The 121,896-nt window shown below is 41.5% G+C and overlaps 2 protein-coding genes and 1 long non-coding RNA gene across 5 annotated transcripts; 2 read left to right on the plus strand and 1 right to left on the minus strand.

Moving 5' to 3' along the window:
- Positions 1-55,539: 55,539 nt before the first annotated feature.
- LOC134149909 (uncharacterized) lies at positions 55,540-57,011 on the minus strand. The gene is made up of 2 exons (XR_009960540.1): positions 56,845-57,011; positions 55,540-55,713 (listed from the first exon to the last, which is right to left on the minus strand). It is a non-coding gene; the product is annotated as an uncharacterized LOC134149909 (long non-coding RNA).
- On the plus strand, positions 55,864-96,997 carry CCND2 (cyclin D2). 2 transcript variants are annotated; one of them, XM_062593188.1, is made up of 5 exons: positions 55,864-56,104; positions 57,667-57,882; positions 60,652-60,811; positions 72,426-72,574; positions 91,435-96,997. In XM_062593188.1, exons 1-5 carry the CDS (start codon positions 55,910-55,912, stop codon positions 91,588-91,590), a joined length of 876 nt encoding a protein of 291 aa, XP_062449172.1. In that variant the 5' UTR covers positions 55,864-55,909; the 3' UTR covers positions 91,591-96,997. The 2 variants fall into 2 exon arrangements, with proteins under 2 accessions (XP_062449172.1, XP_062449180.1); XM_062593196.1 differs by lacking the exon at positions 91,435-96,997 and adding an exon at positions 78,591-78,904.
- Positions 96,998-107,079: 10,082 nt separating this feature from the next.
- TIGAR (TP53 induced glycolysis regulatory phosphatase) lies at positions 107,080-121,591 on the plus strand. Of its 2 annotated transcripts, XM_062570906.1 has the most exons (6): positions 107,080-107,189; positions 109,637-109,674; positions 111,796-111,917; positions 115,547-115,624; positions 119,652-119,762; positions 120,191-121,591. In XM_062570906.1, the coding sequence occupies exons 1-6, from the start codon at positions 107,158-107,160 to the stop codon at positions 120,647-120,649; spliced, it is 840 nt and encodes a 279-aa protein (XP_062426890.1). In that variant the 5' UTR covers positions 107,080-107,157; the 3' UTR covers positions 120,650-121,591. The 2 variants fall into 2 exon arrangements, with proteins under 2 accessions (XP_062426890.1, XP_062426896.1); XM_062570912.1 differs by lacking the exon at positions 115,547-115,624.
- Positions 121,592-121,896: the final 305 nt, after the last annotated feature.

The following is a 121,896-nucleotide window of genomic DNA, read 5'->3' on the forward strand; positions in this document are numbered from 1 at the left end:
CATATTATTGCAAATAGATGGTGAATAGACCTTTATTTTTTCTTTAAAAAATTATGCATTACTTTAAAAATGAATTGTTATCAGATTTAATGATATGATAAGCTTTAAAGTTCCCCTGGGAAGCTACTACAGCCATTCTGATTTACATAAGCATTTTCCAATGCATAATACAGCATGCAAGCTCTCTGATCTCATTATTCATTAGAAAATTAATGATATCTCTCAAATGTGAAAGCAGACCAGTTCTGCAGAGAGTGCTGGAAATTGGCTAGTTCCTGACGCGGTAGTCATTTTCAATTTACTGGCTTGAAAAAAAGATGCTTTTAAGCAAATAAAAGGGTGCTGACATCAAACAGATACTTGTCCTGCTGCCAGGGAACGAGAAGCCTTTTAAGGCAAGAAGGTGGGACTTGAGTGATGTGAATAGGAAGAAAAGAAAACAAGCAAGTCAGAGTTAAGCAGCTCTGCCCCATTCATGAAAAATGTCTAGGCTCATTTCCTCATTGCCAGAGGTCTTTCTTGCTTAAATTCTAAAGCCCGTGCCCTGTTCCTGCCAATAATAAATAGCAGTCTGTTGTTAGAAAAAGTAAAAACTATGGAGTTCTTTAAGTGCTTTTCCCCAAGCTACCCAAATTGTGGCATCCCACAGATCAAGAGGCAATGCTAATAAACCCCTCAAAACTTTACTGATAACTATTTCTCAAAACTGAGACAGTCTGAGTTTGTTGCAGAATGAACTGTGGCAGTTTCACTCATGGAGAGCAAGTGTTCCTAATCAAGGATGGCATGAATTACCGTATGTCTGACGAGATTAAGATATATTTTTTACCCTGGTTCTTTTTAGGTTGTAGTATCAGTAATTAGCAAACACTAAATCCACTGTGCAAGTCTGCTAATTTTGGATATGACTAACAAACAGGATGATTGTTTCTGTCACTGTAGTAACACAACTGGAGTGGCAGGTCTTGTTGCACAGTGTCTCAAAGTGGGAGCACCTTTTTCTCCATCTCTGACAATAAAATGGATGAAACCTGTCCCTGCTTCTTGTGAAATAGATATGATCTGTCTCTGTGTGATTTTATTGCTGTTTTTTTATGCAATTCATAGCTCAGATAGCAACAGAAATTGTTCTCGGGTGTGGTAGAAAAGGGATATTAGACATGCACTGCAACATCCTGTTTTGGAACTAGTTTAATATGAGGCACACAGATTCATCATTACAAAATTCTGCACTCATGATCACTTGCCAAATTTTAGTTTCTTTTTTTTTCTTGTGATCAGTAGCAACATAAAAGGAAACATCTGGTTCTACTGTGTCTGAATTAGGGGATGCTATAGAAAATACACACTAGAGCAACTTTAGACTTGAAATAACCACGGAATGTAAGAAACTCTGCAATGTACAAACTTTCCCAGTAGAGAACTAGAAATCCACCACTGGAATAGGAATTCCACAAGGTTTCTGCCAGTGTAGAAATAGCTCTGCTGGTGCATTGATGCTTTAACCACAACTTCCACCGTTATGATATTCCAACAACACAGGATATGAGGAAATTAAACAGGGTAAAAGTCATCCAGTTATAGTGACATGACTGTCAGTTGGAGATTGGAGGGATAATTCTTGTATGCATTTTCTGAGTCAAGATAGATGTCCTCCAAGAGAAGCAATGATTCTATCATATAATACTGCTACAGGGGTTTAACAAGCCCGTCTTTGATTTTTATGTTTGGTTTTTAGACAAGTCTTTATTAGTAATAGATGCTATTAGGCCAGAATATCAAGACATGTTTGGAGACAGAAAGAAAGATCTCCATTTTGGCAGGAAAGAAAAATCTGATTCATTCTTACTTGATTCACCAGCTGCAAGACTTACACGGAGCCCCTCAAAACTGCATCAAAAACTACTGTATATGAAACAAAATTCTCTTAGCTACAAAATTAATCTCTGCAGCCCCAAAGTCCTGCAGATGAGAACAGTGTGATCAGCATGTACAAACTTCTGATGAGGGCTTCTTGTTTGGAAAAAACAAAAGAAGTGTCCCACTCAAAGCATCAGCTGGGTCAAGAGCACTCATAGACCTGTCTGACTTGCTGGATTTCATAACAGATCACTTTCCAAGAATGACTGTAAACCCACTATATATGGCACAAACTAGTCCCTACCCCAAAGAGCTTATAGTTCAAATACATACACAGAGAGATGATGCGACTTCTCCATAATATCTCAGCAACATAAATAAAGATCTAAAAACAGCATGGAAATCAATTTGTCTTAACTCAACAGCCTGATTGCCAACCTGAATAGCCTTTCAATTATTGTGATTATTGTTTTTGCACTAATATCTACTAGCCCCATGGACAATGATACCATTGTGTTAGTCTATATAGTCATACAAAAAAAAAAGATGGTCCCTGCCCCAGAGAACGTTCCATCCAAAGTGCTAGAGACAGAAAATATAAATTCAGAGGAGCACAAGGAAGTAATATGGTGAGAAATATTTTTATAGATATTTTCCCTAAAGTTACAGCTCAACAGATAATTTATGTTGACATAAGACAGCACTGAAAGTAACAAATTTAGATCTCCTGCACTACTACTCCTTTCTGCCAGCACAGCTGTTTCTACAGCCACATGGTGAAACATCTTAGAGAGCTGAAAAATAACATTTGTTTCATTTCTGGGTTGTTTTTCAGCCAGATCAGCTCTCAAGTCAAGCTCACTATAAGCCATAGAAAGGATGTAGTACAAGAGTGGGACTGCTCTTTTAGGCAGCAATGCTAGCTGCAAGTCTCTCTTGAACCAGACAATGCCTGAGCAGCCATCAGTCCAATAGTGAGACCACTTAAATGATAAGGATGCTTTTAAATGAAATATTATAGATAAGGATGTTCCCAGGACTAGTGAAACAAAAGCCTACTCTAGAATACTCAATATCTGCATTGGAAAGGAGCATCTTGTCTTGTAGTGATTAGTGACCAATCAGCATGACTGATACCCCCAAAAGGAGGGAAGATTAAGGAGAAAAACTGGTTAAAGAGCTCAAAAGCCAAGTTCACTGTATATAAAATAATAGGATATGCCCTATCTCTCTGGAGAGATGGGACTTACGAGTTTGAAAGAATGTTACGGATATTGAACACAGTTCACTACAGAAAAACTATGAAGCATTACAATGTCTTTAAAATATGAGCAGCAAGAAAGCTGTGCAAATTCCAAAGATTTTGCAAAGTAAGGAACACGAAAAGAACCATGAGATGATAGAAGCGTGTGAAGGGATAGGGAAGATGATCCGTTCTGCTTTCAGTCAAATGATGACGTATGTTGGGAAAGTCAGAAAAAAACATGTGAAAATGAGGAAAGGTTTCACAGGGGAATTAGCAAAGGAATAAAAGAGGTTTGTCTAACTTCAGGGAGGATCATTTGTCTCCAGGGACACACCTAAAACTTAACTGTGAAAGATAGCATTTAAGATATAAGATGCGCCTGGAACACCTGTAAATTTCTACAGCTGAGGAAAGCCTTGATGAGTTCTCTGGGGACACTGTCTCCCTGGAGTGTTCCGTGGTCACTCCAGTCTGGAGAAAACCCTGAAGGACAGCTAATGCCATGAAATGAAGTCAGATATGGTCTGAAAATGGAGTCTTCTTGTTTTCTTTTAGGAGTTATAAAATGCTCCAAAGTTCTAATCAAATCCTGAACTTCGGAGTTTCCTACAATGAACCCTACTCTGCTCCTCCTAGTTTTTCATGGTTTGCATTGATAGACAGGACAAATGCACAGCGTCATATTTCTGGTATAGTGCTCAAATTTGAAGTCTGGGTAGTGTTGTTCTACTGTGGGCTACATTTTTAAGATGGTGCCTAAATCTGCACTTCTGTGTCTAAAAGCAGGTACTTAAGCATCTAAAAATAGGTCTGCATAATTATCCTTCGGAAAGCAGTTTTTAAACTGTGCAGCTGACACTTGGGAATTCCAAGTGGCTGATCAAACTGAATAGAAAACTGTAGCTATAAAGTGAATGAGCAACCAGACTATATTGAAAGGATCAGCTTATTATGAGGAGAAAAGCCAGTAGCACTTTTCCCATGATCACCCTTTAGCACTCTGATTTCCAAAGTACAAAGGTCAATGAAGACAAGGAGAATTCCGTCCAGTAGCATGTATCCAGGTGTTGCCCTATTCTGTAGTTTGTTTTGCATTTTTAGTAGAGTTAACTTTTTATTTTGATGAGATAGTCTCTTTAATTTGCAAGGTGTTATGAGATAGCTTGTGTATTCAGGAAGCTATTAACCACAAGCCTCTGATTCCAGGGGAAGAGAAGGGAGGGCAAAATTACTGGAAACTGCTATTTAGAAAAAAATGATATGGATATTAGCTGAAAAAAAGCAGAAGGTACTGCTACATGAATCTCACTAAACAGGTGAAAGTCTATGACTGAGGGGGGATCTTATTAATGGGTATAAGTACCCGAAGGGAGTGTGTCAAGGGGATGGGGACAAACTTTTCAGTAGTGTCATGCAAGAGGATAAGAGGCAACAAGTACAAACTGAACCACAGGAAGTTCTGCCTGAATGTGAGGGGGAATTTCTTCCCTGTGAGAGTGATGGAGCACTGGACCAGGTTGCCCAGAGAGGTTGTGGAGTCTCCTTCTCTGGAGATCTTCAAGGCCCACCTGGATGCAACCCTGTCTAATATGCTCTAGGTGACCCTGCTTGAGCGGGGAGGTTGGACTAGATGATCTCCAGAGGTCCCTTCCAACCTTGCTGATTCTATGATTCTATTTTCAGGAGTTTCTTACAAAATTATTTTCCATCTTGAGGAAGTCATACCATGGCGCGTGCCTGATACTAGCAAATAAAGGCTCACACAAAGAACTGTAGAGTCAGAACACATCCTAACTAGTTCCAAAAATAATAAAAAGGTAGCATCAGTTTCAGTATTGCTGCTCGTGGTGTGATCTGGACAGTTACTACTTTAAGTATCTTCTTACCTTTGTTCTGATCTAAAGGCAAGCTTGGGCCTGGAGTCATTGTACCTACATGATCTTGCATAAAGCTAGACAGCAACAACACACAATACCTGATCTGGCATAAACCTTGCTGCTACAAAGTTAACCTCCCAACAACTTTTAACACATTTGAACTGACAAGATAACATGACAGAACTCTTATCTTGGTATCCTGTGGACATAAGACTTCTGATCTGGTGTTAGAAGTTGTGAAGCTAGGTTCATTGTGATGTCAAACTATGGCCAGAGATGTGTATGTTCAATGAATTGAATGCTCGCTGCAGATACTTTTCTTTCTCCGAAAAGGGACGTAAGAGAGAGATCAGAGCACTAAAACCCTCTGGGAGCACATGTTTCCCTTCACTGACTCCAAAGGGAGCCCACACTGCTAGCTCAGGTAGAGATGGATGGAGACGAGCAAGATGACTGCCATTCCTATTGATGCCTTCAGCCAACTAAACCTCAGGTGTCTAGTCTCATCTGGACACCTAGAGGTAGGTGAGCTGAAGCTTGGCCTGGACTTCCAGAGAATTATGGAAGTCTGTCTTTTCTTGGCTCATGGAAGGTTTCTCAGCTACATGTTGCAACTCTGCTGGGACCACGTAGCTTGGGATAGAGAGATACCAGAGAGACACAGAATGTCTGAAGCAACAGTCCTGATCTGCTGCAGATCCTGGAATATTAAGAGCATGGATTAGATCTGAAACTCATCTTATGGAACAGAAGAGACAAGCAAAATTTATCATTTTTTCCACCACATTTGAGCAGGAGGGGATCTGTAAGAGTTGCCTCGCATAGTTTTCCTTTACTCTTCCCTGCAACCCAAGTATCACCCAGTGTTTTTTTCCAGTAAACATTCATATGTTCAGTCACATATTATTAAACAAACATATGTTACATTTGATCAATATTATATTTGCATAAGACTTATTATATTTAGCTACAAAATTTTATGCTGTGTAGGAAGATGAAATTTGCTGTTACTGATCAGCTAAAGTAACTGTTATACAAATGTGCATGCGAACATGCACACAACAGTAGGAGAATGCTAAGTACAGCAAAAGGTGATGGAGCTCCTGCAGTGATTATTTTTGTCTTTCCTGTAGGCAGAAGGCTCAAAGGCATGATCCATCAATGCATCACCTCCTGTTCAGCTTGCTTGGGTATTGACTTAAGTGCCAATAATAATAATATCAGCTTTTTGAGAAGATTTTCTTTAAGTTCTTCACATTCTGAAGCTAAAGACAAGTTCCAAACTCCTGTGACACTTTTTATTATGGACCCTCCTGGGGGATCTTGTAAGGCTGCTCATTGTTGGAGCAGGGTCTAAATTGTGTGAGTAATAGGAAATGAATTGCTGTGACCCAGTTAAATCCCAGTGCCTGAGAGGCTTGAACTGCATTTTTGGTACCTGAAACAAAGCAGGAAGAGATTATGGTGAAGCTATAAAGACAGAAACAGTCATGAGATACACCAGCGGGGATGGCTGTGCAGTGAACTTGATGACCAAGCAGAATAAGTGTTATTACTGACAGGTGGAAGACAGATAAACCAAATTCTTCTATCTGGTGGTTCAGTTCTGTTCATTCATAGTTGGACTCTCCTTTCCTTCTCATCACTGCATACTTACCGAAACTCTTTTGAAGCTGATGAAGTTACTTTGGTATGAAACACAGATGAGTGAGACTGCAGTTTGGATGGTGACAGCTGAATCCCCTCAAGTACAGCGCTGCTCCAAACAGTGCAGGAATGGAGAAGAGACGAGTTCTTCTCCTTCTGCTACAGTGTCCTGGGTTTTAAAGGCAGTAAATTGTCACTTTAGCTGTGATGAAATAAAAAGTAGCTGCAGAATCACGTTGTGTTGTGCCAGCTGCAATAAGTCCCTCCTGGCTCTTCCAAAACAGGTGTTTCACTCTGGAAGTGAGGAAGGGGGTGCTACTGGTGACAAACTGAAGCATACCAGCTTTGTGCCATTTAAGGATCCCATTGTGGAATCTCAGCTGCCTTTCAGGTAGTATTAAACCTCCTTTGTCATCTCACAAATGCCTTCAGTTCTGCTGTCAAATGTCAATGGCCAATTGTATAGTCATTGTACAAACATAAGGTACTTTTTACTTCTTTACTGGAAATAAATCATTTTCCATGCAGATGAATTCACACCATCAAGGCCAACAGTGACATGCTGACCACGCTCCCTGCCAGGTAAACACAAGCTGTGTGGCAGGACTCGGTGTGATCTTGCAGTGTTAAGTACTTTCTCTGGTGCTCGGCACCTCTCTGGCACAGCAACCAGATCTGAGACTGGATCTGCCTCATACATACTTAGCCTATGGCACAGGCAAAATTTGAGTCTGTAGGAACTGTCATGCCTCCAAGCAGCAGAACTTGTGGAGACCTGTGTAGGTGGGCACGTGATTGTTGTTGCTCTTGTTATTGTTTATCAATGCTGTTATTAATTTGATAATATTCTGAAACTTTTTTTTTTTTTCTTGAAGAGTATGCTACTCCTGACAAGAGCAGTTCGGTGAAATTAGTATAATTAAGCAATGGATTATCTAAAAGATGTTCTACATTTTATATACTTAGATATTTCTGTTCTACAACTTCCATGGCATAACTCAAGGATATTTTTTTTTTACTTAAAACCTTTTTTTTGAACTTTTTTTTAAAGAAAATTTTTGGAGGGGATGTCACATTCAAAAAGGGAAGCTCTCAAATTGCAAAAGATACCTAAATTAAAGTTTCACATAAATATAACACATGTTCACAGGCAGCCATATATTAGAATTCCACCTTTAAATATGTGATAAAGTGACTGATAAAGTGGCAGTGCCAGGTCACAAGTGAGATCAGAGCCCCTTTGTGGGAAGTGCTTTCCAAATACACATCAGAGAGTGGCCCAGTCTCTCTTCAGTAACATTTCTAACAGAGGATGCAATTAGAAAAATGAGAGAGGAGTCACCACAGGCAACTCGTAGCAGAGCTCCAAAACAACACTTTCAGATTTTCAGGTGTCTAAGTGCTATCAGAAGGTCCATAAAAATGCAGCTGTCTTTTGAGTACTGCCAGTCTCCTGCTGAGACTGCTGACACATCAACACGCATACAAATGGCTACATCGAATTTTGCAGCCCCTACTTCACTGATCAAGCCCCTTAAGTCTTATTCTTTGTGTTGGTTAGCACCACATCACTGATTTTTTTTCTCAGATCTCCTGAAAGTGTCTTCTCATAGACCTGAAAAACATCTGTACCAAAGCCAGAAACAAAGTTCTAGCTTCTAAGCAGAGCTAGCAAAAATTTTTCAACAAGATATTTTTCATTTTAGAAGGTGCCATTTCACAGAATCACAGAATCACAGTATCGGTAAGGTTGGAAGGGACCTCTGGAGATCTAGTCCACCCCCCCTACTCAAACACAGTCACCTAGAACACGTTGCACAGGATCACATCCAGGCGAGTTTTGAATATCTCCAGAGAAGGAGACTCCACAACCTCTCTGGGCAACCTGGTCCAGTACTCTGTCTCTCTCACAGTAAAGAAGTTCTTCCTCATATTCAGGTGGAACTTCCTGTGGTTCAGTTTGTCCCCATTGCCTCTTGTCCTGTCACATGGGACAACTAAAAGAGTTTGTCCCTGTCCCCTTGACACCCTGCCTTCAGATACTTGTAGACATTGATAAGATCCCCACTCAGCCTTCTCTTCCCCAGGCTAAAGAGGCCGAGCTCTCACAGCCTTTCCTCGTAGGACAGATGCTCCAGCCTTCTGATCATCTTCGCAGCCCTATGCTGGACTCTTTCCAGTAATTCCATGTCTCTCTTCATAGAATCATAGAATCAGTAAGGTTGGAAGGGACCTCTGGAGATCATCTAGTCCAACCTCCCCGCTCAACAGGGTCACCTAGAGCATGTTAGACAGGGTTGCATCCAGGTGAGCCTTGAAGATCTCCAGAGAAGGAGACTCCATAAACTCCCTGGGCAACCTGGTCCAGTACTCTGTCACTCTCACAGTGAAGAAATTCCCCTTCACATTCAGGGGGAACTTCCTGTGGTTCAATTTCTGCCCATTGCCTCTTGTCCTCTTGCATGACACTACTGAAAAGAGTTTGTCCCTGTCCCCCTGACATCCTCTCTTCAGGTACTTGTACTTCTCTTGTACTGGGGAGCCCTGAACTGGACGCAGTACTCCAGATGTGGCTTTACAAGGGCTAAGTAGAGCAGCAGGGTCACCTCCCTCAAGGCAACACCCTTCCTGACTCACCCCAGGATACCATTGACCTTCTTGGCTAGAAAGGCACCTTGCTGGCTCATAGTTAACTTGTTGTCCACCAGCACTCCCAGGTACTTCTTTGCAGAGATGCTTTCCAACAGGTCAGCCCCCAGCCTGTACAGGTTGGTGCATGCAGTTACTCCTTCCTAGGTGCAGGACCCTGCACTCGCCATTGTGGAACTACATGAAGTTCCTCTCCACCCAATTCTCCAGCCTGTCCAAATCTCTCTGAATGGCAGCACAGACCTCCACTGTATCAGCCACTCCTCCTAGTTTGGTATTGTCAGCAAACTTGCTGCGGAGACACTCTGTCCCTTCATTCAGGTCACTAATGAATAAGTTGAACAAGACTGGAGCCGGTACTGACTCCTGGCAGACACTGCTAGCTACAGGCCTCCAGCTAGACTCCGTGCCACTGATGACAACCCTCTGAGCTCTGCCTTTCCGCCAGCTCTCCATCCATCTCACTGTCCGCTCACCTAGTCTGCACTTCCTGAGCTTGCCTAGGAGGATGTTACGGGAGACGGTGTCAAAAGCCTTGCTCAAGTCAAGGCAGACAACATCCACTGCTCTGCCCTCCTCTCCCCAGCCAGTCATTCCATCCTAGAAGGCTATCAGATTGGTTAAGCAGGATTTCCCCTTGGGGAAGTCACGCTGACTACTCCTGATCACCTTCTCTTCCTTCACACGCTTAGAGATGACATCCAGGAGGAGCTGTTCCAGCACCTTTCCAGGCATGGAGGTGAGGCTGACTGGCCTGTAGTTGCCTGGGTCCTCCTTCTTGTCCTTTTTGAAGACTGGGGTGACACTGGCTTTCTTCTAGACCTCAGGCACCTCTCCCATTCTTCATGACCTCTCAAAGGTGAGAAAGAGCAGCCTGGCAACAACATCTACCAGCTCCCTCAGTACTCATGTGTGCATCCCATCAGGGTCCATGGATCTGTGGATGTCAAGTTTGTCTAAATGATCTCTAACCTGATCCTCCTCAACCAAAGGAAAATACTTCTTTCTCCAGACTTTCTCTCTCACCTGCAGGCTCTAGGATTCCTGAGGGCTGCCCTTAGCAGTAAAGACTGAAGCAAAAAAGGCGTTCAGTAACTCTGCCTTCTCTGTATCCTTTGTCACCAGTGTCCTCACCCCATTCAGCTCTGGGCCCACATTTTCCCTTGTCTTCCTCTTGCCACCGATGCATTTGAAGAAGCCCTTCTTGTTGTCCTTGACATCCCTTGCCAGATTTAATTCCAAATGGGCCTTAGCCTTCCTCGTCACATCCCTGCATACTCTGACAACATTCTTATAATCCTCCCAAGTAGCCTGTCCCCTCTTCCACATTCTGTGTACTTTCTTCTTCTGTTGGAGTTTTGCCAGGAACTCCTTGCTCACCCATGCAGGTCTCCTGCCCTCTTTGCTGGACTTCTTTCTCCTTGGAATGCCCCGCTCTTGAGCTTGGAGGAGGTGATGCTTGAATACTAGCCAGCTCTCCTGGACACCCATTCATTCCAGGGCCTTAACCCATGTGATTTCTCCAAATAGGTCCCTGAAGAGGCCAAAGTCCACTCTCCTGAAGTCCAGGGTTGCAATCCTGCTTATTGCTTTGCTTCCTCCATGCAGGATCCTGAACTCCACCATCTCATGGTCACTGCAGCCAAGGCTGCCCCCAACCTTCACATCTCCAACCAATCCTTCTTTTTTGGTTAGGACAAGGTCCAGGACACCCCTCCATGTTGGCTCCTCCACCACCTGTGTCAAGAAGTTATCTCTGATGCATTGCAGGAGCCTCCTGAACTGTTTGTGCCTTGCTGTGCTGTCCTTCCAGCACTTATCAGGATGGCTGAAGTCTCCGATGAGAACCAGGGCCTGTGATCATGAGGCTACTTCCAGTTGTCTGCAGAAGGCCTCATCTATTACCTATCAGGTGGCCTGTAGTAGACACCCAAAACAGTGTTCCCCATGTTAGCCTCCCCTTTGATCTTCATCCATAAGCTCCTGACTGTCTCCTCCTCTACCCCTAGGCAGATCTTGATGCATTCCAGCTGCTCTCTCACATAAAGAGCAACTCCATCACCTCACCTTCCTGGCCTGTCTTTCCTAAAAAGCATGTAGCCATCCATGACAGCATTCTGGTCATGTGAGCTATCCCACCATGTCTCTGTGATTGCAATGAGATCAGGGCCCTGCAACCACACACAGATCTCCAGTTCCTCCTCTTTATTCCTCATATTATGTGCATTGGTGTACAGGTATTTCAGAGAGGTAGTTGTGCATGCAGGTTTCCAGGAGGAGTGTAAGGGGGTCCCCCATAGCCATGTCTCATATGCACACCCCCGGCTGCATGCAGCTGCCGGAGGCCTCCCAACTTGGGCTGTGTTTTATTGACAACTATCTCTATACAATTCTCCCTTTCCCCCATCCTACCTAATTTAAAGTCTTCTTTACCAGGCTGGCCAACCTGTTGGCAAAGACACACATGCCCCACTTACTGAGGTTGATCCCATCTCTCCCTATCAGATGTTGATCTTCAAACAATGTTCCATGATCATAGAAAACAAAACCCTGTTGCCAATATCAGCAGTGCAGCCAGTTGTTAACTTGGAAAATCCTTCTGCTCCTCCTCCCATCCTTCTCCCTGGTTCTCAGGGCTGAGGAGAAGATCACCTGGGCTCTCAGACCCATGACCACCATGCCCAGAGCTCTGGAATCCAGTTTGAGTGTTTCCAATTTGCTCTTGTTATCATTAGCATCCACGTGAAAGACAGTAGAGGGTAGTAATCTGATAGTTTGATTTAATCAAAATTTAAATTGCAACTTGTCAATTTTGACAATGCTGCAATATCGAAACCCACAGAGAATGAAAAAAAGAGTATTTTAATAAGATCAAGCCATTTCTTTATGAGGAAAAAACCTATTTTTTTTCCTTTTAAGAGGAGTTTTATTTTTGAAATGTAAAGAAATTAAAATCAGAAAGAAAAACTTACATTTGATTCCCCATAGTTTGGATAGTTCCAAAATATTTTTTAAAATTTCTACAGCTCTTCTTTTTCACAAGACTTTTGGACAGGGGAGTGGGAGAAGAGAAGTAAATCAAACACCTGATGCAAAGTTGTCATGTCCCTGATGATGGAGGTTAAGGAGTCCAATCAGCTCTTCTTCTAAGACAACAAGTAAAGTTGGAACCACTCAGCCCTTGCTCTTTTCTCACCACATTCTGTTTCTCAGAGAAATCTCACTAACTCTATTAAGATAGCCTCAGAGAATATGTCAGGAGACCAAGAATTTTGGAAAACCCTCTGAGTCCACAGTTAGTACAAATCTGCATGAGCTCTGTGCCTATAGCATTTCAAAGGCATCAGACTCCCAAATGTTCCTATGGAAAAATCCACTCATTGAGGTGGAGTTCAGCTTTTTGCAAAGCATTCCCAAGAGAGTTCTGCAGATTTTTTTCTTCTACCAAGCCTTTCAGGACCTCCTCATGAGATGAGGGGAACACCACCACCATTCATGCACTTTGGCAGAAACAGCTGACAAATCAAAGCAGAGACCCTGGTGGAAAATATTAGGCAACTACAACCACACCAGCTAGGCCTCTCTTCTGTTAAAATCTAAGTTTAGAAAACAGCAGTGAGTGTGGATCTTGTTACAGGGAATATGAGTGATTGCATTTTATTTCTTTGGACTTCTCTTCAGCTACTAAGTATATCCTTTTCATGAAAGCTATTATTACCAATACATAGCAAATCAAATATGCACTGTGTGGACATGTGTGTAGTACTCTTGCAATACTATGTTTAGTGCTCCATTTAGTAGAGATGAATTTATTATTGTGAACTGCAATAGCAATAAAATTTAGTCACTTTTAGATAATGTCACTGGTGGCTGTCATATAGTTTACACTAACCCAGTTCCTACATACCAGAGGGGCAAATTCTTGTAACAGGATGTAATAAGTGGGGTGAGACCACACTTTAATTTGTCCTTTAATACTCTCATGAAATCGGTTGCTTGGGGCATATCAGAGAGGCTAAAAAAGTAGCTGGAAAAGATGTTTCCCAAACCTGTATTCCTGAGACTTGCTCCACTGAAGCCAATGAAAATACCCACACCAGTAGAACAACTGTAAAATTTGTTTCTTCCTTTTGATTGAATTATACAGAGAGGAACATATGCTACAGGATGATAGCATCATTCCTCCAAAACCAGCCACTTTCCCCTGATATTTCGAATCTTGGCTGGATATTTTTGCAGGATTTCTTATCTCAGCAACCCTTAGCCAAGTAGTATTTCAGTAATGGCCTGGAAACACAGACCATTAGGAAAGCTGTGGTGCTGTTCTTGCCCTCTCTGAATCAGAGTCATCTGAAAGCCTAGTTGATGGCTCAGCATGCATACATGGCACAGTGCTGAGCTGTGCATCTCTCTAACAAGAACAGCAAGCCTGAGAGCCTTTGCCTCTGATGTAATTCAATCAGGGTGCCTTGCAGCTCAAATTGCTACTATTTTGTGGGTCACTACCTCCTCCAATATTCTGTGTGCCCTCTCTTGTTTTCTTTTCATTTGCTGTGCAGGCTAACAGACCTTCCTGCTAGGTTTCACTTGGGAGGCCCAGAACCCCTGTTCTGCAAATCCTAACAGGACGTTGATGGATGCTAATGTCTCTGCCTTTCATATTGTTTTACCAGCAAAACCTTTGATCTGTCAGCAGTCTTTATATCAGTGCAATTATCTCATAAAATGGAGAATATGACAAAAATATCTGCTGTGCTAACGTAAAGTATTCCCTCTATTCCCTCATAAAAATTCAGCATTAAGGAGTTTGCCTCAACCTTTAGCAGCCAGATGTTCTGTAAGGGTAGAATTGGGAGCAAAAACTTTATTTCATTTTATTTTTCTTTTGTTGTTAAAAAAAACAGTCTGGTAAAGGAACTTCTAAAGCAACAAGTACTGTACATTATGATTCAGACCAGTGAGGGACAGCTGGAGAGACTTGATTGGCTCCAGCCCAATGAAACAGAGGCTTCTTGTGACCAGCTGCTGTGCTGCAGCATGAATGACAAGGGTAATAATTGATTACTAACTGGCAGCTCAAAAGGAAGAAAGAATTAACAAGAATGATGAGGTGCTTTACAGCTTGGTAACTGTAAAACCAGTAGAACAATTAAGGGAAAAAGAAAGGGTTTTCTCTTCTTACCTTCAAGTTACAAGGATAGTGCTGGTTATTGTAAATTGCATGACAAGCAAGCCAGAGGGGCAGGTCAGGAAGTGATGCAGAGGCTTTGCACACACACGGGTCCTGCAGAATCATTCAGAAGATTTGGCAGGGAGCAGCTCAAGCTAAATCAAAAGCAACCATCTATGCCAATTACATTGGTAGTCAAGGCCAGGTCTTCGAGCCGTCAGCCATCATAACATAGTGGATCTGAAGCCTCCAGCAAATGGCACATTGTGACAAACCAATTCTGTGCTTTCCAGTGGGGCTTGATGGCATGTACACTCCTTCTGCCCTGAGAATAAACACATGCTTTTCTCTTTTCCTTCTTTTTTCCCCCCTTCTTGTAAATGGCTTTTGTATTCAGTAGTAAAGGCACTGGATGCATTGTCACTGCACCTCTCTTCAAGGGGCTTGTGCTGACCTCATGCTCTGGGCCATATAAACCTTTTTTATGTCCTTTTCTCCTGCAGAGGAGCACCTCACTCTGGGCCGGATCATGGTCAGCATGACAATACAAGAAGTGAAAGGCAATAACATGTTCTGTGCCTCCCTTCAGGTGGGAAGATGGGAGAACTTGGTGGAGCATTCATTTCCTTTCCCAAGGCTTCTGGCAACATGGAGCATGTGCTGTGCCAGGAACAGACCCATCACAGTTTGCTCCCCTCCCAGAGCAGCAAGGAGACAGGTCCATCCCAGCAGTAGCCCAGCCGTGTGTGGCTCCTTCCCTGGGGCTGCAGTACCATGTTCTGATCTAGCTCTTCATGAGCAGAACTGATAAAATCAGTGGGACTAATCATGGGTAAAGGTAGCATTCAGTAGAAGCAAAGCTGGCAGTCTCTGGGCTGACATATGGAAAATGCTTGTTGAGGTGGTTGAAGCCTCTTCAACTCAGTCTGCCCTCCCAGCTCCCCCAACTCCCAAATCTATCCTTGCGCTTATCAAGTAGCCTCTTCCTGCTGCTGCAGTCTGGCATTCTCCAGCTCTGTGAAAAAGATTTCTCTCTCCTCTCTTTAGCCACCTAAAACTTAAACAATCCTTCCAAAGCAGTTTTTAGCCAGCTTTTATAGTTAGTACAAAGAAAGTTTTCCCTCCTCTCACCTGACTATTCAAGGATGGCTGAATTCAGAGGTGCTACATTCTCCTCGTCTGCTTGCCTAAAGAGTGGCCTGAAAAAGTAGTTAAGACTTGACTTCTGACTTTTTGGAGGATAAAGTTAGGAGAAATACTGCCATGACCTATTCATGGTCTTACTTGGACATTTGAGAGCAATGAAGTCAGTGAGTAATGCGCTAAAGGGATCAAAATTGATCATTTCTGCAGCTGGTACACAACCCCTCATACTGTCTCACGAAAGAGGATGGTAGGATCAGGTTGCTAATGTGGAATTCCACTAATAAGGAAAACTGCCATGACCAAGGGGATCAGAGCTGCACCAAAGCATGGGTAACTGGGACTGTCTGTGCTCACACCAAGTGGAACATTAATGGAACAAATTTCAGATAGAGGATAGTGCAATGGAGCTCAAGTCACGGAAGTGCAAATGGTACAAGAGGCATGTCTTCATTGGTCCATGCTCAAAGACTCCCCTAAGGGCTGTAGAGGGAACTTTCCTAGAAAAACTACAAAAATAAGAGGGTTGGGGGTGGGTTGGTTGGTCTGGCATTTTTGTTATTATATACATAGCAGAAAAATGTGCTTGACTAACCTAAACCTTATGTTGCATTCTTATACTGCTAAAGCAATTATAGCTGAAAAAAAAACACATCGCCCAATATGGAAATACTTTTTTTTCATATTTGACATTTTTACATTTTTACTGACAGGGCAAAGCCTATGATTTAATCAGTCTCCATTTCCCATAACTGCTGAGAAGGGACTGGCCCCTCCTCCACATTTCTCAAAGGGCTGATGATTAGAAAGAAGGCCATGCAAAACTCAATGGAGTTAACTCCATCTATCATGTAGCACTGTTGAACTAGGGAAAAAAAAAGAAATAAAGAAATAAAGAAATACTTTTTCCCAAAGGCCCTGGTGTCTGAACTACAAACTGTGATTGTGAGTCTCTCTGTCTGAAAAGGTGTCATTTTGAAGAAATGTGGTATTTTTGCCACTCATTCAAGAAAATGAAAAGCAATTTTGCTTTCCTTTTATTCAAGCACATTCCTTCCATATTCTCTTTTTCATCCTTATTGCTCTTTTTAGTAGCAATGTCACAGCCTGCTGGGGGAAAAGAAAGAAGAAAGAAGACCAGGAAGTCTCATTTCTTTTCTTGTCAGAGCTGAGCAATTTTCCACTGGACACACCTCAATATATCAAATTGTTCTCAATACTGAGCAAATGGAGAAGTAAAGTACTAGTGTCCCACTCCAGAAAAAGACAAGTGGCAGCTGTTTCCTCCTGAGAAGGTGTAGAGAAGCAACTGCAAGCAAGACAGAGAAAATAACCAGGTCGTCGCAGAGGCAATAAAAAACAAGAAGCTGATCAAATTATGCAAATTATGTCATCAGTGATGATTCAGAGTTTTGACACTTGGAAAGAATTAACAACTAGACCAGACCAGGAACAGAGCTTCTTGTAGCTGCAGTTCAAGTGTGGTCCAATTAACTTTGCCTTTCAGCACCTTGTTCATCCTGAGACTGTTTCCTTATGCTGCTGTGATAACTTGTAGGCTTGGGAGTGTGACCGAGGTGACCAGAAGAGATCTCACCAGGCGAAAACATGCATAGAAGTGCTGATGAGCCTCTGGGAGTAGCCTGAGGTAGAATGCCTACTTGTTCTCCAAATGAAAACCCCTGAGTAGTCACAGAACAACTGTTATAAGCAGTGCTAGCAGATCAGACCTTATCGCTTTGACACACAACTAAGTTCATGTTTTACTTGTGTGAGACCTCTGGCTTTAGTGAGAAGGGACATACTGGTGTTTGTCTTTTTTGGGGGGAGGGGGTTGTTTTTTATTTTTTTTTTTTTTCCTATACACTAATCAAAATGGTTTAGCTGTTTGTAAGAACAGTGGAGTGGAAAGCCAGATTGCCTTGACTGTCTGAAAAAAAAAGTAAACAAAAAAGGTTATGCAGTGATTTTTGAGATGGAATTTCAAAACAGTCCATCCTTGCCAAGTCCCTCTATTGATTTGGAACTGGGACACCAGGTCTTGAGAAAGAGCCCAGGACTGGATAAGGAAAAGACAAGGAGAGAGGTCTGAGAAGAGATACTGACACGGTGGTTCGCCAATAGGGCACAATGTGTCTCATGAAGGAGAATATTTATTCTTACCTCATTTTACAGACGAGGAAAACAGTGCATAAGGTCATTAAGGAACTTCTCCAAAGATATACAGGTAACTATGAAGTCAAATATCAGTCCTTCTCTTTTCTACTCAGACACAAAAGGAGTAGGACTTGCAATATGACCACCTTTCTCTTTGATACTGGGCTAAGATTGCTGTTAATAGCTTCATGAAAAGAAAACCTGTTTTTCTCAGAGGTGCCTTTCTGACCAGCAAGCAGTACTGGTAACTCAATCCATCTTCCTGTGTCAAATGGCTGTCAGGACAACCTGTGGTGCACCATGCAACTTACTAAATTACTATATCGTGGGAGAACCAGTCAAACTCCAGAGCATGCCCTACCAGAGACCATGAGGTCTTCTCATTCAATACTGTCTGCTTACAGCTCGAGGAGTTCAGCTTCTACTGCAAACCGAAATTTCACAAGGGCAAAAAAAATCTGGAAGGCTGTAATGTTAAGGAACCTGAAAGTATTTCAAAACGAGAGTGAGAAAAAGAACAACCTACCTGCAGTTACCTTGCACAGCTCTATTTATCTGAGTAGGTCTGGCTCATGTGACTTTTTCAAACAGCTCCAGTGGGACTTATTTAGTGAAAGGACAGTACAGGAAAGGATTTGTAAACTCTGGGAGAAATCCAAATTCTTACATAAAATGTCTTTCAGTAGTTTTCAATAGCTTTCCACTTGTCCTGCTCATTGTGGGTTTCTAATAACATACTAAAGCAGGGATTAGCAACAAGCAGACTAATAAAAACTCATTATCATCATCATCATCACCATTATTACATCATTATTCCACTGGTTTTATCAATTGGGAAGGAAGAGTAATTCCTCTTTCTAAATTATCAACTGCTGCAGAAAATGCAATAATGCATCAAAGAAACCTTTATACATTTCTCTGCTTTCATTCACATTTGCTAAAGGTATTATGATGCACCATGCACCTCCACAATATTGAGATTATTGTGTGACTTCCTCTATTCTAGGAATTTCAGAAATAAATCACTAGAAATATGCATGCATTCTGACAATAATATTTCATGACCTTATTTGAGAAGGAATAAGGGAGTATCATTAGAAATTAAGAGCTTGTTCACAAAACTGTGCAATAAAACGGGTGCCTCATTAGAATGTAATCAGATTAAAATTATTCTAAGTCAAACTGAAAGTAAAAGGCATTGATGCACTCACTGCTTGCAATTTAAGAATGCATCGAGGGGACTAGTATTATTAAGCAAAACTGAAAGTATGCAGCTAAAACTCATGTTCTGCTAATCCTCTGGTTAGACATTCTCACGTCTTCACTTCACCCACATATGTGCAGGGCTTCCCCTCTGCTGTGATCAAACTTTCAGAATAAATATTCTCTGTTTTAAACCCATTTTGTTACAGTAAACTTAGCAGCATAGATTGTGAGGCCCTGGGAAAACTGTTATGAGAAGAAAAACAGTCTTTTGGTAAGGTACTAGACAGAGATTTGTAAAATAAGAGTGCAGTTCCTGAGTCCTCTGTAGGTTTCCTATGTGTGATCAAGTCATTTAGTGCATCTGTGATTCAATTCTCAGATGTCAAGAGGGGGTGATATCACAGTGTTCCCACACTGACAGGATTGTATCAAGTTATACTTCGGGAGTTGGGTTCAAGTCTTAGGATCTGCATGGTCTCTTTATCTCAGTGACCACGCTGCCAATTTGTTTCTTTCTGTGCCCAAGGACCCATGGTCATGGGAAATCCTCTGCCACTTGCTGGGCTATAGCACATATGCAGTGTGGTTGTTCCCTGTATGCATACCCCCTTGGAGCACCTGATTTATTATACATGTGCAGTATGAACTCACAGCAAAAGCACCATAACTTTCCTTTGATACTATGCCCCACACACTGAAGGCTGAAGCTTCCCAAGGCTGCAACAAAAGCACAAGAAGAACAAAGTTCTAGATACAGGGCACACAGTAGGGTGATGGGGGAATATTTGCCTTTAGCCTTGTGTATTTTTATGTTAAAATAACAGATTAATCATCAGAATGAAACACACAGACAGACTTGGAGGTGAGATTTGTAGAATAAACTTTGAACTAATATAGCTTGTGAGATATGGTAGAGCAACATACGGAATCAGAACATGGAACTGCATGGAACTGCAGCCTTCAAGTATAAGGCTGCCTTAGTAAGAGCATATCTACATTCACATTATATTCGTCCCCCCAAAATCCCAGAAACACAATAAATCTTTGTTATCTGAAGCCATGAGTAAAGGAGGAATAAAAGGAAATGCAATGAAGGTATCTAGTTGCAGTAGAAAAAAAGTTGCATGGGGAAAGCACAGAGTATAGACAATACCTTTCTGTTACTACTTAACAAAATAGTAGGCTGTAGGGGATTTCCCAGCCAATGGGAAAACCACAGCAAAATTTCACAACAGAAGGACTATTAACATACAAGTTCTGACACCTACCACCTGCTCATCATACCTCAGATCCCTCTTTTGGAAGATGCCTTGTGCCATGTAATGCTTTAACATGATGAGGTCACATGGAGCTGCCAGGAGCCGCTCACACCAGTTCTGGAGTCTTCCAGCTGTACATTGCCCTCTCTCATAGACCCATCAAACTCTTCCAGCTCCAGCCAGGGGAATTCCAGCCTGCTGTTGGCCTTGCATGCTTTGTAATGCTTGGCATTCCAGCATCCTTCTCCATCAGTGGGTAAAATGGGTCAGGAAGGAGTTCCCTATTCATTTATTGTGCCAGCACCATTGGTTTCATCATGTCTAAAATGAGACAGTTGTGAGTGGGAGGGATGGAACAATAAAACGAGTGTATAGTGTTAGATCAGGGCACTGTGCATCCAGAAGTAAACCTGACGGGAAGGATTTGCTCTTGCAGGATGCACTTGTTATGTTACTTGAGGTTTTAAAGATTAAATTAGTGAAAGGCAGCTCTTTCACTCAGATATCCTTCTGACACTAGGGGCTTCACACTGTCTCAAGACTATAGTATAAACTCACAGTGATTCCAGCGCAGATAGAGAAGTGCCACTGAGGGCAAATACAATGTAAGTGAGCATAGAGTAAAGTTCTTTCAGTTCATTAAAATGTAAGACTCAGAGCCTGGGAGAGGGAAGGTTGGAATCAACCCTATAGAAAACTCATATGGAATTTAATTAAAAAATAAAAAAAAGAAAAAAAAGAAAAGATTTTGGAAGTTATTGGGAATACTCTTTCCCTGAAAAGGTTTTTGGATTTTTGTTCTAGTTTACTTGAAATCCGACATCATGCATTCCTGCAGACATTCTTGTTTTCGTATTTGTTACATATGGAGGACTTTTCGACACAGACATACTCACTGAAACTGCAAAAGATATTTTCATGCCCCCTCTACCCTCCAGAGGAAACCCACTTCGTACCTCCCAACTCTACCCAGATGTGAGTGACAGCTCCTGCTGAGATGCCAGTCAGCTACAGCAAATGGAAAGGGAGCAGAGCCTGAATGGAGGGAAATAAAGCCAGCTTTTATGTAAAAATCACATGCTCACTGCCTTATTTTTTTTCTTTTTTCTTTTCTCTTGCAGCCTAATTGTAGAGGAAGTCTGTGTTAAATCAATAAACTCACAAGTCTGAGGGAGTTTATCAGCCACCCTTAGCAGAGACCAGTGACCACCCAAGGTACCAGACGCCCACAGGCTAGCAAACCCTGCCGTGGTGAAAGTGAATGTGGCCCCTGTTGCGATCAGAGGGGCTGCTCCACATTACACAAACGCTGAGTGTGGCCCCACTACTGACTTCACAAGGACTTTGTTGTTGTTGTTGGACATCATTGTTAAAAAAAGACACTGAAAGAATGTGCATTCTATCAAGTGTTATGAAACTGTGTGGGTTGGAGAAGGCTCCATTTTTAGTAAAGGAAACATTCATTGCATCCCATTTCAAGGACTTCTAGATAGAAAAGAGGTAGTAAGCAGGTAGCTGAGGGGTTTTTTTCCTGCTAGTTCTCCCTTCACTATCAAACGATAACATTTTTAACAAAAAAAAAAAAAAAAAAAGACAAGGGGAAAAGAGTAAGATATCCCTTTTCTCTCTTCTTCATTCTTCAGGGCCATGTATATGTAACCATGGAGGCCAGAGGAGGTTTCCTTACTTTTGCCAGGGTCAGAGCCTGGCGCAAAGTACAACATAAGGGTGCTGGGGAGTCAGCAAGCTCCATGGGGATCCCGGTTGTGTCTCACTCACTGGAAAAGGTCTAGCTACTCCAGCATTACTTTTCAAAAGGTTCCAATAGAATTTTCAAAAAGAAAAAAAAAAAGGAGGGGAAGGGGGGGGAATAAACCTTCTAGAAGCAGGTTTAAACTAACCCCCAAAATTAGCATATCTTCCTATAGTCATGTCCAAGTATACCTACAGTCTTAAGTCCTATTATATTTTCCAACACCTTTTCCATAGGGCCAGTACAGGCCTCCAGAGTTGTAGGTACAGTTCACGCTTCCTAACTTCCCTCAGCTCTGCTTGCTCCTTATTGTTTTCCTCTGCTCACATGTCCCAGCTGGATTTGTCATAATTTCATGTTGACATACTGTAATAAGACAATTGCAGCTGCTCACTCTGAAGAATGCAAACAGGGATCTGTCATCTCTCTCCCTTCCTCCCTTCTTCCCCTCTCCCCCTCACCACAGAGATGAGTTTCACATGGAGCAAGCCAACCTTGCCATGGCAAAGTCACTGCCGTTGGCTTACTCTGGGGGCTGGCAGACAGTTCCTGGTCAGTCAGGACACTTTTGGAAATTGCAGTTTGTGCTCAGGCTAAATGTTCTCCCATCCAGCGTGTGTATGTTTATGCAGCCTGCTCTGATGCAAACAGCATTCCTCTTATCACACAGAGAGAGGATATGAGCTCATTCATGAGGAATCCCAGCTCTGGGGTGCCCTGCTCGTTTAATCCAAGCATCCCCTGCATGCCCCTTCTTCTGGGAGGGTGGAGGAAAAGCAAAGCACAGCCCTATTGGCTTTTAATAAGTGGGATAATATATTTCAGAGAAGAGCTCAGACAGGAGAGGAAATGAACTTGGCTAGACAGTCACTTATAATAAAAAAGGGGGGGAAGAAATTTGCAAAACTCATTCCATTATTTTATGTAAATATACTTGGCTGGGTTAAGACAGCCTGATATAATCATAAGATGTGGAATAAGACTAAAAGCCATCTCTCCCCTTTAGACAGATTTAGCACACAGTCCCTTTTATTAGTCTGCCTGATAAAGAAAGAAACAGATTAGTCTGGCCAATTGCTGACTGTCAAAATAAGTGAAAGTCTAAATGTTGCACTAAATCCTTGACCCCACTCCCCAGAAAAAAAAAAAAAAAAAAAAAAAAAAAAAAAAAAAAAAAAAAAACACTGGACTAGTACATTATCCAAGTCAGCTCACTGAGATCCACTTAGGGTGAGCAACCAGCTTGTGGTACCTTTTTCAGGTCTGAGCTTAAAATACAATGAAAATTGGCTCATGTTATAGGCATATGACTCAATGTACATATAAATACAAATACAATTGGGATACAGTAAGGCATCACAAAGGTTTTGTCATTGGGATTTTGGTTGGCCGTATGACCCTTAAGTAGTGAAATAATTAGTAAAGGAGATGTGAGTGGAAGAAGAGAAAGCAAGAACAGAATTGTTGCCACTGAATGTGGCTTTACTCTTTGGGGCAGTAATTAAAATGGAGGACATTAAAAAAATGGAAATAGCTCAAAAAGGGAGCTGCAGTGGTCCAGAAAGCCTCCAATGAGACACCAAGCTGGTTCCTACCACAGGCAAAAGCACACAGCTAGTGCCTGAGAGAGCAGTCGGCCTCAGGCAGTACGTGGGCTGTGCTGACCATGGCCTGCTGTATCAGGGTGGAGCCCAAGGCCATGGCTCAAAGCTTTACAAAACACTCAGGTGACTTCAATCTGCTTAATTTATCTGAGAAGCTGCCAGAAGTGCCCAGGCAAAGGTTTCTTAGTGCTTGCAAGAAAAGACAGCACAGCTGTAATCTAGCAAGTGAAAAGCATAGCAAGATCCAAAGGTGATATCTGAAAACAGGTTTGGATGTTCAGGACAGAGATGAAACACCCACAGCAAGGAGATTCATCCACAAGAACAGCTTACTTAGGGAGGAAGTGGGTGCAACGTCATGTGATGGTGGCTGACTTCCCACTGGGCGTAGTCTAGTTCAGCCTCCAGATGTGGGGTCTTGACACAGGAACTGCCAGACAAGGTATTTTGGGGGTATAATCAAGGAGTGTGGACATGATTATTTACATAATCTCTGTCAGCTGCAATGATGGAGAGGCTCAGCGCAGTCCTGGTGGAGCTAGGGCATTGTCTTGAAGACCCTGGACGTCTAAAGAAACAAAAGAGGCAAAGAATGGGAGAAAGGGGGTGTTTTATTCTTCAGCTAACCAGTGTTCTGGAACAGTCAGGTTTGAAGGGGAATGCTACTGTCTCAAAGGGGACACTAGCACCTCTCATTTTTGCTGCGCTGATACTAGGATGAGGCAGCATGGTCACAAGGTAACACCTTCCCTTTGAAAGGCTTGTTCCAGATCACATAAGAAGCCTGTTCAAATGCAGAGCACTAAATCACAGTTTTCTGAGCCTCAGGCTAGCATCTAATCTATGAGGCATTTTTTTCTGTTGGGATTTTTAGGGGGGTAAAATTGTGCCTGAAATGTTCCCGCCTTGCTCCTGTACAAGTCAATGGTGAGCCTCTAACTATTGTCAGCAGCAATAGGATCACTTGTGTACAGTATGGAGTTAAAACGTGAGCAAGAGATAGCTTCTCATTATATGAAAGCAATTTGGCCAATACATGGGACTTAAATGATTTTGTATTTGGGCTCCTGTTTAAATCTCCAGTTCCTGAAGATATATAGTGACATAAGCATTTTTAAGTGAATCTTTAGCTATTCCTGTTGATGAGAAAACTCAAAAATGTAACAGATGAATGAAAACTGAAAAATGAGAACAGAGCTTGGAGTACTTTCTAAATCTCATTTTTCAGCCACTCCCATAAATACTTGCAGTCTGAACTTTCGGAACTGGCATCATTTCTTATGTTTGCACTTTAAACTATGGGGTGCAGATTATGGTTACTCATACTTAGTGGGAATTTATCTTCACAAAGGTGCAGTCACTATTCTTAAAACTCAAAATTTCGTAAGTGATTTGTAATTTTCAAAAATTATTTTTAAAATATTACCTTTTAAATCTCATGTGACTGAGTTGAGTTTATTTTTGACTTAAGTTTTCTACCACATGATAAGTGGTAATAATTATTTTTAAATAATTTGAAGCAAAAGTATAAATTGAAAAATAAATTTATTTCAAAATCTTAATAATTTTCCAGGTCATTCAGCTGGTAATTTTGAGTATTATGTTCAGAACTCAATCTTGAATTAACTTGAAGAGGCCTCATTTTCAGAAAAAACTTAGTTTCAGCTGTGAACATGCAGCACTCAGAAAATCTAGTCCCTCCAAGGCATCATATTTTGAAAAGCTGGAAATGAGTGAGTCAGAGAAGTTCACCAGTCACTTTAAAAACTCTTGTCTGTAATAAATTGCTCTTCTTGAAGTCTGTAAAGAGTAGAGGGTTGAACACATTCATGCCATGTTACTTTTTTGATGTATGTATTTCTTCAAAATCAACTCAGATCTGCCTCTAGCAGGCCACCATGCATCCAAGAACACCTTTCACAACTTTATACAATCAACCTTCAGCCACACAATGCAACTGGTAGTAGACACCTCTTCCTGAAAGTATCACTGTCATAAAGAAGAGTACCACAGGGATCAGAATTGTGTGGATGGGCACTAAGGGGCTGGACACTGAGCCCAAGGATAAAGTAAATACAGACTAGCAGCCTAATGAGCAAGCATAACAAACCAGAACCATACATTCACTTGTTCAGGTGCTTCCCCAGTTTTGAGAGTACCTACATTTAGTCAGAATGGCATTTATTTTGCCATAATGTTTATATGCCACTATACATAGATGGCTGTAACTAGTTGCAAAGAGGTACTTCTTTGCTGAAAAAAATATTGATAAAATCAGATTTTCTCATTTTCTTTAAAAAGTGATTGCTAGAGAATTATTAAGCTTCTCTGTCAGATATATTCAGATAGACTGTTCTCAATTATTTACAGATGCAACATTTGCTCAATTAGTAACACACTTGCACAGAAAACGGCACACACACTTCTTTCCATTTCTAGCCTGTTCTCTTGTAAAGGTTTAAAAGCTCACATCGCTCCTATGAATGAGCAAAAAGAGCATTGCATCCATTTTAAAGATGTGCAGAGATAAATCTGATTTACTTAAGGACACATAAGAAGTCTGTGCAACAGCTGGGAAGAAAACCCCAAGTCCTAGTCATGTGCTTTAGCCACAGAATTATCCTTAATTTTGGAAAAGCAGAGGGGTGCTTTTGTAGAAAACAATGAGTTGTACAGCCTGAGGAAAATAAATTCTCCCAGGTTTTTTCTTGAATAGGGCTGAAAAAATAATTTGTCATGGAGAAGTTGCTTGTAGGGATGTTTAAATGTGGATTTGGGTCTGATTTTTGTAGTCTGATTTGCTTTAGTAAATAACTATGTACATGTGTTTAGGTGGACTTGAATAAATATCCATCAGCAGAAGAATCCTTCACAAAACCACTGATGCAGAGAAGAGCCCTGCTTCTTTCCACTTGCATGCGACTCGATGCCCATGTGACCTCACGGATTCTTTCATAGCTATTTGAAACAAGCCCTCCATTATAAGCCTAGTTTTGAGCCTCCCGCTAAATGGAAAACAATCAGCTTGAACTTTTACAGGAATGATGTTATCCCAGTGTAGAATGTCATTTTAGGGATTTTTTTTTCTTTCCTCATTTAAAGTTTCACATCCCTTTAGGCAGGAATAAATAGGAGGATAACGTAGGTTTTCTTTTCCCCACAGTATTTTGAGATGTGTGCAGGTATAGCAATACCTTCAGGCTCTAATTGATCCAAGCAGCCCATCTCAGGAACAGTGAGACGAGAGGGAAATTAATTCCAATGGTGCTAGAACAATCTGCATGAACTTGAAATCACAGAATAATTCAGGTGAGAAGGGACCTCTGGAGGTCTCTAGTCCACACCTTGCTCACAGCAGGGCTAAATCCAAAGCCAGATGAGATCTCTCAGGACCTCGTCTAGTCAAGCCTGGACTGTGTCCAAGGGCTGGTGTCTCATAGGCTCTCTGGGCACTTCTTCCTGTGCCTCACCACTCTCACAGGAAAGAATTTTTTCCTCATAGAAAATCAGAATTTTTCCTGTTGCGACATATGCTCATTGCCTCTTGTTCTTTCTCTGTGCACCTCTGAGAAGACCCTGTCTTCTCTGTAACCCTCTTTAGGCAACAGAAGACTGCAGCTAGATCCAGCTTACTACAATCCATGTCTAATTCCTTTCCATTCCTCCCTTTCCACAGCCACCTCCATTATCCCACCTGTAAAGATGGAGATGTAGGGCCAGATTTTAGCACTGTAATTCCAATAAATCTCCCATTGATTTCAGAGAAATGTTATTGCAGGAACATACTGTTTGCCTTTCAAACACCAGACTGAGCTCTTTTAACACCATTTATTTATTTATTTAAGAAAATGACACTAGTACTCTGAGCAATGAAAACTGGCCTTTGGGTATATTGTAAGTGTTTCTTGAGCCCCTACTTAAACGGACTGTGGTCCCCCCAAGGAGTTTCTAGCTTGTTCAACTCCATCGTGGTCCATTGCAAAATTCAGCGTAGCTGCAGATGGATCTCCTTCTGCATCTGCGGAGAAAGAGGATGTAAAGGACAATGGGTGCAGCACAACTGAAATAGGTAACCACATAGATCTGGGAAGTGGATGATCTGCATTAGAGAAATGTGTTGTGTTTTTTGGAGGTAAAGTAATATATGACAACAGTTCGGTGGTATCATAGTTACTATTATCTACTACGACTGCACAATGACTGTACAACATATTACATGAATGATGCCCTTCATCTAGACTTATGAAAGTCTTGTGGCCTAGAGGTAGCAGAGTTGTTTAGTTCCTCCTCCCAAAAGCAGGGTGGAATGAAAACGACGCATGACCAAAGTGTTCATGGACAACAGTCCTGGCTGTTAAACTTGCTTTAGGGTCACTGGGACATGGGACAACTGCAATAATAGTTTATTCTAGGGGAGCAACCTGATTCTGTATAGTAAGAACACAAAGAATTTGAAGTCTCATTGTAGCCTTATTTCTCTTGAGTAGTACAGGTTCTCTTGACTGTAGCTCCTGAGGACTAGGGCTTTGATAGCTTGTAGAGTTCTCTCCTTTTCTTAAACAATTCAAGTAAATAGTATTAACACAAGTTTTTCCATAGAAATAGAGACCAAAGTATGTCTGACATGTGCTAGAGGTAATCGGAGCAATTCTGAAGCAGTATATAACAAATCAGCTTTCATGAATCTTTGCTTAACTTTCCGGCACTTTTACTGTCTAATTCATCCTCCTAGAGAATTCTGCCAAATCTCTGTGTTGCTTCACTGTGCCATCTTTTAAAAACAAAACTTTTCAAGGAAATATTTTTCCATTTTCTTTAGAAAGATACCAACACACCCTAAAAACTACAACAGCCAGAAATGCAGAATGAGCAATAATCACACTAAGCTCAGTGATAGATTGAAGACCTGATATGCTGAGGCAAATGAAGACAGAAATTGGAGCTTCCTACTATGGAAAATAGGGAATTCAGGGCTCCCCAGCAAAGAGTACAATATTTTCTTCTATTCCCAGAATATCCACTGACAGCAGGCTTTTAAAAACATGTCTTTATTCTGAGCAGAAAATCTAACCTAGCATTTTGTTATAGCTTTCTTACATATGCCACTTGTAATGATTTTCTACTTCTGAAGCCTGTATTTTTGGAGTCCTAGTAAGTACGAAGGTTCAGCTTTGCAAGCAATAGTTCCTTTAAAAGCTCTATAGCCTTTGTAAGCTTTTTGAAAACTTTTTCTAACCTTCTTTTTTAATAAACAGAAACCTTACTGACATGACCAAAAAGACTTATCATCACTTGTATAAAACAAATCCATATAGTCACTGCATGTCTTCAACAATGCGGAGTAATGAGGCATCTCCAGCCCTACAATAAGATTATGGTGAGAGGCACCACTATTATATATTTTTTCTCTCTCATATATATGCATGTGTGTGAGAAAACCCCACCTTCGTATACGGTATGTCTTTCTAGTGGCATTTTCACATGAGAGAGAGAGTCTGAGGTAATCTTATTATCACCAAAACATTGTAAAAACAGCAGAGCATTGGAGAACTTTAATCTGCTTCTAAATTATGGACTGAGAACATTACAATCATGCTGAACACAAAGGCAGAGCTGTAACTTGACAGGCTTGTATAATTTACAGCCTCCACAGTCAAAGAAGTGTTTTTATTAAATGACTGCCTGAATTTCTACAGCCACTCCAAACTTTGATGATACTACTGAGGCTTACACTCTACTGCCATCATTCAGATCCTTCCTTTTCACTGCATGAATGTGGTTGAGATTCCAGTCAAAAATCATATATAGTTATTATCAATTACTGCTCGTCTATTCAGAATAGAAGCTATTTATAGGCACCCCACTTAATAAATCTTAATAGTTTTTGTTTCTCAATTTAAATAGCTATATTTTATCAAATAAGCATAAAACATTAACTGTACATAATATTCATTTATTGCCAGGACAATGCCCGTTCCAAAAGAGGCCTTTTAAACATAAATTTGAATATATTATCACAAACAAGAATAATATATAACAAATAAAGAACTGAAGCTTTATTGACCATGTACTTGTTTTCCATAGCTATTTAACATAATTTTTCATTTCTGTACTGTACAGAAGAGCATCTGTACACTAAAAGGCATGACATACTTTTATCAGCATCCACTAAAGAATATTTTTGTACTGATAAAATGAGACCAGGCAAATAGGGTGGGTGACTTCAATCTCAGCATTACAGTACATACTCTAGAAGGATGTTTACACTGCTGGAATGAAAACAATTTATAACAAAGCTTTTAACTTTAAATAAGTAATATAAATATTTATTAGACTGGTGCTTTAAGGCCTATATTGCTAAACTATTTCTGTATTATATTGGGAGTGACAGTTATTGTTAAAAGTGAAATGCTTTTATAGCAGAAAATCCACTGAAATCCATTTAGCCAGCTTGGAATTTTGCATTAGTGAGTATACATTTACTAGGCTTTAAAAACTTGGGTCAGAAATTTTAGATGGGTAGGCTTCATCCTAGGAGTGTGTTTTGTCTTAGTTTGGCTTCTTCTGTGGATCCCACTGAGGTTTAATAGAGAAGCTGTATCCCTCCCTCTTTTGAGGCTGGTCCTAGAAAATTAATTCTGTACATCACTGTCAGTATATAAGTATTTGCTAAGTTTGAAGCCTGTGATTGTTTAACTTTGGCTCCAGTGCAGGCAGATATACACTCAAAGTTAACTAGTGCTCTTCACTGGATGAGAAGCACAGCACTGAAACCCTTGCAGTCTCACACCTTTATGCCTCAGCTGTCCTCAGATCATGATCCCTCACTCTCAACAAGAAGCTGCCTTGCTTTCACTACCACCTTTGCCATTCCTCTACAATCTTCAAAATTAACTTTTAATCTTTCATCAAACAGTTTGTGGAAGCAAACAGTGACAGAAAATACAATCCCCAGCACAAACCCACAAGAATCAACTTAATTAGTCTTCAGGCCACCACTTTCCATACAACACTCTATCCTCCCCAGTACAACTATTAGCTCTGGAATACCATCCCTTCATTCTCATCCACATTCCTAGCTCATCTAAGATTACTTCATATGTCCTGCCCAGAGCAGCTACTGCTTTCTCCACATCTACACTAGCTCCAGCCATGTTCACATTGACACTGTGACAATAAGCTTGATCAGAATCACCTGACAACCCCCCCCCCCAAAAAAAAAAAAAAAAAAAAAAAAAAAAAAAAAACACTGTTTCCAGGAGAGCTATGCAGAGGCCTGGAGCAAGGCACCAGTGGGACTCACCCACTTTAGCCCTAAGCAATGCCTCACCTGAAACAGATTTATGGCAGTTAATGGATCACAGATAGTGCATTGCATCCTTGGCTCTGCCTCATTCCATATGCAAGCCTTTAGCAGGTTGCTCTTTTTCCTCCAGCACTGCTGCCTCTGATGCAGTAATGTGTTGTACTCAGAAATATGAAGCTTGGGAAAAAGGTGCCTGAGGAAGAGAGATACATCTTCTCAGAAGTGCTAGAGATAAGGGTGAAGAGCATGGTTAATGAGATAAAACAGCAGCAAAAAATCCGCCCAGAGAAAGGCACACTCCTGATTGCTTTCCCAGGTGGCATTTCAGCTACTGTGTCTGGTAATGAAAGGTATTCAAACTTTCAGTACACTTTTAGGATTTGTGTCCTATATTTGAATCCCCTGATGTTTAATATGGTCTATATTACAGCTGAAGCTCTTGATTCTTTTACTGAGATAGACTCCTGAAAGTTTCATGGTGATTATGAGTGCTTATTCAGTTCTTTCCACACTAGATAACTTTTATAGAAGGCACTACATTGCAAGCCTTCCTGAGACCTTTTCTGTGCTGAGTTTATACTAATATAAAAAATGGGTCATTCTCAGAAAAGTGGCACATTGCATGAGTTAGTGTAAGGACAGCATGTTTATATGGCATCATGCTTGAGCTAACAGGGCAAAACAGATTTGGACCCTGCTAACCTCTGCACACCATGCTGCTCTGCAGAACTGAGATGTACACGTCACTCTGTGCCCAAGGACTTCTAGAATATTTTTGCTATAAGACTTAACACATCATTTAACACCCAAAAGGCAATATTTGTGTTTATTCTTTTCCCAGTCCAAGCTTCTTCTTTTTGTGGAAGTTTCCCAGTGGACACCTTTACATACTTTTAAGGTATCTGCTTTTTACTTATTTCATGCTTTTGCAGATATCTTTCTTCTTTCCTGACTTGAATTGACTGTCACATACTTTTCTTCTGTCATAGCTCTGGCAAATGTTCCCTTTGGAGATTTTTCATCTCGCCTCACACAGTTCTGCTTTCTCAAAAATATCTTGTTGCAAAGGAGCTACATATCAGACATGATGTACGGGATTAAAAATAGATTTCTCTAGAAATTATTTATCTCCTAATTGTTAGAGTGGGAAATCCTGAACAGAAGAATGTTACAAATGTTGCAAAATTGCAAAATGAGAATATTTAAAATCAGTACATGAATTCTTCAAGACACATTTTTCAGAGAGAGGACTAGGAGCCTGAAGAAAGCCTGAACCCAGCCAACAGTACACTTTCTCAGAAGCCTGGTTTGGCATCTAAAACAAGCAATGAACTAATCAGTCACTATCTACATGATTTTAGGGAAGGAAGGGGTCAGCTCACTTTGTTTCTTTGTGATTCATCTGCCCTATAATCTAACCCTCCTATGTATAGTCTTTGTATTCCACTTAACCTGTATTGTACTTAGGAGGAGGATTTTCTCTGTTCATCAGAGTTAGGAAATTAGCTGGAATTACTAATAGTGAGAAAATGGTTCTGTAATCCTGTAAAAAATATTAATGGCATTTTTATTTATTCTATATTTTTGTTGTGTAATTCTTTATCTCCCCAAAGAAACAAATATTTCTGTCCTAAATGCTTCAATTGCTGAAAAATAACAAAGAAGAGAGAGTGAGTTGCTTTTCCTCAGTAAAAACTCAAAAATGTTTATGAAAATGGACAGGACATTTTACAGGGAAATGTTTTCAAACATATAATGTTTCCTTAGGCCTCAGAATTTGTTTCAAACTAATAAAATGAAGTAACAGTGGCAATCATGACAGTCAACTCCCACTGTTTTCTCAGTTTACCACCCAAATGTGCAAGACAGGTAGGTAGATGAAGACCTTGTGACTGAATCAAGCCGCGAACAGCAAAGCACTTAGGACTCACTTGGTTAATGAGTAGATGAATTCTCCATGCCCTCAATGGAAAGAATAAGTGAGCAATAAATGAAGTCAAGCTAGAAATAATAAGTGTGTGAAGACAAAAGACAGTATTCCCACAAACTCTTAGTTCTCACTGCTTTCAGTCTCATTTCATCAAGTTCAGCATTGTAAGTCTCACCTCATCAAGACCAAGTCAATTAACCATCGTGCATGTGGTAGACCTGTGAAGTACTAGGAGAGGATCAGCCAGGAAGCTTCTACATTGGACACCACTAAGAAATTACAGAAGAGCTGAGCACCAGGTTAGGGAATCTGTTCCCCTGAATTAAGGCAGTAGCTTGATGGCTGTAATCTAACCGAGGTTCACAGCAACCTCAAATTTTTACTCTATTGACTGCTGATTGCAAAGATCAGTGCAAGACTTCAGTGTGGGATTAAAGAGTTAGAATTTATTTCCAGCCACTGCTTGGTGGCATGCAATGCTGACATCTGAAAATTTTAGAGGACAATATTGAAATCAAATGGCTGGCATGCCTCATGGGAAAGGCTGTTAGTGCAAGGAAGAATGGAGAAGCTGTAAGAAACTGTCTGGATCCATTAACTATTAACAGATATTTAAATAGATGGGGTTTAGGTGAAGATAAATAATTTTGAGTGGTAAATCAACTACCACAAAAGCCATTTCACACATTTTTTTTTTCTAGATGAAGCTTTTGTTTGCAAATACTACTGTTAGAAGTGGACTCAGCCACAATATTTGGAGGCAAAGGATTAGAATGATTAGAATTTGCTGTGGTCTGAGACAGTTCAGATCTGCTATATGGAGAAAAATGCCTACTGCACTGTTTACTTCTCAGTTTCAAATTTTACTCAGATTTTCTGATTCAGGCCTATAATTCAGCTACTATAATTGCGTCTTTTAGCCTGTTTCTTGAGCCAGTGTATAAGCTCCTCTGGTTCATGATTGATGGACTTGGAGGCAACCTAAAAACCATAAAAGTTATGTTGTAAAGTAAAAATGAAATAACAGATATGGGCTGGCCTACCGTGGTCCATAAGTTCTTTGCACATTTACCATTCTTTCACTTCCTCACCTTTCTACTCTTAAAAGAGGATAGAAATAGAGGGCATTTGGAATAAAACATTCATACAGTATGTTTTCTGACCAGATTTGACATCTCAGACCATCACTGACAGGTTGGTGTAATATCTTTCACAATCAACAGCTCTGACATGTCTCTCCAAGTCTTCTTTCTTCTCTTATGTCACAACTGATAAGACTCCTGCCCATTTAGAGACCTTGATACTTCCAATCTCTGCAATACCTGAGCACCTCACATGTTCTGGAGATATTTTAACATCATAATGCCCCCTTTACAGGCAGCTGAGGCTTTCCCAAAATTTACAAAGTCTGTACCTAACCAAGAGTAGAATAATCATTGTCCGTTACTCAGGTAAGGTCCTTACTTACTAAATAATATGTCTAGGTGTTGCTGAGAGTAATTACCAGGACAGAAAACTTCTTGTTCTTCCTGCTTTACAGATCTAGATGAACACTGCAGTTACACACAGAAACTGCTGCCTGGGGTTTCTGTAGCTACCAAGCCCCCCAAAATGACTTTTATTTTCACATTAAAAAAAAATAGTGCCTTTAAATCGATTGTAAAAACCCACACAAAGTCATGGCCTGGTTAGGAGCTAATCATAAAAGTACTACAGTTGAGACAGAAGAGCAAATGTTGAGTTTTTAATGACACCTACTGCACACAAAGAGCCATGAAAATTCTCTTGGATTATTCACACAGAAACGGTGACAGCTAGTGTATATTATCCTGCAGTGCTTGGAAGGTGTACTGGGCTACATTTATACTCTCAGCCTGGGTTAGATTCCAGTGGCACTGAACCTGGCCCTGTAAGTATTTTCCTGCATGTAAAACACGGGCAAGCTTTGATTTATTTTTATTTTTAATGTTATTGTGGTAGCAGTTTGTTGCCTTCAGTAACCACAGTGTGATAGAAAATTAAATGAGTCTTAAACGTTGAAAAGGAAATGTAGTTAACATACACATAATTATAAACAAACAGATCAGAAAGTTAAGCGCCTGTTTCAGGCTCCTTTCTTACTATGTTTTCATTTACATACTCTAACCCGCATACCGTGAAACATACAAATGGTCATTTTTCTTTCAAATCGCTTCAGCTAAAAACTCAAAGTAAACATGAATCAGCCAAATGTTTCAGGGTTTTGTACAAATGAAGGGGCTGGTACATGTACCAATAGATTATGTATTGTCATTGTGCTCAAGCTGAGTTACAGGCAGTAAAGAAAGCTCTTGGAAGTATGCAGCCTGGCAGAGGCCCAGGTGGAGGGAAGTCTGCATGCTGCAAGGAGTCCTCCACAATGCTGTCTCCCCTACTGGCTGCACTGTTTAACTATTTTCAACCCACAACTCTCCATTAATTGCGTCAAGGGTTGCTTCACCACCTTCATTCCTTGGGAGGCTGGCAGAAGAGCTGCACAGTGGGTTCTGCCACCCCGCTTTTCTCACACTCATGCCATTGTATGTCTTCTGTTTGACTGAGACCAGATTGGGGTTATTAAAGGCTGTAATTTCATGGCACACATACAGAGGCTTTTTAAAAAATTCTGCATGGCTCTGCCTCAGAAAAACTGACAGAAATGTCTCACCTCAGAGGCAGAGAAAGTTCTTAATTACATTAGAAACCACCTGCCCTTTGGAGACCTTTGGATTTGGGGCTCTCTGTGTGCTTTTGTGCCCATTACACTGCTTCAGTGCTGTAATTGCTTTACATTAGTGCTTAGAGACTTCAGCTGAGGCCCAAGTCTCAAAGCAGTAGACACAACATATGTACTGTTTCAGACTGCCTCTTTTCCAACACATCAGCATCCAAATGGACTCAGCTGAGACAGTTCAGCAGCTTCCTTCTGAGTTAGGTCCTGAACCAGCTCCCTGCTTGGACATGGAAGCCCCAGATTGGACCTAGGAGAGGCAAGGAGTCATGCAAGGGGGGACAGGACTGCCCTGGTGGGTGGCAGTATGACCAACTCAAGGCATACTATGCCCTCAGGTGCACCAGCTTAGCCTTTTCAGAGTAGGGAATGTTGATTTTCAACTGTTTTCCAGCTGTGGGCTCCTAGGATTTCCCAAAGGAGTGGTGAAATTCATCCCCAGACAGAGGTGAATGCCTGGCATACATTAGCTTACACAGACGTCTTGGAGTTAGTTTGGCAACCCCACTAGGTGCCCGTAGGCACAGCATAATGGCAACTAGTATCATATGCTTTTGGATAAATGGCTATCTTGCTCCCTTTGAAATAACTGCAAGGTCTGGCTGATCATTGAGCAGAAAAAACAACTGATAAAATGTATTTACCATACTGCTGGCAAAGAACAAGGAAAAGTTATGTTGAAAATCCCATAGGTTATCCTTGGCAGCTGTGCTTTATTCATACACCAAAGTGATGCTAGCCCTTTGATGGCACCTCACAGCACTTGGGCTACTCCCCCTATTTCATCAAAGTAAATATCTCACCCCTGGAAACAGAAAATTTCCCTTCAGACTGATGAAGAATTCAGGAATGCATTTTCTTCTTTCAAATCCCCTGTGTCCAAAGACAAATTCATAGCCCAGCATATTCTCATTTGGAAAAGCCATCAGACAGTATCAAGATGACAGCAAACCTGGGACTCTCTGAAAGAGTGTTTGAAATGGATTAAGCCAGGTGAAGTTAGGTCACTTGGAAAATGTTTTTGGTACAGCAGGTCTGGTAAGCCTGGTATAAATTTTACAAGTTTATTTTCTGTAGACATCTGAGAACATCCACAATTTTAAAAAATGATACAATAAATACCCTAAAAGGAGAGGGAGAAGTTTAGCTTTATTTAAAGTTTTTTGCAGTAGCTTTATTACAGCTACTGTAATGACATCATATTTTTCATGGAAAAGGTCATATAAACATTATTTGACTGAAGATACTTTCCCTAGAATGTTAAGCCGCAAAACTGTACAAGACCAACTTAATACTGTAAGGTACCCATTTTGTATCATGTTTACACAGTAAAGAAACTGTGTATCAGAATAGATTTTTTTTTAGAAGAATAAAAAAAAATTGCAAAGCTAGGGACACATTCTCAGATAGAATAAAATCACATTGCTTCCATTTACCAGTAAGCCTAGTCCAGCACAATAATCCACCTTCAGAAAGACAGGATGAAAGCTTTGTGTTTGGCTTAAGCTTGTTTCCCTGATGCTGACTTTTCAGCAATGTAGCCATAAGGTTGTGTTTATGTAGGCACCAATTTAATGAAACATAACCTTACCTGATAAAAACCTAAATAAAACTAAGTAATGACTTTGCGAGTTAGACCACAATTTAAAGTTTTAAAGAACATCCTATACTTAGAGAAAATATGCTAACATTCTTCAAATGTTTCTAGATGTCTGCAAGTGCATAACTCTGGAGGGAAACGGAACTAATCTGTGGGGCTAAGGGAGAGTAGATATGCAAAGATGCCAGCAAGTGCATGCTGGAAAATAAAAAACAATTAGAACTTGAGCTGAGGAGAAAAAGGAATTTCAAATTTCACAAAAATATTGCAGTATCTATTGTACTCCTGAGAGTACAGGAGAGAGAATCAGGAGAGACTTGTCAAATGCAATATTAAAAATATTATTTCTTATTAAATATATAGTAAAATAGTAAAAATATTATTCAGAAATTGCAAAAAAGTTTTCATTTTCTCAATCTAGATTAAAACAGTTTCCCTTGATTGGTATGTTTTGGTCTGATCTGTTGAACTCATGTCTTTCATTTCAAGTTAGCTCAACAGCTGCATTTTTGCAGGTACCTCCTGGGAGAGAATAGTGAGAGGTGGAAAGTGTGTTCATTACTGCAGTTGACTCCTCCACATCCTTGTGCTGCATGGGGTTTCTTGATTGCAGGGGAGACTGTGTCACATTGTGGGGAAAGAAGGCTGATGTGGGAGCTCAGCAAGGGGAGCACAGAAAGACCCAAATGCATTACAGGAAGCAAAGCACCACAGTTGGGAAGCACAAGTTAATGTGGAACCTCACCAGATCAAAGCATCTGGGGTCATTTCAACACACCAAACCATATGAATTCAGACTGACCTGAAATACCTGCCTGTCAGGAAGAATTAGATCATTTTGAAAATATCAGCAAGATTTATTTTTTCCCTTGGAAGAAAATAAATATTTTGTAGTCACTGAATTGCTATCAAATATACAATGCAGTAGTTCTATTGAAGCACCAATGCATAGGGAGGGATTTCATTATAAAAATGCCAGATGTATGATGATCTAGTTTTGTTTTCCATTCTTATCTCTAGCATATGGTTTTATATCCCACCCCTAACCATAATGTACAAAGCACTAAAAACTGTTAGCCTTTTTTTTCTTAATTTTAACTTTCAAACTCTTATTCTTGCACTGCCCTGAATTGCATTTTGCTGTGGTATATATTTGTTAAAGTTTGTTCCTTCCTTCTGTACAATCTTCCTTTTATGTATCACTTGCAAGCAGGTGTATTTTGCAATTTCAGTAGATCCTTTGGATTCGAGCATTTATGTTTCTGTCATCGACTCACAAGAATGTCTTTCCTCCCTTTGCAGTGCCTGTTTTCCTAAGAAGTCCTTTTAAAGGAAGGGTCATTGAGCACCTGGTCAAATTCTCACACTAAAATACCTATTTGCAGTCCTAGCTGAAACAGCCAGGGATTTTACAAGGTGCAAGAATTTAAATGGCATAGTTAGTCTATCCACCACTAATGGCTTTGTCATTCCAGCAACCTCCAAAGTGTTCGCTTTCATTTTGACTGCTGGAGTTGGAGGTCTACTTTTCTGGAAGCACCCTTCGAAACATGGATCAAGGATGGCATAGTGTGAAAACACTCAGAATGACTTGTTACTTGGTAGGGAAGTGTTTCATCTGGTGGCGCATCCAGTAAGACATCCTTCCAGGAGGCATTCCTTCATGGAAAGGCTTACAACCTATCAAGATGCAGCATGGCCCTGCGACTCTCAGTATGGGAACAACTTGGGAGGGGTTGGGGAGAGGGATACCTGATTAAACATCTCCAGGATATCGAATCATAGGCAGTAAGAGGTTTCAAAGACTATTTTTGCCATTTGATTACTTTTTGGATGGGTTACACAATTAGTGGATGAAAGTAGCACAAGACATCCAATGTGTTTGGATTTTGTAAGTGAAGAAATTAGTTAAAATTGGCTTGGGAAAAGAAGTATTAACATGTAGACTGAAAACTGGCCGGAAGACCAGAAACAAAGGGTAATGATAAACAGCAAGGAAACAAATAGCAAGGAGTGAGGTCTTTTTCTCTCCTGAGGTGTTAAAATGATCAGTACTAGTACCAATGTTATTAAACTGCATTCAGGATGTGACCAAGCATGAATGAATGATCAGGGCATGAATGAGATTAGGGTGAAAAGTAAATACAAGCAAGGAATTTTAATAAAGTCAGAGGCATTAAGGATTTTTGGCTGGTGTCCGGAAAACGAGGGGGTAGGAGAAGAATCAGGTGGGGATCTGGGCTAGAGCAGTGATAGAGGGAGGATAACAGTACAGAACTGAAAAGTTAAAAATGGACTTGATCCTGGGGGTGCTGAGCATTCAGCCCCCAATCCAGCAAAATCCCTGAGCACAAGCTTAATTTTAGGCATGCAAATAATTATTGAGACATTGAAAATGAAATTAATCTTGCTAAGAGCTTTGCTGAATTAAGACCAGGCTGCTCAGCACCTTGTCAGACTGAGTCCTTCTCTATTTTTTCCCCATGAAGCATCTTCCATTCAGAACCTAGAACTGGCCAGTAGCTTTTGCCTTCCCACCTCAGCAGAAACTTCACTTACAGTTTTGCCAGGCCCTGCAAATTCTCGACTTTGTCACTTTGTTCAAACATTTGTGCTATGTACTGTTAAAGACTTCATAGCCTTCTAATTTCTCCTGGTAAAGAAATAGTCTCACATCATAGATCATCCTTTTCATCTTCTCTTGTAGAGTTCTGTTACATCTTTTCTTTTCTTTTTTTTTTTTTTTTTTTTTTTTTTTTGGCAAGGATGCCAAAACTGAGCCTGGATTTACTCTTTATCATAATGACTTTTGACTTTGCATCTTTTATTCTCTACTCTATTAAGCTCTTAATATTCTATTTGTCTTTTTGATTCCCACTGCATATTAAGTAGGTATTCTTATAGGATTATGGACAACATGGAAGCACCCAATTTAGATTGCATCATTATGTGTGTGCATATATATAAATGGGTATGCATGTATGAACACATTTATATAATACATACACATAAACATAAATATGTATGGATATTTATTTTTCTTTAAGTGCACTACTTTGCATTTATTAACAACGAATTTCACCTGCTACTTTATAAGTTGATGATTTGCTATTACAAGATCCTCTATAACTCTGTGCTGGGTCAACCTTTCATGAAACAAAGAGAAAATAGTATAGCTCTTCCCCTGCAGAGTCAGAATATCTAAGCTGTTTTATCAGATCTCATGGCTTTTTCTTACGGCCACAGGTCCTAGAGTCATTGATTATGGAAGAATCATCACCGTCACACACACACACACACACACACACGCCAAAAAAAAAAAAAAAAAAAAAAAAAAAAAAAAAAAAAAAGAAGAAAGAAAGAAAAGCTTGAAATTAAGGGTTCAAGCTTCAAAAGGCACAAAATGTACTATTATTCTTAAGTTCATAAAGTTTATGTCATTCCTAATATTTGGGGGATTCTTGTTCAGGGTTCTAAGGTTTGAGTTAAAGTAAAGTTGGCAGTGTAGCAACTATCACACCAAGATACCAGCTAGCAACATGTTATATTACTACATTATCTTAAAAAAAATGTATGGCATTAGCTACCTAGAGTATCTCTTGAGTTTCACAATGTAGGATGTTGAAGTAAATGTTGCCCTTTGCATGTCATCTGTCTGAATCTATCCACCTCATTTTGGCTTTGCTATAATTCTGCTATGGGATTTCTGCAGACCACAAGTGGTTAAGACATTGGCTGCATCTGAAATAAAATGCTCTTAGGAGTACAGAAACTGTTTAAGCTACTAATGCTTTAGCACTAGCTAGAAAGAAGACATTATTTTCTAAATCTCTAGCAAGATTTCCTCAGCTACCTTAAGTTTTGCTTCCTTATCTCCCACCCAAACAACAGCCAGGACCTACACTGCTTGACTCCCCAGCTCAGCACAAAGGTACAGATGAAGGTCATACGAGGTTAACTGTTTGGTTATATTTCAGAAAAATTGCAATTAGTCAAGCTGTTTAAAGCTTCCTGGAAGATTAAAGCATGTGACGTGTCAAAGTTTCCAAGACAGCTTTGAAAATTTTCACTCATGGCCATTATCCACATTGTAAGCACAGTGTGAGAAAATAAATACAAGCATTGCAGAATAAAGTGTCTTTCTTCAGCCCCTTCTGTCCAACAGAAATAAAGCATAGGAATCCTTAAGCTAAAAAATGCATTTGGCTTCCCCTCACCACCCAAACTTCAAGGAGTTTGAAATGCCTTCCCTAGATGCCCTGCAAGAAGGCACTGCCATCTATATTCCCCAGTTCTGCAAAGGAAACATTATGTGAAAAGGGACAGGCTGCTAGCTCAGGAAGGCACAACAGCAGCTTACCTAGCCAAACCGTAAGTAAAATACCTGGTGGTACTCAGCTTCCCATCTGCCAGAGTAAACGAGCTATCTCATTTTTCCTTCTTTTTCTTCCCTCTCTGCCACAGGACATGGGTGTTTTTGATGACCATGCATAGCACAAACCCAGAGCTTTGGTACCTCCTGTGAACCATGCCCATATTCACAGGAGCTGCACAGCTCAGCCCTGTCCTGCAACAGTCCAACCTCACATAGTCCAGTGCAGCCTCAGTAAGGCCAACACGGCCTGAAGCAGCTACCTGGGCATGCAGTCCAATCTGCTGCTGCTGCTGTCCTTCCTGCCCCTGGTAGGTGGCTTCCTGATACCACCTGCTATCTCAAAGTCCCCATCATAGCTCTTGTGCTAACATCCAGTGTGCAGCACGACTGCACAAAGAAACCCCTGTAATTCAGAGGAGAAAACAAGCTGGAAGTCTTTGGGTAACTTTTTAGTTACTCTCCACTTAGTTATTCTCCATGCCCAGCTAATTTGCAGTTGCTTCCACTGTATAGTGACTCAAATTGTCACCACAGGACTTCTGGTTAGAAAGCTTATGCAAATTAAGCTCTAGCACCTGTTACCTCTTAATCACCCATAGATGGGAGCAGAGAGCTCCTTCATCAAAGCAGCTGCCAGTCTGGCAGTGTCTCCCAGCTTCCCTCTGTTTACAGGCCTCCTTGGAGAGGGGTATCTTTATGTCACCCTAGATATTGGTAGATAAAACTCAGTTGCTATTACACTTGCAGCTTCATCCATACTGCACTTAAGGTTGTGGTCTTTAACCTGGAAATCATTGTCATGGCCTTACTAAGGCAAAGGGAAAAAAACTTTATATATATATATATATATATATATATATAAAGTACATAATTAAGTATCTTAAAAGTGGTTAAAACTGAGTAGGAGCATAGAAGCCTCACCCTACCACCAAAAGGAGCTTCGTCTCCCAGAGACTTTTAGGGACTCATCAGGACATCTTTTCTTATTCAATACCTTCCATTAGGCAAAGTTAAATTCAATCTACTCTTCCAGTCTTCTTCCCTTTATTTCTCTCCAGTGAAGATAAAGTTCTAGAAACTTATGAAAAGGAGATGTATTGGCAAATGGGATAATTCCTGGAGGAAGGGGATAATGCCTGATTTGAATCCATAGGTATAAACATCTCCATAGGCATTTGAAAAAAAACAGTGACTTGTTCTTTGTTTGCACCAGCTGATGAACCCCATGTTTCAGGTATGGCTGCCTGGGGATCAGAATGAAGAAACTGTTTCCTCCCTTTTTTTCTCCACTGGGTCTTTTGGGTAAGGTGTTTTGCCTTTCCTTGCAGCATTAAAGGTCAACTACAGTTTGAGGGAAGATGAAGGTCTCCAGGTAGTGCTCTTCAGAGCACTGAAACCTCTCACATTCCTGGCTGATGGACATGATGACTTTCTCTGAACATAAGCACTATACTGATAGGCAGAACCTTTGGAGGCTGTTTGAGGCAAGACCCAGCTTTTAAGGATCTTGTTTGTGCTGAAGCTGAGCATACTGGCAAAGTCCTTCATCTCTTCCATGACACAGCCTTCCTGTAGCTTTGCTTTGATCTTTCCTGCAGGTTTTTGTTATGGAGTGCTAATGTGGGTTCATTGAGCCTTTTCGAACTCAACATTTTTGTTTAGTAGTCTGTGATTTGCAGATGGCTGATTCTGGTGATCAGGTTATGCCTTCCAATAGTATGTTACTTTTTAGAGCAAGTATTTCATTTCTTGCCTGTTTGCAAAGTACTCTCCCACTAATAAGGCTGTATACATTGTCATAATTACTCAGTACAAATTTTTAATCCATAAAAATTACTCTATGAGTCCCCAACACATTTGCTTCCTTTTAAATTTCTAGCTAAAAGTATTTTATGATGATTAGATTGTCTCTGAAACTGTTCCTTCACCTCAGATCCTTGATTTGCTCAGATCACTGCCAGATTTCTTAATTCCACCTCATGTCAACTGAGATGACGCAGTATCTCTGGGCCAGTACCATGTTGCAGCCTGTCAAAATGTGATGGAAGATGGCCTTGAATCCTTCCTTGACTTAAACCACAGCTGTCATTTTCCATCAGTGCTCACTGCTTTAGATTAGCTCCTGTTGGCACAGCATCCTTTTGCAGAGCCTAAACTGTGCTTTTCTCTGCAAGCCTCCACTTTTCACAAAATTGATAGAGATATTTTGCTTTTAACCCCACACTCACCCCTGCCATTCAGCTTCCTCTTGCTCCTTTGACTTTGTGTGTCTGTTTCTGTTCTCTTCACCTAAGCTCCCTCACATCGCTACATCCATGCTTTCAGCACAGCAGTTTTCTACATTAAGCCAGTAGTTAGTGAAAGTAGAAAAGAAAAGGATTCAGAGTAACCTTTTCCTGTGCTCTCATTATCATCATGACAAGTGTTTGCAGTATAGTAGGGCTAGCAGCAACATCTCCCCAGCTGGCAATTCTACCCTTAGGATCACTTAACCTACACTGGCTGGGTAGCACTGTCCCAAGCAGGGTTGGCAACTACAGCCCAAGCTCCTATTATGTCAGGTACCTGACACACGTGCAGCATTATAATGAGAGGCAGCAGGTGGGTCTGAACTGAAAGGCAGGGAGCCCAAGGAAGGAATTAGATGGTACCATTCTGCCTGCTGAGCAGCATTCACAGGACACCAGATGCATTACCTCTGCCAAGTTTCTGTAGAAGCTGAGTCAGAGAGGACCTGCATGGAAACCTCTGAGGGACAGTAAAGAGATTCTGCTATGTTTTATAAGAAGCACTTTCCCTCCGTAAGGGCCAGCAGAGGAGAAAGTATGCCTTTGTTGGGAAGTACTGACAAAGGACCAGCTGTGTCCCATGTTCCACTTGCCCCTTCACCCTTTTTTTTTCATTCCTTCCTCTCAATTGTGTGTCATATTATCACAGATCGAATGAAAATGGGGAATACTCCTCCAGAGCAGAAACTGCTGCTCTGGCTTTATATGAGTCTATGTGACAGCTAGTTCAGTCATAGTATTGCACATCTTCAGTCAGCTGCAAGATAAATGTCTCTCAAGCTTGAACCCTCTCAATAAGGCCATAATACACGTAAGACCTACACCAATAGAGTAATGTGCCTTGGCAGGCTGCTATCTGCCCAAGGTTGGCCTCACTGTCTTAAGCTATTAAAATCATGTAATATCTTCATTCTGCCTAGTGTTTTCTATCTGTCCCAAGTATTTTGTACAGGAGGTGAATGCCACAGAAGAAAATGTATTTCTCCTCACAGCTCTCCTGTTGCTGGGGAAGTGGAACACAGGTCTAAAATGACCAGGCTGCCCTAATAGAAGGTGGACCTGAAAGTAGGTCTCCTTGCTGGCACCTGAACTTGAGTCTCTGGATGTGATCTCCACTGCCTGAACTGCTGCACAAACATAAACCTATGGTATAGTCTTTTCCCCAGAAACCTTGCCATTTCAATGCATCACACAAAGCAAACCAGGAAAACAGTGGGACACCTGAGCCAATTCAGACCAATGATCTAACTAACTCAGTATCTAGCTTCCAACCATGCCCATCTCTCTCTCTCTCTCTTTTTTTTTTTGGGGGGGGGCCTTCTTTTTCTCTCCCAGCCCCAGGGTTTGGTACCTCCTCCCATGCCACCATGTTCACCCCTAAGCCTGTACCGGCAGTGTTCCAAGCAGCTGTGACACAGGGCTCTCTCAGGGAGACTAAGCAGTGCTGGGCATAACCCTGCTACCCTCCCTTGTCCATCTGTCTGCATATTTCCCCCTGCCCCTCACCCCAAGCCCACACTGCTCCCCACAACATACACGCGCACAAATGTCCATGCTGGCAAAGCCGCTTGGCAGAGAGGGCAAAGGGTAGCCAGCTTGTGCCAAGCCCATCCCACCCTGGCCTTCCTCTTCCCTCCTCAGGAAAGCCTCTTGAGCTTTAGTGGGGGTGGGCTGTGCAGGAGTCTCCACCTGGTGCCCCCCACTGGGAGCCTCTGTTGCTCTCCTTGTGCCCATTGGTACAAGAGTGGACACTGTGCTATGCCAACTGAATTGGTCAGTTATTGGCACAGTTATTGCTGTGCTTTTTTGTTATGTGTGGAAAAATTACAGAATTTCCATTCTTGGAAAAAATAAGGCAAGATAAGGAAATTCAGGAAAAACAAACAAAACAACAAATACAGCTGATGTCCCTAAGGTCCACAGGCAAAATCCAAAGCCCAGTGCCTGCAAGGAAATGCAAGTGACACAAGAACAGGACAAGTGTACGTGATATTTCCCCATATATGCACCCATTGCAGCTCTGCACAGGGGACAATAGCAGCCAGTGTGTCTAGCTGGAACCATCCTTCTCTGCCTGCCAAATGGCTGACAAACTTTGCTGAATTATACCTCCTAATATACCTGAGATGGACATATCTAGAGATAATTAAATCTAGTTTCATTGTAGGCAGAGGGAAGCTATGTGATTTGCACATGTCAGAGCTGGAACAATCTGGGAACCCCTGCCCCCTGCTTAAAGCTATGATCACTAGAAATTGAGTGTCCCATTAGAAAGGAAAAATCAAATTAAATAGCATACCGAAATGTAAGCACTGGGCTGTGAGATAATATTTCCCTTTCTGTCACATGAAAGATTAGTTCATTTTAGAACATCCTCTCTCAAGCCTGTAGGGAAAAGCTTGGAGGCTCACAGATAAAACACATTGAGTTATTTCTTCCTTCGCTTTAAGAGAGTACAAGGATTTTTATTGTCTGCAATGTTAGTAACATTACAAAAGACCTTGTTCATTTATCAGCTTTCTTAAAAATCTTTTGTTCACAAGCCTGCTTGTATGTGAACACAGAAAAAAAAAAACCCAGCTCTATCTAGTATCAGCCTGCAGCTGTTCAGTGACAGAAGGACTCAAAAGCCACAGATTTGAACATGGGAAAATCCACCCAAAGCAGAAGGAAGACACTGTAAGCAACAGCTGCATGACAAGAATATGCTGTTTCTGCAGTGTGAGGGGGGAAAAAAAGAAAAAGCTACAATTACAGTAAGCATCAGAAAGTTGTCAGCAAACATTGTAATTGTGATTCAGTCCAGAAGAGAAGCAAAATTACTTCTTCTAACTTTCTCTAGGTATCTGATGCTCTCCTGGACATATGCTATGATTCCCAGCAGGGTTTGGAAAGTCTGAGCCAGCAGCTGGGTCCTACGAACCACCTTCTAGGAGCTGGAGTCAGCAAATTTCAATCTGCCCCTGATTTTCACAGGAACAAAAGGAAGAAGTGAGCAAAAAGGCCACAGCAACAAAAACTTGCTAAATGCTTTCAAAACCCTACATAATTTCTGAATATTCATAATACTGCTGTGTCTGGGTCACAGCATGTTGAACTTGAGTACTTTTTATGCTTCCTTAAACCAAACAGACCCCAGGCACTGCTTTGAATATATTTGCAAGCATGTCTCAGAGCCCAGGTCCTTACTTCATTGCTTCTTCCTGGGATCCCATGGACAGAACTGGGGTCTCAGGTTGGCTTTTCTCGAGGGTCTCGAGGAGCTTCAGCCTGTATTTCTCCACGAACTCCATCCTTGCAGGCCCTCCCTTATACAATTTACCACCTCAGGGATAGACCACGGATAAAATACATAATAGACTACATAACATTTGTAAAACTAATCACTGTGTACTTGACATGCACAAGAAGTATGAACAGATAACAAAGCAGTAGAAAAGCCTACATATATTTCTCTGTCTCTGGTTCTTTGTCATTTTTTTGTCTTACTTCAGTTCTGTCCAGATTCTCTCAAGAAGACCTTCTTTCTCTCCTGCACAAGATACATCCACATGAAATTGAAGTCTTTCCACTGCAGCTCTCATGCTGAGGTGAAGTGTCATTACAAAGACCCCTTCTTTTACAAAAGTGTGTTCCTCTGTTCCAGTCTTTATTTTTTTAATCCCAAGCTTTCTTAGAATATGGCTTTTTAGCCCTGTTTCTAAGGGAATGCTTTTCCTTCAATCCCAGCCTGGTTAACAGAACCTGAATAACTCCACCTTTCTTTAGAATGAAGCAATTACTTTGTCTTCCTTCCTTGCTTGTTAAGGAAGCCATTTAGGTGCCAATAGTCTTTAATGATCCACCATCTATCCATTGACAGGGAAACAGGCACCACTCCCTTCTTTCCTAGCAGGAGACTTGTGAGATAAGGACAAAACACAGTCCTAAAACATAAGGGTACAAATAGCATAAAAAATGAAATTAGGATTCTATTTTGTGCATAGATTCTCTAAAAATACTACCTAGCAAATGCACTCTGATGTAGGAGATGTTTCTGTTCAGATACTACTCTAAAAAGTAATACAACATTATTGCAGGCTGTGCTGTGAAGCTCCTGCAGATTGTTCAGTGCCTCAGTTTCCCATCTTAAAAACAGAAATTATGCCTTCCTTCATTGTGAAGCAGCCGTTCTGAAGAACATGATTGCTACCAATGAGCCTGTAAATAACAAACCCAAGAAAGAAACCGTTCATGTCTGGACATTAAAACAGCCACTCAGAATCAGACAAGAAGGCACTAGTCCAGTGCCCTCACTCTGACAGTAGATAGTATCTAGGGAAGAATGTAAGAATAGGGCAAGAAGATAGCAACATTACCCCAGGAACCCCCTGTTAAGAGTGGCCCTTGCCACATCAGGAAGAGGTGAAAGCCCAGGTGGGAGTTTCAGCACATGGGGATATGAGACAAGGACACAGTAGCTTTGGTCTAGGGGTGCAGGTTTGCAAGTACCAGGGATGAGGAAAGAACAGAGCTCACAATTAAGAGTGGAGACAAGACAGGAGACAATAGAGGAGCTCTGGAGGCTTCAATGAAGCACAGCAGAACCAGTGATGATGGTCATCTTAGCTAAAGTGCCCATTTAATTCCATTTGCTGATAAAATCCACACCTACAGACCTTCTGCACTACATCCTGCGCTATGCATATGGAGTTACGTCAGTGGACAGTATGCACCTATCACTGCTTCTTGCTGTTTTTCAAACATTCAGGAACCTTTAAGGCAATGGATAGAAGTTGCAACCATGCGAGTTCTGACTGGACACAAGGAGAAGATCCTTCCTCCATGAGAGTGGTATAGAGCTGAAATGAGTGCCCAGGAAGGCTGGGGGACGCCCGTCCTCAGAGATTTTCAAAGATCAGCTAGACAACCTGACCCAGTTTTGAAGTTGTGCCTGCAGTGGATTGAACTAGACAACTTCCAGAGGCCTTTTCCAACCAAAATCTTTATATGGGTCTGATGTTTCTTTCAGATCTGTGCATATTTATGTTCAAGTAGACAGCTTAAGCACTGGTGAAGGGCAGCACCACTCTTAAGCGGGCATCACAGCATGTATACAAAGTCGTACACATCTCTGAACAGCAACTTCAGAATTAGAGAAAACAATAATCAAGAAGAAAAGGTTTCCTAGACAGGAAGAAAAGAAACTACTGTAGAGGCAAGGTGGGAGAGCTGCAAAGATGAGAGAAAGAGAATTGTTCTGATGTCCCTGAGGCTCAGAGGGCTCTTGAGAGGTTGCATTTAGGCAGCCATGCACTATGGCCTTGCTGCTGCTAGGTTTTTGGCCCCTGTGGGGTGATGGAGGAGCTCTGGGCACTCTCAAGGGGCCACCAGCCATGGATTTTGCAAAGACTTAACCTTTTCACTTCCGAGTCTTTTCACTTCAGCAGGAGAGCAGTCATCAATTCAGATGCTTTCCTGTCTGAGACCCTAGACAAGGGACCCACGCCCATGAGAGTTTTGCCCAACGGACTGAACAGGAACCTCTTTAGGTATTGGCCATAACTCAGGCGAGACAGACATGACTTTCACCATGTCTATCAAGACACATCGGTCAGCCAAAAACTACCTGCATGAAAGTGCTCGGGACTTTGATTTGAAGCAGGTGGATGGCAGGCCATGTGGGTATGCTTCACTGTTACTGAGAAAACTACAAGAATAAAATATCACTTTCCCAAAAGAGGAGAGAAAAAGGAAGCAAGTGACAGTATTGCCTTCAGAGGGTCATTGATATTACATGCAATGTTATTATTTTAGGCTGTTAATATTTTTGAAAATAATTAATTTTCCTAGGCATGGGTGTAATTCCATAGATCAGGGAATAAAATACCTAAAATACTTTTCTGGGGAAAAATCTTACAATTCTGCAGTTTTTGCAAGATGAAATTGACAAGCTAAGCTGTCAATTCAATGAGGGGTATTTATTTAAGGTGTTTTATTTTGGCTGCTTTTTTATTTTATTTTTTGCTTGTCAGTCAATTAAACTTTCTTCATTCTGTTTGGTGTTCAACCATATTAAGAAGACCTAAATCAACAGATTTGGGGAGTATTCCATAGTCCCAGGAATGCAAAGGGGAGATCCACAATATTGTATCAATGATTATTTGAACCAGGGTATTTGTGAAATTAGTATTTTCTTATATATTTGATGCTTTTACAGAGGAAATAAGCAGAGTGCTGAAGATAAACCTCACTTTTCTTCCCTTTAAAAATCCACTTACTTTCACATTTCAGACTATTCAACAAGGTAATCTGTGTAAGGATAATTCTCTTAGTGCAGATTAACAGAACCATTACATTTCTCTTTAAAATACAGCTGCTTCTGGGGATAAATATCATGATTACTTAACGGCTTCCAGCAATGAAGACATACACGGCATGCAGTATCTCTTCCCAGCTCCCTGTAAAAGAAGTGTTCTGAAGGTCTTATTTTCTCTCACCTTCCCTGTTTTTATATACCTGGGCATATTCCACACATATATTAAATGCAAAATTTCAGTGTAGACAGATATAAAATAAAACTAAACTAAAGCACCACATTTATTTTGATAAGAGCAAAAATACATATGTCAGATAAGGACTGAGAGACCCTAGAGAAAGTCAGATCATCACTTTTGAAGGAAGGTTTATAACACCAGCATGCTTCAAAAATTAGGGATCAGCTTAACGTTTGCAAATAGATGTATTTTTTTTTAATTTCTCTGGAACCAAAAAGAAAAGGGCACATTTAATGTTGAAGCCATTTTGGAAATAACGTCTCTTATAAACACCCCAGAGGGCAAGGAAATCACACAAGGAGATGCAAGAGGTTCACAACAGCAAAGTAAATTTCAAGCAGAAAAAATGCATGCTGATTCATAAGCAGAACAAAAAGCGGGGAAAAAAGTATTATGTCACTATGAGATCCTGTCATATTATTATTAATACTGAGATATTAATTGTATCTATAATTTGTCAGAACTTGTTCTCGACCTTTCAAACAGCTGCTCTAAGAGCCAACTTTACCTCACGCCACTTCTCAAAAAAGAATGACAAAGTTTATGTAAGGTGCTGCATACCAAGGTTCTGATCCTGTGCAAATGTCAAGTGCTCTCTGTTTCAGCTGATTTCCTTGGGTGTGGGAGGCACCTGCTCCCTGTAAACGAACGGCAGCCTTATCACCGAGCTCACCAAGGAGAAGATCAAGTCAGCAGCACTTGCTGGGAAGTAAATGGTACCCCAGCAAGATAAGGCTGTGGCACCAGGAGAGTTAGGAAAGACAGAAATTTCCATGTCCCCTGTGCAGTGAGAACAACCACATTTTCAGAGCTGTAGCTCACTCAGCAGAAATTTTTGACCAATTTCATCTGCCTTGGCTCGAGGAAAAAATGCAAAATCTAGCCCTAATTCCGTATGTGCTCATGTTACTGGAAATTATAGGTTCTGTATAGAGTCATAGATCCATTGGTTTTAAGGCCAGAAAATGTCACAGGGACTATGTCTCTGATTTTTTCTGTACTATCAGTCACAGAATCGTATATAGTAACTTCTGCTTCAACTCTGCAACTTCAGTTTGCTGTGGACTTTTTAGATATTGATTTAGTCTAACCAAAAGATGCTACCCTAAATGAAATAGAGAGGGGCTAATAAACATGCATCTGAAAAGTTCAGTTTGTTGTCTGCCAGAATGCACCACTGCCATCTCTACTATCCTGAAACTCTCAGCATTTTTCTGTGATTATGTCCATGTCAGCCTCTGACATGTCCAAGAGCTACTGTGATGAACTTGCAAAGTCTTCCAGTACAAGACATGACTTCCAGGCGCTTGGTCATTTTTGTAGCTCTTTTTTGAGTGCCATCTAATCTCACCTAATATGTGGAGTTGTACACACTTTGCATCAGACATTGTAAAAGCACAAGTTGTAAGTTACTTCTCCAAAGAAGTTAAAACTAAAAAATGAAAAAGGATGATGAAGAAACTGCATAAAACAGAAAGGAGTAATTCATTAAAAATATATGAAGCAATCATCTAGAATTCTTTAGTTAATGCTGTAACAACTGTTGTGTCTGTATCAAATCCCCCTCCTAAGGCAAGTATAGTTTTATTAGAAGATATATTTCTTCTGCTTAGTCATAATGTTACTTAGGGCAGCTACCAATGATAAAGCTCCCGCTGCACACATATTAGAAGTCAAAAAATGCCAGTATAATTAAAATAACTCCTTGGAAATACATGCAGCAGTTTCTGTGGTATCCAAATCCTTCTCCAACCTTAGGGAAAACAGAGTAAAAATATATTTTTTATCACGCTGTTCCTGTCCCTCTTGAATGCACAGCATGGAACTTAACTTTGAATAGGTAAAAATCCGATATTAAAAAACAAAACACAAAGACAGATTGCTTCTGGTGACTGAAAGTGGATTCATTTTCTTTTAAATCTAATATACACTATATTATTCATGGTACCTGTTTACTTTCAGGGCTTTCCTTAGCTTGGACAACGGAAATATGTTGTTTCTTTTTTGGCTTTCAATCGGTTTCACTTTCAGTTCTCATGTTTCACACTCTGGTCTTCAGCTTTCAAGCACTGCCAGAGAATACTTTTTTTTTCATTTAAACATGCAAACAAACAAACAAAAGAACAGTGTCCACCAGGCTTTTAGGAAAAGGGATTTAAGAAAATGCCTACTGGTCTGAGGTTTAAATGCAAATTTTGATCCCAGACCATCCCCTAAGGCACCTTCAGGATTGTTCTCTGTGATTTTCCCACGGAAGGAAAAAAGAAATAAAATGTGAGTGATGATGAATTAAGCATCTATATATATAAAAAGGAATCGCACTGTTCTGCAGAGCTAACACGAGTAAAATGCCACTGCATTTGACATATTTAGTATTCACTGCGTGTCAGTTTAATAAATAAGAGCAGTGGCACGAGGCATCCTGGCAAACTGAAGAAGGTGAGCTCCAAAAACATAACCAGGGATGGAGTTATTGCCTCCCCAGCAGCCGCGGCGGGGCTGGGAGCAGGGCAGCACCCCGCAGCTGGGCCGCGCCGGGCGCGGCAGCGCGAGGAAGCCGCGGAGCTGCTTTCCCGGGAAAACAGGAGCTCCGCGGTGCGGCAATTCCGCGGAGCACACAGCGCGGCTCCGCCAGGAACGTCCCACCCGGGGCGGCGCGCACCACTTCTCCAGGAACTGGCGTCCCGGTGCCAGCGGAATTAAAGTGGGGGAAAAAAAGTAAAAAGAAAACCCTACTGACAGTGTTTGATTCAATCATTCATGCTTTTAAACGGCCAAGGCAGCTCACCAAAAGAAGGAAATAGAGTGTGAAAAGATTTTCTTTTTTCCAAAGGGAGGGTGGCATTTAACATATGGCACTCGATAATCTCTACTCGGAGGCTGTTAAAACATCTGCTGTCTCCAAACCCACGCGGCACTGCCCAGGGGAACGGCGACAACGCGAAAAGGCGGAGCGGGTGCGCGGCTTCCGCGGCCGCGGGGCCCAGGGCACTCGTCGCCCCCTAACCGCGCACCCCCGCCTCCCGTGGTGACGGGGCCGCCGCCGCCCAGAGCCGGCATGGGGAAACCGACACCGAGCATAAAAGCGGTCGCATGGGAAGGGTTTTCTCACGGCGTCGCTGCAGGTCGACGGCACCTCCGCGTACAGAACTGGCCTATTTCTATTTATTAATTTGGGGGATTTAATTTAATGGGATCCCTCCTCCCGCACCGCATCGGTGTCCCGCTGTCCCACGATGTCTGCCCCATCGCGATCCCCTCTGCACAGCTGCTCCCGACACGGTGGCTCCCCGCCGCCCTCGGCCGTGCCCTGCCCCAGACATCACCCCACTTGGAAAGTCGGTGTTGGGCAATTAGGACAGCCGGTGGCCGCCCCCCGCAGGAACCCCGTAAATCACAATCGCGCCATTGTCGGGAGCGCTCAAGAATTTAAGTTTGGAGAAGGAAAACGTGCACCCACACAACACTCTCCCTGTTCACAGGAGTAGCCAGGAAGGGGAAATAAATGGTGGAAGCTAAAGAGCCTTTCATCGCGGAGCACGCCGCGCTGCCACGGCTCGCCGCCCTAAATGGGCGACGGGAGGTGCCCCTCTTCTCTCCCTTCCCTCTTCGTCTTAAAGAGCGACCCATATTCAGTGTTGCCTGCCGCGGGCTCGTCTCCGGTAAGCTCCTGCCCCGCAGCCACGCACGATACGCAGCAGCCCCCCGACGGCGCCTGCCACCCTGGCGGCTAGCAGCCGCTCGCTTCGTGGAGGGGGCAGCAGCGCGGGGCGGGGGCGGGGGGACGACAGCGTATGGGGTGGGAGAATGCTATTAGCAGTGCCTTGAGGGCTCAGCTGTCCCTACCCGGGACTAGTCCTGGTGGCTTTTGGGGGGAGAAGGAGCCTTTGGCTCCGACGGGCTAAAACGACCTGGCTAAGTGCGGGACCGTCCCGACCGCTTTCTGCACGGAGCCCTCGCGGCTGTACTTCGCGGAGATACAAAGCATGGCGAAGACGGTCCCATGGCTCCTTTCTGTTGGCTTCAGGGCTGGCGAGGGAGGGGGCGCGGTTGCCCGTCTGGTGGCGGCAGTGGCCCGCGGGCCCACGTTGCTTGGGGTCGGAGGCGCGGCCAGGTAAGGAGGGCGCGACTCGCCCCCTCTGTTGCCGGCTACTTCCGATGTCGTGCTCCAGGCGTCCTTAAAATATAATCTGCCCGGTAACCATCAGCGCGCAGCGGCGAGAGCCCCAGAGCTATTGGCTATGCAAATCGCGGGAGGGGCGTCGGAGCCCCAAACTCCGCGCCCGCGCGTTTAGGGCGATATTGCGGCCGGAGAAGTCCGCTGCGCGGCGCTGGTGTTGGGGGGGAAGGGGGAGGCTGCTGGGGGGGTGCGTCCTTTGCAGGCATCGCGGGGTTGCCCGCTAGCTGTGCCCCGCGGGCTCCCGAGCCCGACAGCAGGCAGCTCCTTCCCCCGCGGGAGCCTCTGCCTCTTAGCGGGCTGCGGCAGAGACCGCGCAAAGTTGACACACTTTCCAAGCGGTTTTGCGCGGGCCGAGAGGTAGGCACGGAGCGTAGGTGTGCTGCAGGGCGTAGCCCAGCGCGCAAGCCCTGCGCAAAAGACAGCAGGGAGCATACCGGTCCGTTGGGGCGCCATGGATGCGCACCTCTGGCTCGGCGTCCTGCCCGTCGCCTCCCCCTCCCCCAAGGCGGCCGCGCAGCAGGGCAGCGCACGCAGGATGGCAAGTCACGGAGTGCAGGACAGGCTCCTCTCCCTCCCCCGCTGCGTTTCCTAGAAAGTTATATCAGTGTGACCATGCAGTGCTAAAACGACTCGCCTGCTAGCAATACGCGTATATACCGGCGGAAGCAGCATTGTGATTATTGCTAGATGTCGCCCTGAAAAACACGGTGGAACGCAACCCCCAAGAAGGTGCTGGATCTTAGAGTTTGCTTTTAGTTCGTCGTGAGCTCTTTTTTTTTTCCCCCAGCTGCAGATTTAGCGGGTGTCAGAGGGGGACGAAGATGGGACATACCTCTGGCACCTTGCCGAGGCATGACATTGCATCCCTTCCCCACATAATCTCAATGAGTATGAGGGGAGCCCTTACTTTCTTGAAATAACAGAGAAAGAAAGGCTATAGGTTCAGGCTGGCAGCCGCAAAAGGAAAGTTTGGTCGCTGTAAGAAAGAAAAAAGGAAGCTGTCATTTGTGTGAGTGTGTGTCCCTATACAAGGGCCTCCTGGTTCCTTGTTAGCTTATAGAGAGGAGAAAAAAAAAAAAGGCGTTTGATGTTACGTCTGACCAGCTGCTGTTCTCCATAATAACAAGAGAGAGAACTGCCTGCTCTGGCGAGTTGCGTCACTTTGCTTCAACTTTAGGCTAGAAATCAAGAGAGGGAGAGACGAGTTTCAGAGGAGGCAGGAGAGAGCTGGAAAGCCCTGCCGTCCTCCTCCCACCTACCCACCCACCCCTCCTCCTTTACCCCTCTCCTTTCCCCACCCCTTCCCCCCACCCCCCACCCCCCCCCAAAAAAAAAACTTTTCCATCAGAGAAAGAGGGAGATCTCTTTGGTAACATGGAGCTGCTGTGCTGCGAGGTGGATCCCATGAGGAGAGCACTGCCCGACCCCAACTTGCTGTACGACGACCGCGTTTTGCACAACTTACTAACCATAGAGGAGAGGTATCTACCCCAATGCTCCTACTTCAAATGCGTGCAGAAGGACATCCAGCCCTTCATGAGGAGGATGGTGGCCACTTGGATGCTGGAGGTTTGTCGCTGGGGGCCCCTCTTTTCCCCTCGTTTCCCCCCGCGCCGCGGCGGGGTTCCCCGGCGCCCCACGGCCTGCGCGCCCCGTGCAGCACAGTTGCTCCCTGCTGTCCCTTCTCTTCCTTTTCGCCTCTCTGATTGCGATGGGGTGGGTGGGTTTTCTTATTTTTTTTTTCCTTTCTTTCTCCTTTTCCTGCCCCTGCAGGGTTTGCCGGCGCCCGCGTGGGCGCCGTGGGGGAAGGGGCGCATAACGCTCAGCTCGTGCTGGGAATGGCTCTTGTGGGGGGTGCTTCTCCTGCAAAGCCGTGCAGGGGGTGCAGGCAGAGACGAAGCGGGCCGGGGCGGGGGGGGGGGGAAGCTGGAAGAGGCATTTGCAATTAAAAAGCAAAGAAATGCCGCCTCCTGTTCCCGGCGGCTGCAGCGCCCGAGATTGAAGCTTTTCGTGGGAAGGGAGCTGCCCCCGGGGCAGGGCGAAAGAAAGGGGGTGATCGGTGTCCCCTGCATTTTGCCCCACAAGTATTCCAGTGCCCACGTATACAGTGGTTAGGACGTGCCTTTTTTTCGCCATGTTGTGCTGCATGCAACTCTGCTCGGAGGCGCTGAGCCCGACTCTCCCCCCCCCTTCCCAAGAAGACATTTGGAAATGCCCCCCAGCCCTACGCCCCGCGTCCTCCAGCCTGACCAGCGGCTGCCGGGCAGCTCGAGGGGGCGGCGACACCCTCCTGTCACCCCAAAACTTACCCAGGGCGGCTGCGGGCCAATTTCCCTGCAGACTTGCCTGCCTTGCCCTGGCTGCACCATCATTATTTGCCCCCTCCGATTTCCTTTGGGGGGGACTTTTACCAGACCACCTCCTTGAAGCTGAGAAGATCAGACCCTCCGCTTGGTTTTCATGTGCTATTTGTGCTTTTTCTTTCTGGCGTTGATTTTTGGTAAATTTTTAAAATATTTTTTTTTCTCACTAAAGCGATTCAGGCTCTTCGAGCTCTCCCCACCCCACCTCGCGCCCGCTGTGTCTCGCGTCTGCCTCCTCCCCCCTCGGCGGATCGCAGGCATAGGGCTGGGGGACACCCCCCCGCGGAAATTTTTGCAATTGTCAGAAACGATGGGGGACCGCGTTGGGATGCCGCCGGGACTAAAACCGGGACCCCCGGGGCAATTCTGGTATTTTTATTGTTTTTTTTTTTTTTTTTTTTTGAAAATATGACGAAATCAAAAAAAAAAAAAAATGGATAGCAAAAAAAAAAAAAAAGAAAGAAAAAGAAAAAAGAGGCTGTTCGCTTACTGCTGGATGGGGCTTTTCGGCTCTCCCACACACTGTCTTGAATTCATTTCTTACTGAATGAACTAAAGGAATGTGAAAGCCGATTGACAGCCTTCCCAGTCTCTCCAGAGATCTCCCCCTCCCCCCAAATTTAGCTCCTTGGGAAACAAAAATAGCAGGAGCCATAGCACGGATCCCATTATTTTTATGGGATCATTCATTTATTTTTTCTCTCTTGTCTCTTGCTGTCTGCCCTCCCTCTACCACCATGCCCCCCTCCCTATGCTCCTCACTTGCAGGTCTGCGAAGAGCAGAAGTGTGAAGAAGAAGTTTTCCCTCTGGCCATGAATTACTTGGACAGATTCTTAGCTGTGGTGCCCACTCGAAAGTGCCATCTGCAACTTCTGGGGGCAGTATGCATGTTCCTGGCCTCCAAGCTGAAAGAGACAATTCCCCTCACAGCAGAGAAACTGTGCATATATACGGACAATTCCATCAAACCCCAAGAGCTGCTGGTAAGCAGCCCCCTACCACCTTCAGCACATCTCACCCTCTCTCCATCAGCTCTCACACTGACAGCCTTTACCTTCTCTTTCCCCTCCTTCCACAGCAAACCACCACTTTTGCCCCCGCTTAAAATTACGCTTTCCATGTTTTTTTTTTATACTCTGAATTGTCGAAAGTGCTAAAACAACCATGTGCCTGAAAGGGGTCCATGCAAAGCTGCAGTTGCCTGATTCCTTAGGTGGGAGTGGGAGTGGTTCTCCTCTTGTTGGTACTGCCTTTCCTGAAACTGCCTCCTGCACAATATGCAGCTCCTTCTCATATGAACAGTAGTTAGGGTAGTGCACCTGGAGAGGATCTGTCGAGCTGGCTTTTGTATTTTTTTATTCCTCAACGTGCAGATTTTTCCGCAGGAGGCGGAAAGACGGAAAGGCGTAAGTGTGTTTGTGTACGTGTGTGCACCCGCGCGTGTGCGTGTGCAGATGGGTGCATATGTATATGTGTGTGTGCATATATATATATAGGTGCGTATATATATATAACATAGATAGATAGATAGATGGATAGATAGATAGACGGACGGACAGACATAGATGCATGGGTTTCAGCGGCAGCGATGTGGGTGCGGGGCCGGCGGCGCCCCGGCAGGGCTGCGCGGCGCGGCGGCGCCACCTGGCGGTAGCCACGCGCGGCCGGGCATGACTTCACCCCTTGAAGCGCTGCCAGCGCCGCTCCCGCCCGGCAGCCGCACTCCTGCCAGCAAACCGGGAGAAGCTGGGTCCTGAGCAGTCTGCCGCCGGGCTAGGGGGGCCCGGAACTCTTCCCCAGAGCATGCAGTCGGAGCAGGGCCAGGGCCCATGCACAGTGCAGCCAATAAGCAGCTGATCTGAGCGCTTCTTTAACTGCTGGGAAGTTGTGGCCTTGTTCTGGTGGTTTTTGTGAGTCTGGTTCCCAGTAGGTTATCAGCCAAGCAGGTGGCACGATGGAAATCCAGCACAGTTGAGCATTGCTGCAAATGAAACACCCTGCTTCACTGAGGGGTTCGAGATCGGATCTGACATAGCAAAAGCAGAAATAAAATTAATTGAAATCACTTGATGCAATAATTGATATTTGCAAAGCACTTCAGTGTGTAGTGCACCAGGCAATTATTAAGCCTTTTGATGAGTTGTACATTCAGTCTGTTCTCACAGATCCTAGTGAATATGCGTAGCAAGCCAAATCCCATGAGAATTTCTCCTATGAATCACTCGGCAAAGCCAGTGGGAATTCCCCACAGGGAGGGGCTGGGAGCTTGGGCCACTGCAGAATAAAAAGCTTTGCATTACAAACTCTGTCATGGCTGTCATAGACATTAGGTGTCCCATTGATGGGATCAACTGTTACAGGAAACATAGTGGCTACTGTGCAAGAAGACTCAGAAAGATGTGTCTATGTTTTTATGTCAAGTGGAATGAAATGTGTTTGAATGCATCCCTGTATCCAGCTTTCTGGATTAAGCGTTTTTCTGTATTGTAGCCTATCACATTAGTAATGTTGTGAAGATTAGTTTTTAGAAAATGTAACTGTCATTATGTTAAAACATTTTACTTTTTTTAAGAAACATCTGTTTTCTGGGGCCTGTTACATAAGTGAATGTGAGATTTTCAAGATATGGAGGGCTCTGTCTGTCATAATCCAGCAGGAATGTAGGAAAGGAACTTGCTGTTAAAGTGGGCATCTATTCAGAGAAACGACTGTAGAAATGGCATTGTGGGGTTCATGTTTATGGTTTCTCAGCAACGCCCATTGACGTCTTCTCGGCTGCAAAATTTAAGGACGTTTTTCCAACTTGCCAGCTCTACAAGCTGGGACTCCCTGTCAACTGGGCTCCATCAGGCTAATGCATCATCAGGACGCAGGAATCAGGACATGGAATTTAGTTAATAGCTAATAGTTGATGCATGAGACAGAAATGAGTCCAAGGCCAGAGCTTTGGTGGTTCTCCAGGGGGCTATAAGGTATTCAAAAGTTGTTCTAAATTCTAAAGCATGCAGCTCTAAGCTTGTCTGAATTCCTTGGTCAGATCTGTTGATTACGTACCGTTTTTACATGTAATCACATTCCAGGGAATGGCCAGTCATTAAATATGCACCCAAGTTTTCTTTTGATTTTACCAGGAGCTTTGATTGTGCAAAGAGTGTGGGATTGGATTCTACGTGATTTACTGACAGATAATTTACACAGGCTACTTCTTGGCAGTGTTGTATACATTTCCTTTCTGCAAAGCCTGTCTTGGAGTAGATTAAGCGCCATCGGATTTATCTGCAGACGCTTTTGAAAACAGCTTTCAGGAGAATGTCATCAAACTAACTTCCCCAGTTTTGAAGAAAGAATATATATCTAGGTTATTTTTGTGCATAGTTATCCCTAGGGCTTTAAATGGCTATAAAGTAAGGACCATAGCCATTTAAAAGAAGTTACTAGGAAAGGACCACAGTGACCTTGGCAATATCTAATTGCAGGCTAAACTTTCTGGGTGGGCATTCAGCACTGGATACAAAAAAAAGTAAAATCTTGGCAGGAGCTGCCAGGTCTCATTATTTTCGGTAGAGCTTGACATTTCCAGTGGTTTTTTTTTTTTTTTTTTTTTTTTTTTTTTTAAAAAAAGGAATAAAAAGAATAAAGTCAACAACTTCAAAGGAGTAGAGGCATACTGAAAAAAAGTGAGCAAAACCATTCTAGCAGTGATATAGTTACAATGAGTAATTATGGTTTTTCTTCTCTTCTCCCCTGTCCAGGAATGGGAGCTCGTGGTATTGGGAAAGTTGAAGTGGAATCTTGCTGCTGTCACCCCACACGATTTCATTGAACACATTCTGAGGAAGTTGCCTCTACCTAAAGACAAGTTACTTTTGATCCGGAAGCATGCACAAACATTTATCGCCCTTTGTGCCACAGGTATGCCAAAGTGCTTCAGGGATGCCTGCTGCTTACATTGTGATTAAAAAGGCAAATTAGTCACTGGTCATTCAAAGGCTCTTCATCTCTTACAGCCTTATCTGCTGTAGGAAGAGCCTGTTCACACCAGTGGGACCCTTTGCATGGAGTGTTCTGGATCAGGTCCTGAAACTGTTAATTGTTGTAATTAGGAGTCATAATGCCCTTGAAGTCTCGCATTAACATAGATTCTGTTTTTGTAGTAAAGTCAATAAGACTGGATTAGACCATTTTGTATTTTGCCCATTCATTTATTTTTTTAAAGGATTGCAGATCATTTATAAGGACAGATATGGTACAACCAGAACATTACAGTATATTAGCCCAAATTTTTTGTTCAGCAGACACTGACAGAGTAAAACATAACATTACATTTGACCATGTGTGTGATACCACTATATTAATGAAGTAGAGGGAATGACATTTTTAAGTTTTTTTTTAACATTTGGATTCTTAACTTCACTCCAAGTAAGCAATAAAACTAGTCTATTTGATAAGGAACCATTGCGGTCTCTATTTGGCCTGTGTTTGACTGAGTACAGTCTCTGAAGAATTAAATGAGAATAATTGCTTGTAAGTGAGGCTTTTAATTTATACCTACTTGTGCAATGCTATTGTTTTTTTTGCACTGGCTTTCTGAAAATATGTGTGTCCTAATTTTCATTCAAAGGACTAAATGTTAGACTGCTTCTTTGGAGCTAGACCTGGAGTAGATAAGCAGCATGAAATGTTTTACAGGGTTATTGTGAAGTACTATATGGCTTAACGTTTGAGTTCACTGCCGTTTGATGTACTTAGTCCTTTGTAACAGGGAATATGTTCTACCTCTGTGTTTGTGTGGACAAAGAAAAATGAGGCGTAAGTTTTGGGTGTTACCACAGTATGAATATTTACTGCTATAGCTATTCCATATAGTATTTACAAAGTAGACTGGTTTTCACTGCCTCGGTTATATGTTGTAGTGAATGCTTGTATGGACTATGTAGGGTAATGATAAGCTTTTTGGTTACCAAGATGCTAAAGCTTTCCTTTTTTTTTCCACTGTTGTGTGATTCTTTTCAGACATAATGCCATAGAATGTGATAAAAATATTGCTCAAAGTCTGCAGATCATTCTTGGTAATTTTTCAGATGTTTCTGGCCTAATCAGTATTTTTCTTTAGGTTTGATTTGCTACATCAGCTATGTAATGGCTTTGCTTTCTCCCTCTACTCAGGATTTGTTCACACTATGCCTTTTCTTACAGAAAAGGCAGCCTTTCCCATATGCATTCCTCTGGATCTTCACACCATCCACCATAAGTCTTTCAATGTATCTGAATGTGTTCTTCCAAACCAGCCCGATACTCCCTCTCTTTTGTTGCTTTCAAGTCCTAAAACCTATTTTGTTTATTTTGTTGTATTCCAGAGGACACTTTCCAAAGTGATACAAATTTCATTATGGATTTAACTTTTCAGACTCTAGTCTCCAGTCTCTCGCCCTTGAAGCTTTCTATATAACCAAACCATTATAGGAAGGTGGACCATAGAAGTGTCTGAAGTTCACAGCTTCTCTCCAGTCTTTCTCCATTAATTCCTTGATAGTTAAAGCTCTATACTTTACTAGTCCATTTACTGATACTCCTCTTTTCAACCCTCAATGAAATCATGCAATGTGTTCCCCTGTACGATCCCCTTTCCTTGTTACATATTTCAACCGCATGAACCGGAGTCCTTTACATACAGTTTGATGAGGCAGCAAGTCAGAGTTTCCTGTCTTGCAGGTGATATGGAAAGACTTCATTGATTGCGTATGGACCTTCCTGAAAGACAGGACATCATAGTTCCAATTGTGGATTTTCTTTTCTTCCTCTGCCATTTTCAACAAACTGCTGTGATGATACTTCCTTTCAAGCAGGGTCAGCAGCCCACTGCAGCTTTGAAAGCAGTGGTCTTACCCAAGCCCCCATTCCCTTTTTTTTACCTTATTCCCAGTTTACCAGCAATTTACTACCCCCATATACAATGTTATTTGTGTTATAAACATGTCATGTTATTAATACAGTATTTCCCTTTCATTGTCAGTCTTCTCAAATTCATTCTTACCTAACTCTGTGAAGAAAAGCCCCTTCTCATCAGACTTCCTTCCAGCTCCAGTTGTTGTTTCCTTTTCTGATTTGGTGCAGAGCTCTCATCAGGTGCTGCATTTCTTCTTTCCCTTTCTCCCTCAAAGCTTCTGCTCTCACTCAGCTCAGACTGAGCCTGCTGTTTCATTTCCCCATTTGCCTTTTCTCAGCAAGATGACTTCCCTTGACATATTGCTGCCTCTTCCCTTTCTCTCTCCATGCATGTTTTTAGCCTGGTTTTGATTCTTTCCTATTACCAGACTTGACCTTTCCTGACTGACTTATGACCTTAGTTCTGAGCACAGCAGTGTCTCTTGACTTCCTGATTCATCTCAGTGCAGTTTTCTCTGCTCCCAAGTACTTTTTCTTCTTTAGTATCTTGAGCATTCTTCCTCTAGCTTAAGTCCAGCTGCTCTAACCACTCTGTTTTAATTTCTCTGTAAAAGCTTTATACAAGAAATTCCCACATGTTCCCTGCTTTCACAGAACTGGTTGTGATCTTCCTACAATACTTTTTGTCAGTAGATGGAGAGCATTATCAGTTCTGGGAAGGGGTATTGGTGAGTTGTTGGATTCTGTGTGATACTCAGGGTCATTTTAATACTCATCTCAAATCTCAAGTCTCCTTTCCATTGGAATGTTGAACAAAAGGAGATGATACTTATTTCTTTTGAGTCTGCTCAGTCATGTTTTACTGTTTTGGCTCTCCCTTCTTGTTCTGTCTTCATTTAGAGCCCAATTTCTAAAACAAGCTGCATGGATATAAATCTGGATGCTCTCCCCACTTTGTGTAATTATTAATTCACATGAATATAAATGAAATTGGAACGTATCCTTCTTTGCTGCTGGTCCCATCTGAACAACTTACTACCAAGTGAGCTAGAAGCTCACTCTGTGGATAAAAAAATTTTCTGTGCTTCCTCTGCTCTGCACTTGTCACACTTTCCAAAGCCTCAGTCTCAACCAGAAAGGTCTGGAAACAGAGCTCCATCTGCAGCCTCTCTCTGCTTTAATGCTTCCAAAGCAATGGCTGTGTGAACAGAAGACTGCGATAAGAGCGTATAGACCGAGAGTCACAGATCTGTCCTGCTCTATTGCCACATCATTGTTTTCTCATCCCACTGATTGCTACCTATGTATACTGAAATCTTCTTCTTTAAGTCTTCTGAATTTTAAAGGCATTAAACACTATGCCTGGACTCCCTGTCCTACTGTCCGATTCAATAATACCAATGCTTACCTGTTTTTCAGCTTGAGAGGAGCCCCTGATTTTCTGTGAGGCCAACTCAGATGGTCCTGCTTATGCCCAGGAAGTGTGGGTTAGATGAGTAGACTGTGAGGTGGATTGAGAAATGGCTGAAAGGCAGAGCTCAGAGGGTTGTCATCAGTGGCACGGAGTCTGGTTGGAGGCCTGTGGCTACTGGTGACCCCCAGGGTTCATTACTGGGTCCCAACTTGTTCAACTTATACATCAATGACCTGGATGAAGGGACAGAGTGCCTCCTCAGAAAGTTTGCCAATGATACCAATCTGGGAGGAGTGGCTGATACACCAGAGGGCTGTGCTGCCATTCAGAGAGACCTGGACAGGCTGGAGAGCTGGGTGGAGAGCAACCTCCTGGGGTTCAACAAGGGCAAGTGCAGGGTCCTGCACCTAGGGAGGAATAACCCTGAGCACCGGTGCAAGCTGGGGGCTGCACTGCTGGAAAGCAGCTCTGCAGAGAAGGACCTGGGAGTGCTGGTGGATGACAAGTTGACCATGAGTCAGCAATGTGCCCTTGTGGCCAAGAAGGCCAATGGTCTCGTGGGGTGCATTGGGAAGAGTGTTGCCAGCAGGTCGAGGGAGGTGATCCTGCCCCTCTACTCAGCCCTGCTGAGGCCTCATCTCAAGTACTGTGTCCAGTTCTGGGCTCCCCAGGACAAGAGAGACATGGGTCTACTGGAGAGAGACGGGCGTAGGGCTACAAAGATGATCAGAGGGCTGGAGCACCTGCCCTATGAGGAAAGGCTGCAACAGCTGGGCCTGTTTAGCCTGGAGAAGAGAAGACTGAGGGGGGATCTTATCAATGTGTACAAGTACTTGCAGGGAGGGTGTCAAGGGGACAGGGACAAACTCTTTTCAGTTGTCCCATGTGACAGAACAAGAGGCAATGTGCAGAAATTGAAGCACAGGAAGTTCCGCCTGAACGTGAGGGGGAATTTCTTCACTGTGAGAGTGATGGAGCACTGGCACAGGTTGCCCAGAGAGGTTGAGGAGTCTTCTTCTCTGGAGCTATTCAAGGCCCCCCTGGATGTAACCCTGTCTAACATGCTCTAGGTGACCCTGCTGAGCGGGGAGGTTGGACTAGATGATCTCCAGAGGTCCCTTCCGACCTTACTGATTCTATGATTCTGTGCTCTCTTAAATCATGTCACTTGGCCTCTCTGAGCTTGTCTCCAGCTATTCCACTGCTTTTCATCCTTCATTCCTCCTGCCTTGGACCTGCCTCTGTCCCTTCCCACAGCGCTCCACAGTTTGAGACTATTTTCACTGAGGTTGCCTGTTTTGCTTGCACTTCCCATACTCCAAACCATGGAATTGAACCTGAAGGAGTAACAGGAAACCAAGCAGTGTGCAGAATGTGCCACACTGCAGATGAGACGAGGACAGTTTGTTATTTCCCAGACTTTGGCTTGTTATTCACATCTCCTTCTTCCATATTGTTCTGAGTCACAAATACCTGGCTTCTCCCTCGTGCCATGTGCTCTTAGGACCTGTATTCTTGGAGGCTGTATGTGCCTCTGTTTTGGCACAGGATGCCTTTTTTTATCTCAGTACCTACAGATGAACAGCTTTTTAGGCAGAAGAGGCTGTGCAGGAGAGGTTTTCAATAAGAGCTCTGCATCTTTGGACAGTTCTAATGGAGAGACTAGTCACAGTGAGGAGATTTTTCCGTGTTAGATTTAAGTGGCATGCAAAACCTGGACGCACAAGGTTTTGCCTACTTGCAGAGATAGAAGGTAACCGTATAGATCCCAAGTCTCAGCCCTTTGCGTGGTCTCTTCTGTGCTTCAACTGGATCACATGGCAGACGAGAGGTTACCATGGTAGACACAATGGAACATCTCACAGAGCAGAGGCTTTCAAAATTTGTGTTTGCAAAGAGCTTAAGAAAGAGGAGGAAGATTCCAGCTTTAAGTCAGTTTGTAATGTGTACCAAATTTCTGCCCACTGTTACTGGCACATTCACCATCTATATTTGCAAGCAGAGAAGGCTATTCTTATATTATTCCTGGACCAAATCCTGAAATCCTTACACAGGCAGAAGTCCTCTGGAAGTCAGTGGGGGTGTTTTCTGAGCAAAGGCTGCGAGGTGAGGCCTGTAGCCCTAGTGATCTGGAGGGTAACCACACAGAATGCTTCATTATGCCAAGAGGCACACTTAGCCTGCAGGACACCTGCCGGGCATTTCTGTATGAATCCTTCCCCTTCTGGCCTGTGTCAGAGCCATTGGGCTCTGTCCCTGCAAAGGATAAAAGCATATTCTGTGTTTCAGCTGGGACTGGCTCTTTGCAGAGGGAAAGAGGGAAGCCCACAGATGCTTTGCTCTGTGGATTAATCTCTCAGAAAGAAAGTAAATGCTGGGAAGTGGCAGTGGTTGCGTGAATATTTCTTCCACGATATTTGTCAGAAAAAGGAATAACCCACACCATTGTATTGGCAGATGAAAGAAGGCTCATTCTTTTTCCTGGGAGAGGCTGTTTGTATTAGTATATTCAGCTCTCCAGCAGAACAAATGAGGGTCCTGTCCTCCTGCAGTTAACATTTCACCCTCAACTTCCTTAGGATTAGGCTCTTACAGTGTGATAACTTAATTGAGTAACTACATAAGACACACTGGATACCACATTGTCCCACCTGCTCTCCTTACTTTCCTGTGGTTTCTGTGTAGGACTAACAGCAGTTGATGTGAAGATGTAACAGGAGCTGGCAGCACACAGTCAGCAGATAGGCAGGGCCTGTGAAGCATTTCATATGAGCAGACTTGCTCCTAAATGCACCTAGGGGTGCACTGGGAAGAGTGTTGCCAGCAGGTCGAGGGAGGTGATCCTGCCCCTCTACTCAGCCCTGCTGAGGCCTCATCTCAAGTACTGTGTCCAGTTCTGGGCTCCCCAGTCCAAGAGAGACATGGGTCTACTGGAGAGAGACGGGCGTAGGGCTACAAAGATGATCAGAGGGCTGGAGCACCTGCCCTATGAGGAAAGGCTGCAACAGCTGGGCCTGTTTAGCCTGGAGAAGAGAAGACTGAGGGGGGATCTTATCAATGTGTACAAGTACTTGCAGGGAGGGTGTCAAGGGGACAGGGACAAACTCTTTTCAGTTGTCCCATGTGACAGAACAAGAGGCAATGTGCAGAAATTGAAGCACAGGAAGTTCCGCCTGAACGTGAGGGGGAATTTCTTCACTGTGAGAGTGATGGAGCACTGGCACAGGTTGCCCAGAGAGGTTGAGGAGTCTTCTTCTCTGGAGCTATTCAAGGCCTGCCTGGATGCAACCCTGTCTAACATGCTCTAGGTGACCCTGCTGAGCGGGGAGGTTGGACTAGATGATCTCCAGAGGTCCCTTCCAACCTTACTGATTCTATGATTCTAAAGCTGTAGGACTCACCAAACTCAAGAAGATGAAGTGGAAGGAAGTGAAGGAGAGCCTTTGCTGATATGTGATTCCTGTGCTGTTGGATAATCTGTCCACCTTCCTAGCAGCTTCAGATCTGAAACTTTGGTGTTTCAAGCAGCAACTAAATCCTAATCCGTCATTAGGCCTTACTAAAGGTGTAAAACAAATAAAATTAATAATCTGTACCAATAGTAATTGTTCAGAAATAGCATTTATGATCAGTTAATAAGCATGTCTTCTTACGTAGACTGTTCAACGTATTTTTATGTCTTTACCTCTGCTGGAAGGTTGTGCTGTAACACTAGCAATTAGGATGTTCTAGAAACATTCATAAAAAGGCCAAATTCTTTTTGCCTTACTCAAGCCTAAGAACAGACTTAGGTGTCTACCTCCTGCCTGCTCAAAGAATAGAAGCACTTATGTCTGCATCCTATTTTGCTTGATAGCTTTTGCTTGGTCGTAATTTGCACTGGTATACTCTTTTTTTTTGGAGTCAGTTGGTTTTGACTTTAAAAGCAGCATAGTTAAGATAGGGAAAAATTGCTGTGTCTTGTAGAAATATAAAAGCAAGAGACAAAGTGGCCAACTCAGTTAAAGCCAACTGCATTTGAGAAAAAAGCAGCACACTGACACTGGAATTACCTTTGGATCAAACAGGCAAGAAATAAATTTACTACTTAAGTTTTTTCCTTTAAACCTTTCTTTCAAACTTACTTGTTAAAATGTAGATCCTCATAGTAAACTCACTGTCTGGTTGAAATTTAAGGTTGGCTGAATTTGGATCATTATCTTTTTGTGGGCATTTAAATACTATTTTATAAACAGAAGTGATTACTATCATGATTCTATTCTCCCGGTGGAGGTTACAGTCCTTTCTTTTTTTCATGGGAAATTTTGCATTCCTCAAGGCAGCAGCTCCCAGTTCTGCAACTGAAACTGTGAAAACAAACCTCTGTCAAATTCTGAAGATTAAAACTAGCTGTTAAAAATCCCCCAAACCAGAACAGTAACAAGGGTCATTGTAAGAAGGCACAGGTTCCCACCTGGCTTTGGCACACTGAGCACGTTCAGTTCGGGTATTTGTCAGTGCTCCCTTTTCCTTCTGGCTGTTTTCCTTTATTGGCTGCTAGTTAGGGCTTCCCCTTACAGGACCTCTCTGGGTTGTTGCCTCTGATTCCCTCCTGCCTCAGACAGCCTGTCAGGCTTTCCTTTTCCTGGCTCTGAGGTAGTGTGGTCCACTGGATCTGCCTGCAGGAGCAAGCAAGCACAACAGCTCTGCAGCAGCACACAGGGTCCTGGGACCTGACATGCAGCTGTGCTGGCTGCACATTTGGAGCAGTATCCTTGGCATATGCACACACGTGCCCCAGCTGCCAGTTTGAGCTCTGGTGCAGCATGCGTTTTCTGCAAAAAGGACATGGATTGTCCCAGCCACCCTGGATTTCCTTGGTAGCGATGTCTAGGAATAGGAGGTAAAACAAGTCCTGTTTTCTGACGATCATTCCTGTCTTTAGTGTGTTCGTGTGTTCAGGTGTTCTTAGAGCACACATTGTCAGGCTGCTCCCTTTTCTTTTCCTGAGAGTTGTTTGTACTTTGCCTTCAATTTGCATAAATCACAGTAAAAGTTTAGAGTTGGTCCAATGCAGGCATTGGTCCCAGTTAACTAAAGTCACATATACATCTGAAAGAAAGACTGAGCAAATAGCCTTGCGTTTCTTATGAGATGCCCTCTGTAAGCCAGTGTTCCTCATCTCTAACAAGAATTTAAAGTAAAAGCATATGTTTCATAATCAGATGTTTATGCCCTCTTTCTCCTTTATTTTGATTTATACTTAGTGCTCCGGGCATGCAAAACTGCTCTAGGGGCAGTTTTGCATGGGTGAAAACTGAGTGAGGATGGTAGGATTTGACTTGATGTCATGAGGGGAACAGAAATAGAGGTTTGTAATCAAAAATAATGTTGCATAAAAACTTGTGTTGAATTTCTCAATGGAATGTAAGAGACCTGGAGGGATGGGGGCTCTGCATCCCATCAGATCTGATGCTTAGTATTTATGCTGTCATTGCACCTTGACAAATATTTCATGTAGTTATTGCTTTGCTTGAATATGGAAATATGCTAATTACAGCCTTTATTCCACTGCCTGCTCTTTTCCTTAGCCTTTTCTATTCAACCCTCTAGGTGGCCCAGCACAATGTGGCTTCTTTTCTTTGAATGAGCTCTTTCCCCACTAATAGGGTCCAGGGTGATGTGGAGAACCATGTGCACAAAATTGGTGTGCCACCCCCCATCCCTTTGTGGGCATGTCAGGTTAAATTCATATCAGCAGGAGAGTCGCTGCCATGATTTTCAATAGCGCGCGATGAGGTGATGACTTCAGACAATGGTGCCACACTCTCCAGTTGGAGACACTTGCCTCACCAGTTGCAGTAGTTAATTAATATGCTAAAAATAGAAGCCAGTGATACAAATCACTGCCTGTTGTACAACAAAAGCTGGGCATGTGTAGCTTTGATAGCCAAGTTTATGGTGCTTGTTATGGAGGGAAGTTAGTTTAGAGCTAGCAGCAATGTAAGACTTTCTGGATGCTGAGCTTTAGTCACCCCGGGCCTCTGGCCATTTGCTAGCTGTCTCATTTGCATTATGAATGACATTAAGGGAACTAACAAGGTTATTGGGCATAGAAATGTTCTCATGTGACCCCACATGGAAGCAGACCTACAGCAGTGCTAGTTGGCAGGGGTACTGTGGCTCTTTATTCAGCTTCCTAGGAAGATGGTTTCTGGAAGTACATAACACAGAGATATAAAATAAACCACGAGACAGCCAGCATTCAAATAATGTGCAGGGCCTGATGTCTGCCCCTTGAGGGCAAGGAGGTTGAGAGAGGAGGCTGGAAAGATCCCCCTTACTCAGCCTGTTGTGTCCAGGTAGTGCTAAACATTGGGCAGGAGGTGTACAAACTCTGTTTTGCTTAGGGCCTTCTCATTAGCCATTTCGAGCAGCTCTGCATGTGGATCTGCAGCATGTTTGGTGGCGCTCGTGAAGGGTTGGTCCATCTCGTCCCCAGAATGGCTTCATTTCTCTCTGTTGCTGGCACAAGAGGGTGGATAAAAGGGGCTACAGCTTCACTCTAGCCCACTGCATCTTAGCTTCCATATGGGCTCTCCAAACTCTGTCAGAGTTTGAGAAGGTTTGCAGTGTTTTTCTGCTACATCTTCCTCAAAACTTGAGACAAGGAGTGGTAAATTATGGCAAATCCATGGTGCCCATAGTTTACCTGCATAATTAGAACACAGTTTGGTATCTTCAAATATTGAAGGCTGGAGTCACACTTCAAATTTGGGCCACACTGGTCAAATGTAACCAAGTTCACACCGCTGCTGTTACACAGGGCTTACACTTGTGAGGTAGACAGCCTTGGCCTTGTATGCCCATACATAGTTCAGCAGTTGTTGTGTCTCAGCTGCCTCACATGCTCCTGTCCCGTGGCACCAGCCAGGAACATTGTGGTAGAACGACAGTTGGTCTCCGGGGAGCTCTGTTGGGTGCCCACATGCACCCAAGTGATACTCACTGCTGTGACAGGCCTACAGGAATTGGTTCCAGGTGAGGAGCTAGGCCTCAATAAGTGTGGTTTGTATGAGAGGAGAAACGCCTCTATTGTGCTGTATTCTTCTTTAATTTTGCCCTTTCATAATCTAAAGAAATGAGTGGAATTATTCATTATATACTCTGTGTAGATGAGAGCAGATTTTTCAGACACTATGTCTCTTATATAAATGGTTTTGAACATTTTTCAATGTTATAAACATTTTTTACTCATTCCATAGAGTGAGAGAAGACTCTAGACAGACACAAATGCACACAAACATTTACGTTTTTTTTTTTTTTAAAAAGAAAAATCTATGTGAGTCCTGGAACCATTTCATTTTTTTCATATTGGACTTCATAAACAAGTGGTTATGAAGCGGTCCTTAGTGGAACTAAAGGATTTACAAATAAGTTTCATATTAGGAAGATACCAAGAAAATCTCTTGAGAAAAAAAGATAGATAAACCAGCAGTATCAAAAACCCATGAACAAGCCTTATAAGGGTCACAACAACATTCAGTTTTATCCTTTTTCTCTCTCAATCTCCACAGATGCCTGAGAAGAAGTTTGGAAATGCATTTCAACTTGTTTATTAAAAAATGGTAGTAATGACAAATATGGTCTTTTCTGTTTTTTTCTGCATTTATTTAGCTATGGGCTGTAAGTGTTCTGACTTCCTAATTGCAAAGATGTTAAACATAGAATGGTAAAGATGAAATCTTAGTTAAGATCTTTTTTCCAGACAGTTTTTTAAGAGCTTGAGTTAATTAAGTCTGTAAAAACTGACTTGATTAAAAATCTCAGTTTAATCCGTTGTGATACCTTACTTCAGTTAGTTTCTGGTTATACATAGAGCTCTAATGTGAGCAAGACCCAAATTTCTGACGTAACCTACAGAAAGCCTCCCTTACCTTCTCTGTCCTTTTCTCTAAACTAAGAAAAACTTTTAAAATTTGTCCAGGTGTTCTTTATGCATCAGTGAGAATAAAAGAACAAACTGCATTTCCATTTTAATTTGCAGTTCTATTACATCTCCTTTGACTACTGGTGATGAGTAGTGTGACTAATGAGCTCAGTCAGAGCAAAAAAAAAGTGGCACTTTTTCCTTTCTTCTGCTTTCCCAATTTTTTATTCTTGGATGTGGTTTTTATGTTGATCGCCTCTGATGTTTGCAGCTTTTCTGGCTTGTGCTTAGACTAATTGCTAGATCTGTTCTTGCAGATTTTAACTTTGCCATGTACCCACCATCAATGATAGCAACTGGAAGTGTGGGAGCAGCCATCTGTGGCCTTCAGCTCGATGATGGAGAAAGCTCACTCTTCGGTGACAGACTAACAGAGCTCCTGGCGAAGATCACAAACACAGATGTGGTGAGTGTTCTGTACTGCTCCTTTTGTTTTACTTCTGAGAGTGCTGGAAAAACTAAGTCATCAAATTTGACCTGGTCCCAAAAGTCCAGTCAAGCCAAGGTATGGGGAGCTCCTTGAGCAGGGCGCACTTGCAGGGGCAGCACTGTCGTGGCAAAGCTTTGCACATTCAAAACTTCATGGCCTCTTGTGAATTAGTTTTGATTCACGTTTTGCGTGGTGGCTTTACGGAGGGCAGATGGAGGGAGCTCTCCTGCCTGCTCTGGCTCTACCTGGCTGAATGGTGGGCCCAGCTCTACCTGCTGGTGGTCAGGCCAGTTGCAGAGTGGGGAGCTGCCTGTGGCATCCTGCTGTGTGGTGACATGAACATGCAGTCAGCCCTCCTGTGTGGCATGAGATCAACTACGATGTAAACCAGAACAGCACTCCTGTGTTTGCAACCTTCAGAGAAACTGCTGTTTTGACCCTCACGGAGGTATCTTCTAAAAATCTTGGATTTAAAGGAAGTCAGTAATGAGCTAATCTTCAGGCACTGGCAGTCTGTGAGGCAGGTGTAACCCAGGCTGTCTAGTTTTTGTGCAGGACATGATACACAGGGAAAAAGACTGTAACTCCACCAAGTTCACTTCATGCGGAGACCTGTTGTAAATAGCTGAGGTGAATCCAACAGTAGTTAAAGGTGGCTGAGAAGTGAGTTTGGTGGCCTGGAGTCAGCATATAGCAGGCACATCAATAAAAACAGCCCCTGGCAACTCTGGCTGGCAGTTGGAGCAGAAAGTCCGGAGGATTGAAAGGAGCAGAGTGATGTGCCTTGTTTCCCCTGGAGATGGTCCTCAACATCTGGGCTGCAGTGTCGATGGGGCACTGTGGAGAGAGCTTACTCTACTGCAGATCAAAATTGTTTAGTCTATGGATGAACAGGATTTTCATCTCTTGTGAAGCTGATATGTTTTGCCATGCTAAAATTCACTCAAAAGGGAAGAAAATGAGTGAGAATTTCTGAAATGCAGACTGCAAATAAGATAATGCTCTTTTATCATAAAAGTAAAAGTTCCAGTGTATTGTGTTAACTATAAATTATTTTAATTACTTTTACTTTGCAGAGTAAATACTCTGCAATTATGAGATCTGTGATAACATTGTCAAGAGAAAGTTGGCTTTTTTTCCTAACAAATGTTAGATTTTGGTTAAAAAAAAGTCTAGCTTCACAAAAAGTGAAGAATTTTAACTTTTTTCCCCCTTTCATTCAGACTGAGCATACATACACTCCTTTCAGTGGAAATGAAATTTTCTAAAAATTTAAAAATTTTACTCCAATGATTTTCTTAAAATTTTGTGTCTGAGGCTGAGAGGTGATCCATAGCAATAAGTGCAGGATCATGCAAAAGAAAAATTCCAAATACAAATTCAGTGTGCATGTCCTGATGCAAGTAGTGCACAACGCTCATTTGGACAGTTGTTCCATAGAGACTGAGTAAATGGGATCCATTAAGTTTACTTCATTGATATGGTTAACTAAATTGTCAGGGAATGTCCTAGGCATCAAGTGGGTGGATGTGAGGGTCTTCAGAAGACTGAATAGAGGAAGTCAAGGGTTTGGGGGGAACCTAAAATCATGTTAGCACAGGTGTCCTTCAGCAAAGTCTGTGAATATTCACAGAATAAGGAAAGCTGTTGGTATCAACCATTAAGAGCTTCTTGTGTAACTATAAGCAGTATTAATTCCAAGGAGTGTCTGGAAGGTGGATGTCCCACAACCATGCTTTTGTTTGTTGTACAGCAACTCCAGGTTAAATTGTTCCTACTTGGCTGCTGCTTCTTTTCCTGCTTGTTTTTGGTGACATGCACTCACAAAACTGTACATGCCCCAGTGTTTGAAAACTCATCCTCAAAGGGATCTAATTTAAAGAAGTAGAGAGAAATGACTTTTTTTAGTTTTGGAGTTGAGAGTCATAGTTGTAGGGTTTTCTTTTTTTTTTTTCTTTATTTTTTTTCCCTCCAGTTTTGGAGTTTGGAGGCATGCAGAGTGAAGGAGAAGAAATTAATTGAAAAGTTTAGGGGGAGCTTTCTCAAGGTTAATGCCTGCTTCTGTTGCTGTGTAGCCAAAGAGAGTACGTCACTGCTTTTAAAAATTCCTGGGCAATCCTTTGGATGTACCTTTCCTGAAGGCAGAAGCAAGTGGTACTTGGGTACCACCAAAACCCAAATCCGGACCAGGTACTTCAGCAGAGTTCATCACTTTGTCCCTGCAGTGCCTGAGTCAGAGAGTTTTAAAGCTTCATTTTTTCCATCACTAGACCATGTCCTCCAGAATGGTGAACTCTGGATAAACTTCTCATCCTATTTCTACAGTATTCAGTATTTGTCAGAAGGAGACACCACTGTAGCCCTTGCTGATAGACTGGATGTATTTGACAAATTTTGACTCATGACTGAGTAACTGGCCTCTGTCTGGAGAAGCCAAGGAGTGATGCAAGATAGTTCTTCATCTCCTGTAGGAGTTCCTTGGTGCAGACTCCAAGATCTTCTCATTGCTCACTCTTTCTCAGCATGAGTAGGAGGTTTGGGTTGCAGTGACAGCAAGCAGCTGGTGATACTCGAGGGCCACAAAGGTTGCATCATTAAAGTCTTGCAAGATACTTAGCTGTTCCTGCATTCCCAAGTAACAAGGAGAAGTATTTTCTTCCCTCACCCATCATTTTTGTCAGCAAAGAGGTTTTGAGAGCTCTCATCTGATACAGCCCTTGCCACAGTAGTCTGTTCCTCAGTCACCTTTAGACTGGATAGTTGCAATTCACTCTGAACAGGGCTCCTTTGGGTAACATTCAGAGACTCCAGCTAGCCTAAAATGTAGCTGCTTACTTGTGAAATGGCTTCCAGCAGGGAGGTGAAACCTGTAGTTTTTCTTCCTGCGCCTTTTCAAGTGCTTCTGACTGGTTTCTGTTTGATGCCTTGCTATTCCACCTGCAAATCCCTGTGTGAGTCCAGATCCTAGCTGATGTGGAAGCTGACTCTTCTATGCCCAGTTTATGTATTGGGGTGGTCTGTGAAGGCTTCTAGGAGTGCAAGAAAAGACACAGCAGGGTCTCTTTCTGGTGGTATTTTCTTTCTCCGTGATCTTTTAGAGCCCATGTTAATTTACTTTCAGAGCATGTTACAAGCATATTACACAAGACCATGGGAATATATGACTTTTTTGCTGTCTTGGAAGTTTTCCTGGGTTCTCTTTCTTCAACAGTCATGGCTTTACATTTTAAGCTCATGTTCTTCATTATAGCAGGTATTCAAAGCTTTCTTAGGAATCCTAACATTTCCTTGTGTAAGGTCTTGCTGCAGCATCTTACAGTTTTGACACACTGTCTTGTGTTGCATTTTTCTGTCTTATCTTGATTGTTTCAATCTGAAAAAAAAACACCTGCCTGAACAGTGCAGTAGTTCCTAAGTAGTTAGAACAATAAGGATGTGGTTCTTCTCGTTGAAAAACTCTTCATGCCTTTTCTTTGAAATTTAGCAGATAGGTTTTTTTATGTCTGAAATGTATTCTTTGCCACCTAGGTGAAAGTCTTTCCAAATTTGAATGAGATTATGTGCCTTTGGGGAAAAAAAAAAAAAAAAAAAAAATTCCCAAACAACAAAGAAATCTAACATTTAGTAGTCACATCTTCTCCAAGAGTCTGTCTGCACTGGCTAGAGACAGTCTCTCTTCTCTTTGCTCCTGGTCTCAGATCATAGTAGTGCCGACAGCTGGCAGAATCTCCTTCAGCGCCAAATTCAGTACAAATGGAGCTTCTGTACAACTTAGTTGCTAAAATTTTAAGTCTATGGAGAACATAGATGTATAAAAAATTTTCAGTACATTTCCATGTGGCCAAATTTCGAGGATTTTCATTGGAGTGGCGGAGATGGCCTTAACAGAAAGTTTATCTTCTGCGAAATTTGAATTCCCTGCTCAACCAAAGGTCACCAGAATTTTTCACTTGGTCAAAATAGTGTATTTTTCATTAGCCAGAGAGTTGGAAATGGCAGAAATGTTTTGGCAGATATTTTCCTTCTGTCTTTTGTGTGGAATCAGTGCCCAGGACTGGAAGAGTTCATCCCACATGTTAAAGTTTGAGAAAAATAAACAACTGAAACCAGGGTCTTACAGAAAGATCCATCAGTCTTAATAATAGGTAGTCTTAATAATAATCAGCCCCATCTATAAAATGTATTACTAGAAAAAATACACTGGCTAGATTGGGTAAGAGTTAGCTCAAGCCTATGTTAATGAAGAGTAAAGACTACTGTAATATATTTTACCATGGGACTTTAATTAAAATTGAATGAACAACTTCAGCTCTCTCACTTCCCAATTTCTGATGCCTGAAAGCTGTTCCTGCAGTGAAACAATTAATTCATCTTCACTGTGTGAAGGATTTTGTTTTTAAATGGGAGGTTAGGGAAGAGGAAGGATCTTGGGTTTCAGTACCATCACATCGTGGAGAAGAGAGTTACATTTCTCAAGGAAAAGGGTTTTGCCTTCTCATTCCTACCTCCTCATCTGCTACAGAAGCATGCAGGGAGCGAGGGGAGAGCCCTTCCTGTTGGCTGCTCCCAGAGGCAGAGCCCAGCAGGGTTGCTGCTCTGCTGTGGTAGCAGGGTTTCTCATGGGTCCTGCTTTGATGTAGCCAACCTCCCAGCTCAGTTTTGCTACTTTTCAGCTCAGGAAGCCTGAGGAATGCAAGGACATTTCCTGGATTAGCCAGCCTGGATGCTTCCAGTCTTTGAAACTGCTTTTGAGTTACTCAGGAGCAAAGAGGTATCTTAAAACCCCATCAGGGAGTAGTTTTTTCTTTTTTCCCTATGGCCTAACAGAGAAACAGCTGATAGGATTTTTTCATTGGCTTTGAAAAAAATTCACTGTCTGAGGTGAAGCTGCAAAGTTTCAGCTTCAAAGGTACAGGCATATGAAAATAGAGAATGATAATAAAATCCTGATGCAGCTCATCTGCAATGAGGTTTTCTAAATTTTTGCTATTCGGTAATGATAATTTCAGGGTGCTATTTACTAGGAAATAGCCATACTTGGGCAGCATAAACTGAGAGGCTGAAATCAATGGAGTTATTTTACATTTACGCTGGTGTAACTGAGAATGGCACTTGGCATGCAATGCTGTTATGTTTTTAATGGATGTTTTGTTAAAAATTAAAATGAAAAATATGTTATTAATAAACAGTATTTAATTTAAAATCGTGCTGTTAGGTAAACAAACAATCAATACATGAGTGTTTCTTTCAAAAATGTAAGGACTAATAAACATCAGTTATCCTTGTATGAATCCAAAGCAGTGCTCTAGACTTCAGAGGAGATATTACAAGGCACCATGCTGATATCATTTTAGTGATAACAGTTATTTCTGATAAATAGCTGCTCTGGACCATTTGGTAGAGGTTGAGTTGCAGTCTGAAGAGAAGGCGACAATGGGGCCATGCAAAGCTCAGTTTCATTACTCCTTCTGCTACCTTGGAGAAACTAAGAAGCCCAACAGCATTATAGGTGGTGAAAGTAGCTCTATATGGTATATCTGAATTGCCTATTCTGGTTATTACTGAAAAGAGTCAATGAGAGCTGGTCCAGTCTAGCCTCATGCAGTACTGTAGGATGGTTCTGCTCTGTTTTGCTGCAAGAGGGTGGGAACATTTCCTTTGTTATTTCTTGAAGAGGAAAGGAGAGATTGATGGTCAAAGAGTTTAAAAAAACCCTACTCACAGGAAGTGAACTGAGTTCTCTCTGCATCTCTTGGTGGATCATTTCAATGGAAAAATAAACAACTCAGGAAGTCAGGAATTTTCATAGCATCCCAGAGCAGCATTCCAGCAAGCGCAGTATCCTGTCTGCAGTGTGACCAGATGCTTTGGAGGAGACCACAAGCATCCCTGCCTCTGCTGCCTACAGCTAAAAGATACGAGAGTAGCTCAGTGGCTAAGGCGCATGCCTGGCCCTCTGAGGACTTGTGACCAGTGCTCTGCTTTGTCATAGGTCTGCGTTGGGCAAATCTCTCTCTTCACCTCCAGCCGTTAGAAGAGCAACTGTTATCTCAGTGTGTCCACTTGCTGTTCATGCGTCTGAAAACTGCCTCTCTGGCTGTTCCTGGAAGCATCATCATACATCACACATGGATCATGCATACTCTGATGTGGTCATTGTTTACATCTCCCTGAATCTGCTCCTGAGCCTGCCCTTAAGTTTTCTTGTGTCCCAGCTCTCCATGGGGAGAAGAAGTATATTAAGGAATCTGAAGAGCTCGAGAGACTACTGCGGTGGTATGTAGGTGAGGTGCCAAAGCACCTTGGAGAAGAATTTTATAGGTTAAAGTTGATGAGAATTAGACACACAATTACATTTTGAAACTTTGAGCACAGGGTTGAACTAAATTACTTCTGGAAGTCCCCTCCAACCTAAATCTTTCAATGAGTCAAAAATTGCTCTCAGATATTAAAAATACATTCAGTTTTCATAATCCTTGATAAAAGTTGACAAGGTTAGATCCCAAATTAAGCATGTTTTAGTTATTTTTGTTGTAAACTTTGTGGGATGATAGCAACCAGAAGGGCTGGCCACATTCACTCTTTGTGCTAAAGAGGGTTATATGTCCAACAAGTGTTTCACCAGCATCATCATTAAGGAAAGGATTTTCAGGCAGAACCAGCATGTAGTATAGTACATGGGTACAAGTCCCTTCTATAAGTTTGTTCACAAATTGGAATTGGTGTGTTCTGAGTGGTTTCAAAAATCCAAAGCATATTTAAGAGCCTGAAGTAAAGAGAAAAAAGGAATCAAGCTTTTCTTAAAGTCATGTCAAAACAGGTGGCTTTAAGTGCTTGAAAATACAGAGTCAGGCTGTTTCAAAAATTGGATCCATAATAAATAATATTTAAAATGTCTTAATTTAAATGTACTACATATGTTAGTTCTGGGGATTTTTTTCCAGGGTCTGAAAAGTCCCCATAACGACACTTGAAAATTTCTGCACAGAAATGAAGATCGGAACAATCACATTCAAGAATTCATTTTTTTTTTATTGAGCTGTAGTATAAAATCATGGAAATCTCAAATGGATAGCATTTGAACATTGTCTCTAAAGCACATACACCATTTATTCTCTCCTTTGTAGTGTTTAGGGTCTGTGGTTTTGGAACCAAGTAACAGGACTTGCTGTATCTTATCCTGCCTTATTTGTTATAGACCACATTTTGTATGCAAGGAAACAACAGACAAAATAGCCTCCAAAGAAAGGAAGAATGAGATAGTTTCCTAAGTTGTCTTTGCCTGAGTTGGCAGCTGCTCGGGTTCATTCAGTGTTTTGTTCCCCAGTGAGTGCTGTGCGTGTGTAGTAACAATGGGGTGATGCAGTTACACTGGAGGCTAATCGCCGAGTTCCGTCAAGTCCATTCATAAATGCAGCAGAGGGTGCCACGGCACCGGAGCCAGCCAGCACTCAGAGGAAGTGAAGCGAGGCCCCCAAGTAATGAGCTCCACATCACAAACAGCGCTGTCAAGTCTCTGGGGCTGCTGATGGACTGCCATCATCTGGCTGGAGCCTTGCCCCGACCTACACTACTGCAGATGTGGGACCTGTGCAAGCTGACAGGAGACACTGTTAATGGCCAGCAGAGATTTTCTTGTACAGGCTGTCTGCCCTCACAGAGCTCCATGTAATGCAGGCAGATTATTACAGCTTTTCTAAAATCCCATTTTTAATAACTGACTGTGATGTATTACAGCAGGGTAAGAACAGTAAACTCTTTTTAATCTGACAATTGCTAAATATTCTCATACTGGTACTGGTTAGAGACAATCAGCTTGAAATCACAAGTCACATTAAGTGGGGAGTATAATTGCAAACAGGGCATCTGCCCCTGGATTGCCCCACCAGTGTTTTGGCTTTACTCTCACTTTTTCCAGTTCTGAAAACATTGTTCTCTCCTGTTGCTATGAGAAATACCCACATGAGCAACAGGAAATCAACACACTGACTGTTTAAGCACACAGTGGAACTGAATCTAAAAAGCATACTGTTCAAAGTGCTGAAAAGACTGAAAAATTGCAGAGAAAAATGTACCATTATTCAGATTCCTTAATGTTAGTCATCTTATATCTTACATTAGTACAATAATGTAATAATAATTTAAGAAATTGTGGCATAGATATGGGGGGGGTTAGGTGAGATGTACCCATTAGTCTACATGAAATACCCTTTGGAAGAGCAAATCAGTGTTTTCTTTACTTGTAGATGGGAAGACAGAGACATAGAAGCTTATCTATAATTGATACTATTTGTTATAGTAGCAAAAATAGGCACATTTAGGAGGGAAAATATTTCTGTTTTTGAACTGCATCCATTAGATATGAGATCACTGAGATATGATAAATGTAGTAAACAGGCATGATATTCCCACAGCTGCTTTTCAGACTCTTGTTTTGGAGAATGTTGAAGTGTTTAAGGCCAGTGTTCTGCAAGTGAGGGCCCCAGTTGGGAAAGAGTCCCCATTTATGTCAACAGTGAAGCCTGTGCTTTGGAGGAGTTTGAATCAGCAGAGGAATCCAGCCACCTTTTGTATTTGTAAGTGCAGGTCACATGCCCTACACTGGATCTGATGGAAATCCCAGCTCTTCAGTACATGACTAGTTGCTGCTTTCTTAGATCCAAGCAATGCGTACATGACAGATGAAGAGTACTACTACTTCAGGTATCTATCTCTGACATCCTTTCCATTTATCTTATCAGGTCTTGCTCCTGAAAGAAGTCCTTTTCTGATTGCCCCTTTTCAGTTTGTTTCTATTTAGTTTGAAGAAAGAGAAAGAGATCTTTAGAGGAGTCATCAGTGGTATTAACAGTTACTTGTGGAGTAGCGAAAGTATAGGGAAAATCGCCTTTTAATAACAACAACAAAGCTATAAGAATTTTACTGTGTTCTTGGCTTTTGGAATTACAGCACACAGATAAGTGCCCAGAGTTTGGGTCTAGGCTTCTAAATTTTGCCAGGGAATGTAGGAGTATAAAAAAGTACCAGTAGAGTTAGAGCGCAGTGTTTTGGATCATTTGTGTACATACATTATATAAAACAAAAGCCCTAGTGTTGTTCTGCTAGTGATTGTAAGAGAGAGCAGTGTCATGGTTTAGTTTTTGAAAGTCTTTGAGAAATAAATGACCCATGGGTTTATTTAGCATGATTGTACTCAGACTTGTCATTGTATAGGATTTCATGACTCTCCCTTGCTGTTGGCCTGACCACAGTGCAGCTTGGACTGCATTAGCAATGGCAGGCATACTGATCCACGCTGGTTGGAGTCCTTTCCTCTCTGGAGTTACCTGCTTGTGCTCAGAGAACTAGAGATATGTTCTTCCATGGTAGAATTCAAAATTATAATGTCACTTCTCTGAAATGATTTCTCATTGGCTTGATCAAAGCTGTTCAATGGATCAACCTTCTGGTGATATTGGTATTATTCTGTGGTTGGTGATGAAAAACTGCATTATAAAGCTAACATCTTGCTCAGAGTCATGCTATATTTATTTATTCATATAACATAATTAAGATGGAATCTTTTTAATGAGCAGTTTTGCAGCCTTTGGTTTCTTTCTTAAATGCTGCCCATAGGAAATGTTCCCTGTATGGGGACTGCCATGCTGGTACTCTCAAATGAATACAGTTTCAGATGGGCAAAAGCTAGATAGCTGCAACCTTCAGACCAGTTTCCATGCACCCAGATGTTTCCCTAAAGGTCATCTTTAATGAACTAAACAAACAAACATCAGGAGGCTTGCTGGGGTAAGCTTGCTTGGTTCTATTCCAAGGCAAGACCAAAACTTAGATGCCAAAGGGCATCTAAAAATCATGATGTAGAAGGTACTGAGTCCTAGTGCAATTCTCCCCTCCCCCCCCTTTTTTTTTTATTTTTGAACAATGGTAAAAAAGCAGAGAGGAATTTAACATGCAGCGCTCACTCTTGCAAGGCATACCCTGCTGCCTGCTGAAGTCAATGGGCATCGAGGCTGACAGCATCTGGCACAGGCAGCTTGAAGCCAGGCAGAAGTAAGGGTTACAGTTGTGGATCTGGGGGTGCATTAGTGATTTACACCACTGCTTGGCTGTGAAATGTATCTGATGGTTTGAGTCTGTTCTAGTGTGTCTGTCTCCATTGGAATAGATACAATAAATATACAGCCATAGTGGTCATGTGGTCCTAATAGCTCTAGAAAAATTTAGAATGGCTAAAGAGAAAAGATTTATGATTGAAATGATTACCTTATTATTACATTCCATTATTGACATTTGAGAAGAGTTATGTTTTTCTTTGTGGAGAATGTGGTGGTACGATTGCTCTCTTGTGGAAGGATCTAATGCAAAGATCATTGTCATCCAAAAAGTACAATCTGACAGGTTCAGTGGTCTTTGGAGCAGGCACCGAGGAAGACATGTATATGGCTAGGTAAAATCCATGGCAGAAACCCATGTAAGTTACTAAAACAGTTACAAAATATATTTTCATTACCTACCTCTACCCTTTATTTTTTTTCTAATTTATCTCTCTAGTGATGATCTTGCAAGATGGAGAGGATGTGCTCTATCTGTTTGACTCAATATATTAGGGAGAACAGAGTGCCCTGTGTAATTGGGTTGCATGAGGCACTGTGAGATAGTTCCACAGCTTAGAGGAGTTCGGTAGAAATCCCACTGATAACCAGTGCAAAGTGAGAATCTCATTGCTGAGTTGAGTGGAATGCCTCATGTAATAGATCACCGAATGGCAAACATTTTCATAATACCATATTAAACATAAAACTGGAAGTCTAGTAGGGGGGCACAAGGTGTATGTATTATAGAGGTGTTGAAAAGTTCAAGAAAATGAATTATGTATAATATTATGAATGATCTTCCCTCGTGTTTGTGTTTTCTTTCAAGATTGTCATGCTGGAAAACTGATTCCTCAATTATTGTTGACTTGAATAAGTCAATCCTGCCATAGTGCTGCTTATTTCTCCTTCCAGTCATTTTCACTGTCTACATTTCCATCAAAGCCATGAGGTTATTCTTCATCAAACACAGAAAAGCATTTCTTTTCCTTCATATGTTTTTTGAATGTGCTAGTAAAATTACCCAGGGGTAAAAAAAAATCAGAAAAAAAAAAGTTAATTGTTTTCTTAGTTCTGCAATGGTGAAGTAAAAATAAAACTATGGAATGGAAAGTACCTGAAGTATTTTAATCATTAAAACTACTAGACTATGAAGAAGAATGAGGAAGTTGATCCATATGACACATACTTTAAAAAACTTCTTTATAAAAACAATACCAATCCTAAGCCATTCTGAAGAAATGGTCCAATCTCTGTGTTTTAAAATCTTGGGTCATTACTTCCGTACATTATAGTGTTCTTTTAAGGAAAATTTGTTGAAAGTAGTGGAATTGCTATTTTTATTTTGATCTGAATTTTAAAGCTTTAGTTCTCTCTTATCAGTAGTATATAGGGCTTGCAAAATGAAAGCTGCACAAGAAAATATGTATACCTGCAGCAAATCCACATGAAACCTTCAGGGGAAAAAACACCTCATCATGGGAAGGCCAGGTTATTGGCTCCAATAGACTGGGTATTATTTTGTGTTATATGATTTACTTTGAATTGACAGGAAGTTCCACTGAGGCAAACAGAAGTGGTAGCCCCATCTACAAAATAAGCTACTTAGTGTGTCATACTCTGATGGTTGGGCTGATAATATAATATACTCATTCTTTATTTTCACCTGTAAGATTACCATGTACTTGGCTTACTTCATACTTGAAGCTAATTGCAGACTGGGACTGTTTAAAGTGTACCACAAATAGGTTGTTAGGATTTTTAATACAAGATTAAAAGCCCTTTGCTCACATGCCATATTGGCTGGGGGTAAACCTCCTCTGCCAACTACAGTTTATTAAAAACAGATTGACAGGTTTATTTAGTATCTTATCTGGCATAAAGCTTGTTGCTCCAGTTTGCCCTTACCACTCTGACTTGGTGTTGTGTAAGGTGTCACCTGTTGTCCCACAGCTAGTGTAGTGAGTGAGCACCCATCATGTAGTGGGAATACTTTGACAGAAGTATTGTTGTAGGTCTCTGCTTGCTCTTCATAAAATTGGTATGGTTGGCTGGTCAACCTGGATCTGAGCAGGGCCCAGGTGCAGGACTAATGATTGCACAGCCCCAGCCTCAGGTGGACAACCCTGTAGTATCTCAGTCATCAGTGCAGAAGAGTTTGAGCTAGATCTGCTGGTACGTTCCAGCTTGTCTTGCTGCGTGACTGAGGTGCACTCAGGAGTCTGACTGTGTTTTTTTTTAACCTTGCTAGATTTTCATTGTAGAACAGGACAGCCTGCAAAATAAAATTTCACCAGTGTAAGTTTCTGCTAGCCAGGCAATTTCAAACTCATGCATAGATGCTTTGTAGACAAGACTAATTAAATAGAATATATTATCCAGATTAATGAAATCCAAGCTTAGTATGCTAATAGTAACAACTTTTTTTTGGAAGCTATTACACATTGAATGCAAGGTGCTGGTCATTTTACTGTATTTTTATTTAAGAACTTCAGTGGTACATTATGTACAAAATGTGAGCACTAACCCATGACAGAATCAATATGCCAGCCAGTGGCTTGTGGATCCCTGTGTAAAACAAAATTCATGCAAACTGTGCTAATTCCAGCCTGGGCTGCTTTGTTGGTTTTGTCTACAAAATGAAATCATTGAAAATGACTGATTTCTATATAAGAATAGTTAGAGATTTTAGGCTCTTCATAAATTAATTGAAGCATTGTAATGATTGTTGCAAAGCTTTTATAATTACAGTACAAATGATAGTGCGTAAGGGTATTTGGAAACAAGATAAAACTGGCTGCAAATATTCAGGCCTTATGTTGTGTGTGTCACCACCTCTTCCTTCCCCATGCCTGGGTGTAGGAAATTGCCTCATTTAGTTCTCCAGTCTGTAGCTGCTTGTAAAAAATCTGGCTTATTTTCAGAAGGACATACTATTTTCAGGTTTTGCACTATTGTGCTTTAAAAGAATGCTGAATGCCCTTGTACAAAAAGTGCATTAGTCTGTTAAAATATTCTTCAAATTATGTCCCTGCTCTTTTCTCCATTTCTGGGTCTGATCCTGCTCAATTCAGCCATTGATTTAAATGGGAACAGCTTCAGGATCTGCTCCGAAAACTTCTAGCAGCTACGAAATGAGAGGCCATAGAGAGATGGTGTTAAAGGACTGTGCACGCTGCATGAAATTCCCCTTATCTGGGAGCTCCGTCTGTGCCAACCGAACCTCCACTTTTGGAGAATGCTGGCTCCCAGATTATCCTCAAGGGCAGAATGAACAACCATATGGGCAGCATGTGTCCTCCACCACAGCCAGATCCTGCTCTCCAGAGCATGCAGAAGCCCATACCTGCACATGTTGTCTGCAGGCGTGAGGTCTGCAAGTGAGCGTGAGGTCCACAGTCTGCTCTTTGAACAAGCATCGCTATATCGAGTGGAGGTGCTCAAAACCAGATCTGATCTGATTGTCTTTGGAAAGCAAGTTGCAGAAAGAAACAGTGCAGGGAGGGTTGCTTCTTTGAGGGGAGCTGCTCTTAAAACGTTGATTACCTCTCATACATTTTCCCAGAATCTATTCAGGAAATCTTAGTGCCTGATTTCACAGAATCACAGAATCGGCAAGGTTGGAAGGGACTTCTGGAGATCATCTAGTCAACCCCCCCCCCCCGCTCAAGCAGGGTCATGTAGACAGGGCTGCATCCGGGCGGGCTTTGAATATCTCCAGAGAAGGAGACTGCACAACTCTCTGCACAGCCTGTTCCAGTGCTCTGTCACTCTCACAGTGAAGAAATTCATCCTCACATTCAGGCAGAACTTTGTGTGGTTCAGTTTTTTGCCCATTGCCTCTTGTCCTGTTGCATGGGACAACTGAAAAGAGTTTAGCCCAATCTCCTTGACACCCTCCCTTCAGGTACTCGTAGACATTGATAAGATCCCCTCTCAGTCTTCTCTTCCCCAGGCTAAACAGGCCCAGCTCTCGCAGCCATTCCTCCTAGGGCAGGTGTTCCAGCCCCTTGATCATCTTTGTAGCCCTACGCTGGACTCTTTCCAGTAGCTCCATATCTCTCTTGTCCTGGGGAGCCCAGAACTGGACACAGTATTTGAGATGTGGCCTCAGCAGGGCTGAGTAGAGGGGCAGGATCATCTCCTTCAGTATGCTTGCAACACTCTTCCCAATGCACTCTTCCTAATGCATCCATTTCCCAAGCAAGAAGCAGTTTCTACAAGCAACAGGCAGTTTCAGTTATATACAGAGCTGCCTGCCTACATACCCTCAAAACAACGCATGACTATTGCCTCAAATAGGGGAACACTGGTTCAGTAACAGACCTAAAACCTGGCCAAATTAATAATTAGGACTTTTCTTTGTCTGAGTTTCTGATAGCTTCTAGCAGTCATGTACTTGTACTAAGGAAATTGCCCAGCTCCCATTGTTAAGCAATCGATTGCAGTATTAGAAAATCCCTAAGCCCCCAATATTACAAGAACAAGCTATACAAAAAAGCTTTTACCTGATTAAATAAAAGTACATAATCTTACCTTAAAATAATCAGATGGAATGTCAGCAGCAGCAGGAAAGTGGAAACACAGAGAAGCACTTCTTACCTTTCATTAAAAGGAAGGAAAAGGAAGAACCCTAGGAGGGGTATAGAGGGCTAGAGGAAGCATGCTAGATCTTGCTTGTCTGTTCCGCCTCTCAGCAGCTGAAATCCACGATGCTCACATCTTACTGCATCTTTAGAGACATTTGTCTTGTTCACTTGCTTCTGAGACTTCTGCACAGTTCTTAGCACACTACGTGTTAAAACTTCACATCTCTCTAAGAACAGGAGTCCAGTGGACTCTTCAGCCCTGTACCTTCTGTTAGGAATGAAGCACAGCTGCATGGCCCAAGCAGAGATGGACTGCCCCATGTTCTGACTGCTTGGAAGGTCTGATTTTAGGCATATCCTTCTTGATTGAACTCCGTCTGTAATTAAGCAAATCCATAAACCATGTGTTTGGTAACTGCATTTTTTTGATTAACCTCCTGCTGATAGAGTTGCTACATCAGACATTTTACAGTGCCAAATCCTGTGAAAGCCAGCTCCTCTGGCATGGGATGAAGACAGTGTAAGGGAATCCTTGCCAGAATGGAGCCTAGGTCACATCCACCCTGTGGTTCAGCCCGTATGCTGTGAAGAGCTGGTGTCTGCTGTTGCAAGAGATTCAAACAATGCTCAAGAGACAGATACTTCACATGACTGCCTGTGTGATAAATGGCAAGCCACTGGACGAGCTTATTCAAATGTGGTCTTCCAGCCTGAGTTTCTCTTGAATTGTTGTTTCTTTAATATGCTGGTATTTCCTGTATCCCTGGGAATTTACTTGGCATTTTAGGTGCTCCAAGGTTCTGAGCCCTACAGGTGTTCACTGTGCTCTGTGGAACAAGGTGTCTACAACCACTCACCTGAATTCGGTGCTCAGTACTCCCAAAGCCATCTTAACCTGTCAGTGTCGCAGCTGTCTAGCTTCAGGATGATGCTTTATACATATCCTGACCCCACGTCAGTGATGACATATATATCTGTAATCTGGTGTCCAAAAGACAGATATGTGTGTGCATGGGCTGGCAGGGACCCCGCTTTGGTCAATCAGGGAAAAGAATTGTATCCCCGTGGTTTAGCTACAAACTCTGCTCTTCTCTCTAAAATAGGAGCAGAATGACTTGTCTTCGTCCAAAGTATAGACCTTCTCAATCATAAGGACTATGAATGAAGTTTGCCAAACTGTGGTTTACTGACATCTGTGAGTATGAGTAGTCATTCGAGACTGGTTTTAAAGCCTTCTTCTGTTGTCATGCTAAAAGCAAACTAAGCAGGAACCAAGGGAAGTGGTCTTCCCTGTGGTCTTCCCTGCGGTCCTGAGAACAGCACTTCTCTTCATTTTGGCTTCAGTCTTCTAATAGACTGAGGAGGCAACAGCTACCATAGTTTTGCTTCTGCAGATCTGCCTTGTACGTTCAGTGTTATGGAAGTTAACTGAACATGTGCAAAATGCAGTTTTCCAAGCTGTGTATCTCGGCTAAACATGAGATGTGTTTTCTTGAGGAAATCGAAGAGTATCTGACCTCTACATATCCCATGCTAAATTCTGTTTATGCTTTATCTTATCAAAAAAAAAAAAAAAAAGAAAAAAAAAGAAAAGAAAAAAAAAGAAAGAAAAGAAAGGAGAAAGGAAACTTTGGTTAAGATCTGGCTAACATTGGTAAAATTGCCTGTTTTCCTTAACCACTTTCTTGGAAACAGCAGCATTTTTGTTGGTGGTGGTTATATCTGCTTTAATAAAAAAAAATCAGAAAATTTGTTTGAAACAGAGGGTAAAGCATGGAAAAGTTTAGCACTAGTGACTAAAACTTAGGAAAGTTACAAACACATAATGGAGCTGTACTTGGGTAGATATGGTGTGGCCACAAGCTGATGTACTTGAACACAGTCACTTTTTCATGGGCAATCTCACAATTCCCTGCTCTCAGGATGAAAGACAAACCCAAGGAATGCTCACTGTGCCCACCATCTGTGTCATATGAATGTGACGTTGCAGCAGCTATTTTCAGCAACACTGTGCCTTGTACTCTGCTTCACCATGGTGTTGCTGACTATGATTACTCTTCCAGAGGGAACAAATTTCTGCATTTGATTGCATACAGGTAGCCCAGATACTCCAGTGACTTAGATGGCATATCTTTCTAGTGTTGGCTTTGGCTGGGGTCATCCATATTACTATGAATATTTTTTTCTCTACCGTAGCTAGCATCTTGAAGAAGGTGGGTGTCGTTGATCAGAACCCAGCTTCCCCGAGTTGTACTCCTAAGCCATGTACTGTCCTGGGGCTGGCACCACTGCCGATGTGACACTCTAGAGCTCAGCGTACAACTATTCTGCAACTTCCCTGCTTGGATGGGGGAACAGTGATGCCAGTTCAGACTGCCCTGCCAAGTGCTGCAAGATTTATAGTTAAAACTCTCTGTTGTAAAATGTACTACCAAAAACTGCATTTCTCTGCTGCCTGAAGTCTCTGAGAGAGCACCTAGTTGTTAATGAGCTCTTACGTAGACTAAGGCTTCAGTGAGTTCACAGCATTCGTACTTTTTTCAGTATTTTACTGCTCAGGGCTGCTTTTGGAATAAAAACATAATGATATACTACATGCCTACATACACATTATCATTTTGATTCCCTCTCACAATCCCAGTTTTTAATGTCATGGTCTGCATTTTATTTTTAAATTTCTGCTGTAACTGGATGTTTTGCATCCTCCTTTTATTATTTATTATTTTATTATTGCATTTCTCCTTTTATTAACCACATTATTTGGTCTTCCAGTGTGTTATCAATAATATGGAATATCCTGTAACAGTTGAAGATCTTATTCTTTGTCACTGGCTTTTTTGTCACTTTGGCTTAAGTGTGGCAAATTTGTCCCATTTGCTTGTGTACTTATACTTCATAATTGTTACAGGACTCCTAATGCATAATGCTTCCAAATTTGTGTGGCTATATTTTGCACTTGTCTTTCTCCAAGTCCTATATGGAATAATCTGCAGTGTAGTAGTCTTTGAGGACTGGTTGTCCATATTTGACTTACATCGTTTTCTGATAGTTGTCTTTGCTTTAGTAGCTTGTAAAAATTATTTCTAATTGTTTACCTAGGGCTGTTTCAACAGCTCAGAATTAAGATGTGGGAGTTCGCCTTCTACCTTTTCCTCTTTCGCTGCTGAAATCTTTTTTCTTCTTTGGAAAGCACTCAGGGAGTGGGTTTGTGGCTTTATGTCTGGGACTGTGTGGCCAGTTCCTTCTTGATGGACAAGGACCTAGTTCCTTTACAGAGCTCAGTTATAGAGCAGTGTGATTTGTACTGTATTAACGTTTGATTGCCTTTTTCAGAGTCTGGGTACAGGATTTTCATTTGGGGACTCAGCACAAAGATGGCTCTTTTTTGCTTCTTCAGAAAAGACATTTTAAAGGAAAGTTCCAAAATGTGTTCAAGTAATGACCTATGCCACAGCCATGATCTAAGCTGTATTTGGAAGTAGTACTTTTCAACACTTAAGTTTGTTTTTTTGGTTTTTTTTGGTTTTTTTTTTTTTGTTTTTTTTTTGTTATGGGCCTTTTCTTCTTGCATAGACTTTCACAGATAAACAGACCCTTCTTTTGCCCTTATTTGGCAAGGTGCCAAATGCAGGCCCTATAACACAATCATAAAGTATTTTTGAGGGGAGCTCAAACCTCCTCCTTCATCTGAATGTGGTGAATTTGCATGACAATGAAACTGAAGTGTCACTGTATGTATTACCTTGGTATATAGCACATGCTGGTTACTTCAGGAGAAAAATATAGCCTTCTTTTTATAGCGAAGACAAATCCAGAACACTTAACACTGTATAAGAGAACACAAAAATTCCTCTACCCTGTCCTGCATTATACACAAGGGTGCTGAGGAATACTCTTGAGTTTCTGCCCAGAAAGACAACACAAATGACCAAGGAGAGGTAAGATACTAAAATTTGGAGGTTATGATAAACATGGAATTTGCATTTTTTGACCCAAGGGAATTTGTAAACAGTGGTTACTTTTGAGCATTCTAGGTCATTTTCTGTCACAGCAGATGTTTCTCAGAAATGTCTTGATTTCCACTCTTCTTCCAACTTTTACTAGTTCAGCAAGAAAAAAAAATCCATTAACATTAATTTGCTTTCTGTTTTTCTAGGACTGCCTTAAAGCTTGTCAAGAGCAGATTGAGTCGGTGCTAGTAAGCAACCTTAGGCAGGTCCGGCAGCAGCAACAGCAAAGCAATCCTTCTAAGACAGTGGATGAACTGGACCAGGCCAGCACTCCCACAGATGTGAGAGATATCAACCTGTGAGGACATCAGCACAGAAAAGTCACGCTTGCTCCCCTAGCCCTTCTATTTTTGTTATTTAGAGTGATCTTTTTTAATCTACTCCAACATAGAACATATTTAAAGCTCTTTTAGGTAAAGAAAAAACAAAAACTGAATAATGAAAAAAATGCATTTGGTGCCTCTGATGTTCTACAGAAGGGAATCCCACAATATATTTGGTAACTGCTATTTGATTATGTATCAGTGATATTAAATGCTTATAAAAGCATACAAAGTAGCTAGATAAAGGTAAGCCTGCATTTGTGGGAACAAAGTAGAGTATACTTGTCTGTGTATTATGACCTAGTGCATACACCCCTTTTTTAGAATTAAGAAAGGAATTGTGTGTGCGATTTTATGGCTTGACTAGATTGCAAAGCAATAGAATAAGGGGTTAGGGCAAAGTGGGAAAAGATCCCTGAAGCAATTGAATCATTTTGAATGCAGAAGAGATTTGCTGATCTGTAACCTCTGTTGTTAGTCAGAAGTGTTTGATGGATCTCTGTGTGTTAGTTTTGTTTACTCTTGCTGTCTGTGGTAGCTGCTACCTAAGAAAGAAGATGCTTTATTTTGCCAGCCAGAAGAGCAGGTGGGTTTTTTTTTTTTTTTTTATTCCTTCCCCAGTCTACGACTTTTTCTACTTTTCCTTCAGAAATGGTTCATTCTAAACACAGCAGCATCTTTAGCATAAGGGCAATCCCACTTACCCGATTGTGGGCCAATCCAAAGTATCAAATGTTCACATTAGATGGGGAAAATGCACCAATTAATTCCGACCATTCAGCCAGTCAGACCACCTCCAGCCTTTGGATTGCAAGATGCAGTGGATCATCTGTGAAAAGCATTATATTCATTTACAGCATCAACGTTAAGTTTTGGCAGCTCCGTAGCTTGTTGTAAAGACAATTAAAGCTCTGTCCATCTTACTTTTTAACATATCCTCGCTGTGTTAAAGAAGATGAGATGTGGTTTGATCCCTCCTCTCGATATCCAGCTTCCCCCCCCGCCACACACACATACACACACAAGGACATACACACACATGCACACACACTCATTTTCAGCATTTTATTAACTTTATTGGTCCACAGTGAGCATTATTATAAACCATTTCATTCGAAAAGCACTTTGAAAATTGTTCCTAAGGGATTAAATGAGATGGTTTATGACAATTTTGCCAAGCAAAAATAAATTAAAAAAAAAAAAAAAAAAAAAAAAAAGAAAAGAAAAAAAAGGTCACAAAAGCAAAGTATATAGCTTTTTGTAGTCAATATTTTCCAGTATCTGGTGTATTTCGTTAGTTGTGGTGTTGCTGGAAATACCAACACCTGCTTCAGATGACATTCCTGTCATGACATTCCGGATAAAAGCCTGATGATTTGTATTGTTCAGTGTCACAGAAGGATCTTAATACCACCTGCATGCTTATCTATGGACAATGAAAGAAAATTGCTGGTGCAAAAGACACAAATGGTAAACATCAAAGTGTGTGACTTGGAATTTTATTACAAAGCTGTATTCAGTGTACTTGAATTTATTTTTCTGCTCCGTCTGTAAAGAAGAGGCATTTAGATGGCAAAGGAGTTGGAGCAATTTTTTTTTTTTTTTTTTTGCACAATTGTATTAACAGTTTGCAAATATACAGTATGAAGCTGTTGGTTGAAATGTTAATGTTTGCATTTTTAAGACAAAAATCCAGAAAGAACATGCTACTTTGAAGAATATTTTATGAACGGACTCAGCCGTATTTGGCTCGATGAGGGTAGAAAATGGATTAAGAGTCTAAAGTTTTGTTGTTTTTTGGTTTGGGGGGGGTGGGGTTTTGTTTTTTTGTTTTTTTTTGTTTTTTTTTTTTTTTGCGCTGCTAAGAAGCTATGATTTGTTTCATTCTTATTCACATTAACAGTACTTAGCTGTATTGTTTCACTGAGTGTGCTGCTATTTTATAAACATTTTTATAATATATTATTTTACTGCTTAAATTTCAAATCCTGAAGTAGATGGTTAAGTGGAGATATGATGAGTTCTTTGATTTACTGGAAATGCCCTGTACAGTTTTTTTCTAATAGCGTGTTCATGATTTTTTTATTTTATTTTATTTTTTCCTTTTTTCTTTCTTTTTTTTCCTTCCTGATCACATCCTGCAAAGACAGTATACTATTTACCTCAGGTTTACTGGACAAAACAAAATGGTTCCCATTTTCACAATACCTCACAACTTGACAGTTTTTTCTGCTGGGAGCCTCAATGGAATGGTCAATGCAAAAGGCAACTTGGAGCCTGTGTTTTGGTGAACAGAGCATGGTCACTCTGGTTGCGTTGGGGAAAAATTGTAGAAAGCAGGGGCATTGGCTCCCTTTTGGTCTTAGGTATCCTTTTCATAGTGGAAAAAATACATTAATCCAAGGACCTGTCCAAGAGAAATTTCTATATACTTAGGCCTTGATCCTGGAAGCACTTGCAACATGAGTCTTCACTGCCTCCCCTGCACATGGTTGTGCATATCTAACCTGGATGCAAAGTGCTACCTCTGGTAGCATTTCACATCCATTTTTATCAGCTGCCAAATGACTTCTCAGCATGCTAGGCAATGGGAACAGCTGTCTTACTGCCTAGAGTCACATTTGTAATGCTTGCTACAGTAAGTAATCCCAGAGGGCTAACTGCCTGTCAGCATTGCCTGGCTGCCCTTGGAGCTGGCTGGGAGACAGGATCCCCAGAGGAGTTGGATACTGTTCTCCTGGTATTCCCATTTGCTCTAAAAGAGAAGAAAGCAGCAGCAGTTACCTATGTGCCATAGCATAGGCTGCTCCGTTCACCAGCATGGATGTCACTGGGCAATTCATGGTGGTGGAGAAAAGACTGACCTTTCTTTCCCACCTGTGCTGCGAGGGATGTGGCAGCCTTTATGCCTCCTTGCAGTTGTTCTGCAATTGTTACACAGGCCTCAGAGCGGCTAGAAAAGTCCTCAGGATTACTTGCAGCAATGAGCATAAACAGTGTTTGCAAAATCAGACCTTTAGAAATAATTGACATAGTCCTACAACCCTCAGTATAGAGCAGAAGATCAGATCTAGCAGTCCTGTCTCAGTGGCTAGGTGCCAAACCTTTTTCTCCCAAATAGAAACCTGAATAATATTGCTGAGCTGTTTGAACCACAGCTTTTACATGCTTTAATGCTCTATGTGAAACAAAGAATACCATCTTACTAGGTAATATTAAATACTCCTAAAGAAATTTGAAAACTGAAGTGCTCCTTCCACAACTGTTTCAGTGATTGTGGATAGTTTTGTCAAGGCATTAGCACTTGAGATGTTGCAGATCTCCAAAACAGTGACAGAATTGAATAGATTGCAGTGTTTTTAAAACATTGTAAGATCTTTGTTCTCACAGTGATGATTTTTCTCCTTGACCATTCACATTGAGAACATGGAAAATTTAGAAATTGAGTCTTTCTTGGATGGAAAATAGTTACCTTGTAGAAGTGTTTTGGTAAGCAAGACTTGAACCATATATGTATGAGGTAATGTTTTGTGACAGATCAGATGATAATTCCTTGACAGTTTTTGTATGCAAGAGATTTTACATTAATATTTGTTGTTTTATAGGGGAGCATACCTGAGAAGTTCACAGATGCGGACTAAATTTTGTGTTTGCTGTCTTAAAACATCATTGGTTTGAGTGTTGGTCTACACAAGAAGTGTAAGTCAGTATAGTATGCATCGCATTTAAAGGGTCTGCATCACTTTATTCGGGCTTGGAGCACTGTAAACAGTGTCTCAACAACACTAAGTAACTGTAGCATTGGAATTGCAAGGAGCATATAAATCAGCATGTTTGGTTATAGGTGGAATAGTAGTTATATTGGTATCTGCTTAAGGTCTGTCATTAAGGTGCAATTCTGAACCACCTAAGTTTAGGAGTTGAAGTCAGACAGGATAAACATTCCCTACAGTCAGCTATGCTAGATTATGACCAAGATAGCTTGCTTTTAATGATGATTAAAAGTGTTGTGGGAACTTTAATAATCACAGTGATCGGGACTTTCAGTTCTCATCTCATTTGAAAGACAACATAGAGAACTGACACACTTACCATATTGCCACCCTTGGGTTTATTTGGACTCAGAGGGAAATATACCACCTGCTGAACCATTTTACCGCTTCCTGCAGTATTTTAGTTCTCTGCAGAGGTTTCCTCAGGAAGGCTTCTCTTCTATAGTTTCATCTCTACAGATGAATCTCTGTCCATTCAAGTTCCATAGATTTCACTGGAAGCTGGTGTAAGTGTGGAGGTCTGCTCTTCTAGTTGTGATTACAGGAGTAAGGAATGGGTGTAAAAATTGTGTTGAAAGTCTCAGTGCCATTTGCAATCCCAATACATAGTAGGCAGATCTGTGCACCATCTCAACAGTTCTGCACAGTCACAGTGAGCGTTAACAGTGTTCTCATTGCAATGACATTTTAAAAATACCAATGATCTAATAAAATGAGAAGTGTATTGTATTTAAAGTATGTAAAACCTAGAACTTAGTTTCACAGTAGCATTCAAATTAAAAATACGGTATGTTAATATAGCACCCATTTTATCTGGCATTTAAAAAATAATCCAGTATCATTATTGCAAATGAAATGTGATTTTTTTTCCCTCAAATTATAGAAAACTTCCTGTTGATGAATGAAAAAAGTACGTTTCTGACTATACCTTTGTATGTGCCAAGTGACTGGTGCAATTGCTGAAAGCATTTCTCTTTCAGCTTCCTATTGATGGTACTTTGATTATATTCTCCCTCCATCCCATTACTGTAGAGCAGGAGCACCTCATAATCAATTTATTTATATTCCCAACATGCTGTTGAAAGAGAAAAATATTTTAAATCTCATTTTAATGTGGATGATTTACGTTTGAATAATTGGACAGCTCTTAAGCACTCAGCAAACCACCTGGTCACTGGATTTTTTCCACTATGTTTACTACCATGTTCTCATGTACCTCAGAAATCACTCTTGGTTGCACAGTTTCTGTTCTCAAATTCTTTTTTTTTTTTTTTTTTCCGCTTTAATGAGTGATGCCATATCAAGTCAATGTTATTCTCTCACAATGTGCTCCTTAAGAGGTGTGGATGTTTATATGGTCAGGGATGCTAGAAAGTGAGGTGGTAGACATGATCAGTGTAAACAGGAGTATTTAGAAAGTATGTGAGATTGTTTTTGATGGATAAGACTCTGAAACAGTGTAGTCTTGATTACCTTATAAAAGGTCTTTTCTGTTCAGTGTTGTCATTTTTATTAATAATCTGTTGTTTTGACTAGTGTAAAGATGGTTTTAAGAAAAGTGTTTTGGCGGGATTAGGTATGCTGTATGGACAATAAACTCACCTTGACCTAAATTTGCCTGTCTCGTTTTCATCTATTCAATATGAAGATTGTGCAAAATGAATTGTCATTCTAAAGCCCATAATGTAGATGGATCATGTCAGCCTGCATCTAAATTTTGAACTGTTGAATGTTGCTGTTGTAGAACAAGTTTTCTTTATAAGAGAGCTCATCATTGCCTACTGAATTGGCAAATTCTGGCATCTTTTTTTGTGTGAAATTTATATGATATTTTAAAAGATATTTAAACAATAAATGATATTTAAAAAGAGCAAAGCCCTAATAAAAGGAAAGTTGCTGGATTAAAATATTTTGTGGAAATTAAATAGAAATGATGGAAAAGTCCTCTTAAGTATACAGAGTGGACATTTCCACAATTATGTTTAAATTTTATTTAAATCTATTCAGTTATTCATTATATTGAAAAAATAAGAAAACTAGCATATTGCAATTCTTTTTTTTTTTTTTTTTTTTTTTTTTTCTAAACTTTGGACTAAATAGATGTAAAAGGAGAGGGTTTGCAGTGAAGCCACTAAGAAGAAATGAGCCTCCATGCACTGAATCTCGTACCTTAGCATATGACCCTCTCCCTCTTCCACTTTCATCATATTTCATGCTTGTGGATACTTACTGTAAATTGACCAACCTCACATCTGACTTGCTTGGCCTGACCTTAGAGTTTCTTCTCCACAGCACTATATAAAGAGACACTGCAAAGATTGCTTGATCTTTGGTGTGGCCTTTACATTGCTGGTTCACAGATCAAACAACAGACCAAAGTTCTCCACTGTTCTAAAATAGTAGTGTTCTTCTGTGTTCTTCTTTCTACTTAATTTACACCTTTGGGAGCCCTTGGAGAGAACAAAGATGCAACAAAGAATGAAGAACAAGTGTTTGGTTGGACATACTGGAGAAAAAGTAACATTAGCATAAAATTAATAGTATGACAGGTAGAAGAGAAATGAAGGGGAAAAAAGGCCAACATTTGAACAGGAAGAATAAAAATTACTCAAAAACATACATTGCTGAAACGAAGAAATGAGCAAAAATGAAGAAACAGATACGAATAAATAGAAAAAGAAATAATGGACAGGATAAGAGACATGGTAGAAATCATGAGGCTATGCATCAGGCTATACAGATCTTTCCAGTCAATATCACACAAAGTTGGGAGCTATGACTTCAGGTTAAGTCTCTTAAAACTTCCTTGCAAAGTGATCTGTGAGCCTCTCATTTAACAGGTTATTCACAGCAGAGATACAGATTTTAAAACATAATGAATCTTTGTGTTCCTCTGGCAGCCACTTTAACATTTCCAGGAATCTCCAGCACTTTCTATGCTTAACTTAGAGCCTCAGAACTGGAATACGTGAGAGTTGTTCTTATACCTTCCATTTGTAGTATAAAGCTCAAAAAGGTATCCTCTGACCTGACTTCAGGTCTTGGTGGATTTTGTGACACTATTTGCTGTAGTGTTACTAATAGTCTTCCTGAAACCTCAGGGATATGCTCTGCAGTTTTGTGCATCAAAGCTAAATCTAGATTTATCAGAAAAGAGGTTTTGTGTTGTGGTTTAAATAAATGTATGTTTTCAAAATCAGTTAATAGATTTAATGCCCAGAAACTAAAATTCCAGTTCATTGGACACAAGCCTGTTCTCTTGCTTTAAAGAAAGCTGACTGAATGCTGAGAAGCCAGAATAAAGTTCCATTTTCATGTGGCCTTTGAAACAAATTTCTATTGTCATTTTCTTACCATCTACAAACAATTTCAGCCCATCATGATCCTATACTTTACATAAGGCAGTCTCAGGATTTTAAGAGACAGCATAGCAAAATTGTTTTTTATGTTTAAGAGAATTGTGGAGGCAGATAACAAAAGAAACTCAGTATCTAAGTTTATAAACTCAGTGTATGTATTAGATTAAGTTTTAGTTTATATTTCCCAGCGGTATTCCGTAGAGACCAGAAATTCAGTCTGCCTTTCAAAGCAAGGAGTTTTCCTTTGCATTTCAAGAGGGTATCCTTAATACTTGTTTCAGGAGTCTTTTCAGATACTTCTATTGCAATAGATAAATTTTTAAACTTTTCTATGAACTACAGAGATAAGGCAAGCAGAATGAGATTCTCTGTCTACTGAAGACAGTGGGAGTTCCACTGTTGACTTTTAGTAAGATTTCACCCCAACCGACCCCTGCTCATTCTTGCTGTGAACTGTTTACTTGTATGTAAATTACCATTTACATCGATAAATGCAAAGCTGATGTAAAAGCAGCTGGAATTTCTTTTAAGTATGGAAGTGAACAAACTACTTTGGAAAGCCAAATCATTTCCTTTTTTCAAAAGGAAAAGTTACGATCTAGCTGTTAGGTTTTGTGAGGGATTAGAGGTGTGGAGTCCCTCTTTCTCAATATGATGTTAACCCTTGAGCATTACAATAGTGCTTTATCCTCTTATAATCAGCACACAGGACAGTCTAGGTCACTGAACCCAGCTGTCTGCAGTCATAGGCCATCGTTTATTCATACTCTGTCTAGAAAGATACACAGAACATCTCTACACTGCATAAATTACAAGCACTTACAATGTAACTACAATGTCCGATGGGTAAAGAGTGGGAGACATGAAGGGCACCTGGATTGCTTAATAGTAATCTAGATAATAAGACAAAAAAAGCTGCATTTTAATCTTACATTTCACAGAGAAGAAACTGAGGCCAAGAAAGAATATGGTCTTGCTCATGCTGTTAACTGTATTGTCGATATACTTTTGCACCATTCTACAGTTGTTTGCAAGCATAACATAAAGTATTGCATTCAGATTTTAGAGAATAATATTAGTGCAATCTCTGCATTGCTTTGCAAATAGAAATCATCCAGCTGGCACTAAAGGAAACAAGCTATGCTCTAGTTCTTTGCAGCCCTCAGCACACTGAATATTTTCTCCCAATTAAGGGAAAGTTTATTTTAGAAGACTTCGGGGATCCCTTCAGACCTTTGGAGAAAGTTGACTGTACTATATTTGCTTTGTACCTCCCTGCAATATTAAAAAACTCTCATTTTTCTTAATAGCATAATGATCTATTAAAAGTGGTCTCAAAAGTGACTTTCATTTCAGCTGTGTGCAGTTCCAGGAGCACGTATACCACAGTATTTTTACACTAAAAAGAATCACAGAGTCACAGAAAGGTTGAGGTTGGAAGGGACCTCTGGAGATCATTTAGACCAATTCCTCTGCTCAAGCAGGGTCACCTACAGCATGTTAGACAGGATCACATCCAGGCAGGTCTTGAATATCTCCAGAGAAGGAGACTCCCCAGCCTCCCTGGGCAACCTGGTCCAGTACTCCGTCACTCTCATAGTAAAGAAGTTCTTCTCATATTCAGGTGGAACTGCCTGTGTTCAGTTTGACCCCATTGCCTCTTGTCCTGCCACTTGGCACCACTGACAAGAGTCTAGCCCCATCCCCTTCACACCCTCCCTTCAGGTACTTGCAGACATTGATAAGATCCCCCTCTCAGTCTTCTCGTCTCCAGGCTAAAGAGGCCCAGCTCTCGCAGCCTTGCCTCATAGGAGAGATGCTCCAGCCCCTTCATAATCTTCATAGCCCTACACTGGACTCTCTCCAGTAGTTCCATGTCTCTCTTGTACTGAGGAGTCCAGAACCAGACACAGTACTCCAGGTGTGGCCTCACCAGTTGACTTTTGTAACCCAGGCTACCATTGGCCTTCTTGGCTAGAAAGGCACCTTGCTGGCTCATAGTTAACTTGCTGTTCACCAGCACTCCCAGGTCCCTCTCCACACAGCTGCTTTCCAACAGGTCAACCCCCAGCCTGCACTGGTTGGGGCATGGGGTTACTCCTCCCTAAGTGTGGGACCCGGCACTCGCCATTGTGGAACTACATGAAGTTCCTCTCCACCCAATTCTCCAGCCTGTCCAAATCTCTCTGAATGGCAGCACAGACCTCCACTGTATCAGCCACTCCTCCTAGTTTGGTATTGTCAGCAAACTTGCTGCGGAGACACTCTGTCCCTTCATTCAGGTCACTAATGAATAAGTTGAACAAGACTGGAGCCGGTACTGACTCCTGGCAGACACTGCTAGCTACAGGCCTCCAGCTAGACTCCGTGCCACTGATGACAACCCTCTGAGCTCTGTCTTTCCGCCAGCTCTCCATCCATCTCACTGTCCGCTCACCTAGTCTGCACTTCCTGAGCTTGCCTAGGAGGATGTTACGGGAGACGGTGTCAAAAGCCTTGCTCAAGTCAAGGCAGACAACATCCACTGCTCTGCCCTCCTCTCCCCAGCCAGTCATTCCATCCTAGAAGGCTATCAGATTGGTTAAGCAGGATTTCCCCTTGGGGAAGTCACGCTGACTACTCCTGATCACCTTCTCTTCCTTCACACGCTTAGAGATGACATCCAGGAGGAGCTGTTCCAGCACCTTTCCAGGCATGGAGGTGAGGCTGACTGGCCTGTAGTTGCCTGGGTCCTCCTTCTTGTCCTTTTTGAAGACTGGGGTGACACTGGCTTTCTTCTAGACCTCAGGCACCTCTCCTGTTCTCCATGACCTCTCAAAAGTGAGAGAGAGCAGCCTGGCAACAACATCTACCAGCTCCCTCAGTACTCATGTGTGCATCCCATCAGGGTCCATGGATCTGTGGATGTCAAGTTTGTCTAAATGATCTCTAACCTGATCCTCCTCAACCAAAGGAAAATACTTCTTTCTCCAGACTTTCTCTCTCACCTGCAGGCTCTAGGATTCCTGAGGGCTGCCCTTAGCAGTAAAGACTGAAGCAAAAAAGGCGTTCAGTAACTCTGCCTTCTCTGTATCCTTTGTCACCAGGGTCCTCACCCCATTCAGCTCTGGGCCCACATTTTCCCCTGTCTTCCTCTTGCCACTGATGTATTTGAAGAAGCCTTCTTGTTGTCCTTGACATCTCTTGCCAGATTTAATTCCAAATGGGCCTTAGCCTTCCTCGTCACATCCCTGCATACTCTGACAACATTCTTATAATCCTCCCAAGTAGCCTGTCCCCTCTTCCACATTCTATAAAAATAAGGAGTGCTTGGCAGCTGACACTACTGTTGGTACTTCCAGCCAAAGGAAATCTGTGTACCTTGAAATTCAAAAATTGTGGGAACCTTATTACTTACATCTGTTAGCTAACAGGGATAAATTCAGTCCAAAGGGCAGTGTGGGCTTCAGGTGCTGTTTTTTTCCTGTGAGAAAAGCAATTGAATGGGGAAGGCTAGGTCTCTGTGGCAAGTATGTTAAATCAAAACCTGTTAAATTTACACATTAAAGTGAATAAGGTGAGATATTTTTGCTTGGGCAAGAGCTTTATATGTAATGTGACTGGTATGAGGGGCTGTTCTGAGTTCTGCTGCAACTAGTTCTAGTGAGATAAAAGAGTCCTTGCAAAATAAAATGAGGAAAGAAGTGAAAGAAAAGGGGAAACTTTTTGTTTCCTTAAAACTTTCTTCTCTTGTGGAAACAATTTGGTGATGGCTACATATTACTAATGATTTTTCTCTGAAAAAGCTAGGATGCTGTTTGATCTATTGGAAAATGTAGCATGCAGAAACTATATGAATTAGAACAGAGTGGTGAAGGAGAGAGATAAAGGTCAGCAGACTGGCCATATTGGGAGCTGAGGTTACTCAGGTTACTCAGTAATGCTTCTAAGAGCAAAAATGCTGGTTCATGTAATTAAAAACTTATTAGCATCCCTTGAGAGCAATAGGTTGGCCTATCTGATGGTTAAGTTTTTCAAAACTTGAACAAACCTGTAAGTGGAACATAACCTGATGGAGGATTACAAGTGAGTTCAGGATTGTTTCCAAACATCCTTGAACGGAAGGAGTTTCACTTAAGTCATTCAACTTCCCAAGGTTACTCTTTTTCAATCTGTTTGCCTTCCCAGGAACTTATTTATTTCAACCTATTTGGATTTGCTTCTTACAAATATTGAAGAATTGATCTTTCTGCAGTGCCCAAACAATATTATTTAGTTTCCCAAATTAAGGGATTAAGACTTGACTGAACATCATACAAATTTGCGGCAGAAATGCTGGATATGACTCTGATGGCTAGCAGCACTAGAGCAAGAGATTGCCTATGTAATCAAGTTAAATACAAAACTTGTATGGGGAGTTACTGAATGAGACTGTGGAATCCAAAGGTGCGTATTTCATGTCGACCACTAGATGACAGTAATGTAATGTTACAACTGCAGCTATTCTGGGAGCTCCTTGAGGAGCCTCATGGGATTTAGTGTCCTTCAGAAAGATAAAATGCTTAACTAAATTTTTTCACTTATCTTGCAATCCACCTGAACGCCTTTATCAGCCAGAATGCATGAACCCATGACTTGAAATTTTACACTTTGGGGTTTGCACCAAAAGGTCTCAAGTGCTGCTGCAGAAGCGTTGGAAGTTTTCTCTTCCGTGGACAATCACACGTGGCTGGCTCTGCTTCCTGTTTGCAGCTGGTGTGTCACAGTGAAAGATGATTTAGGAATAATTAAACACTTTCCTAGTATTATTTTTCCATGAAAGTAATGAATGTAAGTTGTCATAAAGGTATTATAGAACCATATCTCCAGATAGTTAAATTTGAGGACAACTGTCCTTTGTACAATCTCTCCATTAGCATTTGATCAAGTTAAGAATATCCTAGTGGCAACACACTCTCAAGAAGCGTATTAGATAGGGAGAGGTAGGGGAGAGGGGAGAGGGAGAGGAAGGGAAGAAAGCATACAGAAAAAAAACAGCCTAAGTTTCTGATGGGCTGGTGTGTTTCTAAAAGCTGGAAGAGATGAAATCCTGAAACCACAAGTGGTCTGTAGAAAATACAGCCCCTCTTATGATTTCAGTTTTACGTTTCTAATTGTTAACTGTTGTTTCATGTGAATTAGATTAACTCTCTCTGGACTGCTGATATTATCTGATGTTAGTGCTAAGCATTCCATATATGATGATGACTTTACTGGTTGGTCAACATTATTCAAGTTTCAAAACTTATTTTGAGTAAAATTTTCTCATTTGAAAATTTTCAATTTGCAGCTCCACAAAAGACTTTTTTTCTAAGAGGACTTCTTCAAAATACTTACTCCTCCTTGAATGAGCTTCTTGTCTTGTGTTAGTAGCTATACTCTATAAACATTTGTTTTATTGGGTTAATTCAAAAAATAGGCTCCTCAACACAGACTGACATGACATGCTACAGCAGATCAGTGAAATTACTGGAGAGGAAGGAAAGAAAAGTAAGAAGGGTGAAATATTCAGAAAAGGATAAAGGAGAAAGCAGGAGCAAAGATAGAGAAATAAATAATGGAAAGAGAAAACAATCTTGTAGTCCAAAAAGGTTACAAATTAGAAGTTATAGGCCATTCAAGCTCTTTCACTCACAAAATTGAAATGTGTGATGTCACAATGACGTCAAATGACAAAGTCTCTTAAAACTTCTTTGCCTGAGGGGCTGTTGCTTTGGCAGAGTGACCTTAATTCACATTTGTTTCTCACTCATTTGTTTCTTGTACTTTTAAAAGTACATGCTTGAAACACAGGTTGGGGCTCTTCATCATAGCAAAATACAGTTGTTTTTAATGGTGATATAATAGAAATAAGTTAGAGCTGAATCATTTGGCACTGGATCATTTAGAAGCTAGACATGTCATTAATTTCTCCATTTGAAAATGACAGTTTGAAATCTGCAGAGGAAAAGCATTATAGAAATACAAAGTTGTATCACACTGTCAAAGGATGATAAAAAGGGAATGAAACAGACCCACTGTTGTATTTAAATTTTATTCTCTGTTTTAAACTGCTAATCATGTTTTAGTTTTGATTCAGCATTTTCATCTGTTAAAACATAAACCAAGTTCAAAAGTTAGGGTAAGTCCCTGGGCAACCCAGAGTAATTCCTCATTTCTCGAATGACTGATTTTTGGATGGTATTTATTTCATCCTGTTGTGAAAATCTGAAAGGATCTGAAAACTATCAGACCAAATAATATTTTGATTAATTAATCAGATTGTCTGCAATCTATAAAGCCTTATCTAGACCAGCTTTCTGAGGGAAAAGGATGATTTGAAACTGTTTCTTCCATCACTTTGTCCATTTTGCCAGCAGTGTTAAACAGCAGTGGGATTGTTACTTTGATTGTCTGCTAGAAATCACTATTAGCAAAATGATTAAAGTATTAATTTTAAACTCTGTTTTCTCAGTTCTTTGGCACTATTATTATTTATAACTCATTGGATGGTTTTGTTCACTCTAAGTGACTTTCCTATTTCTTTCTCTGCTTCTTGCCTCCATAAAATACATATTACCTGTTATCCTATTTTACATCAATAACCATAGAATGGTAAGGTTGGAAGGGACCTCTGGAGATCATCTAGTCCAACCCTCAGTGTAGCCCATAGAGGGACTGAACCCATGACCTTGGCATTAGCAGTGCCATGCTCTAACCAACTGAGTAAAACCTGCCCCCCAATAAAACCATGATTTGTTCAATTTTTAATGTCCATTTTTCTATAATATCAACCATTTCAAATCCTTAATATTTTTGGCTATGGAGGCATTTCCTGGGGTGAATATTCTACTTCTGCTAAGAAAACATATCCATGCACGCTTGCAGTTTGCTGAGATGTAAGTGCAATTTTTCATAACTGTTTAAAACCAGGAGGTGAGGAAGGAACAGCAGTGATTTCTATCTGTGCAAGACTTCCTTTTTTTTTTTTTTGCTTTGTTTATTCTCACTAAGTGACAGCTTGAACATCAAACCCTAACAACTGAAGAATCCCTCAATTTACCCACACATGGAGTATTGCATAGGCAACAGAAGTATTAACCACAAAATGCAGATATATCCTGTAACTTCCCACAAATACTTTCAGTTGGCCCCAAAAGAATACTGCTAGAGAAAAATGTAGAGCTGATTTATTTAGCTCAGATGTTAGCTTTATTTCTGAGTTTCCAAACATCACAGTGATATGTGTATTTGTCTGCTTGAGTTGGGAGGGCGATCAGTAGGTGGACACGTTCAGTTCAGTTTTTCTCCCACCTCTATTCCTCCTCTCTATTATTTCACAAGAATGGTGGTAACTGCTGAGCAAAATCTTTGATTTTTAAAAACAAATATTCTAAGCATGTAGGGGTTTTTTAGGGTTAACTCACCTGCATTAGTATTTGCAGCCACATAAAGCTAGATTTTCCCCAGCCTAACACATTTCCAAGCCAAACACATTTTCAAGCTGCATCTATCCCATACTTTCTGCCAAATATGAAGATGAGGAATCCATGTGCTGCAGCTTCAAACATATTTCATGTGGAAAAAAACTCACTGTTCAGGAAAGCAGGAAAGTAATTGTGCATTTGAGCATCTGCTTCTTGTTGTGATGAGCTTTTGGAATGGACACAGGTAGGTTTTGATGCGAAGGAAGTTCTTACACAAAGTGTTTTTGCAGCTGAAGCAAGCACTCAGCATTAAATAAACTGTAGCTTTCTTTGTGAAACAACTCACTTTTAACCATTTTTCTTCCATGTGTACCAATGAAAGATTTGTAAACATGGTAAGTTACGTGCATCCCTTATAAAACATGGAATGCTGAACAGATGACTCCAGGACTTGTTTCACTGGAGTGCCTTTACCCAGTATATCTAGTGACCTGTTGCTGTGCCTGATCCTTTTTCATGCTGCTCGTAAACCTTGCACATACCTAGCCACAGGAAGGGGGGAGAGGGATGGCGAGTCCATACTGAGGAGGATGCCCTCTAACAGGCCTCTTTTGCATTCAGATTGGCGTCAAGCTGTACTCACGTAGTCGCTTTAAACTAGCATAAATCCGAGGGTTAGTGAGCAGCGGGTTCCCACTTCTTTCCCCTCCCCGCACCTCCCTAACGCGGCTGCTAGGACGACTGCGCAGCGTCGGGGACGCGCGCAGGACCAAGTTCCCTGGGTAGGGGAGGAGCAGCGGGCCCAACGGCCGGGCGCACGCGCAGCCGCCGGAGGCCCGCACGGCGGGTGGAGGCGGTGACGTCACCTGAGACAGAGGGGCCAATAGGCGAGCGGCGACGGGGAAGTGGGGCGGTGCAGTGCAGGCACGAGGAGCTGGCGGCTCTCTGGCGCGTGTGTGGATGTGAGACGCGCCGCGGGGTGGTGGCGCCATGGCGCACTTCGGGTTGACCATCGTGCGGCAGTGAGTACTGTGGGTGCTCCAGAGCCACTGCTTCGAGCTGTCCCCTCCCGTGGGGCCGTCCTGTAGCACCGGGGTGTGTGTGGAGGGGACTGTTACCCTTCCTGCGCTTGCACCTCCCCTGCCGGTTTGGGGCTGGCCTGGGCCTGTGACGTCAGTGGGGCCTACGGTCGGCTGTGGGTCAAGAAGGCGTCTGGGGCGGCGGCTGCCCTTGGCTCGCTCGGGCGTTGCACTGGGCGTAGAGATAGCGACAGGAAAAAGCTGCGGCTGGAAACGTGGCGCCCGAGCCGTGCGCAGGCGGGCGAGAGACGAGGGGCGACGGCTGCTCTGCATGGGGTCGAGGCTCGGGGAGCCCATCTCCGGCATCGGGGCCTCCGGTCGCTTACAGTGGCATGAGGCGGGTGGGGAGAGTTTCCATTAGGTGGTTCTCTAACGCTGAAAGAGAAGAAAAAATCTGAATGCACGAGGAAGGGCTGAGAGTGAGACAATCTTTGTAATGCTTTCCATGGGCTGTGTTGTCTTTTCTGGAACTTTCTCATTTAAAAACTAATTCAGCTGAACGTAAGATTGTACGTGGTGGAGATCTTCTGGCTCGACCATGTAACTGCTTTGTAAAGTCCTCACCTCTTAATAATGATCTAAAGGCATGCAGTTCTTTTAAAAGTCAAACGTGATAAGTGAAGTTGTCATGTTAGTTTCACAGCTATCATCAATAACTAAATAAAATGTTTGACTCTTGAAGAAAGGATAAAAACAGTGCTGTGTGCCTTAATGATAGTTTTGCCCAAGTTCAGTTTGGTCAGGGAAATATTTGACCTGGAGGGCCTTTTTAGCTGCCTCTGACTTTACTAGATCTTAGTAGGTAGATGAGTCTGTTCTAGTTGATTTCAGTTCACTATCAAGACAAGTCTAGCAATATTAGTATAGTTTAATATTGATTGAAGTACAATGCTATACATAAAATTAGGAAGAGCTATTTGTGGAGTCTTAAGTAATTGGTCATAAGACCTTTCCCCTGCCAAAACCACTACTGTGGGGTGAAGAATTTATTTAGGAATAGTAATTTCTACTGTGAAATGTTAAAAGCAAGCACTGACATCTATGACTTCTTTAAAATGTATATAGTTATTTTTTTCTTTAAAAGTACAGTGGATATTGACAAAGATCTTCAGTTAACTTGACTAGATTTTTCTGCTGGAAACATAAACATATATGGGGAAGCAAACACCAGCTCCAGCTTTCTGCAGCTGATAATTAAACTGATTAATTTTTTTTAATGAAAATTATTTTTACTTTAGTACTTGATTAATACCACTGAAGCAGTGGCTTCTAATTTTCCTTGTGTTAAGAATTACTTCTGACTTCCTTTGAAGACCTAAATTTGGTGACTTTAGATTTGAAATCCCCAAATGGGACTTCAATAGAAACTTCAGAAAGCTTCAAAATTACTCCAATAGGAAATGGATAGGAGCTCCATCAAATGTGGTAACTTAGATTGTGCTTGTATATGTTAGTCAATACTAGTGCTACTTGGAAAACTGCACGTTCCTCCCTCCACCCAGATTCGTTACCTGTAGGATAGATCCTATTCAGGCCGTTGTATTTTCCTCAGGAAGATGGAAGTAGCTGTTGAAGACATGGGCAGAGCCTGAAGAGTAAATTGATGCCTTTTATTTGGAAAGGAGTTTAAAGCCTTCTAAAATACAATATTTTTTTTCTTTCTGTGATTAGGTTTTTTTTAATCATCTTGTGGGCTTCTGTCCAGCAATGTTGATAGTTCTCCATTTAAGAAGCAAGCAACAAGTTTGGCCCTTGTACTGCAGAAACTCGGGGAGGTGGCACTTGACTCATGTGAGCAGTCTCAGTGAAGTCTGTATTCTTAACTTTCTTGCCAAATTTAGTTGCTAACTTTCCGTCATTAGATACATCTGCAAATTGCTTCAGTTGCTCTTTTCCTGAAGAACGCTCAATTATGGTTTTCAAGAGAGAGTTTTTTAATTCCCAAAGAAAGTGGTGTTTATTCTAGTAGTTTTTTAATACAATTTTGAGTGTTAAGCTGTGCTAGTTCAAGGTTTATCTTTAATCTCTTGTATTGACTTCCTTTTGAAGCATAGAGGACTCTAGATTCTTCCTCTCCCCCCCCCCCCCACCTCCAACATGGATTAGTCACTCTACTAGATAACTTTTGCTTCATTTACTATTAATTTAAGCAACTGCTTCGTTTTATTTCAGATTTGTGTTAGTAAACATTGAAGGCAATGGGATTGACAGCTTGAAAATCCTGTTATTTTCTTGTAAGATCTTCTTGAAAAGAGGCTGTGCTGTTCTCTGTATCATTTTTTTCATATTCTGACTCTGCCATCTCTTGTCTGTATCTACTATAATAACCTTTTTGAACTTGAATTAAAATTATGATGAGTGAAGTTTGTTTTGTCTGTAATCTCTTTCAGCGGGGAAACAAGATACAACAAAGACAAGATACTGCAAGGTTAGTATCAGTCATGCTACTAGCTTGTTAGAAAAGTAAAACTATGCTTCCCTGCAATGAGCACTCTCATCATCAACTGTTGACATTTAATCTTATTACTGAATAATAATGTGTACCTTAAGATACCTTATTTGCAAGCCAGTACGTCAGCTTGTATTGCTCACTGTAGTGAACTATAATGATTCTAATAAGCCAGTCTCCTCAAAATGTCTAGAAATAGTAGTATACTACTGGTATTTTTAGGAGTATTAGAACATTTCCTTTTTCCAAACCGGGGCAGGGGGAAGCTATCTGTAATCAAATAAAACTATAGCAGCACCTGTTATTAAGGATGCCAGAATAACACATACCACTGTGTTAATTCTTAATGGTTTGTATCAAGCCTGGGAAAAGGGGTTCTGGGATTCAGATGAGAGGTGCAGTTCTGGCAAGGAACAAGCCAATGGCATATATATACAATGACTGGAGCTGGTAGGGAGCTACAGAGGGATGAATGACAATCATGTTGTAAAGGAGGTTGTTGCTGTGAGAAGGTAATCTCTCTCTTGCAGAAAAGCATGAAGTAGAGCAAGGAAGTGTGAAAAGTGAAGATTGTTTAAATGCTTGAATTAATCAGTTCCAGCTCTTTCAGTAAAGACTGTCTTTAGACAAAACTTTTAAACCCGGCTTTTCTGTAGCGATTGCTGATTCTGTATACCCAAAACTAAAAAATCTGGAACTGTTTGCGTGTCTGCTGTAGGAAGACTATGGCTCATGGCTGCAAGGAACCTAGTGAGGTTGTGCTCCAAATAAAAGAAGTTGTGTGCGGTGCTGCTGGCTGTGACGAAGAATTCTACTTCTAGAGTTTCTTATCTGTTTTGACATTACAACTTACAGTTCTTACAACATGGTCTTTGTTTTCATAATAAAGGGAATGAAACTTCATGTTCTTAAAAGTACGAATTACGTCTTCGTAATTGCTACTTCTGTGTGTCAAATGATACGTAGTATGCTTCTGTCCCTCTTACCCCTTCCCCCTGAAGTCCTGAACTTCTGATGTCCTATCTAATGCTACTGCAAGCGTATAAATAATAAGTTGTGTATTTCCTTAGTGAAAATTACTTTTGTTGTTGTTGCTTGGAGATGATGGGAAGTGATGCTCTCAGCTTTGGCTTCCTACAAAAGTTAAGTAAATGATAAAAGTGTGGACAAAGCAATTTGCTACAGGTTTGTCACTCTGCCGCAATTCTGGTTCTCTTACAGATTCTTTGAAGCTGTGACAGAATCAAACCTTTATGCCATTAAAGTTGGATTGCCATAATGTTGCTTCTCTCAGCATTGCTGTAGAGCTGTATGGCAAGTTAGTTCCAGTCTATTCTGTCTGAAAACTGTGTTTTAAAGGGTTGCTTTTCTGCTAGATTTGCTATACATACATGCTTACAACTGCATGAGCATTAGCGTCGATGTAAGAAGTAGAGGTGTGGTGGAGAGGAGGAGACTGTAACAGACTCTGTTTACATCAACTATAAAATTGTTGCTAAACAAAGAGTATGTACTGTTTTCCTCCATACACAGAATCCATTCTTGTTGCCTCCTGCAGCAAGAACAGGCATTTCATATTTTTTAGGTCTGGGCTCCTCAGATGTGCATGTTTCTTCCTGTGTGCATTTTAGTATAAAGAATACCTATATTATGTTGTATTGTCTTTTTTTTTAAATATAATCAACAAACTTCTTTTTTTCCTTTCCCCCCCTCTCTCAACTGTGAGAATTCTTTAGCAGGAAGCCTACGAGAGATTATTCAAAAAAGGACAAGTGACTTGAAATGACTACTCACATGTAGAAAATGAAGGCTTCTGCATTATGATTAATTTTCTGTTGTACATACTATTAATTTTATTTGATTATATAATATAAATTAATGTATCTTTCTGATTTCCTAGCCTTCGCACCCTATTTTCACTGCATTTGTATGATCAAGTTCAGGGAAGACCAAAGGAGCATGATTTCTACTAGTACTTGGGTCTGCTGATGGAGAAAGTTTAGCAGCTGAGCAAGTATGACAACAACAGAAAATCTGCTCAGCAATAATAATCTATCTAAAATTTACATGTTCTAATGTTGATGGATTTTTATTTTTCAGGTCAAGGAGTGGATGAGCCCCTCTCTGATACTGGTTTCAGACAAGCAGATGCTGCTGGTGTATTTCTCAGTAATGTGAAGTTTACTCATGTCTTTTCAAGTGATCTCCTTCGAGCAAAGCAGGCAAGTGCTTTTTGAGGTGACTGGATATGAATATTAGCTTCAGTATTTTGCATTTATTAGCTATTGATGGCACAAACATTACAGTGAAGGAGAGCCAAAGTCAATTTTGATGAATTTAAAACTAAAGTTGGACTTGAGTGGAATTCAAGAAGACTTCTGTAAGGAAACTTCAAAGCAAACAACTGAGTTAAGTAGTGAAAGCTGACTTGCTTTTTTTGAATGTCATACAATGTTAGTCCTATGGAATTGTCATTATTTTATATATGCATAGGCTCTTGCTAAAAGTGGTAAAGATGAGGACTCAAAGGTAACATAGGTCTAAGTCAGTTTTACTTTGAGGAACCAAAACAAACTGGTTTTGATATAGCTGTACCATTTTGTTCATTGTGGCTGCATGTTGCGTTCTTCTGAAGAATGCAGGCCAGTATAAGCAAGATTATAGCAAAACTTAAAGTCAGTACAAGGATCAGTGAACGTGTGGAAAGGCAGATCTTGGTGGGACTGAACGTAATAGTGCTTTCTTCACCTTGATGCACTACTTTAATAATTCTGAACTAAAGAAGAAACAGTTATAATCGCGGAGTGGGGTTACCTGTGGTTTTGTGTGCAAGATTACAAAATGATCAAAAAGTTTGAGGATACAAAACTATTAAATGGAGAGGCATGGATCAGCTGTTTTAGGAAAGTCACATCTCCTGTTGAAGCCCTCTCCTTGAATTCTTGTCTTCTGTTACTGATGCTGTGGTTTCAGGAGACATGTAGATTTTGCATGATTGAAATGATGAGGAAATTCTCAATAGCCCTGCTTGCGTTTCCCTCAGTTGTCTGTGAAGGCTTATTGTAAACCGGATCAACAAAATTTAGTTTGAAACATCTTTATTTTTAACACAGTATCTTGCTGATCTGTTCTGCAGAACAGTCCCATAAACTTCTGTAGCAGCACAGTTGAGGCTAAAAATGAGCTAGAGAAGGAGAGGAAGCACAGGATACACAGTCTATAAGCAAGCCTATCTTCTGTGGACAGTGTTTTATGGTTATGAGTCTTGCAATACAATAATAATAGAGGAAGTGACTTGTTAGGCAGTCAAATGTGTGAAGGGTAGTAATACTGTTTTTAATTTTCTCAAGGCTATATGCCTGCCTTAGGGGAAACTTTTTGAAATAATGAGCCAGTTGAGAGTAAGATTGTTGGATCTTTCTTGTTTGTTTGTTTTTAATTTATATATATATATATAGAGAGAGAGGAGGGGGGGAGGGAGGGATTTCCCACCCTCCCCGCATATTAGAGACAGTCTTTTCCCTGAGAAGCATGTGGAAATGTGTTTTGCCATTCTTTTGAAGAGCTATCCAAACTTTGCTGAGTCTTTTCAAAGATATATAAAGCTGCAGTTAGCACTTGCTTAAATGCTTCCTTTTTTGGCAGCTGCAAATCTGTGAAGAGTGTCCTTTACCACACTGTTACTTCATAGCTCAAGTATGAGGGGAATGTGCAAGTTGCATTGCAGAAGAGAAAATAAAAGTTTTCATAGAAATTGTTAATGTTGACATTCAGTTTTTCTTGCAGTGTCTCTTTTCCATCTGCTGTAATCAAGGTATGCACTGGTCTCTGGAACCAGGAGAGGTACATGGTCCTCTGGCTACTGCCCATGGCTGGCAGCTAAGCATTCAAGCTGGAGCAGGTCAGGAAGAAGTTAAGATTATATGAAGAGAATTGGAGTAACTGGGCAAAAATTCCAAGATATGAAAGAGATACAAAGTGAGCATGTAGTGCAAGTGAAGAGATGGGCTAGATAGGAGCCTGTTTGAGAGAATAAGCCAAGCAGGGGAGGGGCTGAAGACTAGCTCTTAAAAACTAGCTGTATAGAAGCATGTAAACAGACCTGGAATGGAAAAATAGAAGGCAACATGTGAAACAAGTTGGGATTTGGTGATAAAAGTTACTCTTCACATTAAAATCTGCAGGGGAAAATGAGATTTACTATGTGATGGTTGTGCCATTGAGACAAGAACTGTGCAGTAGAGAAGATAGGTTCAGGACTGGAATAGACTGGGCCCAAAAAAGAGTAAGAGAGAAACTCTAGTCCTTTCTAGTGAGCAAAATGAGAATAATATACCTTCTGTCATTGTAGTATTGTGCAAATTCAGTAATGTTTCTGAAGCATGCTGATACTCTACTAACAAATAGTGTAGGAAAGGCTAGAGGAAGTTCATCTCTTCCTCAGAGCAGGTTTTGGTTACAGCCCAATAAATGGGGGCATGAGCCTTCATGTTCAGCATTTACAGATCAGAGTATAAACTATACTGCTCAGTAAATGAATGTAGTCTGTTGTCTGTACTGAATGAGATCTTAGTCATACAATTATATCTTGCAATTTCTGTAGGACTAACTATACTATTCATGTATACAAGGAAATTGATTCAAGCTTGCCTGAATTTTGATGTTATTCCATGACAGACATGTGAAATTGTAACATGAAGTCTTTTGTAGGCAATACATTAAATACATCATAAAATCTAGTTCAATACAACAAAGCTGATTATTCTTTGCTGGAATCCAAGGAGAATTTTCAAAATGAGTTCTTTGAATGTAGGTTTTAGTGGACATGGACATTTAGACTTCTATCTAGTATTACCAGTCAAAACTACATGTGCTTTCAGTATAGCCTTCTGCTCTTATATGTTCCACAAAATATGCAGCTGGTTACTCCTTCAGTTCCCATTACTGACTGTGGCAGCCAGACAGCTGTCCTTTATCCAGCTAACTAGTCTGTGTTAGCTAATACTTCTTCCAGAATGGTGTCAAATTTCCTCTTGGCCAGCTGTCTTTAACTTCCTTCCATTCCTTCTTCCCTGTCCCCCCCAGTTGCATGCTTCCGTGGAGGTTCAAAAAAAGTATAGGAAAAAAACTTGAGATATCTAGACTATTGTTAAAAGTAAACTAAGCCCTTTGAGTTTTCCTCTTTCTTTTTTTGGCCATGCTGTGTTCATCAAAAGCCAGGTAAATAAAGTAACCTGGATTTCCCCCCCCACCCCCCCAAGTTTTATCCAATACATGTCTCCCTCCCAACAGCAAGGCTGATGCTTCAGTATGTTGCTGGCAGACATCATCCTGCCTCTAACTGCTTCAAGAGTATTTGATTTCAGAGGTATAGTAAGTAGCCACTTGTCAGAAGGTAATTTGATTTGTTATATGCTACGTTTTTGGCAGCCAGAATAACTTGAGAATGTACTGCTTGTGAGTCTTTTAACCCACACACTACACACAAAGAATGTGTCAATGTGATCTTTTCCTGAGTGACAGTATACTCAAGAAAAGGTGTTGTATTTTATCCCAGTAAATCTTGTAGCTGATGTGTATTTTGCTGCTCATTTCATGGATGCTAAGTATCTCCAACAGTTGTGGACTGTGAAAAAACTTACTGGAGACTGCAGCTTTTCCACCTTTTTGTGGCCTGATGTGGGCCATATGTGCAATTTTGATGGACACTACCAGGTGGAAGGATTTTTATCTTATGTATTGGGTTGTGGAGTGCTATTTACATAAGTCACATTGGTTGTGGTGTTTTAAGGTGATATAGATATCCCATGAGGAAACAGTTCATTGATGTGACTATATATTCACTTTTTAGACTGCTGCCACAATTATAGGAAAAAATAAGTTTTGCAAAGACTTGAAAATCGAGTATGATGCAAGACTTCGAGAGAGAGTAAGTGTCATAAGAATTTATTTTTAATAATGAACATTTTGAAAATGTAACTTACTGCCAGTGGTTCCTTGGTTTATTAAAAAGTTGATTTAACAGTGGGGAGTGCTGTTTGTTTTTGTTTTTCTTCCTCCTCCTTAATTACTAAGAACTGAAGAAGTGCTAAAGTTGTTTGAGTGCAGAATGTTGAAGCAAAGGCAGTATTTAGTGATACTAGTCTTACAGAAATCCTTAGAGCATCACAGTAGTACAAGGTTTATGTGTAGAAATAATTATCTTAAATGCAATCAAAAGATTAGTTATATTTTCTAAACATATACAATGGCAAACATGCTCCCTCTGCCTGTCTTTGCTTGCCTTGATGGCACAATTTGATCTTTTTTTTTAGCTGTTTATATCTTTCCATTAGCACAAAGATGAATGGAAATCCTAGTTATGATGGAACAATCTGCCTTCCTGAATAACTTTGCTGCATAACAAAAGGCATAATTTTACCTCCTATCTGTTTTTAACTGTCTTGATCAGAATAAACTCAATACTGGCTGTTTCTGCTAATAAAATTCACCTTTCAGATGCTACATTGATAGTTGAATTCTAGATAAGGAAATACTACAAAGCCAAAAGCAAGATGGCATACTGCTAGCAGATAAATTGAAGTTTAAAGAGCAGGAAGTGATTGTAGCATTTCACATTTTGACCCTTTTGCAGTTCTGTTGGAAATTCAGTCCACCCTCTGAAATCAGCAAGACACATGGTTCCCCAGTTGTCTTTAATTGCTTCACCACCTGGTGCTTTTGGAAATATTATGGGCCATATTAGGGTTTTATAAAGACTAACATCAACTTTAAATCTCTGCTGCATTTTTTTCTCCTTCATGGTGTTTGTATGGATGCATACAAATGCAAATACAGTGTCTGCAGGCTACAGATTGTGAGGCACTTCTCTTTGTAACTGAAATCAAGCTTGAATTGCATGAAAAATGGTTTCGTATTTCAAAGGAGCATAAGTTGGTGATCCTTTTAAGAGAGCTCTATTCTTTCATACCTGGCCTTCATGAGAAGCATGTGGAAAAATCTTGAAGTGTAGGATTTTTTTCATCAGTTTAGAGTACTTATTTCTTCATACTTGTGTTCTTAAATCCTACAGTTTTACTTTACTTCAGCATCTCCATTGCTTTCTCTAATTGTATTTCAGAACATTTAAGTTCTGAGGACTGTAACAAATTAATCAGTATGATAGTGAATTGCATATCTGTAGTGTAGAAATAAAAAGAATCAGGTTAGAGATCATTTAGACAAACTTGACATCCACAGATCCATGGACCCTGATGGGATGCACACATGAGTACTGAGGGAGCTGGTAGATGTTGTTGCCAGGCTGCTCTCTCTCACTTTTGAGAGGTCATGGAGAACAGGAGAGGTGCCTGAGGTCTAGAAGAAAGCCAGTGTCACCCCAGTCTTCAAAAAGGACAAGAAGGAGGACCCAGGCAACTACAGGCCAGTCAGCCTCACCTCCATGCCTGGAAAGGTGCTGGAACAGCTCCTCCTGGATGTCATCTCTAAGCGTGTGAAGGAAGAGAAGGTGATCAGGAGTAGTCAGCGTGACTTCCCCAAGGGGAAATCCTGCTTAACCAATCTGATAGCCTTCTAGGATGGAATGACTGGCTGGGGAGAGGAGGGCAGAGCAGTGGATGTTGTCTGCCTTGACTTGAGCAAGGCTTTTGACACCGTCTCCCGTAACATCCTCCTAGGCAAGCTCAGGAAGTGCAGACTAGGTGAGCGGACAGTGAGATGGATGGAGAGCTGGCGGAAAGACAGAGCTCAGAGGGTTGTCATCAGTGGCACGGAGTCTAGCTGGAGGCCTGTAGCTAGCAGTGTCTGCCAGGAGTCAGTACCGGCTCCAGTCTTGTTCAACTTATTCATTAGTGACCTGAATGAAGGGACAGAGTGTCTCCGCAGCAAGTTTGCTGACAATACCAAACTAGGAGGAGTGGCTGATACAGTGGAGGTCTGTGCTGCCATTCAGAGAGATTTGGACAGGCTGGAGAATTGGGTGGAGAGGAACTTCATGTAGTTCCACAATGGCGAGTGCCGGGTCCCACACTTAGGGAGGAGTAACCCCATGCCCCAACCAGTGCAGGCTGGGGGTTGACCTGTTGGAAAGCAGCTGTGTGGAGAGGGACCTGGGAGTGCTGGTGAACAGCAAGTTAACTATGAGCCAGCAAGGTGCCTTTCTAGCCAAGAAGGCCAATGGTAGCCTGGGTTACAAAAGTCAACTGGTGAGGCCACACCTGGAGTACTGTGTCTGGTTCTGGACTCCTCAGTACAAGAGAGACATGGAACTACTGGAGAGAGTCCAGTGTAGGGCTATGAAGATTATGAAGGGGCTGGAGCATCTCTCCTATGAGGCAAGGCTGCGAGAGCTGGGCCTCTTTAGCCTGGAGACGAGAAGACTGAGAGGGGGATCTTATCAATGTCTGCAAGTACCTGAAGGGAGGGTGTGAAGGGGATGGGGCTAGACTCTTGTCAGTGGTGCCAAGTGGCAGGACAAGAGGCAATGGGGTCAAACTGAACACAGGCAGTTCCACCTGAATATGAGAAGAACTTCTTTACTATGAGAGTGACGGAGTACTGGACCAGGTTGCCCAGGGAGGCTGGGGAGTCTCCTTCTCTGGAGATATTCAAGACCTGCCTGGATGTGATCCTGTCTAACATGCTGTAGGTGACCCTGCTTGAGCAGGGGGGTTGGATCTTCAGGGGTCCCTTCCAACCTCAACCATTCTGTGAAAAAAGTCTTAGTAATGATCATGTGAGTATATTCTAGTCATAAACATCTGGATCGCTGGGTTGTGTGTAACTGAAGATTTTATAGTACAGTTTCATTCCTTAGTTTCTTAAAAATACTGCAGTGTTGTCACTGTCTTCAGAATTTCCAAGAAGTTTTCCGCTTGAATATACCTTTTATTTATTAGCAGTACTGCAGTGGTAAAAGTACTGTCTGTTATGCCTGTGTTAAGAGATGCCTTGGAAAGATCCTTAATGTCAAAAACAACATTACTCATCCAAGTGTATCTATCTTCTAAAATACATTAGAGATCATAAAAAAAAAAAAAAAAAAAAAAAAAAAACCACAAAACTTTTGTAATGTGATCTCTAGTTTTCCAGACTATTTAATTTTTATATATTGTTTGTTACTACTCTTTCAGGTATGATTCTTGCATGTGGGGGTTGCATCTCAGGAACAAGAATATCGTTGAAAATAGTTAATTGCCTGTTCCTGGACACCATTAGCATATGTTCTTTAAAGCTTCTCCTTCTACCACCACCTTTTTAACACTGTCTACAGCAATGATGTAAGGTTCTCCCTTGCACCAACCCCAAAAAGAAAAAGGGGAATCTATTGTTTGCAATTATTACTCCATACAGAAAATATTTGTTACTTACTCTTGAGAAACTATTCCCTGTAGTGTTTTGCAAGTGAAAAGTAAATGGAGTTTATAATCCTGTGAAGTTTTACATACAGAAACGTTTGCAATGTAGCCTTAGAAGCTCAAATGTTTTTGTAACTATACTGAGCGTCAAGTATAGGAAAAAAATCTTTAGTCAAAGTTCAGACCTGGGGTAATTTTTTGAATGTTAGCCCTTTAAGTGTGATGCTGTTCTCAATATATATCTCTGTCTAACGTTACACACACTTAAATAGCAGATACGAAGACATCCTTTTCCCCTGCTGTTGAAACAATGGGATAAAGTGTGGAAGCTAGTTAAATCTGCACATTATTCATAATCATCCAAGAAAAATCTTTTAAAAGATGCTTGCATTTAAAGTGGAACTGGAGTAGAGGGATAGTGTAGTGGTTATCACATCTGCTTTGCACGTTGAAGGTTCTGGGTTCAAGCCCCGGTGGAACCAACACCAGGAAATCTTTGGAAGTTTGGTCTAGATGATCTCCAGAGGTCCCTTCTAACCTTACTGATTCTGTGACTTGATATATTTGGCTAAAATTGTCTCTGTAACTTGCCTCTTACAGAAGTATGGTGTTGCAGAAGGAAGGCCTTTGACTGACCTAAAGGCGATGGCAAAGGCTGCTGGAGAACAGTGTCCTTCATTCACACCTTCTGGAGGAGAAACACTGGATGAAGTATGGTATTTATTTATTTGTGTCCTAGTTTCCAGGCCATTTCATTAGTGCAGATTATTGCTTATTTAGGAACATCCTTATTGAAAGCTTAGTCCAACCAAAGGTAGTTATTTTTCCAGGACAGAAGAACCATGTAACTGCATTGTAGTGGCTGCCAAGTAGAGAACCTCTTTAGAGCTAAAATACTGATTCTGAGATTGATTCCTTATGAAGCTCTCATTTGCTGAAGGCTAATGGCAATTACATTTACCTTTGAATTTGAAGGGCAGAGTTCTTTGATAATGTTCACACCATCAAGTAGATTGCCATTGACTTAATACTTATTTCAGATTAAATATTTATCTTTTAACTAAAGCAGCTATGTTTCATTTTTCTGAAACCTGAAACCTACAGTCTTCACAGTGTGATCTTCTGACCTTTCCCTTTAGGTGAGAGAACGTGCAAGGGATTTCTTTGAATTTCTATGTCAGCTGGCTGTTGAAGCAGGACAGAAAGAACAAGAGATGCATAGTGCAGCAAGCAGCAGCTTAAGAACATCTGGAGTACAGTCGATTTTCCCTTGGACGAACCATTGCAGTGAACCGGAACTTAGTTCTGATAGTGGTGACGCTTCTAAACTACTAGACGCTAATATATTAGTGGTGAGTCATGGGGCATACATGAGAAACTGGATTGGCTATTTTGTTTCAGATCTCAAGTGTACTTTGCCAACAACTTTAACAAAATCTCAGTTGTCTTCTGTGAGTCCCAATACGGGAGTTAGTCACTTCATTGTAAAATTTGATAATGAAAATATATTAAGGCCTGAAGTCAACTGCGTTTGTCTTAATCAAGACTCTCATTTAGTGGATGTGAGTGCTGAATGTGTAGCTCCAAAAATGTTTTAAGAGTCTTTAGAGGGGAAATGATTTTTAGATCATCATCATGCAAGCTCAGGAAAAGTTGGTAATTAAGGGGATTGACTGGAGTTATTGGCATTACACTGCAAAATTGGAGTACTGCCACTATTTATCACCTTAAAATAACATATGATTTACAAGATCCTAGTACCCACTATAAGTTGATACTGGAGAAATAACACAAATATTCTTTATGAACAGAAACATAATATTTCTGTTCAGTCAGTTATATACATATTTCTGCAGTACATAGTTATAAAAAGTTCTTACCATTAGCCCATAATTCTTTTGGTTATCTCCAGTTATAAGAGTTGAGGAGTGGGGGAGAATGGTACTTGAAAATGAGGCTGTTCATCATATTCTTGTTTCATTACAGAGTACTATACTGTAATAATAAACATACAGGCTGTTTTACAACAACTTGTTTGAGTGCAACAGTATAACTTGAAAAAGCATTGTCTAGTGGGAAAAGTTTGGTACAGGGAGAGGGGACATGTTCCTGGCTCTGGTACTAAAGAACTGTGAGATTCTGGGAAAATTACTTTTCCGCTTGTAAAATGGGGATGATAGTATATACCTACCTCACAGGAGTGTTTTGTAAGAAATTCTGTAAGTATTGAAATCTCTGCTAAAAAGCACTGTACAAACATAAGTACTTATTTTTAAGCAGGATGAGGAACCTAATGCAGACATAGCTGAAAAGTAATCTTACCAGTATGGTAGATTGTATGCACCTAGAATCCTGTTGTTAACTGTAACCATATATTTATGGGAGAGTATAATCTGAGGATATAGGCAAGTTTGATTGCTTGATGATTGTTTTCTGTTATCGTCACTACTGTTTTTTTCTCCACTGAGGTGTTTGTAGTGTTACAGTGTATGCTTATCTGTTATCTGTAATCTCCAAATACATTTTCTTCATTTACATGTTTTAAGCCTGTAAATAGAATTATTAAAGGATCCTGTATAGAACTCCATTTCATCTGTATTTCCCTTGAGGGAGAGAAAAATCTTTAATATCACTCTACAAAGCCTTGCCCAGCTCATACAGCTTCTATTTTTTCTGAAAAACTACAGGCCATATTTCTTTAAAATGAAAGAGTACCCTTTACTCACAAAAGGCTAAGTATGGATCAGTTCTTTCCAGATCTACTTGGAAGAACCACAAATGTTAAAATGTTAAGGACCTACTTAAATTCCTTGCAGCTCTGCCAGATCAACTAGTTGATTGGTAC

Source organism: Rhea pennata, chromosome 1 (genome assembly GCF_028389875.1).
Source record: "Rhea pennata isolate bPtePen1 chromosome 1, bPtePen1.pri, whole genome shotgun sequence".
NCBI classification, from domain to species: Eukaryota; Metazoa; Chordata; class Aves; order Rheiformes; family Rheidae; genus Rhea; species Rhea pennata.

Excerpts from the sequence above, each read along its gene's own strand:
- CCND2 (XM_062593188.1), top strand. The coding sequence starts at position 55,910 with ATGGAGCTGCTGTGCTGCGAGGTGGATCCCATGAGGAGAGCACTGCCC. Across the intron at positions 57,883-60,651 it reads TCAAACCCCAAGAGCTGCTG|GAATGGGAGCTCGTGGTATT; the intron begins GTAAGCAGCCCC and ends TCCCCTGTCCAG. Across the intron at positions 60,812-72,425 it reads TATCGCCCTTTGTGCCACAG|ATTTTAACTTTGCCATGTAC; the intron begins GTATGCCAAAGT and ends CTGTTCTTGCAG.
- TIGAR (XM_062570906.1), top strand. The coding sequence starts at position 107,158 with ATGGCGCACTTCGGGTTGACCATCGTGCGGCA. Across the intron at positions 109,675-111,795 it reads CAAAGACAAGATACTGCAAG|GTCAAGGAGTGGATGAGCCC; the intron begins GTTAGTATCAGT and ends TTTATTTTTCAG. Across the intron at positions 111,918-115,546 it reads ATCTCCTTCGAGCAAAGCAG|ACTGCTGCCACAATTATAGG; the intron begins GCAAGTGCTTTT and ends TTCACTTTTTAG.